Below are 144,179 nucleotides of genomic sequence, written 5' to 3'. Positions count from 1 at the left end.
TAAGGTCCTTCTTGATCTACAGGGACCTCGATAAGGGGTAAGCCAACTTCCCTCTCTAGGCTGTTTCATGAGTATCGTTGATAATCAGGATAGTCATACTGTGCGGTCTGGTACATCTGTCGTGTCGTTGTTGGTGTGGCAGCAATAGGCTGCGGTGGTGGAGCTGGCATAGACTGTTGCGGAGCTGGCATGGCCTGTGCATGCTGCGGAGCTCCTTGTTGGTTCTGATCCTGTCTAAGTGGTCGTGGTCTTTCTTTTGTATTACCTATGGCGATATTATGTTTTAAAACTGGACAATCGTGTACATAATGACCTGGCTGTTTACAATAGTTGCATGTCCCTTTTACAGAAACTGCTGAAACACTGGACTGTGTCATACCCTTTTTATGACCGTCAGCTGGAACTGTCTGGGAAACTAGCATTTTCATTTTCGTGTCTTTCATGCGTCTTTGTTCATGTTCTTGTTCCTCTCTAATTCTATTGTGATGGTACTGTAGCATTTGTAACATTTGTGACGGAGTGTTACCTTGCCAGGTACTCTCGAATTTCAATACTCTATTCTTAACTTGGGGCAGGGCATTTTGAACTAATTTTGTCACAAACAGATGTGGATAAGATTCGCTACTTGCTTTTATTCCACTATTTATACCAAAACATTTTTCGAATCGGGCATAAAAGTCACTAGTGTCTTCATCTTGCTTTTGTTTACAGGCTGAGATTGCACCCCAGTCTTCCTTTTTCATAGTTAATAAACGTGGCAGTACCTGTACTAGTAAACCTGGTAGTATTTTGGTCTTTTCCCCAAGCCCTAAACCTGGACCTCGAGCTGTTTCTTCGTTTTCTAATGCTGTCCAATCTATCTTTTGGTCTCCCACCTCCCAATCCTTTTCTTTGAGTTTTTCATAAATGCCCGCAGGCATTAATACCTTTAATATTTTCATAATGTCGGGATAGGTATACTCTCCCATGAGCAACATGTCTTTAATTTCACGGTGGAAACCCGCTGGGTCTTTGTCATGACTGGGTACCACTTTCTTCATTTCTAATAGTTCCATTTTAGATATGGGTGTGTATACAAACACACGTTTAAACTGATTGTCATCACCTTTTATCGGGTGGACTTCGCGTAAGGGATTCTGTCTATCCATATAATACGTCGTTCTTTCCTTGATGGGCAGTGAGACATGTTCGGGGCATACAAAAAGAATGTACTGCTTTCTGGATTCTAGTATTTCTCTAATTAACTCAGTACCTGAACCTCTCCATTTATTCGTGAGTAATTCAGTCAATATATCAGGTAAGGGACCAGGATCGGAGTGTTGGCTTTTATATAATATAAGGAGTTGTTGAATCATATAGATACCAGCTAAACGCTGTTCATCTGGGTTGAGGTTCAAAAACGTGTGTGCTAGTGTATCATCACTATATTTTCCGGGACTGTCAACCCAGTGAACGGCTGACCTGGCTAATTCTTGTTCGTCCATAGAATCGAGTATATGATAACCCCTTCGTTCTCGGAGTAATTTGTCAGCGGCTTGGAACGAATGTTCGGGGGACCTTATATTTATTATAGGTGTTTGGAAATTTCTGTTATTATCTGGACGTATCGGACGTATCGGATCAGTAAAGCATCTAGTATTATTGCAAGATCTTCCTCTACCTACATAGGCCATTGTTTCTAACTGTCCTGTGGGCAGTTCTAATTCTTCCTCCTCTTCGGTTTGTTCAGGCTGGTCTACTGCTAATCTTTCTTCGTGTATTCGTTCTACTTCTTTGCGGATTTTTCGGCACATAGCTATTATACTTAATCGTTTATCATGTCTCCCTTCTGATATATTCCGACTCCATGTGGTAAGAATTTGCATTTCTTCCGGATTTACCCCTGATCGGTCTTGATTTCTGACCACACAATTTATGAGGAAACGTAACAGTTCTCCCTGTATCTCCACTTTCTGGTACTCCATGGCTCTATTAATACTCTCAGAATCTCGCCCTAACTGGACAAAATGATATATATTTTCTAAATGTGTAGTCATTCCTGGTAGCCTCCCTAAATATATTGCAGCTCGTCGGATACGTAATGAGGCCAGCAGCATTTCATCCTTTTTGCCGGGCACAGGGTCATATCTACAATCTATTAGAAGTTCCTTAAGCATGTCGGGAGTTACTAGTTTGGGCGTACGTTGGTGGGCTAATTCTTGAAAGGAAAGTTTATTTACTCTGGGTGGCGTGGAACAAATGTTTGTTGTACCTCCTGTAGCACCGCCTGGGGTGCTGGGTGTGAAAGGATTCGTTGAACGTGATATAGCAACCATAGGTGTGGGTACAGCTGTAGAAACAGATGTGCTTGCCGGAACTTGTATCGGAGTTTGTTGTTGTGGAGGTACAGACGGAGGGTCTTGGCGTTGAACCCCCTCGGCAGGCGGTCTATGTGGTGCAGTATTAGCATACTCGGGAGCTGCGTCGTCTAAATAAGAGGAAAGGAAAACATCTTCTGCGGTTCTGGGATGCCCTTTGGGATGTGCTTTTATCGGAAACAACGGAGGTGGCAAGTCTCTTGGTATCTCCAGAGTAGCCTTAGGTAACCCTTCGGCCAGAAGAGGATACATACCATTCATAAGGGCATTTCTTTGTCTGTCTACTTGTTCTGCTTTTGCTCGGGTACCTTCTTCAATTAATAGATTTTCTCGGACTTTATTTGAATTCTCCTTACTCTTCTCTTCCTGTCTACGTGCTTTTTCTGTACGTCTATACGATTCTTTACGCCATAATTCAATGGCATCTTTCTGTGATTGTCTAGCTTTCTTTTTCCATAATTCTTCCTCTACTTTCATGATGCAATCTGCATCCCAGGTCCCAGCTGCGGGCCACCTCTGACTTTCTGGTAATTCCTTGGTGTAGTCTACCCATAAATCAAGAAATAATATGGCGTCTAGGCCATGTTTATGATACATGAAGTACCCTGGAGTGTCCCTAGGAGGAATGGGAACAGCTTCTTCGAGTACCCCTTTTCTAGTTTTGATCTGTCTTAATTTCGAAAAGAGCGGCATATTGAGAACTGATCTGATACCTAATTTTGAACACGTTTAATACAACAAAACACGATAATGAACAGTCATTCACACCACAATATGCAGAACGTATTTAAAACATTTAACATTTAACATTTAATGAACAACAATGATGGCCATTTAGGGAACTAGTCACTAAGCATAATACTCGGCACTAACTAGGTAATTCTGAATTATATACTAGACATACTAGATATACTGCTAAACAGTACAGATACACTGCTGAAACAGTGCAGACCGGATTTGTGTACCCAAACCCGTCTTGACCGGCACAACCTATGTGCACGTCAGAACGCCTCCCCGGCAATGGTACTCACCGGGTAGCTCGGAACGGAAGGCCTCGGAACTGAACTGAACTGGACTCGGACCGGACTGGACTCGACTCGAAACTTCGGAACTTCGGAACCTGGTGGGCCTCTGTATACCTCGGATCTTGCTCTCTCAGCTAGGCTCTGGTCGGGATACTTCGCACTTCTCACCGCCTCGTCTGGGTGTTGATCGCAGCCTCAGTTACCCCCGCTCGGCAGGAGGGAGATACAGGAAATCCTGTGGGTACGCGTTGTTGTCCGTCCAGCTGTGGCAGGAGACCGGGCCTGCAACGCACCTCCGGCGCGTGAGATGAGAAAGTGTCCCTGTTCGGGCGCCATATATGTGGTAAATAATTTAATTACCGGTACTTAATTTGATGCGGAAAATTAATAAGAATAGCTCAATAAAATAAGAGGCAGAATCCGTGGTATTAGAGATTCAGAACGGGCTTTATTCCTATACAAAGGAACATAATTCGAATTATGGGCCTTCTATTCCATCACCACGAAAGTTCAGGAAGGAAGGGACAATACATTATTGACAGATAGGCAGTTTTATAGAAAATACATTACAGTGAAACAGATGCAGGAGGCGTAACAGTTGAAAACAGAGATAAAGGCATACATGCGTAACTAAAATGGGTGTAACTAGGCGTAACTAAAGAACGTCATTAGGTATGATGTCACAAATGGGTGGTTCCATGAAAGAATTTCGCAATGTCAGCAAAAATACTTGGCAGAGATGCGCGCGCAGCATGACGTGTGATTGACGTGTAACTAGAGGGTGAAGGGGACTTGACATTTAGCTCTACATGTGGAGACAGAAGTCTGGGGTTATGTCAACCTAATCCCAAATCATATCTAATATCCTATGTTTAAAGAACTGTGTTATCCAAAAAGAGAGGTCTCTTAGGATAGAATCTTATTCTATACTGACTATACTGACTGTTAGTGCGTGTACAAGCGTCTAAGTGTCTACACTAGATGCGAGGGGGTAGGAATATTCCATGGTAACAGGGCTATGAATTACTTGCATGAGGGCAGCGAGGCCTGGCCCCTTTGCACGGAAGCTGGAAGAATGTTTACCTAAACTGTTAGACAGGAATGCATCGGATGAGGAGCGGAGCAGAGCAGATAATCTTGAAGGTGAAATACAGTTTTTGGCAGGCAGACAGGCCGAGTCAGGCACCGTTAGCCGCGCAGGGAGTAGGACAAAGTTCATGGTCACAGATGCAGGCTCAGACTGGAGCTTTCAGAGGCAGAAGGCAGAAAAGGCTTGGTGGCAGAATCAGGGCCTACTCGCCTGGACTGTAAAATGGGATAAATGAACCATATAAAACCGGTGGCCTTTTATACTTAGGAATAGAATATCCGGCCCATTCATGGCGGATCTGAAAGAGGACATGTTGACGGTGGACGCACATGTATTTGCGTCTTCATAACTGGAACTGGAGGGAACATGCATGTACTTGTGATTTATACATGAAACCGTTGGGGTCCAAGATAGGGGACATAACTGATCATAAAAATCCATATTTCCACAGTTTTTTGGGGGTGGTTGATCCTAATTGTACCGCCGGTTTTGCCGCGGTACCGGCGGGCGGTTGTTTTCCGCTACCATGGCGGTCAGGGTGGTTTTCCGACCGTCATCCTAATGGGCCCCTTAGTCTTTGGAAAAAATCCTACTGTGGGGAGTCAAGTAAAAGGGCCAGAGGTGGGAAAATCTCATAGCCACTTAAGGGAGGACAGAGGGATCAGATTTGGAAGCACCTTTGCATTTGGGAATGAGCTGAAAGTATTCTCATCGCATCAAGTCAAGATTCAGCCAAGGACTAGAATCTAAATGGCTACGATAGTATTGAGTGAACTCCTCCAGTAAACTGCGGTGTGAAAGTGTAGGTGGCCCTTATCACAACCAATTATGTTATGTTATGTTATATGTTATGTTATATAATTTTGTAACGCATGCAGCTACTCCGTAGAGTGTCCTTGCACGAACCAAGAGGAGTCAGCAAACTAACACTAGGCAAAGAGATAGGTTTTTAGATGTTTCTTAAAGACCAAAGGGTCTTGGGTATTGCGAAGCACAAAAGGGAACAGCCGCCCAGCCTGTGACGAATGAAGTTGGACGCGCGTTGTAAAGTGAGACCGACGGACCTTTTGCCTAAATACGAATTTTAACCTGTTTAAGTTGTTTTAAATCTTGGCACTATTACTTAATCTCTGCTCCTTACCTGTACGCCTCTGACCGCTGCTATTCAGCATCACTCCCTGTTCCACCATGGGATTTCCCGCTTGTTGTGGAGACGAGTTTAGCGGTAACATTCTTTTCCGGGTAGGAGCTGGGGAAAGACGGTGACGTACTTTCAGCTGATCAGCTGCTTAAAGTATTTAAAGCAATGCTAGATGCTCCGCGGAGCGGACGCGCGTTGTAAAGTGAGACCAACGGACCTTTTGCCTAAATAAAAATTTTAACCTGTTTAAGGTGTTTTAAATCTTGGCACTACTACTTAATTACTGCTCCTTACCTGCACGCCTCTGACCACTGCTATTCCGCATCACTCCCTGTTCCACCACAGGATTTCCCGCTTGTTGTGGAGGGAGTTTAGCGGTAACATTCATTTCCGGGCAGGAGGCAGGGGAAGAACGGTGACGTACTTTCATCCGATCAGCTGCTGAAAGTATTTAAAGCAATGCTAGACGCTCCACACAGCGGACGCGCGCAGCGGGCGCACCAAATTCAAACCTGTCTGCGCCCGTCCGCGTCCAGCCGTGGCCAGGGGCCACGACCCCTACACCTTTTACGAGGGAGCAAATGATTTATTCATCAAAAATATTACATGAGCTCCGGCCTAAGCCACAACAGGAATGTATCACCTTCCAACCAGATACTTCTGATTCTACATGCGCATGCTGTGGGTTTGCCGTTACGAGACTACCCAGTGGGGAGCTTACTTTTAATACTACTGCTTCCACGAACCATAATACACAGCCACCTTTACTTGCTAAAAGTAAGGTTACTTCTTCAAAGGAATTCACCTTTTATAACATAAACTGTAGGTCGCTCCCCAAACATAAGGATGACATCTTTGACCTTCTGCTCAATATACAACCAATACACAACCTGATGCTATTTTCCTTACGGAAACTTGGCTTCATGAGAGCTCTGGCCCTGATATTGCGTCTGCACTGCCCCCTAACTATACAATAATTAGAAAGGATCGCGGTATCAAAACTGGAGGTGGTATTGCACTAATTTTTAATAATGCATACACCTGTAAATGGAAGGATCTACCCTTTAAGGGCTGCGAAGCTAGCTCCTTTAAACTCTCCCTTACAACCCAATTCACCTTTTCTGTGATTTTGATTTATCGCCTGCCAGGACCAGCAGGGTCATGGGCGGAGTCGCTTCCCGAACTCATAGCCCCTTTTTTGCTCGATGTGGCAAATTTCACCATTTTGAGAGATTTAATGACCTGACATGCACTATAAGTACTTCTCTGATGGCGGATTTGGCAGCTAGGAATATCTTACTCCACAATTCAGGTCCCACCCATAGGGCGGGCCACTTGTTAGACCCCATTTTTTCCAACTTAGGTAGTATCTCATGCCAGGCAGCCCTCCCTATTCTTTGGTCCGATCATTTTTTGGTCGGATTCAAGGTGAGGTTAGATCTGCAGTGGGATAATCCATCTAGCTTACCTACCAAGTTGGGGTCGAGAAATTGGAAGAAATTAGATATAGACTGTTTTAACCAACATCTCGCGAACAACATCCCTGCCATCACGTCTATCAATTTAGCAGATTCGGACACCATCCATACTTGTATTTTGACAACTATAGATGTGTGTCTTCCAATCTCCATCAATAAAGTAAACAATCATCGACCCCTGGTTCTTGGATAGGCTAAAAACAGAGAAAACCAAATGCAAAGTTCTGGAAAGACGTTGGAGGAAGGACTATGTGCCTGAATCCAGACGTATATATAAACTGGCAAAAAGCGAATACCATTCTCTCTGTAAAACTGCCCAAGCTGAATACGTAAACAACACAATTACATCAGCTTATAACAGCCCCAAAGTCTTGTTTAAATTAGTTAAAGACCTTTCAGGAGCAGCATGTCAACCTTCCCCCGTGCTTAATGAAGCTCAATGCGAGGACGTAGCCAAGTTTTTTATTTAACAGAGTGGAGAAAATGTACGCAGAAATGAATGTGGCAACAACTAATGGGGGATAGCAAATGAGGAGTTCTCTCCCCACATCAGGCTGCGTTGCTCCACAGGCAAACCAGATCACCACGCCTACAGATATGCTAGAAAACTGGCAGCCTTTGGACACCACCTCTTTCAGTCACATTTTAAATAGCCTTAAATCCGGTTCGCCCAGAGATCTTCTCCCCATCCCCATTCTTCAAAAACTGGAACCTTCTTCTCTCAAACTTATTATGGAATTGCTTAATGCGTCTTTGCAAGAAGCAGTTGTTCCAGCAGCATGGAAGCATGCCATGGTTCGTCCACTCCTGAAAAAACTGGCGCTGATCCATCGGAATTATCGAACTTCTGCCCGATCTCTCTACTCCCAGCTTTTTCAAAGATTTTAGAAAAACATATAAATCAACAATTGACGCAGTTTGTTGATTCCCCAAAAATGTTGCATGCGTCACAATCGGGTTTTAGAGCCGGATTCTCCACAGAGACCACGCTCTTGGGAGTTACAGAAACTTTGCGTCAATGTCTTGATTTGGGTGAAACTGTGGCACTCATATTATTGGATTTGAGCGCCGCTTTCGACACTGTGTCACATACCGTCCTACTTAAAGCTCTTCAATCTGTGGGCATTGTCGGGAAAGCACTCAAATGGGTTGCAGATTTCCTGACTGATCGGACTTTTCAGGTCTTTTCATCGTCAGCAAGCTCTAAGCCACATATTTCTCCTTATGGAGTGCCACAGGGTTCCATCCTCAGTCCAATATTATTCAATATCTACGTTAGACCCCTGGCCACTATAGCAGAAGAGGCTGGGCTATCCATCTACTCATATGCGGATGATACCCAGCTAATCTTCTCGCTGTACGCCAATGAGGCATCTAAGGTATCTTCTCTTCAGGCAGGGCTGCAAAATATAGCTGGTTGGATGCATGCATCATGCTAAAACTTAATGCTGGATAAACAGAGGTCTTAATTCTCGGTAAAAACAAAGACCTTTGGGCCCCCCGACACTGGCCTCCTCAAATGGGTGACCTTCCCCAGCCGAAGGAACGAGTCCGCAATCTAGGCATAATCATTGATGACCAGCTATCAATGAGGCAGCAAGCAGTCAGGGTCGCCTCAATCTGCTTCACCATCCTAAAATGGCTCAAGAAAATACTTTGGATGTTGCCTGGCCCACCACAAAGAACTGTGGTTCAGGCCCTGATTACCTCTAGGCTGGACTATGGCAACGTCCTGTATTTAGGAGCCAATAAGGAGGTGGTTCGAAAACTGCAGGTAGTACAGAACTCGGTGGCAAGACTGCTTTGCCAGGTGCCTAGAAAGGCATCTATTTCAGGCTCCCTCCTCAACCTCCACTGGCTTAGGATGGAGAACCGCCTCAAATTCAAGGCCATGTGTTATATGCCTAAAATGAAAATGGACACAGCTCCACAGTATTTGAGTGTTTTAGTCCATCCCTACATCCCAACACATCTTCTCAGATCTTCTACCCAAATTCTCAGTGCCTAGGATCAGACAGTCACGGATAGGTGGCCAGTCTTTTTCTTATATGGGCCCCTCACTATGGAACTCACTCCCCACGCCACTTCGGCATGAAACCATCTACACAAACTTTCGCAAAGGTCTCAAAACATGGTTATTTAACCAATAACGCCCTCCCTCTCATGCTGCGTTAGTCCGATGGCACCGGGAAACCTCTTGGTAGCTGTGCGCCTTATAAGATTAAATTAATAATAATTTTTTTTTAAACGGGGCACTTGTGCTAAAAGAAGTGCTGATGAGCGCAGTTGTCTCAGCGGGACATGGATGGAAAACCGCTTCTGCAGATAGGCGGGACCATGACCATGGAGGGCGCGATGGGCAATAACAAGGGATTTAAACTTGACCCGTTCGGCCACGGGAAGCCAGTGAAGTGAGCGTAGCTGGTATTGTACACTACTCCTAATGGGGATTTCAAGGAGAAGCCTAGCGGCCGCATTTTGGACAGCCTGGAGTTTATTCAGTGCATATCCCGGGATGCTCACATACAGAGCATTGGCGTAATCCAATCAAGAGAGAATCAGAGCACGGATGACCGTCTCTTTAGCAGGCCTAGGGAGAAGAGGAAGAAATCTCCTTAAAGTTTTAAGGAGACCAAAGCAATGCCTGTCTCGTAGGAAGGACTCAATGGCATTATAATTGTTTTTCATTTTGCTCCTTTGCTCCAGTGAATATTTAAATCCACTTGGCTTCTCTTTAAGCACAGTTTCTTCAGTTCTTGTTACAACAGTTTGCTAAAAACTTCAACAAGAGAAAGCCTCTACGAGTAAGCTATGAAGTCATTGCAGGATATTGCGATAAAGTGTTTCTTAAAGCATACCCACGTTTAGTTTGTTTATCTCCCAAAATCCACCCTGCCCCAACACTAACAAGTAATGCCTAGCAAAAGGTTGTCATTCAAAGGCTGCGATCTGCGATGCCATTTTTTGGCAGAGCTGAGGCCCATGATGCAGTTGAAAAGCTGTAAGAATCTTTACTTGACACATAAACTGATTTGAAGACATTTTGAGTAACACTTGAATAAACGTGCACCAACTACATGTTAACCTCTTCGACGCGCATGACGGAACGGTTCCGTCATGCACGTCGGTTGGGCTGTGCTTATGACGGAACCGTTCCGTCATGGCCCCGCCCGCGCTCAGAACCTTCAGCGTGGCGCGGAAATCCGCGCCGCGCTGAAGGGGTTAAAGAGTCATGAGAAATAAACGTAATAGAACTTAGTTACTGCATTGTAAAAACATGCAGATAATTGTAGGATAGATAAAATCATATTCATTTGAATAAAATAGATTGTTAGTTTATTAACCATCAGTAGCATATTATTTCAATGTGTAATAGAATGTTAAAGTGATGTGCTCATGCAGTGATTCCCAAACTGTGCGCCGCGGCGCCCCGGTGCGCCGTTATCAGTAGCCAGGGGCGCCGCACACGATGTGGGAAAGATAGCGTCTGGCCGTTTGTAGACAGTAAAATATGATGTGTCTTTTAGAGGCCCTACCATGGCCTGAATGCAGGATGAACGTATTCCAGCTTAGCGCAAGATACGCAAAGTATGGGGGAGTTACAAATGCCACCTGCATAATGTGGGTACAATGGTTTGGCCCAAGAGCGTTCGTACGTGCGTACGTACGTGTTTCCGCAGACGTAGCCTCCGCGCCATTACTGGCATACGCAGCTCGCCCTCCCTGTTCTGCCGTGCCTCGTGGGACCCTCTTCAGAAGTTACAAATAGGTATGCGGTCAAGTCAGAGAAAAAAAAAGTTTATAAATAAGTGTGTTAATACCTTTACGCTAGCCTTCCTCTGTCTGACCAAAGAGACCTGGTTTTTACATCCGGGCACCTCCGCCATCGTACACTGCTAACATGCTGCCCGTGCGCCCCCCCACCCCCATCACGACCTACAATCCATGGATGTTCTCCGAGAGCCCTTGCCAAGTGCTTTTGACATTTTAGACTGTCCTCCTCCCCCTCTTGCTTTCATTTCTCTTTTTCATTTTTGCATCTATTTCTTTGTTTTCCGCCTCACTGCATTCTTCACATATCCGATGTTTCCCGCTTTTTATACACTCTTCTCTTTGACTCAGTTTCACTCTTCCCCTTTTTTACTCCCTCACTTCTTACCTTTGGCTCTCCTCCTTCAAAGATTTCAAATGGGTCCTGGTCAGGTCTAAGTAGCTCACCTATTCCTTGCTTTTCTTTTAGGGGAGTGCACTTTTCTACATAGAACTGAAAATGCAAAGGAATGCTGCATGAATTAAATAACTATTCACACCAATGACATGGGGCAATTTCACCAAGTGATAATAAGCCAAAATCACATTGAGGATCAAAAGGAGAGCTGAAACCCACCGCATTGAGTAGGCTTGCAGCTCGTTTTTGGAGCCTCTGCACAGCCGATGTTCATTAGGGGGGAGGGTGCAAACACCGACATAAGCGGCAGACTTACAATCGTTTGTGAGGCGCTGGAGAAATACGCATTGTTTGGCACAAAGTCTCCTACCTAAGACCGCCCCTTCCCTCACATGGCGAAAAATGATTCAAAATTGGCAAATCAACAAAATAAAGTGGCAGATAGGCAGGGGCACTGCGCAACACTGGGCCTGCATATGAACGGCACATCAGTGGTGGCACTTGAATGACACTCCATAGAGAGCAGGTGCTCTGTAGGCACTTAAAGCATTCTAATGCTTGACACGGGTAGTCGTATTCTGCCATTTGGTTATTGTCAGCGATTAATGATCTCTCCCTGCACACCTGCAATATTTCTTATTTTTGCGATTTGTGCTGCAGTTCTCGCTCCTCTTCTTGCAACATCTATTGCTAACACCCCATGTGTAGTTCTTGGCACAACACACCCAGCTGCAGCTTCTGCTTCAGGTCCTGTTACACTCATTGCTGAAACCCTACTATAGTTTGTTTTTGTCGAGTTCCTCCAGCTACATGGTCTATTCCTGCATTCCTGCTGCATCTCTTGCTTCAGCTCGTCTGCTAGCAGTCCTGTAATTCTTGACTTAGCAGCTTCTCCAGCTTCAGTCAATAACTTGCCTTCTATTGGATTTAAAGCTGTACCGTTGGTTTGTTTGCTCCAGCCCTCTTCCTGCAATTCCTGGCCCTACTGTCTGTTCATCTTGCTTGTGACCTCTCCTGCTGCACAACTTTTGTATTTCTTTTGTTCCGCCCTTCATACCCCCTCATCTGTAGCATCCACCGATGCTCCTCGGCTATTGCATTTATTTGTTACAAATAGCAGCCAGACTCGGCTTTCATGTGTGAAAGTTTGAAAATGATTAGACCAGTGGGCTCTGCCAATATTTATCAGAGTCTTTGGCATGGTCCAGCAGGTAAAATGCAAATCTTGAATAAAACATAAACAAAGAAACTTACTGCATTGAGGATAGAAAAACAAAAAGGATTGCTTTGACCACAAAATGCATGTATTATGTTATGAAGTACAGATTATTAATCTGTGTGCTATGGAGATTTAAAATGATCCCTCCTACATTCCAGTGCACAAACTCCATATATAAGGTGAAATGCCAATGGCATGAGGTGGGAGAATGTGCTCTGGGTGGGCCACCATGTCAAGTCAACCCAACAAATACGTGAACCACCGCAATGACTAAAGGTCTGCTGGTAGTTTGTGAATAGATAGCTGCTATCCTTTTTATCCCCTTTCCATTGCAATGCTATTTTCTTCTTGGTTAAAAGCAGTGTAGAATGTAAAAATCCTAACATGAGCTAATAACTGTCATTCAAGAGCTGCATGCAAACAGTCAATGTATGGATTATTAGAGCACTATGATGTCTTCCTCCATCTTTCATTGTAATCTGTTTCAAAAAGGGTTCATTTCAGTAACAAAAATTCCTAATTATTAAATGGAACCCCCAACCCAGTTTAAATTCTGAGTCTGTGCCTCTCCAGACTAAGCACACTTACTGTCTACCTACCAGTATGGATGACATGTGACTTACCTTGTAGTCCTCTGGTTTATGAAACATTTCCTATACACTAATTTACACACATATGATTGATTGTCTCTGCTCTGTGTAATGTGTGTGTGATAAGTGCCCTGACACCTTACACTGGTATAGGTGGCACTATATAACTGATTCAATATATCTGAGAGAGAGTGGTCATGGAGACTTGAGGGGGGCACTGCTAAAGGGTTTTCTATTGTTGGTTCCAACCGCTGGGCTAAATTGCAGCAAACTTACAATTTGCCATTTTATTTGACCTTAGACTTCATTAGAAAACTGAATGCTCTTTCTGTCTGTGCGGGGTACCAATAAGAATAATAAGTCCAAATGGTCACCATCATCATGGGCTACTATTGCAAACTAACAGAAATAATAGATCCATCATTAGGCAGAGAATAACTTTAGTTCTACTTATACTTGTCTTACCTGGATGTTTTGTACTTCAGGCTTATTATTCCGTGGAGACTGTGGATGACACCTGGAAGAAACCTGGAAATACTTCAGCGAAGGAAAAGAAACGACGACCAGGGACTTTACAGATAGAAAGACGAGAGGAACTGATTCCCATCTTTGTGATTGACAATGAAGAGATTTCTAATGCCAAGTTCAAGTTCGTCTGAGCAAAGTGAAGTTGCAGGTTCTTCTGACAAAAAAGACGACGGGAAACGAAAGGCCAAGTACAGAAAGTACGATGACAGGTATTTGGATTATGGTTTCACGTGTGTTCGGGTTAATAACGAGGACCGTCCTCAATGTGCAATCTGTTTAAAAGTTTTGGCTCTGGATTCCATGCTTCCAAGTAAACTTAAGCGACATCTTGAAAGTCTTCACCCAAATGTGGTCGGAAAGCCAAGGGATTTTTTTGAAAGAAAAGTTGCAGAAGCCAAACTACAAAAGTCCACTTTCTCAAAACAAACCAAAACTAATAGTAACGCCCTCCTGTCTACATATAAAGTGGCCTATCTAGTTGCACAGAGTAAAAAAAACCACACAATTGCAGAAGAGCTGATTTTGCCTGCTGCTGTTGAGATGGTAACAATCATGATCGGCCAAGATGCGGGTAAACAGCTGCTGAAAGTGCCTCTTTCTAATAATACTATCAGCCGGAGGATAAATGATATGGCTGAAGATATTAACGATCAGCTCATCTGTAATCTAAGAGGCAAAGACTTTGCACTCCAGTTGGATGAGGCAACAGACAACCACAAAGACACCCATCTTATTTGCTATGTCAGGTTTCTATACGAAAAACAAATTGTTGAGGATTTGTTGTTCTGTAAAGAAATCAAAGGTGGAACCACAGGTCAAGACTTGTATGCGGTTGTGGATGATTTCATGCAACTGAATCAAATTGACTGGGAGAGATGTGTTGGATTTTGTACAGATGGGGGCCGTTCAATGGCAGGATGCTACCAAGGACTTCAAGCTCGCATACGATCTAAAGCTCCTAATGCTGTTTGGACACACTGCATAATTCACAGAGAAGCACTGGCAGCAGGAAACCTCAGTGAAGAACTGCATGGTATTCTGAAAATTGTCATCAAAGTGGTAAATTATATTAAAACAAGACCATTGAAAGCAAGATTTTTTGCTAAACTGTGTGAGGACATGGGTGCGGAACACTCATGTCTCTTGTTCTACAGCAGTTCTCGGTGGCTGTCTCTAGGTAACTCCCTGCTTAGGGTGTATGAACAGAGGAATGAAATCTACTCATATCTACATGGTGATGAACATTGTTTTGCTGACAAGTTTATTGATGCAGACTTTCTAATACAAATGGCTTTTCTTTCTGATCTATTTGTAAAACTGAATGCACTGAACAAGTCCTTGCAAGGCAATAATCTTGCAACTGTCAGACAAAGTTTCAGGCTTTAAGAAGAAAGTGATCCTTTGGAAAAGCAGTCTAAGCAAAGGTGACTATAAATGTTTTCCTTCATTGGACCAGTTCCTGCAGGAGAATGAGATGGCGTTAAAGGAGGAACTGAGGACAGTTTTTGTTCTGTATTTGTCTCAACTGCGTTTTTACCTTGATAAATATTTTCCAGAGGATGAAGTGGAGCCAATAAAATGGGTGAGAGACCCCTTCAACGCTGAGATACCTCAGCATTTCAACAATGAGGAAGCAGAACAGCTTATTGATGTTTCAAGTGACTCAACATTGAAAGTAAGGTTCCAGTCTCAGTCACTGCTTGAGTTCTGGTGCCAAGCTGGAGATGAATATCCAATGATTAGCAAGAGAGCCCTGCATTTTTTGATCCCTTTTGCAACTTCGTACCTTTGTGAAGCAGGTTTTTCAGCAGTTGCAGTGATAAAGTCTAAATATAGGGCAAAAATTCACCTTGAAAAAGAAATGCGTGTTGCAATCTCAAAAATAACTCCAAGATTTCAGGAGTTATGTAAGGAAAAACAAGCACATCCATCTCACTAGGATTTGTAAGGTAAATTTCGGACTCTGTTTTACCTGTTCATTGAAAAGATATTTTATTATATAGAAATTTGCGAACTATTGTTGTGTGGTTAGTAAAAGTTGCATGGAAACATATTTGGCTATTAATCTTGTATCGTTTCACACTTAACAAAGTTTTATTAAACAGCTGTTATCTTCGTATTTTGTTACAAATATGATTATACTACCTTCATTGCATCCCAATTAATTTAAGGAAGACAACAGGAAGTACTCCCGAGGTCGGGCTTACATCCCCCCCCACCCGTAAAAAAATGTTGGGGAGCCACGGCCAACTGCCAATTAGGTCAAGGGAGCCATGGGTCAAAAAAGTTTGGGAACCACTGTGCTCATGTGTTATAAAATTCCTAACCATCCTCATGAAAATAGTAATTTGTGTGAAGAATTTATAAAATCTAGCGTAACTTAGATAACTTTACATGTGATATTGAAGCTTTCATTCCAAAGCCATCATCTACATATGTGAAATTGTGCACCAAATGGGATAAGCAAAAATAGTGCAACAGTCATGTTGACTGTAAATATCATGAAACCTTCAGATAATAATCTTCATATATGTACTAATATAGAACACCTGAAACACATAGCTGCCAAGATTTCAGATTGCTTATGTGTGACATTTTCATAAATTCAGTGTAATTATGAGTGACATTTCAGCACTATGAGTGATAAATTCTCGTGGGCAAAAATCAAGCAATGAAGACGAGGTAAGCACTTAAATATCAGAAGTTGCACCCTTTTGAGCAGTGAGAAACTCCAAGAAGATCTTAAAACTACTGGAATTGACCCATGGCTTTGCTATTACCCAATATTTGTGACTGCTGTAATTTCTACTTTAATGTTCTTTGTCATTTTTTGTAAATGGCCCAACACCATTGTGTAGTATCATTTATATGCCCTATATCATCATCTATTTCATTTGTAAAGCACTGTAACATCTTTGGGTCCGTCTCTCAAAAACAGTTCATTTGTTTTATAGTGCTGCTAATACCAGTGCAAGGTGTCAGAGCACTTTACATCACACACACATTATACAGACACAATGACTCATTTGTGGGTAATCCATTCTAGCAAATGTTGTATACAACAATGAGAATTACAAGGTGTAGGAATGACATGTCGTCCATAGTAGTAGTCAGTATATTTTAACAGTGTTTAGTCTGGAGAAGCACAGACTCGTGATTTTAAAATGTACCACAGTGGTTGGGTTGGTTTACTAATAAGAATGCATTTCTAACAAGCCCCTTTTAGCAAATTTAGGGTAATGAAAGACTGGTGGAAAAAACAAACCCCAGTTTGAAAGTTTGTTGCGGGAAGCCAAAAGAGAATGCTAAATAAATACAGTGGCTAGATCCATATTCACCAGTGATGAAAGTGCACAGACGCAACATCTTTGTGGGAAAATGTTTTTACTATAGAATTCTAATATTCTAAAGGCATGTTTTATTAATTAATTTAAATGTATATCCCTGGTACTGGTACTGTAAGAACTTGGAAGGAGATAGAGATTAAGCAGGCACTTAGTTTTTACTCCAGGATGCAAAGGACAGCAGTAAAGATCTGTTTTGTCCTTATATCACGGGTGGTTTGCCTGCTGAGTGTACAGGTGTCCCTATGTAGGAAATTGGCAGACTGCCACTACAATAAAAACTTCTTCCTTCTAGAGGGCCTCAACAAGGCCGTGGCAGGCACATTAACAGGTGGCTTCACAGAACACTGCTGCACCTTCGTTTGAATCCCCAGGTGCACAATAAACCAGCTAGTTGATAAGTATTCTTTTTTATTTCAATATTTTTTAAATTACTTTTGCCTAAATAAACTCTGCAAAAATTAATGTATGGGAGGTGCCGTAAACAGCAGCTGTTGCCAAGGTAGGCATCTCATTCAAAGCAAGACAAAACAGTAAAATAACATGTTGGTAAAATGGTGAAATATTGCTATAAAAAAGACAACGATAAAAACTATATAATGCCCATATTTTTCTAGATGATATGTGGTAGTGTCAACTGGAACATCAAGCAGACAGAAGGCTAGTTTGTTCTCTCTGCTGTAAGAGGCCTTGAACCTCCTTCCTATCCATGATAACTCCCTCCCCATTAATGGTACAACGCACGCTAGCCCCTCTTCCCTCATTACTCTTTCAACACAGCAACACTCCGTTTTTAGGTCTCGCCTGACCCAGCGCATGCGAAGGCATGGTGAGACATTTTGTGAGGGCTCCAAAAAGTGCTACCAGGCCAGCCTAGACCTACAGTGCATGTGCACGGCCGTGCGCGTCGCGCTTTACCGCGATTACTTTCACTTTCATGGCCGCACGGCCGCTTTGATGTTTGATCGCGATCACTTTCGCAGTCGCACGGCCGCTTTGATGTTCTCCGTGAGGCTTCAATAGATTGCAGCAGTTAAAACAAACATTGGCATAGCCAATAGCTCTCGCTTTTGGGACCTTATAAGTGTTTAGTTATGCAACTGTTGCATGGCTAAACACTTATAAGGTCCCAAAGGCGAGACCTATTGGCTATGCTAATGCTTGTTTTACTCCCTGCTTTGATTCTATCTCTCTGGAGCCGCCGCAGCACGAGCAACAGGTGGCTGTAAATGAAATATTCAAAATATTAGTACAGACCTGCCAGCTGCAGCCGCGACGAGTCTCCTCTCATGTTAATGATCATCTCACCACGATGATCCTGAGTAGTCTGCGATGAACTGTGCGACCTCTCACCGTCGAATGAATGCAGCCGGCCGGGCATTGATGAGGTACTGTGACCAATCACAGCAGAGGCACGACAGGAAGCGGCAAACCAAAGAACCATAAACTGCCGCTCCAATCCGCAGCAAAGTGTTACAATGATGATCATGTGAGTGAGGCCGCGGCCAACTCGCAGCACTCAAGCGAGACTTTGATAATGAGTGTGGCAGCCAGTGCAGCCGAGCCCCTAGGCTGGCGCGACACACTCCTAGCTGACCTGACACCGATTCAAAAAGTGCTTTATTTAACTTTTCACAGTGAGTGTGCTGTAGTCACACACTTTACCATGCAGAGCAGCGTGATGTACGCGTGCTGCTGCTTGCTCAGGAGTGCTTGAGCAGCTCTTCCCATCCATCTTCTGTCTATATGTCTCAGCACGCTGGTGGTGTCAAGAAGGAGCTATAAATGAATGATTTTGCATTTTAGTGCGTTAGTGTCACCCCTGATGCATGGTACTTGGCAGGGCTGGAAACAAGATTAATATTTTATGGTTTGAAATAAGTTTACACGTTGGTAGTTTGGAATTGCAATAAAACGATACACTTAAATGCATGCAATCTTTGCAGCCAGATTATTAACATATTTGAATGCGTATAAGTTGAAATGGTCTATTATATAATTGATTTACCTTTAAGAAATATATATTTCGCTACTTTACATCTTATATTTTCTTAAATTGACTTTATTCTGGGCCTGCATTTTTACTATTCTGCATTATCTAATACTCGTGAGAAGCCTTCCCAAACTTACAATAAAAAGCAAAATTGTTGCTTCCAAGAAGAGTTTTCCCTCCCTTAGAAGGACTACTTGCAACAAAGTTGACACTTTGGGAACATTTGCTATGTGAAACTGTCCTCCGGAACTCACTCATGAGCCTACAGCTAAAGGATCATTGTTTAGAGGTTTATGTGTGCCGCATGACCCTACAAATTAAGTGCTTAGTGTCACGCCTTTCTATAACATGATTCTTCATGTATGCCTCATGACAATCATATGATATGAACTGACCAATGGACTGAGTGGTCTGACACGATGAGGTGACCAAGGAGGTATCACCCCGGAATTAGAGGAATGTATTATACATTGATTTTATGGATGACCTGGTGAAGGACTGCTTTGATTTCCTGCAACTTTCTGTTGGGAACTCTTTTGCTGACTTCATTCATGCTCATTCCTTTTGTGGACTTTGCAGGCTCCTTCGCTCTGGACTGACGCATACGCTGTGTGCGCCATACTCAGACTCTTTCTCGATGGGACACTGCCCATGAGCTATAATGGCTCATGCCCTGGCTGAACTTTCCTGAGCCCTTAGTCACTTTATGGCAAGCCAAATTTAACTAGAATATCCTGCAAGAAATGTTTATTAATAATGTGATGACCTTTATTAAAATCTTTGATAAACTAATAATTAACTAGAAACCTTAGTCTATGATTTATCATTAATTGGCTCCTTGACTTGATTGTGCACACTGAATTAATTTATTAATGTCAAGGAGAGATCAGCTTAGAGAAATCTCCGAGCATCAGGTACTAATGTTATTGTTTTGTATTGCCGTAGCCGAATAGCTGTTTTGCAGTTTAGTCATGCTTAATTTCTTCAGAAGGTTCGGACTAGCAGTGATAATTATTTACTTGCATAGTCTGGAGAGTCATATACCTGAATCTAATTATTAGCTTGTAAGTCGGTTGTTCAATTCCAGGTCCTCATTGGATATACTGATATTAGATCCCCTGTATCCAACCCCTAATTGCAGGGGTGTGATAGATGGATATTAGATTCCCTCTATCCAACCCTTCATTGCAGGGGTGTGGAATTCCTATAGCTCAGGAAATATCGTTTGGGGTCAAGAACAACATGTTTTCATGTTTATTTTGTCCTTGGGACAAGTAGGTCCAACCCCCTGCAGCACAAACCCTTTGGCTGCCAGATTACAGTACCACACTATGGATCAGGGCAGGTCATTGTCTGCAGTGAAGGTATTATTTGTGTCCAAATGTTAAGGCTGTTCAAACTTGAATTTATGAGTCATTACTAGAAAGCCTTTATTATTAGGGTTAGAGCTCTAAGGAAATGTTGTAAATTCAGACTGCACTACTAACAGTCGTGCCAGTATAAAAATGTGTACGCAAGTTTGCAAAGTGCAACTATATGAGGCTACGTATAATGCTTCCAGGATTCTCTCTGAATAGATGCAAATATATGCAAAAGCTTAAAAGCAAGATAGATGATTTTTTGCTTTCAATGTAAAATGTTCATTAGAAGATGCAACTAGACACAAAGCGTTTGGCTAACTACTGGGAAATATAAGGTACAATTTCTTTGAAGCGTCATTTAGTAAAATGTGTTGATGCATGCTAGTATTTGCCGAAAAATATTTAGAATGGGAAATCAGTGTACTAGTTTCAACAAAACTATAAAAAACTTGAAAATAAACAAGCATTGGCAAAGCCAATAGATAGGATATTGATGGTCAGCCTTTTGGTTTTGTCAACGTGTGACTTGTTTTTTTTACATGGTTTTTGTACAACTTTATTGTTGTGGGAGCTGCCAGGACCTCATCATTCTAAAAAACATTGGCAAAAAAAAAAAAAACTTTGTCTCAAGAACCATATTTGCCACAGTAGTTCCTGGCACTAAAGGAAACTACTTTGCGTGCAGATATGCTCCTTGTGAAAGAACAGAATGCTGCTACTCAAAGTGAAGCCAGCAAAGAGAGAGACAACATTTAAATAAAAACAAAAGGTCTTGGTTAACGCCAGACCTTCATAGTGGCCCGATTCTTTAAGAAAGTCACGAAAAGTGTAGTCATGAAATATGTCCTTGCATTAGTGCAAATCAGCTTTCATGAATTTACAAGAGTAGGTCAGAAAATCGTACTCCTAGAAAATATTTGCAAACTGCATTTTAACATGAGCAAATATGCATGTGTAGATTTGCTCATGCGAAAATCTGTTGAGCAGTAACAAGTTCACTTTCCCACAACCACTTTTTTCCGTAAGCCTGGAAGAAGTTTTACTTCTGCCCTTGTCGGGAGTAAATTGTGAGCCTTTCTCTATATGGTAAAATATTAGATAGGAGTTGATAGAAACCCATAAAACATAATAGTAGGTTTTCAGACTCAAAAGGGCATTCCAAACAAGGGGAACTATTGCTTACCGCTACCCCAGCCCCAGTATGTAGATTTGCGGAAAGGTGGCAAATAAAGCGAATTGCTAACATTCAAACTCTACTATGATATGAGCGCTGGCATAGTCAGACAGGCTGTTATCAAAGCTCCTAAATAATGAGATTGCTGACATAATTTGCAATAGCATTACAGAGCACCAAAGGGAAAGGTGTATTTTGTTACAGAACAAGTAGATGTATAAAGAAACCTGTCCCATGGAAGAGTTGATATTTTATTAAATTCCACCCTCCTTATTTATTTTATTTTATTTGCAAAGTTTTATATAGCGCTGGCTAGACCCGGGGGGTATCAGAGCGCTTTACATGAGGATCAGTGAGTTACAGGTTCCATAATTACATAGATAAGTATAGACATAGGAGAAAAGAAAAAAACATGAGATTACACAATTATGTGAGATTATTAGCGCGTACACCGTACACACATCTCATGGGGAGTGAAGAGGTAGAGGGGGAATGGTAGACAGGGGTAGGGAATGCAGGTAGGAAAACACAACGGGGAGGCGCGGAAAATGATGTCCGATGTCCGGCTGGGTAGGTGTCCGAGGAGTGAACCAGAGCCAAACTCCTCTATAGCTGCATATGACAGTTCCACCGGGCATCATCCAAAGTTGCTCGGGCACCGCGGTAAGAACAGACAGTTTTGGTGTCCGCCCAGGGGGCATCATTAAAGTTCCATCAAGAGCACCAGTCATGGTGTTGCTCGTAAACGCCATCCGCCACATCCTCCAGCTCGCCTCCAGGTCAAGATTAGAGAGAGGAGAGGTGGAAGGGACAGTTCCAAAGTCCGCAGATCTTCCCCATTCCGAGCAGCAGTGGTGAGTGTTGGGCATTTAAGCAGGATCCTAGTGGTAGGGAGATCCTGGGCGCTTCAGAGTACTCCTCCCCTACCTAATCCAGAGCAGTCTCCCTGCATACTCCCGCAGCTGTACCTCTCTCGGAAGCTCTTTTGGGGCGCTCTTATGTCACGGCATAGATGCAGTTGTCTCCTTCTCTTCAGCTCGCCCCCCCCCCACCGTATCTCTCCTTTGTGGGGTTCGTAGCACGCCCTTGTGTGTTGTCTTGCTGCCCCCTTGAAACTTTCCCAATGTGTCATTGTTATATCCTGTCCCCTTGGTTCGCGACAGACCTGCCCTCCCCTCCCTTCCCACCTCCTTTGGTTTCACCTTAGAACCCTCTGGTGGAGGCTGCTTTAGAATGTTGGTTTAGAATCTCGGTCAGTCACAGGAGCGGTCAGGACTTCCAAGCTGACCTAACAATAAAGATTTTGAACTCACCTGCTGCGTCCCTCTTCACTTCATTTTGGCTACGAGCTTCGGGATGCTGTGACAGGGACAGAGCTGCACCTTCACCCTGTTGATCTCTGTCTTGCCAGTCACTCTGGGTCTTACTTCAACTCCTGTTCTGCCGCATCCGTCCAGTGGGAGAGGTCCCTATCCCACCTGCTTTGCGGTCATCTCACGTGGTGAGTGCTTCTCGTCCAGGCCTTCTGCGCCTGGTTTGCTTGGTGTGCGGAGGACCATCCGCTCTTCCTAGGACCTACTGCCTTCTGCCTGTGTCTCCCCAGGTGCGCGTCTTCTCCTGCTTGCTACACCCCGGCAGGGGATCTGAGCCTAGGGTGTGTCTGTTTCCACTACTGTGCGCCCTCGCAGCTTGACATTGGCCCCTCAGCTCCAGGGAGGTTTGCGAGGGAGTTCCCCTCTTACGTGTCCTGGTCTGACTTGGCTCCGCTTTGAGCAGCTTCGCAGGGAAATCTCCTCCTGTGCCCGCTTAAGGCTCTTGGTGCCGCCTGGACTGGTTATGAGCCGCTGTTCTCTCTTATGAAGCCCAGAGTCCTCCAGCACTGAAGCTAAAACCGTGGCAGTTCCAGATCCCCGTTTTCGCTCTTTCCTTTTCTTCACGGCGAGCGAGTGGTGAAGCGGCGCTCCCTCAAAGTCTGAGGCGTGCCGTGGGAAGCTGTCTGGCGTCGGTTCAGCACTCACGCTATTTCACCGCTGCTGGGAGCAGTTCGGTTCCGCAGTTGTGTGTCCCTCATTCGATTTAGCTCAGTGCACACCGGCAATTTCACAACATGGATTCTCGTCAGTAAGAAGTCTCTTCAGCTTTCCACACAGGAACTTCCTGTCATCGCCCCTCCCTCAATCTACACACAGATTCCTGGTGGCAGAGCGCAAGCACAGAAAGAGGACTCCACTCTTTCTTTCTCAAGTAACTCTAACTGAAGTTTTTTTTCTCTCCATTCCTGACCAGCTTCACAAGTGTGGAACTTCTTTATCAGAGTATTATACTTGAGGAACTCCTCCTCTGTGTCAGGGTTTTGGTGACTCTTTTCATGTGCATTTTATAATGTATTTCTGTCTTACTTCACTTTCCTTTACAGGTCCTCTGGCATTTATTCTAACATTACCTAGCCACCATATTGTTCTTCCCACCTCCAGTCCACCCCAGTACTTGGTTCACTTCCCCTCCCTCACTTTTAGGGTACCTTGCCTTGCCACTACCACGGCAGGTGAAGGCATGAGCCAAGCACCCCTCTTTCTAAATGAGGTAGGAGAACCTGAAATACCTTGAGGAAGGTGGGCGGGCATTTTTAAATCATACCTCATAGCTACTGATGGAGGTAATTTCTCTTCTATTAGAAAACAGCATATTCTCTTGCACAAGTCTATGAGGATATTACCGGAAGGCTGGTTGAAGAGGGACTTAATGAGGAAGAAGCAGGTGTCGATGTCTATGAGTTCACTTTAAGGAATAGAGTCCCACTTTCGAGAAAAGATAAAAGTTGTCCTGGAGAGGCACATATTTTTTATGTGGCTACTTTAAGAGGCATGTCATCCACATGTGACTTTGGAGCTCTTACACATTCCCTCATAAGGGACCAGTTAGTTAGAAGTACAGATGACCTGGAGGTAAAGGAAGAACTGCTCACCAGAAAGCCTGACCTATCAGAAGCCAACAGTATTGCTAAGGGTATAGAGCACACAGCATTGTGTATTAAGGAGATGAAAACATCAGCAGGGTTTAACAAAGATAAAGGGGAAGCTAAGAACGCTGTCAGGGAGGAAATGGTGTGTAAAGTAAACGAGAAGAGTAAAGAGGGTTCCCGCAGTGGGGCAGATAATTTTCACTGCTTTAGGTGTGGGAGTCCCAACCACCTTGCTAACAATTGGAAATGCCCAGCTAGAAGTGCAGTTTGCAGGAAATGTAATAAGAAGGGTCATGTTTCTAACGTCTGCAAAGCTTTTAGTGCAAAGGTACACTTGGTAAAGGGTGATGAAGTCAAGGTGGAGGAGAATAAAGGGTTCGTCTTTCAGATAGACCAAGGGGAAGTGGAGACATAAGACATAAGACTTGATGGAGAAAAGGTTCAAGTATATGCAGATTCATGTTCTCCTTATACCCTGATTGAAAAGACGCTGATGAAAAGTTTGCTAAACATAATGTCATTTTGGAAACTGCTGATATATGTCCTGCTGGGTACAAGAAAGAACTCATTCCTTTAGAGGGGATGGTGAGAATGAGAATTTCATTTAAGGACAGGCACACGGTTGGAAAAGTTTATGTCACCAAAAAGGGTTCAAACTTATTGGGGTGGAAACACCAGAAGAAATTGGGTATCACCCTTGACCCCAACAACGTGGCCCAGATGTTGTTAGTCGAACCGCCAGTTGTGGGTGGTTACCACACCAAATAGTTTCCCGAAGTATTCACGGAAAAACTAGGAATGTTGAAACGTTATATGCACAAGATTGTACTTAAAGATGGAGCTTGCCCTGTAGTACATAAGACTCGCTCCGTACCACTACTCATGAGGGAACCTTTAAGGTTGGAACTTGAGAAACTGGTAAACCAGGGTGTTATACGGGAATTGAAAGTTCTGAGTTTTTGGCACCCATTGTCCTTACCACCAAGGATAATGGTAAGAACATTTGTCTATGTGTGGACATGAGGGACCTCAACGCAAACATCATGGTGGACAGACATCCCTTACCAAGGATACACAAGATGCTAAGTACCATTCAAGAGGCAAAGTTTTTTAGCGCGCCTGATTTGTCATCGGCCTACCATCAGGTCAATCTCCACCCTGAGTTCCAGCTGTTCACGGCATTCACTACCCCATTTGGAAATTTCAAGTTTTTAAGAATGCCGTTTGGACTGGCTTCATCCGCCTCAGCCTTTCAAATAATAATGCAACATATACTCAGGGATTGTATCAAAACGTTGTGTTTTCAGGATGACATACTGATATATGGTTCCAGTGAAGATGAGCACAATTCCAATGTCGTTAAGATGTTGAACAAACTTAGAGAGGCAGGATTCACTACTAAAGAATGTCAATGTAAATTGGGAGTGACATCTGTGCACTATCTGTGTCACACGATTTCAGAGGAGGGCATCAGGCCTAAAATTGACTTGGTTGAGGCAGTGAGGAGAGCTCCCACTCCCACTAGTAAAGAGGAGATTTTGTCATTTTTGGGATTGGCGGAGTATATATCCAAATACATCAAGAATTTTTCAATATTGACTCAACCTTTGAGGGACCTGCTAAGAAGGGTACCTCATATGAATGGGGAGTGGACCACAAAAGGGCATTTGAAAGCATAAAAAAGGCCATTATCACAGGTCCCCACATTGGTAATTTCAGTGTTGAAAGAGATACTATAATATCAATTGATGCCAGCAGAAAAGGGCAACACTATCTCAGAGAGTAAACAACAAAGAGAAGGTGGGGACCTTTGCATCCTGAGCCCTTACGGGGGCAGAGACTAACTATTCCACCATAGAAAAGGAGGCATTGACTGTTTTTTGGGCAAATAAAACACTTCAAGTTTTATGTTTGGAGCTTGTCTTTTGAACTATGCATGGATCACAAGCCTTTGCTGTCTTTGTTTTCAAAAAAAGATATGGAGAACATGACACCCCGCATTGCCAAATGGGTATTAGGCCTTCAAGGTTTCAATTACAAAATGGTCTATGTTCCGGGGGCAAAGAACAGTGTAGCAGATTTCTTATCCAGGGCCCAGTAGAGGGAGAAGGGGATAGTACTTCCCAAAATGATCCGATTCTGGAGATTATCCTGCCTGCTGTGGCACGAGAACAATGGGATCTACATATGGAGCAAGATGAAGACCTTAAGAGAGGCAAAGAATACATTATCAAGGGGTTGCCCCGTAAATGCAAAAATGTTCCTGATGAAGTACAGACCTACTGGAATGTGAGGGATGAGTTGTCCTTAGAGGGTGATATCCTTCTCAAATAAGGGAAGATTGTCCCACCCGGTGGATTACGGAACCACATTATAAACCTAGCACATGAAGGACACTTGGGGAGAAGTCTCAGTAAGGCCAGATTAAGATCAGAGTACTGGTTCCCCTACATGGATCAGCTGATGGAGGAGAATGTGCAGGATTGCCATGCCTGTAGCCTCAGTGACAAATCCAAAAGTATAAGGAGCATTCCCCTTATTCCAGTTGAGGTTCCCACAGTTCAGTGGAACAAGTTGGGACTTGACATAGCTGGACCCATCCACGCCATGGGGCCTCAGGAAAAGTACCTTTTTGTACTCATTGATTACTATTCCAACTGGATCACACACAAGTTTGTGAACAAGATCAACACCAAGTCCCTCATAAAAAATTTTAAGTGAGGTGTTTTCCAAGGAAGGTATTCCATCCACAATCATAACGGACAATGGTGTACAGTTTGTTTTGGAAGAAATGAAGAATTTTCTTGCAGATATGTCCATCACACGTGTGCACGCCTTTGTACTGTCCCAAGGCTAATGGTAAGGTGGAGAGAGCAAACAGATTGTTAAAAGAGTCTATACAATTGGCTGTTGCTTCTGGCAAACCCATTGAAGCTGGTGATAGAGATATGCTATGGTCGTACCATACCACACCCAACCTCACCACGGGGCGCTCTCCCTTTGAACTGTTGAGAGGGATTGGCTGTTCCAGTACAAGGAGATCTCTATTGATCCAGAAGAGTTGGGGATGAGAGTGATGAGAAGACAAAAAGGGTACAAAGATGACTACAACAAAAAGTGGAGTACCAAACACAAGTCCTGGACTCAGGGGCAATGGGATTTAGTCAGAAAACCCTATGTGGCAGGTAGCAAAGGTGACAAATTCTATGCTCCTGAGAAGATCAAGGAAGTTAAGAACAACGTGGTGATCCTTGAAAATGGGAAAATGTGGAGTATGGATCGCATAACCACATGTCCTGACAACTTGATTCCGAGTGAAGTAATGGGGGAGGGTACCAGCAATACCCGGTTTCAGCAAGAGCTGGGAAAAAGGGGGGAAAGACTCAAGCAATCCTCTTGCTGGCACAAATACTATAAAATGTCGTAGTTACCATCAGTAACTGAATGTACAGTGTTTCTGTTATGGTCTTCTGCGCAAGACCACTTTATGCTGTTGTTCCCCCTTTTACAGTTCTGTCTCCTTTCCTTCACCTGCCTTCGCACTATCCTGTTTTCGCGTGTGTGTCTCTGTCTCCCTCTCTCCTCCTCTTCCCTCTCCCGGCCTTCTGTTCTTCATCCCTTCAGGAGGGAGATGTGTTATATCCTGTCCCCTTGGTTCGCTCCTGACCTTCCCTCCCCTCCCGCGTCCTTTGGTTCCACCTTAGAACCTCTGGTGGAGTCTGCTTTAGAATGTTGGTTTAAAATCTCGGTCAGTCACAGGAGCGGTGAGGACTGGCAAGCTGCAGGTGTAGAGTACTTTACCTGACAATAAAGATTTTGAACTCACCTTCTGCGTCCCTCTTTACTTCAGTCATGTCCTTAAGGCTTGCTGAGTTGAGGCTCAATAGTGGGAGATCTACTTCTGGCGGCCATCTTAGGGCCATTGTGTGGCTGGTGACCCCAAGCCAGGCTCAGGACCTGCTGTTCCCCAAGTGTTTGTGCCCTCAAGTACAAGCCTGCTACTTGTTCAACCAGCAGCTCTTGACCTCAGGCTAGTAGGCAATAACCAAATTGTATCCCCGCTTCCAGGGACCCAGCCACGCTGCTCTAGTGTGGGGGAGGGGAGGAAAGCACGCTGCTCAGCCAAGTAGTACTGCTAGTACTGCCCGACATATCCACATTCTTTGACATCATTGTAAACAATATCCTTCTGCAAACTGGTTAGGAAGTGCCACCTCTCAGACACTCTGCTCCATGCCAGCCTGCCTGTTCACAGCTTGCACAGATGGTGTATAATGGATGTGCAGGTAATGAAGGCAAAATGGAAGGTCACTCCCCTCCATCGAGGGATTTCAACACAGAACAGACACAAGCTATGTGGCGCTCTGTGCAAACCGGCACAGATCTCTACCTCCTGTCCTGTCTCTACAGCCCGTACCCCAGACTCCTGTCAATGGCATAAAGCAAGGTCCATCCAAGTGAGTGTTGGAGAGGTATTGGTATAAAGAAAAAAACAGAATAAAAAAGGGCATAGTTTCCGCTTGAACACCCATTCCTGGTGCCAAACTGACCCTGGTGACAACCACTCTTGAACTGCCCTTAACAATCCATTATCTGAAAGAGAATGAAAAAATAAACTTGAGGGAGTTTGGCAGCAGGTAAGTTTAATAACATAATTGCAGCTTGGTCAGCTAGGTAAAGCAGGAGCAGCAGAAGTAAACTGCATATATACCAACGGACTCACTTCAGGCGGGAGACTCACGATTTTTCAAGCCAAAAATGGCCTTATGTCAGCAGTCTCCCATTTAAAATTGCTTCTGTTTCAACGTTAATCAATGGGAAAATAAATCCCACCGTTTTTTCCAGCACGGTCTCCATCTTTCCTGTTTTGAAACGTTGGCATGAAACTTATAATTGTGGTATGGAACTAGGGTATATATCGAGTAGTATATGAGACGCAAGCTCTGCATGAAGTTAAAAGAAAGCATGTTACTGTAAGAAGCTCAGTGGCCACAAGGAAAGGACACACGGACCAGGAAGATGTAGCAAGGCGAGGAGTTTAATAACACATCTGTATACAATCCCGTTCAGGCTCAGAAACCGTTTCAACCACCCCACGCTCACGCCCAACTTCTACCATATTTTAAAGACAAACATTCCTACCCAACACGAGTCAGTCACGAGCTGGAATGCAAAGCTCCGCTCGTGACTACTCGTGACAATAAACACGTTCCCAACACACCTTCCCCCCTTAAAAAAAAAAAAAACAGCAAAAAAAAAAAATATAACAACAATAAGAATAACATCACAAATAATACTCTAAATAGCATACAAAATTAATTCATAACAAAATCTTTGTACCTAGCAGGGAGGCGATGAGTGCGCCCAACCCTTGAATTATCAGGAACAGAAATGGGAGGAGAAAAAACCTCTTGTTCATTATTATGCTCCAAATCCAGAAACACATTACTGGTGTGATCATTTTGGTGGGTAATAACACCCTTAAACACAGAAACCCTATTTAAATTCCAAACAGAACCACCCTCAACTCTGACAGCGTTCTTAAATGTTTCAATTACTCTTCTTGGGCAAGACCAAACAGACATACCTTTACTCACACCTTCTTTTTTTTTTTATGCGAACCAAATCCCCTACTTTGATAACCTGTTTGGTTACTGAACCCAATTTCTTTTCCATTTCACATTTCATTTTAGCTTTGTATGATCCTACTCTTTGTTGCACCGCTTCATAATCCACTTTAAAGAAATCATTGAACCCCTTCCTGTTCTTTTTCATCCACCAAGGAATTAAATTAGTGCTGGGCTTACGCCCTCTTAGCAATTCAAAAGGACTGACTAAGATAACAGAATTTGGAGAGGTCCTGTATGCTAACAACATGGATTGCAAAGCATTCCGCCAATTCAAACCACCCTTAACAGACAATTGAATAGCCTCCTTAACCACACGATTGAATCTCTCCACTTGACCGTGCGCTTGAGGATGGAAAACAGCGATTTTATTATGAGTAATTCCACATTTAACAAGAAAATCTTCCATTTCCTTGCTAATAAATTGTGGTCCATTGTCCGTCACAACTTCTTGAGGAATGCCTTCCCTACAAAAAACTTCATCTAGGAATTCAATGACACTCTGAGAGGTAACTTCCTTTACCATTTTAACTTCCGGCCATTTGGAATAGTAGTCAATGAGTACTATTCCAAAAGCTTCATGCTTAGGTAAAATATTGAAAGGGCCAATGATATCTAACCCAAGTTTACACCAAGGACCAACTGGGAATTCTACAGGATGGGGTTCCGGGCGTAAGGCCACGGCTGACTTGTCACTGTTGGAGCAATGAACACACGAACGTACAAAATGATCAACTGATGCATCAATGCTTGGCCACCAAAAGAATTCCTTAACACGTCTCCTGGTAAATGAAATTCCTAAATGCCCTTCATGAGCAATGCCCAGAATAGTATTCCTGAGAGAAAAGGGAGGAATGATCTTGTCACCCCTCAATACCAAACCATTCTCTACAGCTAGTTCTTCTTGAACCTTAGAGAAACTCATCATATCTCCAGATAACTTCCTCTGATCAGGCCAACCTTGAAACACATACTTCTTGACATTAATTAACTCAGAATCATTTTCCATTTCTTGCAACCAAATGTTTTCTTGCAAACCAACATGTTTACCAAAGACTAAATTCATATCACCCATAGTAAAAGCTACTTCACAGTCATCCTCTTTGATTTTGTCTGGAAATGCCGTGGGTGGTACTAATCTGGACATGCAATCAGCATGTACATTGGCTTTACCCTGGACATATTCAATTTGAAATTGAAAAGACTGTAATCTTGAAGCCAGTCTTGCAAGGCGTGCAGACATAGTACGTCCACCACCTGGTGCCATTAAATAAACAAGCGGCTTATGATCGGTTTTAATAATGAATTTAGTGCCCCACAAAAAAGTTCTGAAATGCTCGGCACCCCAAACACACGCTAAAAGTTCCCTCTCAATAACTGAGGAATGTTTTTCTGCATCTCTCAAAGCTCTTGAGGCGTAAGCTACAACCCATTCTTTACCATTGTCTCTTTGCAAAAGAACACCACCTAACCCAGTACTGCTGGCATCCACCATGATAATGCACTGTTTGCCACACATAAAAGGTTTAAGACATGGAGCTTTCACTATGAAATCCTTTAAATCTTGAAATGCTTTAGACATATCTGTGGTCCAAATAAATTTTGTATTTTTCTTCAATAAACACCTAAATGGATCTACTTTGGAGGCATAATTAGGTATCAATTTGGCATAAAATTCAATGAGACTCAAAAAGGCTACAAGTTGTTCTTTAGACATAGGTATGGGAGCATTTATAATACTTTCAATATGATTGCGTTTAGGTTTGATTCCATCTCCACTAATTGTATGTCCTAAATATTCTACTTCTTTTTGTTTGATCTTACATTTATCAAGACGAAGAGTCAGACCTTTTTGAGCTAAAGCATCAATTACACTTATTAAATTTGAATCATGTTCCTCATTATTTTTACCATAAACAAGGAGTCATCCTGAAATGCTATTGCTCCGTTTAATCCCTCCAAGGTATCTCTCATAAGTCTCTGAAACACTGAAGCTGCGCTAGCAAGACCAAAAGGCATGCGGCAATATCTGTAAAGCCCTTCGGGTGTGATGAAAGCAGTGATATTTTTTGATTCTTCAGAGAGAACAACTTGGTGATAAGCACTAGCCAAATCAATGCAGGAAAACACTTGAGCCCCCGCTAGGGTGGAGACCATCTCATGAAGATTAGGCAAAGGATGCGCATCCACCCAAATCGCATTATTTACACTGCGCAGGTCCACACATAATCTAAGCTCACCTGAAGACTTAACCGAAATCACAATGGGAGAAACCCAAGGCGATGACTCAATTGGCTCAATAATGTTCTTACTACATAACTCCTTAAGCATATCCTTCAATTTGCCCCTGTAAGTGAGGGGAACATTTCTCACTCTGTGGCGCACAGGAACTGCATTATCTTGTAACCTGATGACATGTTCAAACCCTTTGTATCTTCCTAACTCTCCACTAAAAACATCGGGAAAAGAGCGTTTCAATCTATTTACAAATTGAGGATCCTGATTGTGAGTGATACTGCAAGAATCTACTACGTAGACAGGGGGGTCAGCTCTAGGATCAATTTTTATTCCTAATTGGCGTTGGTGGGGCCATCCTAAAAGTGACAAACCTGATCTTGCTACATAGACCTTTCCAAAAATGTGACGACCAGAAAATGTTAAGTTTGTGCAAAAAAACCCAACCAGGTCAATTTTGTGTCCAGTATATCCACCCGGTGATACATCAGGTGGGGACAAAACCATCGTAGGCCAATTGGTACGAAAAATATTTAGTGAGATAATGGTGTACCAAGCACAAGAATCTACGAAGAATTCTAAATCAACATCACCTATAGTAATGAAACATGAGGGAAACTTAGAATTCTCATCCCCGTCACACATGTTGATAACCGTGTTAACTACATGCTCATTATCATCTCATGGATCATCGTTATCATCATACATGTAATTGACTTTCCTAGGAATTGTTTTACAAAATTTTCCAAAGTGACCCTTCTTACTGCATTTTGTACAAACCCAGGACAATTCTTAAAATCAGCTAAATGGCTGTCACTCCCACATCTGTAGCAAAGTAAAGGATGAGTGTTTTTCTCGTATTTTCTACTTTTGGTTTTACCATCAACTTTTATCGGCTTATCAGTCTTTTGCTGAAAATGTTTCCTTTGCTTATCAGAATCTTTAGAAACATCATTTCCTCTAATTTCCTTTACAATTTTTTCCGAATGTTCAATTGATTTCGCAATATCAATAGCATTGTTTAATGACAAGTCAGATGTAGTCCAAAGACGCTCCTGCACTTTCTTATTGTTTGTCCTCATTAAAATTTGATCCCGTAACACTTGTTCATAACAAATATGCTCAAAATCACAAGTGATAGCTAAAGATCTTAAAGCTGACACGAAATCTTCAATGGGTTCCTCATCTTTTTGCTTCCGTGAATAAAATATAAATCTTTCCATTACAGTGTTTTGTTTTTTTCCGTAACGTAAATTCAGTTGTGAAGATGCATATTCATACACGTTAATATTCCCAGGATTAATCAGTGCAGGTAAGCTTTTAAATTCTTTCAATGCGATTCCGCCTAAACAGTGTTTCAAAATCGAAAGTTTCCTCTCTGGTTCACATTCCTCACCCTCTAACACTTCTACATATGCTAAAAACACTGGTTCCCATATCTCCCAGGACATGGGAGGATCACCAGGAACAGCTAGAAATGATGGAGGAGGAACAATGCCAGACATGGTAAAAGAAAAAAAGTTAGAAGAAAGAAAAAAGAAAAAAAAAATTACTACATAAAATAATATATCTACTTATTGCATGAAGAATAATGACGGTATGAAATGACACACGGTGTGCATGTCACCGAAGTAGTAATATTACCCTACAAGCTGCTTCCCGTGTAAGTGAACCACAGTATGTGATCCTATTTACAGTTGACAATGAATTCGAAGTTAGCGCACTCAGGAAGTGAACAAACGAATCATGTTTAATTCAAATGGAAAAATTGTGGCGTGCTACTCAGAAACGAGGAAGCCCACCTCGCTGTTCAGAACTACAATATGGCTGGTGAACAGTCACCAGTGTACTGAGTGCACTGCGGTGTAAAGAAACAATTGAAGTAATCTTCAACAATTAGACAAAGTTATCGTAGACTTTCAGTATGTTTAAACTGTGATTGATTAACCAGCAATCAAATAAACAATCAACGCTTAGTTTGTTGCTAACTCATTGTATTAAAAACGAAACACACAATAACTGTTCGGTCTGCAAACAGTAAATCAATTGAAACAAAGTAATACTATCAATGATAAACTGCCCTAGAGCAGTGAATTGTATCGTCAATTCTGTAGAAAATCAAGAACGAGCCCAATGCATTTCGGGATGATTCTCATCCCTTCTTCAGGGGCAGCTAGAAAAAATGAAAGCAAGAAAAAACAACATTGAAAAACCATTGTTATGCAGATACATGAAATTTTTATAATCCAACATATACGTGATGCAGCGTTTCAAGGCACAAAGAATTCTGAACTGGCCTGAATCAAACATTAGCAATTCAATGAAAAAATAGAATGTTGCAGAAATGAAAGAAAGAGTAAATCACTCTGAATTGAGAATGAAACTGAAGAGTGTATACAAAAAATACCCAAAAAATAACCATGTTGAAAACGTATAGAATGAAAGGCACCCGTGAAATGAAGCTGAGAAAAGAACGAACGAAGCTTAGTTTCTTACTGATGTGCGAAATGACGATGATGTTCAACGCGAGACTGACCAGAAGCGCCGAGGGTTGCAGGACGCTGGGATAAACAATAAATGTCATTTGAAAGAAAAACTCATAATAAAGTGAGTGAATATGGCGTGGCCGAGACCGCAAACAACTTACTTTAATGCGGTGTTCGTGAAATGCTGTGTTGCTGTTATGTAGCTGGGTCAAAAGGCTGAACTCCTCAAGCTGACTGTGGGATGAAAGAAAAAAACGAGATGTAGCGAGGAACCGTGAACAGCAAACGCTCAAAGTTTGAGCGAAAAAGGAAAAAAGGAGAGTGAAAACGGGGGCTTACCTATGGACCTTAATGAACACTGCTTGAAAGATGTCAAATCCTCAAGTGTTGTATTCGGGCAGGAATCAAGTCTACCGACGGGCTGCTGACTGTGTAAACCTCCGGGAGAAACGGTAATCAGGAAACTGATTAACCAAGTATTTAAATGAGGCAGACTGCGTATGCGCGACCTGACGGACGTGATGGAGATCAAAAGGGGACTGGACATGGAGACTGTGACGGGAATGTGACTGTAGCTGGTATAATGTGGAATAAAGTTAACAGGGGGAAAAAAAAGGGAAGAAATGAAGGGGTATCCGTGTGTTGATGCGGATGGTGTGAATGCGTTAGTCATAAAAAAGCTGGAAAAACGCTATGGTGTGAATGAAAAAACCGAAAGCCTGACAAGTGTTGTGTTTGCCGAAATGGAGTGTTGTAATGGACAGAAAACGAAAAAGAAGCTTGTAGTAGGTGTAGAATCGCTATTGCGAAGAGGGTAGTTTGAAAACGAGGAAAAAGCTGAGTGGAGAATAAGTTCCAAGTGCAAACTGATGAAAAACTATGGAACAGATAATATGGTGGTGTTAGATAGGACAGTGCTGCTAGATGAGACCAAAAGAGGGCTGTAGAAAGGCTTGTAAATAAAGTTAAACAAAACGTAGTAAAGTGCCCGAGTGGACCAAGTGGGAGACATAAAAGAGTAAAACTCATATTGAATTGCTTAGTCTGAAACTGACGTACAATCTAAAGGCAGCGATAGAACATGACGCTCTTGGAAAGTGAGACTGAAGGAATGATGAGGCAAGGTGAACACGATGTGTCCCTTGCCGTAGAACAATGTGGCTAGAACCCAAGTGACAAAAGTGCGACTTTATAGAAAGCATTGCATCTCTAATCTGTCATTAAGACCAAAGGGTATTAGGGTCTGTAAATACTTGATCCACCACACTTCTCTCTGTGAAAGTAATTTTTCTGTGTTGATCTGAGTGTTGCGGGGCATCATCTCTAATATAGTGAATCTGAGTTGTGCGATGGTATGGTGGTGTTCTGACCAATGTGAAAACAAAGGAGATTTGAGGTTGTTAGTGCGGATGGAACTTTTGTGTTCTGAAATTCTAGTTTTGATTTTGCGGGAAGTTTTGCCAACATACATTGAACCGCAGGGACATTTAATGGTGTAGATGACGTTGGTACTGTCACAGGTGCCAGTGTATCGGAGTTTGATGGCTTTGCCTGAGCGTGGATGATGAATAACACAGCCAGTGATTACGTTGTGGCAATTGACACAGTTGTAGCATTTTTGCATGCCCTTGAACTCTTCATGATCAGTCGTGGGTGATGTTGATAAGATGTCTTTGATATTTTTGCTACGAGTGAAAGCAAAGATGGGTTCAGTGGAATAGAGATCTTTGAAATCTGGTTCCTGTTTTAACACTTCCCATCTTGTTCTGATAATCTGGCGAATGCGCCTGGAGCTCGTGGAAAATGTAGAAACAAAAACATGTCGGTCATGGGGATTTTTCTCTGTGGGTGCGAGAAGTTCCGCTCGCGTTTTAGTGGAAGTTCTAGAAATGGCTGCCTCCAGAACTGGTGCTGGATAACCCCGCTGTCGAAATTTCTCTACTTGTCTTTGGAGTGATGGTCCCAGAAGTTGGCTGTCAGAAATGATTCTTTTTGTTCTGATCAGCTGTGAATACGGAAGATTGCGAATCAATGACGGAGGGTGAAAGCTGGAGTGAAGAAGGAGATTGTTTCTGTCTGTGGGTTTGGAGTAAATTGTTGTGACCAGAGAGTTGGATTGTTTCTTGATTAGTACGTCCAGGAAGGGTAGTTGTTCTGTGCTGATATTGTGTGTGAACTGAATACGTGGATTTTTTTGATTTAGTTGACTAATTTGTTCAATCAACAGATCTTCAGAATTCTTCCAAATTAAAAAGATATCATCAATAAACCTGGCAAAGAATGCCAAGTTGTCAGTCCAAGTGCTGTCAGAAAAAATGTAGTCGTCTTCAAATTTGGCCATGAACGTGTTGGCATAGGCAGGAGCGCCAGAAAAACCCATAGATGTACCACTTATCTGCAAATAAAAGTCGTTGTTCCACTCAAGGTAACTGTGTTGGAGACAAAAGGTAAGTAGCTCCATGATGAAAACTTTGTCTATAGTGGTTTCTTCAAGCTGAAGTAGCGCCCATTCACTGGCTTCTAGACCTTCCAACAGGGGTATCGATGTGTATAAAGCTGTGACATCTATTGAACAAAGAAGCCATGATTCTGAAAAGTTGTTGACTTGATTGAGGAGAGATAGAAAGTGAGTGGTGTCCTTGATGTAGCTTTTCCATGACTGTACAAATTTCTGTAAAAAATGATCCACTAGTTGACCTGCTGGCATGAAAATCGAGTCGCATCCAGACACAATGGGTCTGAACGGTGGATTTTGTAAATTTTTGTGGATCTTGGGCAACATGTATAATTTAGGTCGTCTAGGATATGGAACTGTGAGAAAAGTGCGAATTTTGTTTGTTATCCAAGACATTTCTTCAGCATGATCCAAAATCTGTGTCAAAAGTAATTGGAATGATGATGTTGGGTCCTCTTCAAGTTTGATGTAGGTGTTGGTATCTTGTAAATGAAGGACAACGTTGTGTTCGTAAAATGCTCGGTCCATAATCACCAAGGCGCCACCTTTATCCGCTGGCTTCATTGTCAATCTGTTGTCTTTGGCTAGATTCTTGATGATGGCCATTATCTTGTAACCTGATGACATGTTCAAACCCTTTGTATCTTCCTAACTCTCCACTAAAAACATCGGGAAAAGAGCGTTTCAATCTATTTACAAATTGAGGATCCTGATTGTGAGTGATACTGCAAGAATCTACTACGTAGACAGGGGGGTCAGCTCTAGGATCAATTTTTATTCCTAATTGGCGTTGGTGGGGCCATCCTAAAAGTGACAAACCTGATCTTGCTACATAGACCTTTCCAAAAATGTGACGACCAGAAAATGTTAAGTTTGTGCAAAAAAACCCAACCAGGTCAATTTTGTGTCCAGTATATCCACCCGGCGATACATCAGGTGGGGACAAAACCATCGTAGGCCAATTGGTACGAAAAATATTTAGTGAGATAATGGTGTACCAAGCACAAGAATCTACGAAGAATTCTAAATCAACATCACCTATAGTAATGAAACATGAGGGAAACTTAGAATTCTCATCCCCGTCACACATGTTGATAACCGTGTTAACTACATGCTCATTATCATCTCATGGATCATCGTTATCATCATACATGTAATTGACTTTCCTAGGAATTGTTTTACAAAATTTTCCAAAGTGACCCTTCTTACTGCATTTTGTACAAACCCAGGACAATTCTTAAAATCAGCTAAATGGCTGTCACTCCCACATCTGTAGCAAAGTAAAGGATGAGTGTTTTTCTCGTATTTTCTACTTTTGGTTTTACCATCAACTTTTATCGGCTTATCAGTCTTTTGCTGAAAATCCTATTTACAGTTGCCAAGAAGCGAAGCAGGAGGATCTTCTGATGCGTTCTCCTCGAAGAAATGTGTTTACGAGTGGTTGCCAGGAAACAACTCCCATGCACGTATTAATGACGCGTTGCGCTCAAACAGCGTGCGTCCTTGTATGCAGTACTGTATGTGTACTCCGGTTGCCAGGAAACGGGTTGAATCTCTCCCCTACGTATGATGACGCGTCGCGCTGACATCAGCGTGCGTCCTTCATACGCTTCAAGGATGCTCCTCCGGGTTCCAATCAGCAACGATGGTGTTTAGCCGGTAAAATCCTTTGACACAGGAGTACGAGAAAACGTAAAGAAGTAAGATGATTGCTTCCACAGTTCCTGAGTCCCATAGAAATTTAAAAAAATCCTTTCCTTCGATTCGATGATATCGTAGCTTTCCCAGGAAGAATTTTTTTTTTTTAAAAACAAGAAAAATCCGGGTTGGATTTAAATGTGGTTCCAGATCCCGCTCGTCGCCAGTGTAGGAAGCTCAGTGGCCACAAGGAAAGGACACACGGACCAGGAAGATGTAGCAAGGCGAGGAGTTTAATAACACATCTGTATACAATCCCGTTCAGGCTCAGAAAACCGTTTCAACCACCCCACGCTCACGCCCAACTTCTACCATATTTTAAAGACAAACATTCCTACCCAACACGAGTCAGTCACGAGCTGAAATGCAAAGCTCCGCTCGTGACTACTCGTGACAATAAACAAGTTCCCAACAGTTACATTAAAAGATAAACAAGAAACGAGTAGTACGAAATACGACAAAATAGGAGAGCATTTGTTAAATGAAATCAGTATTATTCAGGCTGTGAAGTGAGATTTATAATAAGAAAATATAGTAAAAAATATATATAATCAAAATCCCAACAATGAAGTTCGTTATTTCGTCTGGTACTTATGATGAGTGGGCACAGAATATGGTCCCGGGGCGGGCTGGTTATCACTGCCTCCATCACCCCCTGTATAGTCGCAGGATGTAATAGAGGTTAGTTTAATTTCTTTTATTTTGATTATTACCACGCGTGATAGTCTGTACTCTGTATATTGTAATGTTGCCATGTTCTTTTGAATTACTGCTCATGCGTGGAGCGCTGTTGTCGGTATGTTCGAAGGGCGTTAGAGTTAGTTGCCGTTCGATCTCATGTCAAGAGGACGCTCCGTACGATGGGTGGATGTATTTCTTATTTGAATAAACTTCCATCAACCTTCCACGAAGCATGTTGAACTTATTTCACAGCACCTACTGATTTACCCTAAAATTCGAGGGCGGCGAAAACGCGCCACCACCCTGCTGCTTCACATTACTGCTCCTCCTCAATTGTAGTTCTTGATGATGCTTAATGCCACGAGGACTGCCCAGAAACTTCCCTCCCCATAATCCCGCTGTCATAGCCTTTCCCAGAGTTGCTGCAGACATAGAACAGGTTTCTTCCGCTTGTAACTGTTTCCGGCAGAAGAGTGCCCTTTTCCGTTTCCGGGCCGCTGCGTGGTGTTCTTGATGTGTGCACACTGCTCCTGTAAAGATGGGAGAAGTGGAAAAAGTTGTGCCGGAGGGTCCGCTGTTGTCGCTGGAACCGGGGCGCCAGAAGGAATTCCAGCAGCGCGTGCGGGGTGTGAAGCAGCGGAGCGAGGTGAGAAAACGGAAGCATAAGATGCAGCGTTGAAGGACGGGGACTGCAGAGATCTAGGATCATGAGCTCTCGGAGCAGGGTATACGTCCAGGGCAGTAAGGAAGGTGTGGACGTCGTGCGTTCAAGAATGAGTTGAGAGTAGTCCTGGAAGCAAGGCCAAAAGCATTTTGAAGAACTGTGACCATAGAGACCGCTTCTGAAGTACAGTATATGTCAAGGTACAAGCACAGAGCGAAATGGTGTTGGTAGTGCATGTACATAGCTGCCAAGTTTTCAGATTGCTATGTGTGACATTTTCATAATTTCAGTGTAATTATGAGTGACATTTAATCAACTATGAGTGACACTTTCTCGAGAGCAAAATCAAGCAATGAATACGAGGGAGACGTATAAATATCAGAAATTGCACCCATTTGAGTAACGAGAAACTCTAAGATCTTAAAACTGCTGCAAAGCATCAGAAATGGAAGAGCACTACACTAACCAGTGCCGGCTTTAGCACTAGTGGTGCCCGGTGCGACAGTATTTGTAATTTGTAATTGCATTTATTTATCTCTTACTACAGCACGCTGCTCCAGACCCAAGGTTAATGGTTAGTTAATTGCTATTGTGTTTAGTCTTATGTGCTCTAGGCAGACCATTCCATGCAGTCATTTCAGCTTTTTTTTTATGTTGGATTAAAGTAATAGTGGTGGGATGCAATCATTAGTGGAAGGGAGATTAATACAGGAGTTAGAACAGATTGGGTATTGTTATGTTACATAGGTATGACTTTCAGTGGAAGGAATAGAGATTGTGATATCGTAAGTGAGTTTGGGAAATTTGCTGAAATAGATTATAGTCAACCGTGCATATGTCAGAGTAGGTTGGGTTTGGCGCGAGAAGGCATACTTAGGATGGAAGGGAAGAAAAGGGACATTTGAAGAAAAAAAAAGGCAACCCATTTGACGTTTTAATTGAAGGACAGTTTTTTTATGCCAGATTTAAGGAATGTAGTGAATATTTTTGAGACAGCATGCAGATGAGGATGCAAGAATGTAGACAGAAAAGTTATTCACTTGTGAAAATTGTGATTTGTTTTAATAGATACTAGAATCGGGTAAACCATCTCGCTGCTGCTAGGCTACTGCCAGACCATCCATCCAGCTAACTCAGCTGATCAGTTCAAGGGTTGAAAGTGAAAAATAACAGCTGGGCGCCACGCATGTTGAGAAAATACATGGGAAATAATGTACATGTTCAAAAAGAGATTCTGGTGTTTACCCTAAGATTTGACTCCGAGTATGAATTATACAGCAGAATGGGATACATTTCAGTGCCTCTATTTTGCATTGGCACCAGATGAAAGATGAGGACAGCTCCCCAGACAGTGGAAGTGTATTACCTGCATTCCAGTAGCTGGAGGGTAGTGGACCCAAACACTGGTGTGAGTGAGGGATGGTGAAAGGGCTCCATTTCCAACTTCAATTAACAATTTTCTTAGCAAGGGGCTGCTGATTCGACTTCCTGAAGCTCTGCTCTTTTTAGGTCTCAAAAGACACACAATTGATGGACGGAATGCAGAACAAATCAAAACATTCACCCCTAGTCAAGAGATCTGGGTTAAATCCATCATTCTTTTGCTCACCATGCCACCCCAGTTTAGACCTGGCCATATGCAAATCAGTCTTGACCCTGTGCCTCATGGGAACAGTCCAGCCTGAACTGCCAAGCCAGGTCCTCCCTGGACCGGGAACAAGCATCCTAGGACCGATTTCGGGGTTTCACCCCTCTTCAGCCAGGATAGCTTGATTCCAGTGGCACAGTGAGCCCAGGACCCACGTCTGGGCATACCTGACGCACTTAGGGCGAGTTCGGGCTGGACTGTTTCCATGAGGCACAGGGTCAAGACTGATTTGCATATGACTGGGTCCAAACTGGAATGGCATGTTGAGCAAAAAAACAATGGATTTAGGCCCAGATCTCTGTACTGGGGTGAATGTATGACATTGTTCTGCATTCTGTCCATCAACTGTTGTTTTTACTTTTTAGGTCTCGGCCTGACGTAGGCAGAGCGCATGCGCTGCCTCGTCATACAAGGCTTTTTGGAATCGATATGATTCCAAAAGCCTCGTCCCAGCTCTGCCTTACGTTTTCATTTGTGCGTGTCTTTGTGCGTCACAAATTATGCCAAAGCCAGTGCAATGATTGCACTGTAGGCATACCACTCGCTGCTTGTTGCCACCCTGTCGCCACCCTGTCTATTTTGATCCACGCCCAGCAGGATTGGCTCTCTTACCGCGGCGTGACACCGAAGGTTTAGTATTAGCTTGCCGCACTTTTTTTGTACTTTTTTTGTATGCTTGTTGAACATCTTTAGATTTTCCTTCCCTCTGTGGGTAGTTGTGGCTACATCCATGCATTTTACCATGTATTTAATTTATAATAGAAAAAAGCAAAAGTAAAAAAACAAAACCTTCTGTAAGAGGTACAGACCTTTCATAGGGATTTGTCAACGCCATAGTAAACAATTGTAGGTGTTGGAGGTCAGCAGTGTCTGGGTGCACTCGAAGGCACTTCACAAAGTAAACACGGCTAGACAAAAGCCACAGCTGGTCTGCACCTGCTGGGGGAGGTGGCACGAGAGAGGAGGCTGCTTGTTATCCTAACTTCCCAGCAGCGGGACCACCCTTTCCCTTATCTGTCAGCACATTTATCGCCCTTCAGAGCAGCCCCGCCATCTGTCTCTTGCCACCCTCTGTCCCACCCGCACGTATGCGTCACTTCTCTCGGCTTGCTTCCTTGTGTGAGTGCGAGATCTCCGCGTCGTTACTCGAGTGGTACAATATTCTGCCATGGGGAGCTTTTTTATGTGCAAGGGTTTCACGCGCCCTGTAGATGAAACATTTGAGAGTCCGAACAACACAAACCCCGCTTGTTTCTGTTTTATAACACCCACCCCTCATGTATCAACGTGTTTGAACTAATCCCTGTGTGGCATGGATGTCGAATTGTCAATACACCAAAATGGCAGCGACAGTGACCCATTTCACACCCAATGACTTGAGAGGGCAGAGCCCTTGTCACGCCCCGTCCCCCGAAAACACTCATATTTTCGCACAAGGGTTTGAGGGGAGAGGAAGGAATACCATCTTCAGTCCTGTTTACTTCTTTCCAGTTCTCCTTATTCAGACCTGAAAATCCGTGATACCAGAGGACAAGGCAGAGGTTGCATTTTGATACCCCCGCCTATTATCGACGCCCTTACAATGTGCCATTGATAATCCGAAAGCCAGTTTATTGTCTTTAATTAGCACTTATGCAGCACACAGTCTCAATAAGTATGGCATCGCAGCGCCTTTAGTTTGTCACAGGTGTTACTTTACAAACTTTATCCCTGCAACCCGGAGTCTGATTCAGTTTTTGTGTGATCAGCTTGATGAGAATGTCATTTGCATTATAGGTATAAAAATGCATTTACATATGTACCGAATACAGTTCCTCTCTTCATTTATGCAGAGAAGTGTGGCTCAGCACGCCACACCTGATGCGAAGAACACATGTATCTGGGACACCTTGTGTAGAGAACATCACACTGGCCTGCTGCCCACGGAATTCCTGCAGACATCACAAGTGTCACTCATCGAGAGTGATGGTCACTCGTATAAAGTTTTTGATTTAAAGCAAACCTGTTTTGAGCAGTGATGTGTTATAGCCTTTACGCTGCCTCACCCTCAATTCTTGACTTTAAAAACCATTATCAATGTAAGTGCAAACAAGTCATACCAAACCATTTTGCATAGAGAGACCACTTCCCAACTCTTTAAGTGGAGCACCTAAGTGCAGTGTCTCATCTAGATGGGTGGGAGAGACATGAAAGGGAAAGCACAGTAAGGAAAAGTAATGTGTAGCATGTACTTTATGCATACTTGTATCATGCAAAAAGCTACGGAGTGCATAAATGACAAACATAGAGGTAAATGAAAGGGGAGATCTAAAGGATGAGTGAGCAGAAAATATAACGGAACTCAAGCATTGGCAAAGCCAATTGGTCTCGCATGGATTGGCTGCCAGCTTTTTGGCTTTGTTAATGCTCGTTTTGTATCGTCATTACTTTTGTACAATTTTATTATTGACATGCCCCCTCCAATATATAAATTTTGATTAAAAGCAAAAATATTTTTGTAGTGTCCAGAAGAACACATTAGTATTGTAGTCTCTGCCAGACAGGCATCTGCTTTGTGTGAGAATGTGCTTCTTGTGAAAGGCCAGAATGCCGCCATTCCCCGTGAAGCTAACCAGTGGCTGAAGTGGGCTAACCAGCTGCCATATGCTCTAGGGCCGTGGTACTCATAGTACGGCCCACGGGCCACCAGCGGCCCGGCAAGCCTTCATTTGTGGCCCGTGGACCTTGCAGGAACTGTGCCCATTTTTTTTCAAAAGTGTCAGTAAACACTGAAGAGGATCACTGGAGCCTGCGCTGATTCAATACGTATTCACTATGTATGCTCCAGTGACCCTGTTCTCTGCTTGCCACTGTGACGTCACACATGGCGGGAAGCAAAGGCCCTTTAAAAGTCAGCCTTTGTGCTTTCACAGCTGACTTTTACAGGGCATTTGCTTCTTTGTTTGCGCACAACATCATCTCCGTACCAAGGCTTGATCTCCACTCCAGTTGATCTCCATCTGGTCAAAGCTTGCGTGTTACAGAACATAAAATATGTTTGTAACAAAAAAGTTATGACAAAGAAAACAAGCATTAAAAATGCAATAGGTCTCACCTTTTATTAAGTTAAAGCCATTTGCTTTACTATACAATACCATTAGCAAAGCAAATGGCTTTAACCTAATCAAAGGCGAGACCAATTGCATTTTACTCACTCTCTACTACTCACTCTCTACTACTCTCTCTATTCTCTACTACTCTCTCTATTCTCTACTACTCTCTCTATTCTCTACTACTCACTCTATACCTACCCCTCTACCTCTACCTCTACCTCTCTCTGCCTCTCTGCGCGCACACATATGTAGATATAAATATGTGTGTATATATAAGCATATGCATATATATATATATATATATATTCACTGAAAAAACCATAGGTTTCACACACGTTATAGTTAGGAATTAGCATTTAAAAAACCTTAGAAATTCAGTGAAAAAACCATAGGTTTCACACATGTTATAGTTAGCTGGACATTTTACTCGTAAAAAAACAATGAAATTGCCCCGTTATAGTTAGTTCAGCTAACTATAACTCGCGCGCCCGCAATGCACTGCTGATGACGTCACATATTACATCACTCATGACATGGTCAGTGACATCACTCATGACATCACTGATGACATCTCAAATGACATCACTGATGACATCACTGATGACATCATCCTTGTGATAGAGTGGCAGACCTCCTCTCACCTTAATATAAGCTTTGATACACACATTCAAAAATAGAGACTAAAAATTTCAAAACAATGGACATACCAATACCAGTTACAACAACCTCTTCAGTAATTCTAAGATCCACATACACATCCACTCATTCACCAACAGTCCTATACAGTCACTCATACATGTACTCACTCATCATATGTACTCATACATCTATACATCCTGTTACACAATGCCACTCATCCATAGAGTTACTCACACACATAGTCACTCATGCTAATAAAGAATCAAACATACATTTACTTGCATATACAGTTATACACACACCACCACACTTACTTCTACGGAAACTTACACATACTTAGTCTTTTAAACAATCACTTATAGAAACACATACTTATTCATACAGGAACTCTTTCAATCTCTCACTTTCACATATACTCACATATATACACCAATAGTCACATATACTAGTTTAAAACGTATGTAGTTACTCCTGAAGACACTATTGAGACAGTCATTCACTCACTAACACACCCATACACACACTCATCCACCCATACAGTCCTGCACACATGCTGTGTTCAACACATACAAACAGTGAGTCACTCATTCATGCACCGATGCACTACGTAATACCCCCCACCGAACCATGCAGACACTCAGACTGATACTCAAAAAAACAACTAATAACCTAAATAGGCACCCATGTAGCTACTCACCAACCCATGCAGCCACTTATACACAAAGTGAGAGACTGATACAGATATTTACATATTTAAACATTATTCACTAAGCCATGTATTCACTATGATACACTTAATCAGTCAGTTACACAATCAATTTTTCAAAAACAAATCATCCATTTAGACACTTATATACCCATTTATTCTTCCATCGACCATGAGATATACATATATAAAACATATTTAATTTTCAGAATAACACACATTCACTAGATGATGTCATCAGTGATGTCATCAGTGATGTCATTTGAGATGTCATCAGTGATGTCATGAGTGATGTCACTGACCATGTCATGAGTGATGTAATATGTGACGTCATCAGCAGTGCATTGCGGGCGCGCGAGTTATAGTTAGCTGAACTAACTATAACGGGGCAATTTCATTGGTTTTTTTACGAGTAAAATGTCCAGCTAACTATAACATGTGTGAAACCTATGGTTTTTTCACTGAATTTCTAAGGTTTTTTAAATGCTAATTCCTAACTATAACGTGTGTGAAACCTATGGTTTTTTCAGTGAATTTCTAAGGTTTTTTAAATGCTAATTCCTAACTATAACGTGTGTGAAACCCATGGTTTTTTCATTGAATTTGCAAGGTTTTTTAAATGCTAATTCCTAACTATAACGTGTGTGAAACCCATGGTTTTTTCAGTGAATTTGCAAGGTTTTTTAAATGCTATTTTTTTTTTATATTCTTCATTTTTTTCAAACATATTTTTATTTTAATTTTCTTATCTTTTATAAAGACTATGCTTTAATTTTTAAAATCCTTAAATATTTTTTTTATATATATTTTTTAAAATAAACATGTAAAATTTATTTCCAGATTTTTTTTTTTTTTTTTTATAGTACGCGTACCGTAAGCTCACGGTAAGCGTACGGTTTACGCAACGTCCGTAATCTATCTACGCTGCTTGCGTATAGTTACGCACTTTGCGTAGCCGCGCGTACTGCGCGTGGGACGCGTGCGCGCTTACGCAACACGCGCACGTTACGCGGAAGTGCCGGGAAATGACTGTTATGCGCATGTGCGCAAGCGCGTGTCTTTTTTACGCGCACGCGTACTTTTTGCCGTAAGCGCACCGTAAGCGTACCGTAAGCGTACGGTAGGTCATGTGATCTTGAAACACAACTTTTGATTGGTTGAAACTACTTTCAGTTCTAGAACTCTCCTACACCACACCCATTCCCCTCATTTCTGCTTGTGATCCCTTGGGAGAAGGAGCTGGTTTGTCTTTGGGATACGATGGCAGAACAGCAGAGCTCTTCTGAGAGTGAGGCTAGCACCAGCAGCACTGTCTTGAGGCAGAGAGAGAGGAAAGTAAAACCTTCTTATGTTTGGGATTATTTTACTTTTCCAGAAGGCCAGCAAAAGGTGAATGCACCCTTAGTTACTTGCAAGCTGTGTCAGCGTGTACTTTCTAGAGGTAATCCTGACAGGAAGTATTCCTTTGGGAATCACACCATGATGAGGCACCTCAAGGATGTACACAAAAGGACACATGCTCAACTTTTTGGAGGTAACTCTTCAGAAAGACGAGCCAGTACATCCACAGCAGCTCAGCCTGGACCATCACCTGCAGAGCTTACTCCTTCTTCTGCAGCTCAGGTGAGCCCTTCATCTGTGGGGGGAGAATCTCCTTTTGCTGGCCCTCTGGAAATGAACCCTCGATTTCGGAAGGTTGATATTCATTGCACATTTTGTAAAGCTCTAATTTGTTATAGGGAGACCAGTGTTTCCCTAGTGAATAACAAAATAGATCAGCACATTTGTAGCTTTGAATGATTTTCCCATGGTTCCTTTCCTCTGTCCCTGCATGAACACAACGGTTCTTTTAAGAGCCAACCTTATCTTTCATCTTTTTTTTACATTTTTTTTAAAAAACTTTTTTTTTTTACCGTACGCGTACGGTAAGCGTACCTTTTTTTTTATTTTTTTAAAAAAACACTAAAAATCATTTTTCACATTACAAGGTCCTTGAAAGACTACAATTATTACTATTGACTTACCATACTCACTGAAAAAAATATTTATTCATTTGTTTTTTTAAAAAATAGTTTTTAAAATGGTTGTAGTTTACGAAAATTTTCTATATCGATCTGAAAAAAAAGAAAAAAGTATTAATATTTTTAAAACATTTTATAATACAGTACACATATTTACATTTTTTCCCAAAAAATATTTTTGCCTTATTTTTGCTGTTTTCAGAATATATTGCATTTCACTATAAATTGTGAAAGCAATTGCATTCATCATTTTACAGCGGGCAAAAAAAAATAACAATCTCAAAGATTGTATTAAAAAAGCCCAGAATCTCTTCTCACTTAAACTTATCATTACAGAAATGCATATTATTCTTAAAAAATGTCATCTAAAAACAATACTTTTTTCTTTAAAATACCGTCTGATATTTTTGTTTCAGAAGTACATTCACAATAATATATCTCAAATAACTCCAAAATACATCTGATTTTATTTCCTTTAGGCCAAATAGTATTTTTTATTCTTTCCCTGGAATAAATTTCCAAGGGAAAACCATTAAAATTCTAAAGTTTAATCTGTCCAGATCTCACCGATTCTCTGTAACATTTTGGTTCACGAAAATTTTTCGAATAATTTATTTAGTCCACAATAGAATTGCTTACTTTTCCACATGGCCAAATAGTAATTTTTGAAATTATTTTTGAAAAAATTTCCAGTGGCAGTCCAATAACATTCCAAAATTTAAAATGTGCAGAAGTTACCGATAATCTCTAAATTATTGGTTTTTCAAAATTGCATTAAAAATTTAAAAAGTCCACATTACAATTGGTTATCTTTCCTTTAGGCCAAATGATAATTTTAAAAATCTTTTTTCTACAAAATTGCAATGGTAATCCTGTAAAATGGTAAAATTATTTTGTCCAGATCTTGCCAAGTCTCTCTAAAATTTAGGTTTCAGGAAGATTAGATAGGAATTTGCTAAATCAAAAGGCAAACGTTGTTTGAAAATCAATTGGGAATCATTACACAGTGTCCATCCTTTTTCACATTTTAGATAAACTGTGTAATGTCCAGAAGTAACAGTAGGTCCATCATGGAAAATTATTGCAACAGTTACAAAAGTTTTTCCTGAAATTGATAATTGCTGTCCTGTAAACTTCTTTATTAAAGTATCCAATTTTGAACCATCAGCTCTACATCGTTGCATCATTAAAATTACATACTGTCCGTATTCCCTTAAAATTAATGTTGATAACATGTCAGAATTACACTCACCACATTTCATGCTATGATTAGCATCTTTAACTAAGTTTGCAAAAGTGACTGTTTTACTCTCTGGCAATGTCAAATAAATAAACCTTTCATTATCAACAATAGAACCACTTATATTATAACAATTATCACAACTATGTTCCCATTTATAAGAGAGACCAAAAAAAATGTCAATGGGAACTCCTTCTTCTTCCACTACCTGAAGAAAATACATCAAAAATTCGTGAGCATCTTGCTGTTCATTTTGAGAAAACTGTGTTCGTCCTGAACATACATCTAAAAGTTTTCTAATATCAGTAGCACTTTCTATTTGAGTTTTATCTTTACTCAGCTTTTGAAAAAGGAGACTGAGCTCTGAACAGAATCTTTTTCCCTGATTTATTATTATCTGCTCTTGCAAACTTTCCAGATAAAAAGCAACATTCAGCACTACATTTGCGTAGCAGTTGACACCAGAGCTATTTTCAAAATGACATCCTACAACCTGTTCTTCATTTTCCTTATTCTTTTTGCTTGCAATTACATCACTCCTCTTTTTTTTCCTCTTCTCTACATCTTCATTACAGATATTCTCATTTCTCCTTTTACGAGAAACTACACGTTTCTCCAACACAGGATACTGACCTAAATGAGGAGCATAGCTTCTTCTTAATCTATTATACTCCTTTACACAGTTTGTATCAGCACTAACTTTTGAGTCATCGAAGTCTATCATGAATAAACCTGATAATGTTTTGACTCGTGACAAAGCAACATATGCCATACCTTCTTTGAACACACTAGATCCAATGTTCACAAATGCACAATCTACAGTCAATCCTTGAGACTTGTGAATAGTTACAGCATATGCTAGAGAAAACGGAAACTGCTTCCTACGTACATATAAGTCTTTCACAAGCATGAAACGAACTGAACAACGACAAATGTCTTTAACTTCCTCTATCTGATCAAATTTTATTTTTAACCATTCAATTCCATCTTTTTTCTGATAATTAATAAAACCCACAACTCTTCCCATCGCTCCATTTACTAAGCCTTTTTCAACATCCAAATTTCTCCTTAAAAACACTCTACAGTTCATGCAAACATATAGATTTTTTTCTAATCCTGCTGTTTTGGAGATGTTCTTCTCTAGTGAGTCCAATTTATTTTTCAGTTTGCCTGTTACTGTGACAGTAATTCTTCCATCCTCAATTTTGTCCACTGCTTCCAATTTCATGATCTCTTCCTTTTCCAATTTCAAAAGCTCCTCATTGAATATTGAGCATTCACGTAGAGTTGGCATTAAGCAGATGACACTTTTGTTTTCTGCAATGTTCTTGTATATCTTCTCTGCAACTATTTCTTCCTTTGGAAATAAATTATGTAGCAGCCGAGTCTGTAATGCTTTTTTGCCAGCTTCTGTGAGTAGTCCAATCCTGATATCTTTCAGAATACTTCCATATTCTTCATCGTTTGCTTGCCTCATATTAGTTGTAAGTTCCTTGTACTCAAAGAAGGACCAAATATTTGTATTACCGATGCTTCCCAATGACTTCTTCGTGTCTTCATGTGTCACAGTATTAAACACTGGTTGTCCTTTAACCGGAGTAAGTTGCAAAAGATCCCCAAAAACGATGACGTGTTTTCCACCAAATAACACGTCATAGTCTGTCTTCAAAATTTGCTGCATTCTTAAATGCACAAAGGCAAGCATTAAGTTTGATACCATGCTCACCTCATCAATAATGAGAACTTGCATCTTCTTCAATACTCTTGAAACTTCCAAGCATGCTTCTCCAGTTAGCTTGTTGAATTGTATTTTGTTCTCATGCTCCACTGGTAACATTAGCAAACGATGTAAGGTGATTCCTTTTATGTTATATGCTGCTAACCCAGTTGGAGCAGTAACCACACAAGACAAAGTAGAATCTGTTTTTTGCTTTAGGTAGCTTCTGATGACTTTAATTAGGAAACTTTTTCCAGTGCCAGCTTGTCCGCTTACATACATCCTGATTGGATGAAATGATGTGCATGAGCACTCTTTTTTTTCATGTAGAAATCCGTGTTCAATTTTGTTTTTGATCTCTTCATAAATTTGTTGCTGCTCTTGATTCAGTTGTCTTTCCAAATTTTCTAAGTCTATAAATTCTTCTTGAGCTTGATTCATAGCCGTTTCCACTTCATTCATGGCTATTGATGCTTCATTTTCAACGATTGGTTGTCCTAGGGGATCTTGACTGTATGTTCCTGAACTTTGGCTGTCCTGAGAACTGTCTCTAGCAATTTCTGCTGCAATTGTAGTTTCCTGTTCAATTTCTTCATTTAACATTTGCAGATAAGTTGAGAATGTACTGCATTGTATGCTGTCTTTGCAAGCATTAAAAGAATCTTCATAGCTCTGGAATTCTCCCAGTAGTTCATCCTCTGAACGCCATGGTTTAAACAACTGTAAAAGAGCCAAGTAGTAAAATTCTTTCTTGTCGGTAGTGTCGCAACTCAGCTTCCGGTGATTTATCAAACTTCCTTTGGTTTGCTTCACCAAACATCCTTCTTCACCAACGACTTTATATTTTCCATTATTGATGTCTTCTGCAGCTTTCCGTGAATAAATGTAGTTCTGCAGCACTTCATAGAGACACATGTTCTCCAGATGATGACTTCTCTTGGGATAATATGTGTCCAACATGTTTGTTTTCAATATATCTGTACTTTCAGGTTCGAACTGTGCCAAATATTCAATTTCTCCAACAGATTTCAGTACCCGATTTCTCATTGCTGCAAGGCCTAAACTTGCCCAAATTATTCTTCTTGACTTCGAGTAGAGACTTGCAGAAGATAATCTATCTGAACATTCGTAGGATCCAATTTCTCGATGCGATAACATCTTCAAACTGAAACTGTACAGCTTCTTACTGACAGTCTTCTCGTGAGAAATCTCTTCCCACATTTCCTTCAATTCTGTTTTTTCTGATTTCGTAATGTAAGACGTTACATATCGAGCAACAGCAATGGAATTGTCAGCAACATACTGTATATCCATGTTAGCGTTCCACATGGATAAAATGACTGGGTTGTAGTCATTTATATTTTTTGATTCTTCTTTTCTTTTAAGGTTGTAGGTATTCTTAGGTGATTTTCTTGTGATAGTATGTCTCACAGCTGACATAAAACTGTTGACTCTTCCATTTGTAAGAACAGGTCTAGGAAATCCAAATCGACATTTAGTGTAGTATTTTTCTTTGCTCTTGTATTTCCGTCGACAGTATTTTCCACACCGATGACTTTGGAAACGTAGAACTTGCTCCTTTAACTTGTACTCTTCTGTGCTTTTAGGTATAGCACATGTTGCATATTCTTCAATGTAAGATAACACTGCTTCATCAGTATCTGTTCCAAACTTTGGGGCATCCTTGATCCACAGCAGCATATGAATATGAGGAGCACCTCTTGCCTGGTACTCTTTTCTCCAAAAGAAATCCACTACTTCTCCAAGGGGTGGATTTTTTTTATTGCAGATGAAGGACATCATAGCCTCAAATCTATGATTGAAATATCTGCAAACATTAACCGGATCCAATGAGCACAGTTCTCCTGCTGTCTTGTATTCGATGTTTTCAATGTTTGAATTGGCCTCTCGTAGAAAATCCAGTAAATCATCCCAAGCGTACTCGGCGCAGCTTAGGGTAAGGAACCATGTTGGTGTTCCTAAATTGCGTAACATGCATTTTAGTTCACCATGGCGTCGGTACCAATATTCATTTGTCCCACGCTGACAAGCCATCAGATTGATCAGTTGTGTTTCCAAATGATCATCTCGGTGCTGCACTTTCTCCATAAAATCCTTAGCAGACACATTTTGTAAATGTACTCCACTTTTTAAAATGTGATTTACTGCATAAGACAGTGCAGACAAGTCGCTTTCAAATAAAAGATGGAACAAATAAGGGATACTTTGTCGAAATCTGGGATCTTCAGCATATAGTCTTGTAGTCCGATACTCAGAAGCTGGAATCTGTTCCGGACGTTCATCGTATCGTCCTCCTTTTCCTTTAGGAAACAGCTGGGGAAAACATCGAGCTTCCAAGCTCTCCTCCCATACACTCACGGGATTTCCTTTTGCTTTCTTCATCTGAAAGAGATCAATATTGTCTCCCATAACTTCTTTCGAATGGAGAGGATGTATGCTAAAATGTTCATAAATTTCTTCTTCCTTTGACTTGTCCACTTTTTCAATTTGTCCACTTGGTGTTTCTGTATCTCCTTGTAAATCTTCTTCTTCTTCTTCTTCTACTATATAAATTGATTCATACCATTTGTTATTTTTTTTCAAATACAAATTTGCTCTTTGTACTTTCCGCACATCTACCAGCTCCTGCCAAATCTTCTTATTCTTTGTAGGTACACCATTAACCAGAATAATTAATGGTTCAGTTTCCAAAGTATCCGCATCAATAGTTTCCATATTTTTTTTCAAATCCAAGGGCAAATACACCACTCTACCTTTTAAACCTCTCACTAAATCTGAAGGAGGTAATTTACCAGTTTTGGGCTCCATACGTACTATGGTCTGGAACGGATGAACACATTGAATGAGTATAGACTCATATGTATTTAATTCAGAAAGTTCAGCAGGAATAGCATCCAATTCTAAATTATTATGTACAGCTCTGGTCGGCATTCTATTTTCCTCTAACTTGTTGTAGCAGTATTTACAAATACGCTGATCTTCACCCAATTCAAAACAATTTTCAAGAAATATATATGTTGCAAAATCCATCCACTTATAATTATCTTCATTTTCACTCTTTCTGTAGAGATCAACATTCCTAGTTTGTTTTCTATAATGAGTTCTGCGGCAACAAATACAAGTAACATTTGGTCTTTCATTAGAGACTATTGCAAATTTTGTTATGTGATCATTAAATGTCTTACTTACACAAGGTTCTACATTCTCTTCCACTTCTGCCTCATTTACTGTGTCCTTCTCTGCACTGTTTTGTTCAGGACCAAAGTAACAAAACTGAATTTCATCAACAACCTTCTCTACATCTGATACCGTTCCTCGGAACAGAGCCCTATTCAATTCATTTAACTTTATTGCTGGACTTTTGGCAAAATACAACCGTCTCACAAACTTTCTCATTTCAGTATGATGAACAGCCAGCATCCTAAAATGATGGAAAACACTATTGCACACTTTTCTAGATAGACAAGCAAGAGAATGACCCTGCAAACCAGTATTCTCTCTCACTCTGCATGGATCCAGACTTTGAAGCACCTTAATCTTTTGTTTTACACTTTTTTTACTATATTCTCTTAGAAACTCTCGAAATCTGTCAATAGATTCCTGACGCACAGTGCAAATACTACTACAATTCCAAGTGTACACTGGGGCTTTAGGACGTCTCCCCATTGCCTCATCTGCCATCACTTGTACCTCATCTCTTGGAACCATTATCTCCTTCTCCATTATGCAACCATTTTTTACTTCGTATGAACGACCTCTGGTGTCAACTGCATGCAGCAAACTATTACTTTGAAAATAGCTCTCTTCATTAAAAAAAGGTTCACTACTTGAGCTATGCATCCACTTTCCTAAAAACACTTTACAAAAATTTGTTCTGTTCACTACTCTTTTGCTTTTGCTTTGTGATTTCAGTACATTAACCATTTTATCTAATGTACGCATCCTATTCAAAATTAATATGAATAGTTTCCTTTTTAATTCTAATGCCTTTGCTGCAATGGCTTCAATTTCTTTTTTTCTCTTATAATATTTAGCCTTTTGCTTATATTTCTTTATATCCTTTATCAAATTGGACATAACTCTTCTCTGAAACATTTTTCTACGTATCTCTTTAAATGCTGTTTTTCTGTTTATGTTAAACTTTTCAATTGCAGAAGGTATATTTGCATTAACTAAATCCTCAATTTTTTGCTGTTCTGTAGGTTTTGTTACATTTTTCCGAGAACAGACATTTTGTACATTTTTGTTTGTTTTCAATATTTTGTTTAGGAATTGTCTTTTTTGCTTACCAGAAGATTTTTTCTTTTTCCCAACATCAGCATCTTCTACTAACTTTGGTCCTCCAGTTGTCCTCAAATATAGTTTTTTTTTTAGCGTTTTTTGAACTCGAGATTTTGTAGGCATCTTAAATTTTGTTCACTGTTCTTCAGCAATACCTGCAAAAAAACTAAAAAAAAAATTCTTTATTGAATTTAAATATATTACTACATTTCTTTTCACAATAGTCACAAAACGAAATTTCTTTGCCAATTTGAATGCACACAAACTCCTCTTTTTTTTTTGGGCAAGTGAAAATCTGTATAACAAACTGTCACATTATGAAACCAAGCTGTTTTTTTTTCAGACCACCACCGTGTGTATTCTCTGTGACTGCCTACACTCCAGCAGGGGCAACCAGCCTTAGTGATGCTGAATGTATTTGCATTACAGACTTAAACCTGAAAACCCCACTCGCTTCTAATTACTGTGCATGACTATACATGGCAAGCACATGGGTGTGTGCTAAACCTCTGCTTCTTCCCCCAAAAATTCGCTCCTCTTTTCCATCTACTGCAACTGTGAAATCACCAGAGCAAGACGCAATACATTTCTGCCTATAATTCTTCTATGCACACAGAGTCATGTTTTCACATTAGTGCCAAAACGAAATTTCTTTGCCAATTTGAAAGCACACTTACTGCTCTTTTTTTTTCGGGCCAAGTGAAAATCTCTTTTTACACTTTGAAATCACTTTTACAGACTGACACATTCTGAAACCTTTTTTTTAAATTTATTTAAATGCACATGTCCAAGCTGTTTTTTTTTCAGACCACCACCGTGTGTATTCTCTGTGACTGCCTACACTCCAGCAGGGGCAACCAGCCTTAGTGATGCTGAATGTATTTGCATTACAGACTTAAACCTGAAAACCCCACTCGCTTCTAATTACTGTGCATGACTATACATGGCAAGCACATGGGTGTGTGCTAAACCTCTGCTTCTTCCCCCAAAAATTCGCTCCTCTTTTCCATCTACTGCAACTGTGAAATCACCAGAGCAAGACGCAATACATTTCTGCCTATAATTCTTCTATGCACACAGAGTCATGTTTTCACATTAGTGCCAAAACGAAATTTCTTTGCCAATTTGAAAGCACACTTACTGCTCTTTTTTTTTCGGGGGCAAGTGTATATCTCTTTTTTCAATTTGAAATCACTTTTACAGACTGACACATTCTGAAACCTTTTTTTTTAATTTATTTAAATGCACATGTCCAAGCAGTTTTTTTTTCAGACCACCACCGTGTGCATTCTCTGTGACTGCCTACACTCCAGCAGGGGCAACCAGCCTTAGTGATGCTGAATGTATTTGCATTACAGACTTAAACCTGAAAACCCCACTCGCTTCTAATTACTGTGCATGACTATACATGGCAAGCACATGGGTGTGTGCTAAACCTCTGCTTCTTCCCCCAAAAATTCGCTCCTCTTTTCCATCTACTGCAACTGTGAAATCACCAGAGCAAGACGCAATACATTTCTGCCTATAATTCTTCTATGCACACAGAGTCATGTTTTCACATTAGTGCCAAAACGAAATTTCTTTGCCAATTTGAAAGCACACTTACTGCTCTTTTTTTTTCGGGGCCAAGTGAAAATCTCTTTTTACACTTTGAAATCACTTTTACAGACTGACACATTCTGAAACCTTTTTTTTTAATTTATTTAAATGCACATGTCCAAGCAGTTTTTTTTTCAGACCACCACCGTGTGCATTCTCTGTGACTGCCTACACTCCAGCAGGGGCAAACAGCCTTAGTGATGCTGAATGTATTTGCATTACAGACTTAAACCTGAAAACCCCACTCGCTTCTAATTACTGTGCATGACTATACATGGCAAGCACATGGGTGTGTGCTAAACCTCTGCTTCTTCCCCCAAAAATTCGCTCCTCTTTTCCATCTACTGCAACTGTGAAATCACCAGAGCAAGACGCAATACATTTCTGCCTATAATTCTTCTATGCACACAGAGTCATGTTTTCACATTAGTGCCAAAACGAAATTTCTTTGCCAATTTGAAAGCACACTTACTGCTCTTTTTTTTTCGGGGCCAAGTGAAAATCTCTTTTTACACTTTGAAATCACTTTTACAGACTGACACATTCTGAAACCTTTTTTTTTAATTTATTTAAATGCACATGTCCAAGCAGTTTTTTTTTCAGACCACCACCGTGTGCATTCTCTGTGACTGCCTACACTCCAGCAGGGGCAAACAGCCTTAGTGATGCTGAATGTATTTGCATTACAGACTTAAACCTGAAAACCCCACTCGCTTCTAATTACTGTGCATGACTATACATGGCAAGCACATGGGTGTGTGCTAAACCTCTGCTTCTTCCCCCAAAAATTCGCTCCTCTTTTCCATCTACTGCAACTGTGAAATCACCAGAGCAAGACGCAATACATTTCTGCCTATAATTCTTCTATGCACACAGAGTCATGTTTTCACATTAGTCCCAAAACGAAATTTCTTTGCCAATTTGAAAGCACACTTACTGCTCTTTTTTTTTCGGGGGCAAGTGTATATCTCTTTTTTCAATTTGAAATCACTTTTACAGACTGACACATTCTGAAACCTTTTTTTTTAAATTTATTTAAATGCACATGTCCAAGCTGTTTTTTTTTCAGACCACCACCGTGTGTATTCTCTGTGACTGCCTACACTCCAGCAGGGGCAACCAGCCTTAGTGATGCTGAATGTATTTGCATTACAGACTTAAACCTGAAAACCCCACTCGCTTCTAATTACTGTGCATGACTATACATGGCAAGCACATGGGTGTGTGCTAAACCTCTGCTTCTTCCCCCAAAAATTCGCTCCTCTTTTCCATCTACTGCAACTGTGAAATCACCAGAGCAAGACGCAATACATTTCTGCCTATAATTCTTCTATGCACACAGAGTCATGTTTTCACATTAGTGCCAAAACGAAATTTCTTTGCCAATTTGAAAGCACACTTACTGCTCTTTTTTTTTCGGGCCAAGTGAAAATCTCTTTTTACACTTTGAAATCACTTTTACAGACTGACACATTCTGAAACCTTTTTTTTAAATTTATTTAAATGCACATGTCCAAGCTGTTTTTTTTTCAGACCACCACCGTGTGTATTCTCTGTGACTGCCTACACTCCAGCAGGGGCAACCAGCCTTAGTGATGCTGAATGTATTTGCATTACAGACTTAAACCTGAAAACCCCACTCGCTTCTAATTACTGTGCATGACTATACATGGCAAGCACATGGGTGTGTGCTAAACCTCTGCTTCTTCCCCCAAAAATTCGCTCCTCTTTTCCATCTACTGCAACTGTGAAATCACCAGAGCAAGACGCAATACATTTCTGCCTATAATTCTTCTATGCACACAGAGTCATGTTTTCACATTAGTGCCAAAACGAAATTTCTTTGCCAATTTGAAAGCACACTTACTGCTCTTTTTTTTTCGGGCCAAGTGAAAATCTCTTTTTACACTTTGAAATCACTTTTACAGACTGACACATTCTGAAACCTTTTTTTTAAATTTATTTAAATGCACATGTCCAAGCTGTTTTTTTTTCAGACCACCACCGTGTGTATTCTCTGTGACTGCCTACACTCCAGCAGGGGCAACCAGCCTTAGTGATGCTGAATGTATTTGCATTACAGACTTAAACCTGAAAACCCCACTCGCTTCTAATTACTGTGCATGACTATACATGGCAAGCACATGGGTGTGTGCTAAACCTCTGCTTCTTCCCCCAAAAATTCGCTCCACTTTTCCATCTACTGCAACTGTGAAATCACCAGAGCAAGACGCAATACATTTCTGCCTATAATTCTTCTATGCACACAGAGTCATGTTTTCACATTAGTGCCAAAACGAAATTTCTTTGCCAATTTGAAAGCACACTTACTGCTCTTTTTTTTTCGGGCCAAGTGAAAATCTCTTTTTACACTTTGAAATCACTTTTACAGACTGACACATTCTGAAACCTTTTTTTTTAAATTTATTTAAATGCACATGTCCAAGCTGTTTTTTTTTCAGACCACCACCGTGTGTATTCTCTGTGACTGCCTACACTCCAGCAGGGGCAACCAGCCTTAGTGATGCTGAATGTATTTGCATTACAGACTTAAACCTGAAAACCCCACTCGCTTCTAATTACTGTGCATGACTATACATGGCAAGCACATGGGTGTGTGCTAAACCTCTGCTTCTTCCCCCAAAAATTCGCTCCTCTTTTCCATCTACTGCAACTGTGAAATCACCAGAGCAAGACGCAATACATTTCTGCCTATAATTCTTCTATGCACACAGAGTCATGTTTTCACATTAGTGCCAAAACGAAATTTCTTTGCCAATTTGAAAGCACACTTACTGCTCTTTTTTTTTCGGGCCAAGTGAAAATCTCTTTTTACACTTTGAAATCACTTTTACAGACTGACACATTCTGAAACCTTTTTTTTAAAATTTATTTAAATGCACATGTCCAAGCTGTTTTTTTTTCAGACCACCACCGTGTGCATTCTCTGTGACTGCCTACACTCCAGCAGGGGCAACCAGCCTTAGTGATGCTGAATGTATTTGCATTACAGACTTAAACCTGAAAACCCCACTCGCTTCTAATTACTGTGCATGACTATACATGGCAAGCACATGGGTGTGTGCTAAACCTCTGCTTCTTCCCCCAAAAATTCGCTCCTCTTTTCCATCTACTGCAACTGTGAAATCACCAGAGCAAGACGCAATACATTTCTGCCTATAATTCTTCTATGCACACACAGTCATGTTTTCACATTAGTGCCAAAACGAAATTTCTTTGCCAATTTGAAAGCACACTTACTGCTCTTTTTTTTTCGGGCCAAGTGAAAATCTCTTTTACAGACTGACACATTATGAATCCACCATGTGTAACTACAACAAAAACAATTCCCATTTCTATTATTCATTTCTTAAGTTACCACATACATCCCCTCTCAAACTGTAAACTCACCTTTAAAATTAGTTAGTTGTGAAAGAAATGTGTCACTCAAACAGCAGATTATCAGAGCCAGGATCTCTGTTCTGTACACCTCTCTCCTCTCAGCAGAACCAGATAATGGCAAACTTTCCCTCTATTTTTCCACACATATACATGTAAGTTTCAAATCTCAGTGCTTCCCCCTTTTTTTCAAATGTAATGACACATTTCTATTGGTTGAAAACCAACCCTTTTCCAAAAGTACCCTGCCCCCAACTTGACTTCTGCCTAGTACCCTTCCCCCAACTTGACTTCTGCCTGCTACCATAGCAACAGCTCATGGAACACTGCTGTGTGCAGTTAGGTCAGAAGTTCGACACACAATGTTTCAATTCCACAGAGCAAGAGTGCTTGACTTTTCAAACCTAACTGCAAATCCATAGTACTGTTCTTTGGTTACACATTTTTTTGTACCAATACAAAACATGCTTCTATTAATTTTCACATACAGCCTAGTTTTTTTTCTAGAATGGTATGAAACAGCCAATCAGTTCTTTTTGTTTTGTAAAAAATATGTATGCCTCCATTTCCAAACTGTCTTTCTTTTCATATTGCCATTCTACTGAAAGACACCTCCTGAGTGCATCCAGTTCTCCTTTGAAGATGTTCACAGTGTGGATTGTAGGGCACAGCTATGTCTTCTGGAGTGAAAAGTTTGCAGAGAAAACAGATATGGTGAGAGACCTTGCTTTGCCAAATGTAGACATTAAATGGATTGGTCAGAGAGGGTTAAAGTGGCACCAATTGATGCCATTGGTGAAATCCTTCATGCAAATCCAACACCCTGACCTCATAATAGTGCACTGTGGTGGCAATGACCTAGGCACTTTGACTGGGGTAGGTCTGGAAATGCTTATGAAGGACACCTTTGCACAACTGTTTACACTTTTCCCTAAAACTGCCTTTGTGTTTTCCAACATATGCCAAAGGCAAAAATGGAACTGGTCCAATCATTTCTGTCCACAGATTGACAAAGCAAGAAAGCACGTCAACAAATCTGTTTCTGCTTTCCTCCGTGACTATGGTATGGGTGCCATTTACCACAACAACTTGCGTTACGACATGCAAGACATTTATAGAGGAGATGGTGTGCACTTCAATGATGAAGGGAACAGAGTCTTCCTCTTGAACCTTAGACTCTGCATCGGTACTTACTTGTAGGTACCACTAAAAAAATGACTCCATAAACACAACAGCTCTTTTTAGAGCTCCCTAATTTCTAAACTCTTAAATCTGATTTTCATTTATTTATTTTTATTTTTTTTACCGTACGCTTACCGTGAGCTTACCGTACGCGTACCCCGTGATTTTTTTTAAAATCAATAAATGTTTTTTTTGTACTTTTCTGTCCTTCTTTGACCCCCTTACAATTGTTAGGGGGTCTGTAACTCTCCTCATTGCCCCCTTTCCTTGTTTTCACTCTTTTTTTTCAGAGTGAAATACACAAAATGGCGGCCGCCGCTTCCTGGTTTCGGCCGATTCGAATGTTTACTAAGATCTAAGAGCCAATCAGAATCGCGCTCGCGCACGCCACCGTACGCTTACCGTAAGCGTACGGTAAGCGTACCGTAAGCTGGCTCAGATATATATATTGATTTAAAGGCTATTTTCTCAAAATCAACTGAACTGATTTACACCAAACCTACAAAAGGCACTTCCTTGACCTACGGACTACCTCTCTGCCAAATTTCTAGTAATTCTGTTCAGCCGTTCGGGCTGTAGCCCTGTCTAAAGGTCCTATGGAAAAATGCATGGGAAAAACGCGTTTTGGGACCCCCCTTTTATCTCAGCCCCCGCTTGACGGATCCCCCCGAGACTTTCAGGGTAGGAGCGGAGCGTAGCGCCCCACCTATTTTGAGAAATTCGCGAGGATTCGTCGACCGGCGCCAAAGTTATTCAAAATAGAATGTTGAGGTTTTCCTATGGAAACGTGGTCCTAACTATAACTACCTACTGGCGACCGCCAGTAGGTAATATATATATATATATATATATATATATATATATTCACTGAAAAAACCATAGGTTTCACACATGTTATAGTTAGCTGTACATTTTACTGATAAAAAACCAATGAAATTCCCCCGTTATAGTTACTGTAGGCAACTATAACTCACGCGACCGCAATCCTCTGCTGATGCTAATACTGTATTTAGACACTTATTTGCCCATGTCTTCTTCCATTAAATTTTAGCTATACATATATTACAAATATTTTTTTTTCATAAAGACACATATGTCATCAGCAGAGGATTACGGTCGCGTGAGTTATAGTTGCCTACAGTAACTATAACGGGGGAATTTCATTGGTTTTTTATCAGTAAAATGTACAGCTAACTATAACATGTGTGAAACCTATGGTTTTTTCAGTGAATTTGCAAGGTTTTTTAAATGCTAATTCCTAACTATAACGTGTGTGAAACCTATGGTTTTTTCAGTGAATTTGTACGGTTTTTTAAATGCCAACTTACTTTGCGCCATTCGTGGCGTGTGCGCCCACTTAACGCAGTTCGCGCACCGTGCGCGCACAGTGAGCACGCGGTGCGCTTCGCGCACCGCGCGCCCACTTTACGCAGTTAGTGCCATGCACGCACGGTGGTCACGCGGTGCGCTGCGCGCACCGCGTGCCCACATTATGCGAGATGGGCCATGTACGCACGATGCGCTTCGCGCACCGTGCGCACATGGGGGGCATATGCGCATCGTTGTGAAATGTTTTGTTTATTAATTTCAATTATTTCATAAGCCATGCACAAATGGTGCCCTTCGGGCACCATTTGCACATGGGGTGGGGAGAGTGTGGATACTTTTTTTTTTTGAAAATTTTTTTTTACCGTACGTGTACGGTAAGCGCACCGTAAGCGCACCGTAAGCTGGCTCAGATATATATATTGATTTAAAGGCTATTTTCTCAGAATCTACTGAACAGATTTACACCAAACCTACAAAAGGCACTTCCTTGACATGAGGACTACCTCTCTGCCAAATTTCAAGTAATTCTGTTCAGCCGTTCGGGCTGTAGCTGTGTCTAAAGGTCCTATGGAAAAATGCATGGGAAAAACGCGTTTTGGGACCCCCCTTTTATCTCAGCCCCCGCTTGAAGAAACCCCCCGAGACTTTCAGGGTAGGAGCGGAGCGTATCGCCCAACCTATTTTGAAAAATTCGCGAGGATTCGTCGACCGGCGCAAAAGTTATTCAAAATAGAATGTTGCGGATTTCCTATGGAAACAGGGTCCTAACTATAACTACCTACTGGCGACCGCCAGTAGGTAATGTGTGGATATATATATATACATAGATTCATATATATACATCTGCATATCTATTTAAATACAAATATAAATGCATGCATACATATACATATATGGATACATATGCATGTTATGTACATGAAAGTTTGAAAAACACTAATAAAAACAAAGCGAAAAAGCCACCTAATTACAAACAGAATTGCTTTAACTTAAACAAGAGCGAGACCTATTGCATTTTCAATGCTTGTTGTAGATGCTACAGGTGAATACCAGTGGTGCTGCAGGGGACCCTTCAGGTGAGGCCAAGCATTTGGCTACCTCAATCACACTTTAGTGAAGTGTCCTCACACCTCTTTGTGCCTCTGTTGTGGGTGTTCCAAGCTGGAGGCAGTCCTGCTTTGAGGGATTTTACTACACAAAGGCTGTGATTGAATCTCAGCCTGGAAGACATTTGAAATGTAAACATATTGAAATTTACCTTTCCCTGTCGGGAAAGGTAGCCGTCTCCGTTTTGGTGTTTTTGGGTATGGGCAAGTTTAAAGGCAGGATAACAGTGTAAAACTCCCCTTGCAGAGATAAACGGTTTCAAAGAAGCCAACCAGGGGAGACAGGGATAAAGTACCTCTACCTCATGGCAGCTGTGAAACCCAACACCTACGAGCTAGCAGCAAAGCACAGGCAGCATCACATGTTAGCTAGCGCGTGCTCACATTTTTAGTTTTTGTTTTTTTCCTCTGCATTCAAAAATGTCTTCTCTGCTGCACTACAAGGTTGTGACTGCCTCAGTGCGCCAAACACCACCATTCAGTTTACTGCACGGGACATGGGGTCTCTCTAGCTCTCCCTCCCAGACATGTTTGACAGCTGTGAACTCTAAAACGGGAAAGTAAACTTCATTTGCCACTGAATTGATTTATTTTGGGGCGGGATAAATAAATTGCAACATTTTAAAATAAACTGCTCAAAAATAGATGCTGCATAGAATATTAACGGGAGCAGGGCGGGTCAGAGGCTGGTACGATTTCTCTGACATGCCTTGGCAACCTGTCCATGTTTGATAACAAGACTGCCCCAAGTTTCTACACTGTGTTTGACATAGACCGTACTGTCTAAAGTCCTGCACATGCAGTGTTTGTCACACGCCCCTCTTAATGTTCAAGAACGTCTATCACAACCCCCCCCCCCCCCACACACACACACACACAGCTGCCCGTGATGAGTAATTTTGTTGCCAAACATGATGGCGACAAGCAAACAAACTGTCCTACTGAAAAAGAAACTAAAAGGCAACACATTGGGGGGAGGAGCTTAGCGCGCGATCAAGATGGCCGCGTGAGCCTAGAGCTCCCGAGACCCTCGCTCCCTCCGGCATCTATCCTGTCTATTATCCTGTACTTGATGCCCGGACTATTGGAGAGGATCTGCTGCTGAGGCGGGAACCGTTGTCCGGGTCGAAATCGCCCACCGGAGACCGAAGATATACTGCCTGGAAGTTTGGGGCCTAATCCCCGCACGGTGCCCGGGACTTGCGTTGGCACAGTGCCCGTGCCCTAATTGAACAACAGCGGCCTGGACGGGGAGGTGTCGTCGGAGGTGGAGGGGACTTCACTTTCGCTTTCGATTTCGCCTTCCAGTCTCAAGGGCGCCCGGGACGGGGCGTGCGCGGCGCCAGCCACTGGTTGCATGCCCATTTACCCTGTACGGGCCTGGAGATTGTCTACACGGTGGATTGAGATGTCGACCAGGTCGGACGCCGAAAAGCTGAAGCCCAAGAACACCAGGCGGGGCACCTCCACCCAGGCTAATACCATGGACCGCTATGCCCATCAGAGGGGGTCCCCGGGAGAATCGGGCCCGACGTCGGAAGCCTCGAAGGACGCGGCGTCCCCCTCCACAGAATTAACCCTGCAGGACATCATGGGGGCCATCGAAGGGATGAAGTCCTCGATTGGGCAGCAATTCGAGACCCTGGCACAAAAAGTAGATGCCATATCGATAGATGTCAACCTGGTTCGGGCCGACCTCGGCAAAACTAATGAGCGGGTTCAGTCCTTGGACCTCAAGACTGCCGGCCTCCTAGGCGATGTCTCCGGCCTCCAGCAGGAAGTCCGTACTCTCCGGGCAGCAAATGATCACTTCGCCCGCCGGCTGGAGGACTTCGAAGGCCGTGCTAGGCGCAACAACGTCCGCATCATTGGGGTCCCGGAAAATTCGGAGGAGCAGTCGGTGGACCTGTTCGTGGAGGACCTGGTGGTGAACCATCTGGCACCCAAAGGCCTTAGCAAGTTCTTCACCGTCGAACGGGCCCACAGAGTTCCTGGCGGGAGGCCTAAGGTGGGGGCCCCACCAAGGCCGATTGTTGCCCGGATCTTTAATTTCAGGGATCGAGATGCCATACTACAAGCATCGCGGATGGCCGGCCCGCTCCCATTCCAGAACACTACTGTAAGCTTTTATCCGGACTTCACCCAGATGGTGCAAAAGCAGCGGCAAGGCTTCATGGCGGTCAAGAGGAGACTGCGTGAGATGGGACTAAAATATGCCATGCTTTTCCCTGCAAGGTTGCGGGTGGTGTTCGAAGAGCGAACTTTCTTTTTTGAGGCACCCGACATGGTCGGAGACTGGTTGGACACTCTGCCCCAAGGGCGGCATGGCGTGGAACGCTCTGGTGGCGCTGATGGTGCCGGTGACGAACATTGACCCGGGACTTAAGTACCACGACTCCGATCCCTCCGGGAGGTTGATAGTCCGGGGGGTGGCGGGGGCGGTAGGGGAGCTTTTCCTCCTCTGGGGTTCTTTCCGTAGACTAGTTTTATAAGGGGCGACAGGCACACTGCAAGTTGGGGGGCACTTTAGAGCTTACGCAGGGGTGCAGGGTGGGGGGTGGGTGGGGTTTGTTGTTGGGGTTGTTGTTGTTTTTGGTTTTGCAAGGCGTCATGATGCAAGCTCCTGTGGTTCGGGTCGGGTTCCACGTGGGTGGTGGTGGTCTCCTTACATGCTGGGATGGGGGGTAGGGGCCTCAAAATACTCAGTTGGAATGTGAATGGCCTGGGGGATCGTATTAAGCGTGGGATTGTACTGCAATTTCTGAAGAGATGTGCCCCTGATATTGTCCTCTTGCAAGAGACGCACTTGATTGGCAACACGTGCCACGCACTCAATCGTAAAGGCTATAAGTTTGTTGCGCATTCCGGGTTCACCTCGGGTTCCAGAGGGGCGGGAATACTAGTCAGGTCCTCTCTCCCATTTGAGGTTGACTCTACTACTGTAGACGATAGGGGGCGCTTCGCGGCAGTAGCGGGACGGTGGGAGGGCAGGACGCTGGTTCTGGTGTCGGTTTATGTCCCCCCTGCATTGCAGCCCACTACCCTAGCGGACTTAGAGAGGACATTACTGGGTCTCCCAGAGGGCGTGTTGGTGGTGGGTGGTGACTTTAATGCGGTCGGTTCAGGCCTGCTTGACAGACACCCGCAGAGGATTTCGGGGGGGGCTCAGAAGTGGCTTCCTGATTTCATAGACACCCTAGGGCTGGTTGATTGTTGGAGAATGTTGCATCCCACACAACGGCAGTACACTTTCCACTCAGGTGCGCACGGCAGTCTCTCTAGAATTGATTACGTCCTTACTTTGGCCGCGCACGCTTCTAGTGTCTCTGAGGCCAGGCACATGGCACGAGGTATTTCTGACCATTCTCCGGTGTGGATCTGTATGGATGTTGCCAGAGGAGTGTGTGGTAGGGTGGCCCCAATTAACCCGTGGCATCTCAGAGACCCTGTGACTCGTAGTGCGGTACTTAAGGCGATCGACCGTTATTTTCGAGAAAACCTCGGTTCGGTCACGTCGGCGGTGTCCTTGTGGGAAGCATTCAAAACCGTGATTCGGGGTGAGGCCCTCTCCTTGATTACAGCGGCCAAGCGTCGGAGGGACGCGGAGGTCGCCCAGCTTGAGGCGGAGATCGCAGACCTAGGGCTGGCCCTGGGGGGTGAGGTCACGGAGGAGGCGCTGCACGAATTGAGCCTTAAGCAATCGGAGTACAGGGCCCTCGTGACTGACACAGCCAAGGCTCTGAGTAGGGAACAGCGGGGCCGTCTGTACGACGTCGGGGACAAGGCCGGGAAATTGATCGCGTGGCTGGACAAGAAGGAGAGGGTCAATCGAGTGGTGCCGGACCTAGTGACGGAGGCTGGCGCCCTGGTCACGGAGCCGGAGGACATAGTCCAGTGCTTTGCGGACCACTTCCGCACGGTCTATACATCCGTGTCGGACAGGCCTGTGGAGGACTCATGTGCACTCCTGCGCGATCTCGCCCTGCCTTGCCTCTCCGACGTGGACAGGGACGACCTTGATGGCGACATCACGGTCGATGAGATCGCGGGGGCGATCCGTTCTTTGCGTCCGGGCAAGGCCTCGGGTCCGAATGGCCTGCCCATTGAGCTCTACAAACTCCAGCCGGACAAGATCGCTCCGCATTTACGAGCCATGTTTGTGGAGGCGCGGGCGACGGGTTCCCTCCCGCTCGACCAGCGCCTGGCAATGATCGTGGTCATCCATAAAGATGGCAAGCCCAGAGACAGGTGCAGCTCATACCGGCCGATCTCGCTCCTTAACGCTGAGCCTAAGATCCTTGCTAAAATCCTCGCAAACCGGCTAGTCGGGGTGATCGGTGACCTGATCCACCCCGACCAATCTGGATTCATCCCACATCGGAATACTGCGTTGAATCTTAGGCGCATTCATGGTGTGATCGCAAGGGTCGGGACGATGCGGGAACCGGCCGTGGTGGCGGCGCTCGACGCAACGATGGCATTTGACACGGTTGAGTGGGCATATTTGTGGGCCGCGCTCGCGAAGTTCGGCTTCGGGCCCGGATTTGTGGGCTGGGTGAGGCTCTTATACGAAGGACCTCTCGCCAAAGTTGCGGTTAACGGGAGGGCCTCCAATCCCTTCGACTTGGGAAGGGGTACCAGGCAGGGTTGTCCCCTCTCGCCGCTGTTGTTCGCTCTCGCCCTTGAGCCGCTAGCGGCATGGATACGGTGGCACCCAGACGTGAGGGGGATTCGCTGGTCCCCCGACCACGAGGACCGCATTTCCCTCTATGCCGACGACATTCTGCTCTATCTTACCTCACCCCGGAAGTCCCTTATAGTAGTCTGCGACATCTTGACTTCCTTCGGGAGGAACTCGGGGCTCACCATCAACTGGGGTAAGTCATATCTATACGCCCTGTGTGGAGACGCTCCGGTTCCCCCGCGGAATTGCCCGATCCAGATCGCCCGGGAGGGCTTTCAGTATCTTGGGATCTATATCTCAGCCGACCCCACGGTACGATATGAGCGAAACTTGCTCCCTCCGCTGGCGCGCCTGCGGCGGGACGTGGCAGGCTGGAGGCGGCTGCCGCTTTCCCTCCTCGGTCGTGCGGCGCTCTTTAAAATGATGTCGCTTCCCCGCTTTCTCTACGCCCTGCAGAACACCCAGGAGCTGGTCCCGGCCAGTTACTTTCGGGAGGTGGAGAGTCTACAGCGTTCGCTGCTGTGGGACGGCCGCCCGCGTATAGCGATAGCCAAACTAACTCTCCCTTGGTATGACGGTGGTATCGCGCTTCCCGACATCCGGAGATACTATTGGGCCTCCCAACTGTGCGCAGTCAACCACGGAGTCTACGGTCCTGCGCTTAGCCCCGGCTTCGCTATGGACCGGTGGTTGTTGCGGGGTGGTGGCTATTATAGAGCACTCTATTCAAGGGCCCCGGCTGGATCCCTCACGGGGCCGACCGGGGTGGCGGTGCACGTGTGGAAGGCAGTCACGAACTCCCTGGGGTGGAAGGATAGACTCACACTGGCCACTCCGCTGTTTGACTCGGACATGCTGGGGAAACTCTGGAACTCTAAGGGTTTCGACAAATGGGACCTGATTGGTATCTCCAGGGTGGGGGACATGCTGTCCAAGGGACGGATTAAGTCGTTTACAGAGCTGCAGACGGAATATGCGCTAGAGGGCACGGAATACTTCCGGTACGCGCAGGTACGTCATGCGCTGCGGTCGGTCCTCGTTGAGGGGGAGAAGGTGCCTGAATCCTCCCCGTTGGAGGACCGGATCTTGGACGGCCATGTGCCGGAGAGCACAATCTCTCTCATTTACAAGAAGCTGGTGAACGTCCGTACCGATCTCCTCCTGGGGGTGCGGGACCAGTGGACTAGCGACGGTCTTGAGTTGGACGATGAGGACTGGCAGTGCGCTGTCTCCTCCCCGAAAGAGGTTGCCATCCCCGCCAGGTTGCGGCTGGTCCAGTTGAAGATACTCCACAGAGTCTATGTCACTGGTCCCCGGTTGGTCCACATGGGTTTCTCCGAGGACGGGCTGTGTAAGAGGGGCTGCGGGATGGTGGGCACCTTTCTGCACATTATATGGGAGTGTGGTGTGATTGCGGAATTGTGGAAGCAGATTCATGTTGTGATGCAGGAGGTCACGGGTATTGTGTTGCACTCAGAGGCGCGGCGCTGTCTCTTGAACGTGTGGGGCCCTACAGACTACGATGCTGCGCAGACTCAATGGGTGACCCTTGGTAATATGGTGGCCAAGCGGGATATTGCACGATTGTGGGGATCCCCTAGCCCGCCCACCCTGGATGCATGGAAGGATAATATGGACTGGTGCATGTTTCGGGAGAAAACAGTGTATTGTGCACGGGGGAGGCCCAAGAAATGGCACAAGGTGTGGGGGGGGTGGAACCAGTATAGGGGGTACATCTGCCTGCCTCCGGCCACTGACCCACCAGAGGAGCACCTTTCCCCCTAGCCCCACTTCTGACTAGAGTTTTGCGGATGAAATCTGATAGAAAGTTAGTGCCTCTGCCTCTCCCTCCCCTCCACACTTGAGGGCTGTTCTGATGGTGGATATGGGGCCGCCGCATCGGTGGGATCTGGCGCGAACACATGATGTATATTGCCTTGCTTGTTATGTTCTTCTTTAAAAATCGAAACCTTTTTTCTCTCCTGCAAGACAGCTGTAGAAGATTACACATGTTGATTGACGAGCTGCCGAACCTCCGGGTTGTCGGCTGAATAGCTGTGTATCTGAAATATCCGAATAAAGGTTTTTAAAAAAAAAAAAAAAAAAGGCAACACATTGCTTTTCACCAGAAACCCCTAGCAGAAGGCCCTCCTCAACATCATCACCACTCCCATCCCCCCTGTTCCACCGTCATTAAGTTACACACACCCTGCTTTTAACACATCCACAAGTCGGTTTACAAGGTAGCACACACTTGGAGGTGGGTCCCGTGGTAGTTGGCTCCTCCCTCTCCTGGCAGCAGGACACCCACTGTCCACCCTCCCTGTGTTGCAGCGTGGTGCACGGAGCTTTTATTCTTTCACCATCAAGTAACTACACACAAACAAAAAATTTGCCAATGTGGGGTCCCCACGCGCCCAATATTTCTGAAAAATCGCTTCTACTCGCCATTATTTTTTGCAAAATTACAGCCCAATGGAAATGCTCAATAAACCCGAAAGGGAACAGTAGGCAAAACATTTCCGCCTCATAATGCTTTGTATTAATTATTCTGAGTAATTTTACATTAAATTTCATAGCTCTAATGCCCTACCAGTTTATTGAGTAATGTGTATGAAAGAAGCTTGGATGATGTCATCAGTGATGTCCTAAATGATATCATAGATCATGTCATGAGTGATGTAATATGTGAAGTCATAAGCAACGCATGGAGGGGGTGCAAATTATTGTTAGCTCTGCTATCAATAACTGTTGAATTTCTGTGGGGGTTTTTTTCTTTTCAAATTCTTAATATGAAATTGTCCACCACTTTAAAAATGTTTATATTGAACACATTTAGTGAACAGTGCATGAAAATCAAGTCAGTTTACATTTCAATTATGATACAGTGTATTATAGTTGGCATATATCAGTGAATAAGACAGCAGTCCGTAACATTTATATCTAGTAAGGGGAGAGTATTGTAAATTGCATATTCTTTACTCTGAGTTCCTTTATTCGCATGCTCCTGTGAAAGGGAATCCAGAGCCCTAGATCTCGGGGAGGCACACGGGCTTCCTCTATATACATTCCACTTTCCCTAAATCTTCTCTCATTTTTTGAGACATCCCCTGTTTTCATATACGGATCTTTCAGCAACCATGCAACAATCCAAGTATTTCTTTCACATGCTGAGGGATGGAGCTGGCAGTCCCCCCCCCCCTCCACACACGTCTGTCCTATATTGCGTTTAGCTACTATCATGACCATTGTCACTCATGTTTTTTCAGCTTGTGACAAATCAGTGGTTTCCCAAATATTAAGGAGACACCATTTGGCTGACAGAGGCATGGATATTCCTCAGCGTTAATAATTTGTTTGACATAGCACCAACTAATAAGACCAGTGGTATTAACAAGAACATGACACAATGGGGTCTGCAACCCGTTCCCACCCACAGAGTAAACGTTCGCGATAATTCACCCCCAACAAGTCATATCTCCCGCTTTTCACAGCCCATTCCAATGTCTTGACATGGCGAATTTGCTGTTGTGAATATTAAAACCTGTAACCCAATAACTCGGACAGGATCACCCCACTCCCGCTGGGACTATTCCCTGCTCCAGTTGCGTTTCATTTTCTTGTCTGAGAGTCTCGACATACACCCTGTATGCCCCCAGATATCCTTTGGACGAGACGTACTGGGCATCGTATCAGCTTAAAACTCTCTGTTCACATTACAATATGCGATACTGCGCAACCATCCCTGAACATTTGGGGCAATGGTCCGTCCCCAGTGTAATGCCACCTCACCCATAGCTAATAGAAGACGTAAAGAGGCTAACCTGCGCGTTTTCTTAGGGAACATAACCGTGTAGCTGAGGAGTGCTACCTCCGGAATCGGGGTCAGTGGGATATGTAAGAACAGACCAAGCGTGTGGTGAACTCGCTTCCAGAATTCGTGCAAAGTCGGGCATGTCCAAGTGAGGTGTGCGAAGTCCGCCTAAGGTGTGGTCGGTTCTAGTGGGAATGTTGGGTAGGTGGAGTGTAGTGCGGAGAAGATGCGGCACAATACAAATTTATCCACAAAGTCTGCTGCGCTAAAGCGTGTTTCCTCAGACGCGGAGAAAATATGTCCGTCCGGATATAAGTCTCCCAGTTTAGTCAGGTCATACTTTGCCAAGGTACGCTGCGCCAGTCGTTCTGACGTAATGGGAAGCAGACGAGGATTAACCACAGGTAGAGCGGAGGAGTAGAGCTTCTCCGTTCCCGTGATCCGGCAAAGTTTATGCCATGCACAGCTTGTGGAGGACACAGTCTTAATGTCGACAGGGTCTCTGGGATAGCCCTCAGGCAGCACCGTCGAGAGGTGCCCAGGAAATACCAGGTCTGCCTCTGGTTTCAAATAAGGGATACGGGCGTCAGGATGATACCAGGATTATGCATAGCTACATTGTGCCACCAAATAATAGAGTTGGAAATCCGGCACATTATGACCCCCTCTCTCATAGGGCAACGTGAGGACTGCTCAGCAGACATGTGCCCGCTTACACCCCCCCCCCCCCCGCCCCCCCCCCCGAACAAGCTTACTCAGAAGCGAACGAAGTGTGTCAAAAGAATCATTGGTGAGGGGAATCGGAATGTTGTTAAAGAAATATAACAATTTGGGTAGGACAACCATTTTAATAATGGCTACGCGGCTGGCTATCTACAACGGTAACTTCAACCATTTCTCAATCTGAGTGTCGAGTGCGTTTATAGCTCTGCCATAGTTGAGACTAAATATTTGGGAGGTGTCCAGGTGGATGTGGATGCCTAAATACCTTACCGATTCCGTACACCATTCACCATTAGTACTGAGTGTAAGTGGAAAGATGACAGATTTATGCCAATTTATGCCCAGCCCTGAAAAACTTCAGAATCGGATGATTTCTCTAATCAGCTCTGCCAAATTATCCTGTGGGTGTCTAACGTACAATATATTTTCATCGGCATATAAGGATACCAATAACGTGCCAGTGTTGAATTGTAATCCCCTGTGGAGATGTTTCTCTTGAAAATGACGTATGAGGGGGTCCATGGCCAGAATGAACAATAATGGGGACAGTGGACAGCTCTACCTGGTTCCCGCGTTGGCTGAAAGGGATTGGAAAGAGTCCCATTCAACCGCAATCGGGCAGTCAGTGTATTATATAAATGGGCTGTTGTAGCAATAAAACCCATGGGCATGCCCATGCGGCGCATTATGGAGAGGAAAAAGGATCATTCCAAAGTATCAAAAGCCTTCTCTGTATCCAGTAGGATGGCGGCTGCCGGCATCTCAGGGTCAATTCTGTGTAGGACCAAAAACAACGTGCGTAGATTCAGGGAGGTGAAGCGATGAGGTACAAATCCGGATTGAGCTGGGGAGATGATGAATTGTATTAATTGAAATAGCCTATTGGAGATGACCTTTGCCAATATCTTATAATCTAAATTCAACAAGGACAGCGGGCGATAGGAACCTCACTGCGTAGGTTCTTTGCCAGGTTTGGAGAGGAGAATTATGACTGCCTCACATAGAGTGGGGGGAAATATCTGCTGTTCCAGGGCCTCCGCGTACACCTCAGTAAGTTTAGGGGCCAGTATTTCTTTGAATGTTTTGTAAAATTCTCCCATGAATCCATCTAACCATAGGGGCCGAGGAACCCCGAATTGAGTCAATGGCAAGCAGCACATCTGCTACTGAGATAGGTTCAGCTAGGAAGTCCTGCATATATTTCTCCAGGTATACTAACGCTACTTTGTCTAGGTAGGCCTCCTGTGCAGTTTTTTCTACACCGAGAATAGATTTGTATAAATTTGAAAAGAACCTCAGGAAGCTACTTTGAATGTCTTTTGTAGTGGTGTAGGTGTGTGAGTCGGGGGACCTAAGCTCAATGATGTATGTTTTGTGGTTGGGTGGATCCAGTAACTGTGCAAGAGTCCTACCGGGCCTTTCCCCCCTCTCCATATCGTTTAGAGGTCTGGTGCTTCCCCATAAATAGGATTTCCCTGTCCGCTGTTTCCCTGTAGTCCTCCAACAACACCAACCGTCTTTGCTCATATGTGGGAGATGTGTGCCGTGTCGATGTCTCGTCTAGTGTCTTGAGATCTTTCTCCAATTTGGATAATGTGTTGCGAAGATCTTTGAGGACGCCAGCGTGTTTTGCTATGCACGTGCCCCTGAGGACCGCTTTGAACCCCTCCCACAGTACTGCCCATGAATCTACCGAGCAAGTGTTTAAATCAAAATAATCTACAATAGCCTCTTGTATTTCTGCTCTGAAAACTTCGTCCTGTAACGCGCTGTTAGGGAACCGCCATTGGCATTCAAATCCCTCCGGGCGGGGGAACTGCAGCTGTAGTTTAACCGGGGAATGATCCGAATGGGTCCTAGGCAGTCTCTCCAACTGGGCGCACCAGCCATAAATGTCCGGCAAGAGTAACCAAAAGTCTATTCTAGTCCATGTGTTGTGTTGCCCTGAATAGTGTGTGTATTCTGTCGTGTTTGGATTGCGTTTCCGCCAAACTTCCAATAGCTCTTGGAGTGCTCGACGAGCTCTGGGTTTAGCGTCTTGTGCCCTGGACGTGCTGTCCTTGACCGGGTCAGGCAGTAAATTAAAGTCTCCGCCCACTATCAATGTCTGTGAGTCCAGCTTGTCTAGATGCGAGGACAGGGCATGGAAGAGGTCAGCAGAGTCTACATTGGGGGCATATATACACAGAAATGTCATTTTCCTACCAGACAGGGTTCCAGTAACTGTTAGATAGCGTCCCTCAGTGTCCTGGTGAACGGAACTCATGCAAAAAGGCACCCTATTATGAATTAAGATGGCTGTCCCTCCAGCATAGTTACTATAATTCACGAAATATCTATTCGCTCCCCAGCTAGACCCAAAATGTGCCCTGTTAAACTTTGGCAAGTGTTTCTTGTAAGAGTGCAACATCTACCCTGTGCCACGTTAAAAAAGGTATGATCTGTCGTCTTTTCCGGTTGTCATTCAAGCCTCGTACATTCCATGTGAGTAGAGAGAGGCTCAATGGACCCTCTACGTTACCGACCTGGTCATCTGGGTGTTGTGACGATCTCATTGGTGTAAATTGGTAACTATTAATAGCAGTGATCAAGTTATAACGCTGTACATTCCAGGGCGTTCGACCTCGCACAACCTACGCACCATTTTTTCAGTATTACACTATTTACATCCTGAGGTCCAAGCTGCAGTGGTGTTTCTTGATGCCACAAAAGCATTCGACACCTTGGAGTGGTCGTTTCTGTTTGCAATTCTAGGTCGTATGGGGTTCAGTCCGCTTTTCATCAATAGCATACGGCTGCTTTACAGCTCCCCTAGGGCAAGGATTAAAGTTAATGGGTTGCTGTCTGACCCCCTTTTGATATCCCGCGGTACCCGACAGGGATGCCCCCTCTCTCCACTGTTGTTCGCAATAGCGATGGAGCCACTCGCTGCGCGCATACGCCAGCACCACACGGCACGTGGGATTGGATTTAGTTCCAGATGCCTTCTTATATCGCTATATGCGGATGACGTCACTCTCTACCTTATTAACCCGAAAGACAACCTGGACCCCGTGTTGAGGGAATTTATCAGATTTGGGAGACTGGCTGGGATAACCATCAACTGGCCAAAGTCTGTAATTTTCCCCCTAACAGAAGGCACGCCGAGATCGGACTCCGAGTATCCGTTGAAGTGGGAGGCAGAAAAAGTAAAATATTTGGGAATATGGATCAGCCGGGATGTGCAGGAGATCTGGAATCTAAATTATGGGAGAGCCATGACATGGCTAGAAGAGAAGGTGAAAATATGGTCGAAGCTCCCACTGTCTCTGACCGGTCGACTGGCCTTAGATAAAATGATCGTACTACCTAAGTTTCTGTATTTATTCACGAATGTCCCTGTTCCCTTGACATCGCACTTCTTCAACACTCTGAGATCCCATCTTGTTACACTGGCGTGGGCAGGTGGACAAGCGAGAATATCGTGGGATTTGCTCACACTCCCATTACGCCAGGGAGGAATGGGAGCGCCGGATATGCGTTTATATGCGCTTAGTGCTCAGGCCCAGTACTTACACTTTTGGGTGCACCCTACGCCGTTCTAGCCGCATGTGGCGGTGGACTGTGATGTGCTTGCGCCTACTCCGTTAAAGGTGGCAATATGCCGACCTGCTTGCCGACCTAGGGTGGACATAGACACTGCAGGCACGCTCAGATGGGCTTGGGAGGAACTGCGCAGGAGGGCGGGGGTCCCGCTGCTCTATGCCCCGTCGCTGGCACTATCGCGGAATCCATTGTTGCCATGCGTGGAGGACGGCATTGATAAAAAAAACTGATACGAAGTCTGGGACTTCACACTTTTGTGGACCTGTTCCCTGACAATATTTTTAGACCCCCTCCTTCTGGGGAGGGAGACCATGAGGTGCCCTTTGCTGAGAGATTTTTGTACCACAAGCTCCGGGCGGCATGTAAAGCCCTCAGTGGGGATTTTCCGGCTGCCCCGCCGGTCCTGGCCGCCCTGGAAAACGTGGTTGGTTCTCCGTCCCCTCGTGGGCTGGTAACGCGGATCTATAGGATCACGCAAGATTCGGCCCCGGTGGTTAGTCCCAAGTCCTTGCAATACTGGAATGACGAACTCCCGCTGTCGGAGGAAAAGTGGGAGTTCTGCTGCGGGCAGTTAACTGAGCTGTCGCCAAATTACAGGTTACGTTTAATTCACTTCAAATTCCTGCACAGATTTTATAGGACCCCTATAGGGCTGCAGAGGATGGGGTTGCGCGCAGACACTGGGTGCTGGAGGTGTGGCTTCTCCCCTGCCACGTTTCTACACATGGCATGGGACTGCCCAAGGTTGACAGACTATTGGGAGAAGATATTTACCTCTATTAATCAAATACTTGGCAGATCTGATGCGCCTACGCCCGAAATGGGGCTTCTGGGATATGTCAAAGATACCCTGCCGAAAGCGCGTAAACTTCATACTCTGCTATTACTGTTTGCAAAAAGACAGGTGGCGGTGTGCTGGGACGGGAAGAGGCTGCCGTCGATGGAGGGCTGGCTCGCTGCGGTAACGTATGGACATACACAGCTATCTACATTTTGGGAGCTCATGCCGCCCGCTTCTAGACCGAGGGACATCTGGGAGCCTTTTCTGCAGTGGGCACAAAACCAATGGGACGTGGATATGTAGATGCGTAGAGCTCTTGTTTCAAGAGGGTCCCGGGGGATGTGGAGGTTGGGAATTCGGAATGAACACTGGCTTTTATGCGTACATTAACAAATGGCGCGCATGCATGTATAGGCGTCCAGGTGTAGCTGCAATACTCTTCGTAATTCTGTCAGAAGGTACGGCTGCAGTGCAGTAATGGAGGGCAGATGTGACACCGCGGGTCTCCGTAGGGTTTGATGCAAGCAAAGATGTACCAATGCATAAGGTAACGCAGATAATACCCAGTAAAATGTGTGTTTAATGATGCTTCCTTTACCCTTCATGCTTGCCTCACTTGCAGAACAGAAGTCGAAGTGGTGATAATATGTCCAACTGGCTTGTTTGTTGTAATGTGTTTTGCATTCTTGAAAATGTCAATTAAAAAAAAAAAAAGTTATAACGCTCTAAACAACCCTGCAGCAACTGTCTCATAAATGAAGTACCCCACCAGCCAGCCTGACCCCAACCGGGGAAGGGCCAACCCCAACTGCAAATGAACGTGGAGTACAAAATTACTTTACACACAAATAACATTCCCCAGAAACAGTGCCCTAATTTGAACCGAACCTTACAAAAGGATATACCACGGGGGGCAGCAATGCCCTGGCTGGCCTCCAGTCACTGTAATGTCATTACAAAATTATGCGACGTGCTCCTGCAAAGTGAAACAAAAAAGGAATGTCTAAGAAATGCACCGGTCATCCCGTGCCAGCACTCGAAAACAGGCCTGCGCTTGCATCTGAGCCGCTGTGTGGTGGCGAAGGCCTGGAAATGGCCCCATTTGCGGGATTGTTCCTCTGTTTCTACGTCTTGCAGAATTCCTGTGCTTCCGAAGGATTATCAAAGACTCGGGCCCTACCATCCACATCCACCTTCAGTCGAGCGGGATACAGCATACCGTAACGCAAATTCAGGTTTCTCAGGGCGGCCTTGACGCTATTGAATTTCCGCCTGACGTCCTGTACTATGGCGGTGAAGTCCGGATAGAAGGATAATTTGGAACCCTGCGTCTCCCTTTTCTCTTGCCATGTGAAGGATCGTGTCCCTAAAGTTTTTGACGCGTGCCACAATAGGCCTGGGAGGAAGACCAGGATTTGGACGAGGGCCCAGTGATCTATGTGCCCTTTCTATTACAAAGCCAGTGGTGAAAGATTCCCTGACGAACAGTTCCAGTAGCAAAGTTTCGATAAACAGATCCATGCGGCCAGTGGGGGTGGACTCGGGGACACCGAGAATGTGTACGTTATTTCGGCGGCTTCGTGCTTCCAAATCCTCATTTATGATGGCCACTTCTTTTAAAATGCGCTCCACCCGTTCCAGACGTTTGACTGACTGTGCCGTACCATCCTCAATGTCCGATATGCAGGCTTCTGCGACATCCAACCTTCTGTCGTGCGCTTGTACCTTGGTGCCAAGGCTTGCAATGGTGTTGTCCAGTGAGTCGAAGTGACTGTTCAGCGCCTTGAGTAGTGAGTGCGTCCTGTCCGGTGATCCATCTCCCAGAATCGGGCCATGCGCTGCTTCTGCCATGGTGGAGCTTTGCGCTGTGGAGGGGTCAGTGAGTTTCTCAAAAGGAAGCGTTCTCTGTTTCGGGTCCTTGCGGCCCATACCGTGCGAGGTGGAGCCGCTGTGCTCTGCCAGGTCCCAGATATGCTCTCAAGGTGTACTTGTCCCACGTTTTCAGCATATTCGTGATCAGGCAGTGATTCAAAGTCTACAGCGACAATACTTGAGGGGCCCAGTCCTGCCCGTGGGAGCACTGCACCTATGTAACACGAGGAGGCGCACCACCTCGCGTACTAGCCCATTGATTGCAGGAGGGAACACCGCAACCCAGCCGTCCGCGACCTCTGTGCATTAGATGTCCTTGCCGCTGCGGGGAACAGGCACCAAGTTTCAGCAGGGAACCAATGACCGCCCTGTGCGAATTGTACTGTAGGTTCTAGAAGGGACCTTGTTATACTGCGCCCGGATATGACCTCTCTGTACATACAGACCAGCAATGGAGATGCATTTGTCACTAGTCTATCTGCAGAGTTAAGCGTGGCTCTATTACAATTGTTCTGTCGAGGTCAACTCTGCTGGCAACAGCACAATGAGTGTGCCTTCCTCTGTGCCGTGGGCTCATACCGAGCGGCGTCTCTAATGTAAAATGGCGGCGGCCCTCCCCCTGCACGTCCCGTGTGGTTGGGAGTGTAGCTCCGCTATGCTGGTACCGATGCGACACTCAATCGGCAGAGGAGGGAAAGAGGAGCTGTGGGAGGTTGTCACTGCGGGGGGGGGGGGGGAGAGGCGGCACTCACCGAAGATCCATGCAATTCAGGGCTCTCCGAGCTGTTGCAGCCCGAGCATTTGGCCAGAGACGTGCGCCGATCTCACGCAGGGGAGAGCCTCGCTACAGGGCCTTAGTGGCCTTTATCAGGCATCAATCGACTCCGTTTCTAAACCGGATGGTCCCCGGTCGTTGTGCGCTTCTTTAAACCCGGTACTGGCCTCACGATATCGGCGTGGGCTGCAAGAGCACGCCAGGATACTGGAGAGCCTTACGGAGCTTCAGAGCCGTGCGGCCATCTTGGTCGCCGGCTTGGCCACGCCCCTCGCTCAGATGCATTTAATTAGTTATATAGCACCCCTCATAACATTGTAGGGTGTCAGAGCACTTTGCATCACACATGCATTACTCTGAGTCCATGACCGCAAGAGTACTACTGTGTCTTCCTCTCTTCCTTCGGTCGTACAATGTGGGGTCCCTAAATCAAACTAAACTCCTCTCCCTTAACGTGAATTGGCTTAATTCCCCCAGTAAACGTCAACAGTTGTATTGTATTTGCATTTTCATTTGTATATCGCTTACTACCCCTGATGAGACGTCGAAGCGCCTTTTTCGGCGAGTAGCACGCTACTCCGGGACCCATAGAGGATAAGTGTTGGAATTAGTATAGTGAAACATGCAAGTAAATTTTAAGTGGTGGATAGGTTAGTCAGTTATTTGGATTTGGAAGGATAACAGAAGGCTAGAAGAGGAAAAAAGGTTTGTATTTATATAGCGCTTGTTACCCCTGATGGGGTGTGGTAGCTCGCTACTCCGGAAACCCATAAAGGATTAGTGGTGAATTAGTATGGTGAAATATGAAAGTAATTTGAGTGGTGGATATTAGTTCGTTATTTGGAGTGAGAAGGATAGCGGAGGGATAGAAGGGGAAGAAAGGTTTGCATTCATATAGCACCTGTTACCCCTGATGGGTGTTGAAGCGCTTTTCTGGCAAGTAGCATGCTACTCCGGAACCCATAAAGGATTAGTGTTGAAAATTAGTCTAGTGAAATATGAAGTAATTTGAGTGGTGGATATGTTATTCAGTTATTTGGATACAGAAGGGTAGGTTGCGGGATAGAAGAGGGAAAGAAGTTTGTATTTGTATAGTGCTTGCTACCCCCTGATGGGGTTTTGAAGCGCTTTTGGCGAGTAGCACGCTACTCTGGAATCCATAAGGGCTAGTGTTGAATTAGTATGGTGAAACCCTATATCCCACACCATTACAACACATATACTCTCATAGGTCACCCCTATGGCAGGCCCTGGTAATCCTACAGGGCTGGGTGCTGAGGTATGTGTGAGGGGGGACCCCTACATGAGTAGGGCCTCTCTGCAACCTTCGTAAAATCGTTACTGGGTTGTTGGTAGTGTAGCCATACCATATACTCTTAACCGCATTATAAGTAAATTGCGTCATCGCAATAACTTGAGAATGGCTACACAGAACCATATCGTGTTTGGTGTCAAACATGTAGGAATCATACCCCCAGTCCAGCCATGGGCATGAGGGTACGATTCCCCCTTGCTAGAAGGGCGATATGGGAAAAGCGGTAGAATTTAGACACCAATTTAAAAGTGCACAAGTTACACAAAATGGCTACTGCCCGCCACCTACACGACCCTGGCTGGCTGTTGCTGGGGAAAACCCCAGCCTCGCCAGCTGGACAATAGGGCTCCTGTGGCAGGGAGTTGCTAGCATCTCCCCAGACAGGATAATGTGGATTGGAACACACGACCCTGACCAGTGGGGAAGTTGTGCCAAAGACCAGCGCCCTAGCCCCCTCCGGTGGCCCGTGGGTGCCCTTTTACGCACTCCAAATTGCCACCTCCCGCGGTCCCTTGTCTCTCAACTTGTGGGCCCTAGCGGAGGTCTATCTTTGAAAACAAGAGTTCCCCTGGTTGCTCCAGGCCTGCTCTACGCTCTCTCCAAAGGAGAGCACCCTCAGACCTCGTGGGTCTGCACCAGCAGCTGCTTTGTTCATCTTGCGTGGGTTGCGGTTGCCAAGGCTTAGTGGATCCAATCGGGACACTAACACGCAGCGACCCTTATCCGACGTGGGACAGTCGCCCTCCAGAAGCTGGCCTTCCTTGAAGCCTCCCGGAGCCCGTGACTGCAGAGCCAAGCTGCACCCATCTCTACCTGAAGCACCCGACATCCAAGAGCTCCTTCCTGTGAGCTCCCTGGTCACTGTTCCGTGACCCAGACTCTGTCCCCTCTGCTTTCAGGTTCTTCTCTACATTTTCTACATCTTAGATCTTCACGACATCATTGACGCTTTTGGCTAGCAGCAGTTTGGACTACTTTTCCATTGAAAATCAGCCCGCGACCTGACACCAGAATCGACCTATGCACCCGGCTTCCCTGGGGCAGGTAACAGTGGTACTTCGGTACTCCCGTGGTAGTGGGCTCTCCAAAGCCTTAAGTCTCAAGCCTTAACTTTGTACTCCTGCTAGAAGTGTCTTTAATCCTTAAATATTCAACCGCGACATTCTCCATAGACTAACATTGCGATCCCGATAGCAACTTCTGGTGCTGCACGCGTCTCCCGTGGGTCCCCCTCCCCTTAACAGTGGGTGGATTTTGAAGGGGCGAGCGATCCTGAATGCCCTAGGCATTGTCTGTAGAATTGTCGTGGTTCTTGTACCACTATTTTAGTATATGGTTTGGTCCCCCCCTGGGGCCCATTGATTTCTGTGCTATTTATTGTGTTTATAAATGATTGTTTGAAGTGTAACTTTGCCACTAGTCACATAAAGTGACAGTGGGATTCTGTCTAGAATAAATACATATATTTTATATATATATACCTGTGTGGGCTACTCTTTCATTTGGTTATTCAAGAGGTTATTATGGTAAAACAATAAGCTTAACACTCCTTCAAGACTTAGCCTGAAGGCTGCTCTCCACAGCTACCACTAGGATAGCTTTCTTTAAAGGTTGTCTTAAACCTATCATCAATAAGGGTCGAATTGGACTGGTGCAAGGTGTCCCTATAACTAGGAACAGCATATGCCAGGCCAACTTCTCACAATTTATATAGCGATTGTAATCCTGATGGGGTGTTGAAACGCTTTATTGGCGAGTAGCACGCTACTCTGGAACCCATAAAGGATTAGTGGTGAGTTAGTATAGTGGAATATGGAATTTGAGAAGTGAACATGTTAGTCTGTTATTTTGATTGAAAAGGATAGTGGAGGGATAGAAGAGTGAAGGATTTTTTTTTTTTTAAGATCGTTGCAGTAGGAGGCTTTTGGATGAGTAAAAAGGGTTTTTAGAGGGGAAAAGTCAGAGGGAAGAGTTTAGCGAGGTTTGTTTTGGGGGATCGGTATAGTAAGAGGTGTCAGATGATGCAAGGAGGGGTAGAGTGGGAGAGAGTCTAGAAAGGGTTATTTTGGGGATCATAGTAGTGGTATGGGATAAATGAGAGTGGATGTAAAGGATATGTTGATTGATGTATAGGGTGAGAGATAGGGTAGTGCTTTGGAAAGAGTAGTAGAAAGAAGTTTGAGATGAGTCAGAAAGTTGGGTTAGAAGATATATTGAGAGAAGTATATGGTGAGAAATAGGGTAGTGCATTGGAAATGCCAAATTAGAAGAAAGTGATAAATATATAGATCCATAAGTACATTGAAAGTCTATAGATGCATAAAGGAGGTAAGTATACGTACGTTAAAAATATTGATAGAGATACAGAATGAGAGGGAGGGTAGTGCATTGGATATGCTTTTTCTGGAAAAAAGTAAGAGACAGACCCAAGTACATTGAGGTACATCGATGCACAATGGAAGCAAGTACATGTAGACCAAAGATGATATTTTTTTTTTGTGTTTTTTTTTTTTACAACCTAATTATTCTACATGTTTATACAAAACAATACACAAAGATAGGTACATATTTATAGTGAGAATAAATTGTGGGTGGGTATTACTGAATGGGAACATGGGCAGCATTTCTGGCCCTAGTCCCGACTAGTCTCAAACAGGCAACTGCCCTTGTCCTCTCTGCCCTTGTCCTCTCTGCCCGGGCTGAGACGCCCTAACCCTGGCCTTTTATAGCCCTAGTAATCAGGTGACCCCTCCAGCCAATGGGAGCCCTAACACTATCCAATCACACTACCCCTAAAATCTGGAACCAGTGGGAGACCAGGACCTTACAGCCAATCTTAACCCTAGTCCAAGCAACCAATCCGTTTATAATACTTTGACCATCTACGTCCAATAGAGGCCCTAGCTCTACCCAAGTCTAAGCAACCAATGGCACAGGAAGCCCTAGTCCCTACTTCCAATAGAAAGCCTAACCCTACTCTTAGTCCCACACCTAGTCCAGCAACTGATCACACCAGAAGCCCTAATCGCTACTTCCAATTAAAGGCCTAGCCCTAATCCCACCCTAGTCCCAATAACACAGGAAGCCCTAGTCCCTACTTCCAATAGAAACCATAGCCCTAGTCCCTACCCTACATTGATTGAATTACAGACCCATAAACCAATCAGAACCCTCAAATAACCCACCAATGAGGGCACTAACCCTAATCAGACCCCCCAGGATATTGCGGCATAGATTTGCAAATTTAGCGGCACAAAAATGGAAATTTAGCGGCACAAAAATGGAAATTTAGCGGCATTATTGCGGCACTTTATTTTACTCAGAATCATTCCTTTTCAGCCTTAAATCAATATAAACTGATTTAGCAGAGCATTCCACTATGAAATAGGCATGTTTAAAGTGTCCAATCTGCACCTCGTGAGAGGGGTCCCTTTTTCTATGTATGCACCTCTGCCGGGGCACCGCTGCCTCCTAAACCTGTCCGGAAATTCCACCTTCTTCCAGAAGTGAGCGGGGGGGTGTTTGATGTGGTATGTTGCATCCTGGTGTGCAGCAGAAAGAAAAAGAGGCCAATCGTGGGTCTCATGATACCTTGTATGCTGCCATTCTGGGCGCCACCTGATGACATCACGCGCGACCCTCATTTGAGGAGAAACGAACGAACGAGGGACTCCTCCACCTTGGCGCTTGCACAGGAGGCAACTGACGTCCCACTGCTATTGCAGTGGTCACCTGGCCAGGAGGAAGCTAGGTAGTACTAAAATACCATTAGTTCATAGCTCTCAAATGACCACCGTTCAATGTGTAACCTCCTTTTGCCTATGAATTCAAAGTGAGCACTTGCTTTCTATTTGTTCACCCAGGCAACTGCTAACCTATTTGCACCTCGCCTAGCAATGACAACTTTAGCATGATATTAAAATTCTTTACATCAGTCTTGTACCACATATTTACCTGACATTCTTAACTTGTACTTGCAGGAAAAAAACATATTTAAAACACCGTGTTTTTCTTTTTATTTTTTAGGAGTTAACGTTCACACTTTGGTGGATTGCTACAACATTTTAGCAGTCCTTTTGGGTTTCACATTGAATATCACTAAAGTGTGATCTTCATTTTCTCTTATGTCCTAAATTCAGGAGATAATATATTTTACTCCTTTTCGTGTTTTTTCTTTAATTTTTACGCCCTTTGCTCACATAGGTGGGATTAGTTACCATATATCTTAACGGCTTTGACATATTGACATTATGGAAACAGTTGCTCTTGGAGTTAGACTCCAACATATGTCAACATGGACTATGTTCATACATAATTGGTATAATTTATGCTGTCATGTGTATAATTTTCAACAAACTGACTTTACTCATAATGTCATCATTTGTTGGTCTCTCTGTACTAATTTTAAAGCATCCCCTTGGCCCTGTGAAGTCACGTTGGTCTTTCTTGAATTGGCTTGAATTGCTTTCTATCAGGGTGAAGCAAATATTTTTTAATTAATCTGCAAGAGTTTTATTGAGTTATGTTTGTGTTCTTTACCAGCCTGGAAAAGTTGCTGGGTTACATATCCAAAAGAAGAAACGTTTTGGCTTCAAGGGTTTTTTATTTTTATGAAGATGATTAAAGTTTGACAAACTACAGAATCTATTTTGTGTTTGGAATCAACACTGAAGTACATTTATGGTGTGCAAACCTCCATGTAAAACAAAGTCGAAACGATGGACCTTGCCAGCCCTACAGAATTATTTACACCCTCCGTTCCTCTATCCCCTCCCCTGACCCCTCCTGCCACGGGCAAACAGGAACTGGAAAGGGAAGGAGGGGGCTAGAGCGAAGGGACAGCAAGAGAAGTGGGAAGGCGCCTAATAAAGGGGAGAGATGCTGTCACGGTGACGGTTAAAAGAGAGAGGCATGCGCAGCTGCGAATGCAGCCTCTTAAGGTGTACAACCGTGTCAAGACTGTACTTTTTATTTCTGTAATCCCTAATGCCGGCCGCAGTAAAATGCAGGCAGGTATTTACTGCTGTACGGCGCCACGTAGTGACGTGTGCGCGTACAGCCAATAAGAGGCAATCATTTTTTTTATGCCTGCCGGAGACCGTTTTCGCGGCCAAAAAGGTCAAAATCGCGGTAATCGCGCTCCTCTGCCGATTTCGCGATTATTTTGCGAATCGCGAAATCGCGAAAAGCTGGAGGGTCTGCCTAATCCAATAGAAACATCAGATACAACCACCAATCAGTGTACACATGTACCAAACAATAGACTATATAAGGTCCCGGCTACCTCAGACAAGGTTTGCTAGCCAGGGAGTTGGCAGCTGCTGCTCTATTCAGAAATCTCCTAGGAGGCAGACAGGCTCCATCCACACTTTGGGCTTGTGCAGCTAAGGGCCTTACAAACTTGTGCTTTAACAATACTGTTTGAATACAACTTTACTCCCTCTCCTGGCCACAAAACGAAGTGCACAGTCCCTATTAAATACTGTTTAAACAGCACACAGCAGATTACTGCGGTCTCAGAGCATCCTCTGATGTAGAATATCCCTGTTGTTGGGTGGGAGGGGAGAGGGGGCTGGTTTCACTGACTTGTTAACACTAAATGGTGGCTGGGGGTGCACTGCTTGACATACAGGTCTTAGCACAGAGCAAAGGAGAAATTTGGAGGGAAAAACTGGTAGTCCCGCGGAATAAGGGGGAGTTTGGACTGCAAATCCCACAATTCAACCGGTTAAATGGAAGCGGTCACGGGCAGGAAAAACCACAAGTTTAAACACAAAACAGGTGATAAATTATGCAATCACGGGCAGGTTAAAACTACAATTTTAAACTGTAACAACCACAGGCAAAGACAGTTAAAGAAATTTAAAAAAGAAAAGGTGATGCAATAAAAGGTCGGGAAATCGTTTTTTAGGGAAGAGACCGCTCTAGTCTGCCTCCTTACTACTTCTTGCACTCTGCTCACTGTAGTCTGGGCACATGTAGGCTGCAGCTCACAAGATGGAGGAGAATGTTATGGGGTTCACCCAAAAAGGCCTTAAGGGGGCCTGGACAGGTGTGAGAGGAGGGCTCAGATTTTGCTTGGAGCTGGGAAAATCAATCAGCAGTCCTAGGTCTGCTGGCCTGGGGGTAGGGCTGGGACTGTGGAGCTGCTCTTTTCAGAAATCTCCTAGGAGACAGACAGGCTCAATCCACACTTTGGACTTGTGCAGGTAAGGGCCTAACAAACGTATGGCACTACCTTCTACTTCACAATCCCAACATAATCTTTCTACAGGAAACCCATCTGCGTAGGGAGGATTTCCCTTGAATGACATCCTAAATATCCTTCCTAATACTGGGCATACACTGATAGTAAAATACTGGGCGTGGTTATCCTTTTTAAGCTGGGATTTAGCTCCAAATTGCTGCGAGTGGTTCGGGGTCCGGGAGGGTGCTCTCTGACAGTGACAATGGAGCGGGATCCTTTCTTTTTTAAACGTATATGCCCCTAACCAGACATAAGACTTATTTCCTGCTGGACAACAGCGAGACCACGGCCCTCATCCTCCTGGACCTATCAGCAGCTTTCGACACAGTCTGCCACCGCACCCTACGCACTCGCCTCCACGGCGCAGGAATCTGAGGCAAAGCAGTGAACTGGGCCACCTCCTTCTTCTCCGGCAGAACGCAGTTCGTCCGCCTCTTCTCCTCCCCCCCCCTCTCCCCCCCCTCCCCCCACCCCTAGCCCCCCCCCCCCTCCGAAGCCACCAAGATCATCTGCGGCGTACCCCAAGGATCCGCCCTCAGCCCGACGTTGTTCAACATCTACCGGCCCTGCTCCCCCACATCGCCAGACTGCACAACCTCAACATCATCTCTTACGCTGACGACACACAACTGATCCTCTCGCTCACCAAGGACCCTCTCACCGCCAAAACCAACCTCCACGAAGGAATGAAAGCCGTCACCGAATGGATGAAGAATAGCCCCCTAAAGCTGAACTCGGAGGTCCTCATCCTCGGCTCCACCCCCTCTGCCTGGGACAACTCCTGGGGGCCGACCGCCCTGGGAGCAGTACCAACACCCACCGACCACGCACGCAACCTGGGATTCATCCTCGATTCAACGTTCTCCATGACCAAGCAAGTCAACGCCATCGCATCCTCCTGTTTCAACACCCTCCGCATGCTCCGAAAGATCTACAGGTGGATCCCCACAGACACTAGAAGAACGGTCACCCAGGCACTCGTCAGCAGCAGACTGGACTACGGAAACACCCTCTACGCGGGAGCCCCAGCCAAACTGCTGAAACGACTGCAACGCATACAGAACGCCTCTGCACATCTGATCCTCGACATCCCTCGCCACAGCACACCCCACCTGAGGGACCTGCACTGGATTCCCGTCAACAAGAGGATCACCTTCCAGCTCCTCACCAACGCACACAAAGCACTCCACAACACCGGACCAGCATACCTCAACAAACGACTCGCATTCTACACCCCGAACCGCCAGCTACGCTCCGCCGACCTCGCCCTCGCCTCCGTCCCCCGCATCCGGAGAGCAACCACCGGCGGCAGATCATTCTCCTACCTCGCTGCCAAGTCCTGGAACACCCTCCCCATCCTCCTACGGCAGACCGAAGACCTACTTACCTTCAGGAGGCTACTCAAGACCTGGATGTTCGAGCGGTAGCAGCAACCCCCCCCCCCCCCCCCCCAAAAGCCTTGAGACCCTCACGGGTGAGTAGCGCGCTTTACAAATGTCTTGATTGACAGATTTCTCTTTGGGGTACTGGGAGGAGATTTTATCTTAGTATGGGATCTCACTCTGGACAGGAGTTCCCCGCCCCCACCCCCCATTTTGAAGACAAGGGAGCCATGTCAGCTCGGCTTAAGCGCAAGATCACCAACTCTGGCCTGGTTGATGCCTAGCGATACCCAAATCCCAATGCTTAGGATTACTCCTTTTATTCACACATGCATCAGTCGTACTCCCCACTTGACTGTTTCTCACTCATACTCTTCTGCACAGCCTGAAGACCGCGCTGATTTCAGATATCTGTTTCGGATCACGCGCATATGAAGCTGACCTGGCCTTCCTGGACTGGCACACCAGATGCTTCCCTTCGCTGGTGGCTTCCACCCCAGTTATTGCGCAATCCAGTAGATAGGGCTTCTGTTAATGAAGGAATTCCGGAATATTTTTAACTCCACTGCCTACCGGACACCGCTCCTCATATGCTATGGAATGTCTTTAAAGCCACTGTATGGGGCGTAATTTTCTCGATAGCGTGGGCACGCGAAGCACATCTTTTCTAAACCAAACCCTGGAAGGGTTAGATGAGTGCAATCCTTTCACCCATTGGAAGCCCCAACTCGCAATACTTAATAGTCAGTTGCGAGCCCACTTAGTAAACAAAGCTGAACGCATCCTCTTGGCCCTTAAGCAAAAATATTATCATGGGGGGGGGGGGGGACAAAGTGGGAACCCTCTAGCTCGCTGCCTCCGCTGTCATTATGCCCGCTCTCTCACATCACTAAGCTCTGCACCGTAGACTCTAGCTTTGCAGTGTGGGAAGCAGAGAATCGGAAAACATCTCGCGATTTATTATTGGGTTCTTTATACAAGTGATGGGGAATATCTGCCATCCGTGCTTATTTGCAGGAGTGCCCATGGACGCCTTTGGACCCACAACTTGCCTGACATATGGAAACCCCCGTAACGGTGGCGGAACTTAAAAAGGCTCTAGGGGACATGCCAGTGGGAAAGACCCCAGGTCCCGACAGACTACCGGTTGTCTTTAAGATATTCTTCCCCTCCTTGAAGGACCGTTTGCTCTTGGTCTTCAATTCCTTTACCCACATAACTGGGCCTACGCCTAGGATGTCAGTGGCACACATCTCGCTCTTTCTTAAACCAAGGAGAGACCCCGGTTTCTGTTCCTCTTAGACCTATTAAATACTGATGCTATGTTTTAACTAAAATGCTGGCTAATCGCCTCGAGCCCCTCCTTCTGGGGCTGATTGAGCCTGGCCAGGTCAGCTTTATTCAACATTGCCAAGGCCCAGATAACACTAGGCGCCTTGCTCACTTGATAGAAAAAGTACATATGCAAAATATTCCTGCCTTTCTCCTGTCGTTAGATGCTGAGAAGGCCTTTGAAAGGGTCAGCTGGGATTTCTTATGTGCTGGCCTTATTTAGGATAGGGCTGGGCCCTGGTTACTAGGATCATGGCTTCCTACAGTGAACCAGTGGCCTCTATTCGGATTAATGGCAAACCTACAGACTCCAATCCCAATTCAGCAAAGCACCCAACGGGTGTGTCCTTTGTTTCCTCTCTTTTTTGCTTTAGTTATTGAACCCCTATCGATTCGCCTCCACCTAGCACTGGATACAGGAACATAGGAACATTGAATACAGGAACATAGGATTCTGCTCTACGCTGATGATCTCTTGTTGACTTTGACTGCACCTGCTTCCACTCTCCCCGCATTCCTACAGAAGTTGCAGGAGTTTGAATTGGCATAGAGCTACAAGATTAATATGTCGAAATCGCAGGCCCTTAACCTTACCATCCAGCTACAGCATCTCCCAGCTTTACGCATACTAGTTCCTTTCCAGTTGGCCGAAAATTCTATTCGATATCTAGTGCTTACAGTTACAGGCTCCTTACAGACTTTGGCCTTAGCCAATTGACCCTCTTATCGTAGGGCCTTATTGGAAGATCTGTGTCAGTGGAACCAACTTCACATCTCCTGGCTGGGCCGGGTAAATGTGGTTAGGATGAATGTCTTACCCAGTATATTCTACCTTTTCCAGATCCTCCCCACCTCTATTCCAACGGATGATATTCGCCAAATGTAGAGCGATCTCCGTACCTTCATATAGAACTGGAAGCAATCCAATTGTAATCCATTAGTTTCAAGTGCAACATCACTGTTTCATCGTTTACAACTATAGAAATAATAGTTCACAGAAATGATGTCACCCAAAATTGCACATGTAAAAAAACTTCATCAAGGAAGAAGTAGAATTTATGGAAACGGCATGTTGGTATTCACATCTTCTCTTTTTTTAAAGTGTTTGCTTGCCTTTGTGAGGTTTTGTAGGAGGACAAATTCCAACTGTATGCGATAATACTTTCTAAATAAGGTAATGATTAAGATATTCATTTCATAAAATGTATAAAAGACAAAGTAACAGTAGCACCAACAAAGAAGCACTGTGAAGCAATAGAGACCCTGAGGGTGAGAAGGACAATTTAAGTCTGTTATGAGATTGGTCTTAACAAAAGTGGTTTGTCCTGAACCAGTTTTTTATAAATTGTTTGTTATGTCCGTGTCTCTTGCTCACTCTGCCTTCCAAAGTCTTTTAGGATGTCTAATACATCTTGTATTATTCTCCTGCATAACAGTTGGAAGGTGCTAAATAAAGCATGTTGTATGATATCATTGAGTTAGTGAACGATACACAAAGCAGTCTGATTCCGATTTTTGTAGATTTGGACCATCTGGTCTTTTCTGTTGAGCACCCACTGTGCATGGTCCTTTTTACTTTTTTTTGTAAACTTTTTTTATTTTTTGACATTTCTTCGAAACCCGGCTGGTGCAATTGCTGCTGTGCTGCTCCGCTTGCTGAAATGCAAGTTAATGTTGTTGAAGAATTACATTTTTTTATTTTTTTATTTACCACACCGATTGGCATCCACTATCTTGGATCTGTAAATAAAAATTAAAATAGCATAAACGTGCCTAGTTTCACTTGCAAGTGCCTAACGAATGCCATTAGCTCCAGTACGGTCATGGCCCGTAAATGTTATGCATGTGTTGCATCATGGCACACTTTTTTCCTTCTGCTGAGGCAGCACAGCATTGGCAACACACATCTAGCGTTTTACTGATGCTGTGTCACCCAACACATTGGCAAAACCCATTAGTCACAATGGCAGAACCTGTTAGATTTGGAAATGCTTGCTTTGCAATAGAAATTAATGTATGTGCAAATGTTCCTGACTAATAACAGCGCCTTTAGTAATCAAACCTTATGTTGTATATACTAGGATGGGTTCCCGTCACAGTCGGCTGAGGCCAGCAGCTGTTGTTGCTGGCATGTAAGAACTGATCACTAGTCGAGCGCTAGGTGGCGCTAGCCAAGATGGCCGCGCTTAGGTGAGGCTCCTGGATGCTTGACCCCTCGCATCCGCCCCATATCCGTTGTGGCTGTCCCAGGTGTCCCCTGCTGACCGCCGAGTGCTGGGGAGCTGCTGCCCCGTCCCCGGTGCGATTTTTGGCCGATTCCCTGCAGCGGGAGCCGAGAGACGCAGCCCGTGAGCTGCACCGGTGGCCGAGACGCGCCCAACTGGTTCCTAGGACGGCAGTGCCCCCTAATCGAGCCCCCGGCGCACCACAAGGGGCGGAGGCCGCCGGAGGCCGGCCTGGGACCGGAGGACCTGCGGAGCGGAGCCTGGGCTGGTGCCGGGTGTTGGGTGTTCCCGGGGGTGGCGGACGGTGAGCGCCCCCCAGTGGTGAGGCGGCCCTGTTCGGCGGGCGGCTCGGCCCGAACTGACGGACTGACTGAGTGGGACTGCTTGAGGGGCTGAGTCCGACCCCGCCGTTGCCGATGCCTGCTATCTCCTGGTGCTGGGTCGCCGCTGCCTGACCCCGTCCCCCCCCCCCCCCCCCTGCCCTGCGCTGCCACCTGGCCGGGGGGGTCCCCCTCCTCCCGCACCTTGACTGTGCCCGATCCGTTGGAACCGGACCCCGAGTGGACACGGCGTCCCCTGGTGCCCCGGGCCTACGCGCTAGGACACAGACGGAGGACCATCGCTGGCGCAGACCGAGGCCCGTGGCGCGGTGAGTGCGGCGCGGCCCGGATCACCCGGAGGGGGTGCATGTCGAGCGGGCTCTGGGCCTTCCGCTGTTGGGGATCAGACGCGCCTTCGCCCTCCCCCCTTCTTCTTGAATCCCCCCGTTTCTGGCCTGGTGCGGGGGGCGGCTCGGCTTGGCGGGTGGGAGCCGCCTGCTGGTCCACTGCGCCCACCCTCGGGGCCGGCACGTGCTCCCTGGATCCAACATGGGCAAGGAAAAGGGGTCCAAACCACCGGCGGCGTCCCACCAGACCCGGATTGATCAATTCCCCAACTCGGATCCGCCGGGTGCGGGTGGAGGGGGAGCGCCGACCCCGAACAAAGACTTGGCGGTCATCCTCCAGGCCATCGAGGCCTCCCGCATATCCTTGGAGGGGATGGTGGGGGAGGTGAAGGTCGATGTTGCGCTCCTGCGGCAGGACCTCCGCAACGCCACGGCTCGCATTACCGAAACAGAATCCCGGATCTCTACGGCGGAAGATGACATTCGCTTGCTACAGGACCAGGTCCGGGAGCTCACGACCCACTCCAAGGAACTGCACAGGCGGGCAGAAGACGCAGAAAATCGCGCCCGTCGCAATAACCTTCGCCTGGTGGGCTTTCCGGAGGGGATCGAATCCGGCCGAGCAGATGACTTCCTTGAAACGTGGTTCAAGTCCTGGATGCCGGCGGCAGGTCTGTCGACCTGGTTTGTGGTGGAACGGGCGCACCGGTCGCTGGCGGCCAAGCCTCCGGTGGGAGCCCCCCCGCGCCCCTTCATTCTTAGGATCCTCAACTTTCGGGATAGAGACGCTGTCCTGCGGGAGGCGCGGGTGAGCGGCCCTTTGACTTTCAACAACCACACCATTATGGTCTTCCCAGACTACACCCGGGAGGTCCAGGAGCAACGCCGCTCCTACACGGAGGTCAAGAAAAAGCTGCGTTCCCTGGGCCTTCAATATCCGCTCCTTTTGATACTGTATCCCATCAACTGCTCCTACAAAGACTGGAAGCATACGGTATCATGGGTAAAGCTTTGTGCTGGTTAAAGTCTTTCCTCTCTGATCGTAGTTTTAGAGTGGCTCACGAATCTTATGTATCAAAGAGCATGCCTCTCTAGCAGGGAGTACCGCAAGGCTCCATATTAAGCCTGACCCTCTTCAACCTATATGTAAGTCCGTTGGCCGAACAGGTCGAACAACATAATGTGTCTATCGTCTCATATGCGGACGACACACAACTAATTGTCCTACTGTCTCAAACAGATGAACTAGCAGCCACCCGTTTCTCTAACTGCCTATCAGAGGTTGCGAAATGGATGTCAAACCACTGTCTTAAATTAAATGGGAATAAAACGGAGGTAATGATTGTGGGGAAATCACCTACCATTTGGTCATCTGCCTGGTGGCCAGCCTCCTTAGGCCCACTACCCGACCCTAAAATGGAAGTCAAAAATCTAGGTATCTTTTTTGACGCAGAGTTGAATTTCATCAACCAAATACATAGGGTTGTGGGTAAATGTTATGGATCGATCAAGGTTCTGAGGAAAATTCTGAACCTTATGCCCTCCAATGCTAGGAAAACCATTGTCCATGCAACAATAACTTCACAGTTGGACTATGGCAATGTTCTCTATCTTGGAACTACCAAGGGAGGACTTGCCAAACTACAGAGGGCACAGAACGCTGCTGCTCGATTGGTACTTGGCTTACCCAGAAGAGCTAACGCAGAGAATGCACTGAAGAAACTCCACTGGTTGCCAGTAGGAAAGAGGGTCATATTCAAGGCGTTATGCTATGGGCACCGCATCCTCATGAAATCCGGCCCTAAATATCTGCACTCACTCCTTGAGGAATACAAACCTGACAGAACTTTACGATCATCGGACAAGGCATTGGCTAAAATACCCAGGATACACAGAGCCAGGCAGGGAGCACGGTCCTTCAGGTATCTAGCAGCAAAGACCTGGAACACCCTTCCAATAACCTTAAGAACAGAGACGTCTGAAATACGTTTCCGCAAACAACTCAAAACATGGCTCTATGGAAAAAAGAACTAGTTCTGATTAGCATCTCCTCACTGCTATTTTCTTTCTCCTGTGTCATAGCGCGGGGACACACCGTTGTGGTGTAACCAGGCGCTCTATAAATGTGTTATACATACATACAATTCCCAGCCCGCCTTCGTATCGTTTTCCAGAACACAACGCTGTTCTTTGACACTCCCAGGGCGGCTTGGACATGGCTCACTGAGGAACGACCCCTGCGCCAATCCGGCGAGACGTCCTCCAATCCTGTGCCCTGGGGCCACGGTGCAGCTGGGTCGCAGCGACCACGGCGCAGGAAACGCACGCACTCGCGACAACGCCGAGGCGCAGTGACGGCTCGGACCCGGTCTGAGAGTACATCTGGGAGAAGGGTGAGGGACTCTTCGGCCTCCTCCGGCACATCATCCCATGTGGTTGGGGGGTCCCGGCGCCGTCTGTCGCCTTGCCCGGCCGGGTCTCAAACCCCCCTCAACGGGCAGGTTGACTTGTCGGACCTCTCCCGCAGCCCTGCTATATGACTTACAGTCTATCCATGCACCTACAGGGGGAGGGACGTCCTTGCCGGGTGGCGGGGATGGGGGGGCTCTGCAGCCTCACGCTTTCCTGCAGCAACCTGGGACGAGACACTGGAAATCCGTGCTTCAGGAGGGGTCCACCACGCACTTTACACCCGAGCGCTTAGGCTTGGGGTCTTGTAATTGTTGGTTTAGTTAGGGCGACAGATGCTTCCGTTCTTGAAGTGTAGGGTGGGGGGTTGGGGTTTGTTGTTTGTGGGTTGTTCCTCCTTGGGGGACTGTTTTGTTTGGTTTGGGTCTGTTTTTCTATGAGCCTCCTCTGCAGCATCTCACTTAACGTGACTCCGCGCTTCTCCACGCCGCCTCCAACACAGGCGCCGCCATCAGTTGCCCTCCTGCGCTGCCCGCTGGCTTCCCCTAGAGAGAGATCCATGGCCCCGGCTTCCCCTGGTCACTCCACTCCCAACGCGCTTAGTTCCCACCACCACCATGGAAGAACTAGCCTCTAAGGCTCAGGTGCGCATCCTGTCCTGGAACGTGAACGGCTTGCTAGATGGAGTCAAGCGCACCGCTGTCCTTAAGTACGCCCAGCGCGCGGAGGCCGATGTGCTCTTGCTTCAGGAAACCCATCTGCTTGGTGAGAAATGTCCCTTTCTGGCGCGCTACGGGTACGACCGGGTATGGCACTCGGGGTTCTCGCGCGGCTCACGGGGGGTCGCCGTCCTATTGCGCCGCTCCTTCCCTTTTGTGTTCACCCAGGCGATTCACGACCCCCAAGGGATGGGGATTGCCGTTTTAAGGCACGCTTGAGGGTCGGCCGCTCAGTCTCCTGTCACTCTATGCGCCGCCTACCGGGCTATCCCAGGCTTTATCTCATGCCGCATCGTTATTGACGATTCTCCCGCCGGGCGCTCTTGTTCTGGGGGGGGGACTTCAATGCTGTCTCGGCTCCGCAGCTTGACTCCTCGGGTCCGATTTCGGTGCCCCAAAGCAGATGGCGAGCTGGGCGGAGGCCCAGGGCTTATGCGATGTGTGGCGGATCTGGCACCCACGCGCACGGCAGTACACTCACACCTCGGCCGCCCACCACACCCACGCGCGTATTGATGCGATCTTTGTCCCCCCTGCCGACTGTGCAGGCATCCAGGATGTCCGCATCCTTCCCAGGGGGATTTCCGATCATTCTCCGGTCCTCCTGGGTTTGGGCCCCCCACCTCGTGGGGCCCGCCAGATGTGGCGCCTCAACGCCTGGTTCCTCCAGGATAGGAAGCTCCGTAGGGAGGTGGGGTCCGCACTGGCGCAGTATTTTACCGATAACGACGGGTCGGTCTCCTCGGCAGGTACCCTGTGGGAGGCCTGTAAGGCCACCGTCAGGGGGGCGGCCAAGGCACAGGTGGTGCGGCACCGCCGGGCGCAAATCCAGCAGCTCACTGCCTGTGAGGCCCAGGCACTACGACTGGAGCAATCCCTCTCTGAGACCGGGGATCCGGCCGGGACTCGGCAACTACGACTTTTGAGGGAGGAGATCCGTCAGCGGTCGCTTGATGCGGCTAAGCTCCTCTGGCAATCCTCGGTGGCGAGGGTATATGGGTGGGGTGATAAAAATGGTGCGCTGCTGCATCGGCTAGCCACTTACCCCAGGGCCTCGCGCATCATTCCGGCGGTGGTTGACTCCGCTGGCCTGCTTCACTCTTCCTCCGCGGCAATCGCGGACTCCTTAGCTCAGTATTACTCGCAGCTATATCGGGCCCGGGTGTCGGACCTCTCCCTGGCTTCACTGCTTGCCACTAGTAACCTACGGCTTCCCCGTCTTCGGCCCAGCGATTGGGAGAGCATGGAGGTGCCCATTTCCCCTGAGGAAATTGGGGATGCGATAGGGCGCACGTCCGCGGGGAAAACTCCGGGTCCGGACGGCTTTCCCCAGGAGTTCTATGCCACCTACAAGGACCACCTGGTCCCACGGTTGGGTGCCCTCTATGCTGAGGCGGTCGAGAATGGCTCCTTCCCTCCGGAAGCCGACATAGCCACGATCGTGGTCCTGCCCAAGTCTACGCCGCCTTCTTGCGATCGGTCAGCGTACCGGCCGATCTCCCTAATCAATACTGACATCAAACTTTATGCGGCGGTCCTGGCCCAGAGGCTCCGGCCCTTCCTGACATGCTTGGTGCATCCGGACCAATGCGGTTTCATGCCGGACCGCGGCACTCGCCATTGTCTTCGTCGTCTTCACGTGGCCCTGGCTCACCACCAGCGCATCTCTCCGTATCTCACCCTCCTCCTTGCCGGTTTCGAGAAGGCCTTCGATTCGGTTGGGTGGCCCTATCTCTTTGAGGTCCTGGCCCACATGGGCTTCGGCCCCAAGTTCATTGGAATGGTGCGGGTCCTTTACGCGCGCCCACGCGCCAGAGTGCTGGTTAACGGGGCATTGTCGAGGCCCTTTCGGGTGGCCGTGGAACGCGGCAGGGGTGCCCTTTGTCGCCCCTCCTTTTTGCTCTTGCAATGGAGCCCCTTGCTGCCCTGATCCGCGCGGATCCGCTTCTTTGGGGCTGGGAGTGGCCGGGCCGGGTGTCGGACAGGATAGCTCTTTACGCGGACGACGTTCTGCTGTATCTTAGTGACCCGGCGCGCTCGGGCCCCCGGGCACTTCATATCTTGAGCCGCTTCGGCCGCGCCTCCGGCCTTTACTTGAACCCGAAAAAATCGGTTCTTGTGCCTCTGCACCCCTCCCGGGAGTGCTTCGAATGGCAGGACAGTATTCCCCTCCGTCGGTTGTCCTTCAAGTACCTGGGCATTTGGGTCTCCCTTCTCCCGGAGCTGAGCTGGGCACTCAATGTGGCCCCCCTTGTCAAGAAAGCCAAGACGGATCTGGCGCGATGGCAGTCTCTCCCGCTCAATCCACTGGGGAGGGTGGCGCTTTACAAAATGATGATTCTTCCCCGGTTCCTTTATGTATTGCAGAACACTCCCGTGTCCTTCCCGAGGCCTTGGTTCCGCGAGCTGGACGGGTTGGCGACTAGGTTTCTCTGGGGTGGGGGGAGACCGAGGTTGGCCCTGTCGACGTGTCGTCTCCCCACCTTTGATGGCGGGCTCGGCATGACCAACCTTTACCTCTACTATTTGGCCACCCGCCTCCTGGTCATTCATGATTGGTTTGGAGGGGGATGGTCCGATCCGGCCTACAGGGTGGAATTGGAAGACCTGGGTTTCCCCTGTATTTTAGACCGCCTGTATGGCGCCCCCATCCCCGCCTCCTGCCCAGACATCACCAAAGCGGTTTTCCTGGCCTGGCGAGCGGCGCTTCGCCATACCCAATGGACTGGGAGGCTGACTCGCGCTACTCCCCTCTGGCAGGGGACATGGCTGAGAGACGTTGCGGCTCTGGAGGGTTTCAAATCATGGGATCTGCTCTGCATCTCCCAGCTGGGGGACGTCTGGCGGGGGGGGACGCATGTGCTCGTACTCGGAACTGCAGGCGCGCTTCTCCCTCCACTCCTCTCAATTCTATAAGTACCTCCAACTGCGACACGCCATACGCACCTACACTCCTCTGGATGTTCGGCTGCCGGACCACAATCCCCCAGAGGCGCAGGTTATGCTGGGCAACCTGGGGAGGGGGGGCATATCCCGAATACACCGTTCTCTTATTAATAATACCCCCACGGCCCGGGAAGGCCTGAAGGAACGGTGGGAGGTGTGGGTGGGTCCCCTGGACGAGGTTGACTGGCGGGATGCCTTTATGGCCCCCAGGCTGGTGACGGCCTCTGCCAAATTGAGGCTCATTCAAATTTATTACCTTCATACTGCCTACCTCACACCGGCCCGTCTACACCGTGCGGGCCTCTCCGCTGACGCGGCCTGCCCCCGCTGCGGTTTTGGCCCGGCCGACTTTATTCATATGGTGTGGTCGTGTCCGGATTTGGGGGGCTACTGGAAGGGCATAGAAGCCGATCTAACGGAGGTCTTGGGCTGGGTGGTGCCACATAACCCTAGACACACTCTTCTGGGCATCACTGACGGTCTCGATGGCACACGTGCTGAGAAGCTGTTCCTTATGACGGCATTAATGGTGGCAAAAAGGGACATTGCGGCGGCCTGGAAGCACCCTCAACCGCCTAGCCTGGCGAAGTGGAGTGCTTCTAGTGGACTGGTGTGCGGCACAGGAACGGACACTCTATCAGGCGCGGGGCTGCCTTAAGAAATACCGTAGGATCTGGGGGAAATGGTTGGGCAATGTCTTATGATGATGTGGTTCTGGGGGGAGGAGGCAGGGGGGGGAGGGCTTTGGGTGGGGGCGGGGGGTTGGTGTGGCATTGTGCTGTGTGTTTGTACAGGGGCGGCTTGACAGGCTCAACGTTTCTTGTTGTGTTGCTAAAAATAATAAAAACTTGCTTATCAAAAAAGAACTGATCACTAAACCCAGTGAACCCTTCCACTGTTAGGCTGTCGAACAGTCTAGTTATTTTTTGTGTTTTGTTTTTTTTAAATACTTTTTCATATGGGTTTGTATAGTGCATATTATTGTGTTGGGTTTTCTTTGAGCTTTTGCAAAAGTGAAACCACTGTCCTTTTACTCGTTTACCACTACTTCGTTGTTAGTAGTCGTTGTTAGTACTCCAGGTATTTGGCATAGCCAACATGTGTCTTGGCTTGCCTCTTTTCTGGGATTTACTTCCCTACATTAATTTTCATGGTTATTTATGTTCGCTGCCCTCCAGAAAGAGACCTTGGCTCCAGAATTTTTGTATAATTGTATTTATTAAGAAATTTCATATCGAGGTGTATCTACAAATTAAATCTGATCATGCGACTCGAAAGTGGCTTATGAATTCCCTAAGAAATCTTGGACTTACCTAGCTTTAGATATTTGGCACTATGGTTCATGAATTATGAGGGAGCCCATTGTGCTGTTAACAGTGGGAGTGCAGTAGAAGGACTTAAATGCGCTTTTGAGGTTTTAAATACGAAGCCATTGTCAATCATGTGGGGGATATCCATGACAAAAAAGGTTTTCTTGCAGAGTTGCCTCTATGTTCCACAAAATTCTACGTTGCCCAAGACCTCTGGGATGTTTCAGGAGTTGGATACATTAAAGGGCTCCTTAGTTTTGTCTGGAAAACTAGCAGAATGAAACTGGCGACATTGAAATTTCCATATCAAAGAGATAATTTGGGGCTTCCTGACCTTTTTCTTTACTCTGCGGCATCACTACTTCAACACATGCTTCTCTGGTTTGCCGATGAGGACAAATGGGAAAATGCCTTACTAGGAGGGAATATACCGCCCGGGTGCCCCACCTGACATGTTCTTGCTGGGAAGCAGTGTGCTAAAAGACTGACCATACTTGATCAAATAGGCTGGTAAGAGGATATGGGGAAAAGTGATAACTAGTACTCTCAAGAGGTCCCCTTATTCCCTCTGCATCCCTCTTTGGTCCTTTTACGCCCTTTAGGGATATTAATAAAGATATGTCTATGATTAAATAGAGAGACTGCTACTGTAAACCAGTCGGTGATATGTATCTTCAAGGTAAATATTTGCCTCCATTACTTACATAGTAATTGTATTACTCCGTCCTACTCTCTCGCTTCAATTTAACACAAATTGAAGCATTCCTGCCTTGGTAGACAACCCAACCTGTTTGATAAGGTCATAAAGCCTCTTCCTCCCATTGGTCCTCCTGTTTAGTGCAAAAGCTAAGCCCATTATAGACACTGTTGTCCTGACTGCAATGGAGGAAAGTATGGATTGAAGCGAGGGAGTAGGACTCGTAGTAATGCAATCACCATGTAAGTAATTGAGGCGTTACCCTGTCACCCCCTCGCTTAAATTCACCACAAATTGAGAAGTAGCCAGCAGTAACACAGACAGACAACTAAGGATGCTAGGCAATCCCCACATTCTGTATTTAATGATGATGATTCACAATGGTAGTCATACAAGGGCCATATACTTTTGCTTCATAGAACAAAGCACCATGCTACCCAACACCTGATCCAATTCCACCCCTGAGAAATCCTGTAATGATTCATGAAAGTGGAAGGACTAGACCACTTTACAGTGCGGCAAATCTCTGCAATGGAAGCTCCTTGAAGTTGAGCCATTGATGACATAATGCGGGTGGATTTACCTAGAATCCGAGAACGTGGAGTCTGACTCCTTACCCCATAAACGTCCTCATCCAACGACTGAGAGAAAGAGTAGAAGGTTATTCCCCTTACTTTGCAATCCCAAAATTAACAAACGAAATTCCTAAAGACTGAAGAGGACCAATCTTTGCAAGTATATAAGAGCTCTTCTTACGTCTAACAAATGTAGATTCCGCTCCTCCTCTGAAACAGGAAAGAATTCAGGTAAGATCAACTCCTGATCCCTGTAAAATGAAGAATCAATTTTTGGAGTAAAGGAAAGGAGTAGCTTTAAAACTGTTCTGTATGGAAAATGTTTACAGTATGGGAATTTACAAGAGAGACCCCAGTTTTTTCAATCTTCTTGCCGTCGTAAGCGCAACTAAAAAGAATACTTTTTAAAGTTAACAGTTTAACCATCCCCTCTACCAGAAGCTCTAAAGGGGAGTCAACAAATACCCCTAGAACTAGTTCCAGTCCCATGCTGGCAACTGTATGGTGATCCTGATTGCCTGCAAGAGGCGAAGAACCAAATTCTCATCAGTCTTCAAATTACCTCAAGAATTTCAAAATGCCTTGAGAGCAGCTAGTTGAACTCTCAAGGAAGCCAAAATGACTCGATAGGCTGTCCCACCTGACCTGTATTACTTCCTATGGAGCAGAGGTAGACTCCCAAGGCTTGCCATAAATCTATACAATTAATTCATTGTTTGCTTTCATCAAGGTTTTTATTTCTTTTATAATTTGTATCAATATCTACTATTTGAATTGTGTGTTTCTTTATGTATTAGCTTAATAGAAAACAATAAAAGTCCATAAATGGTGCCCATTCATTTTGTTTCATAAACAGGAAATTATTTTTACAATTTTTACGACACAAATAACTGTCTCCTTATGTAGACCGTTTTTTAGAAAAACACTTGTATATAACAATGGTATATCACCACGCCAACTAAAAACCTCTCATTCCCTATACTGGCACACATCCATTTCCTTACTCCAGCCATTTATGATTGTTCCAACCACTGGGTTCAATCCCTGTTTACAGAAACGGGGAAGTAACAATTTTCGCTGCCTTTGCTGTGTTGTGGGTCGGAATCTTATATAGTCTGGTCTACGATCGTTTCAGTGGACAGTGTGTAGGAGATCCACCTTGTTCAGGACCACCTGGTATGATACCTCATAAAATAACGGATAAACATAGGGGTTTCTTGAAAAAACTTGTTTCTGTAAATAATATGAGGACTCCTCAATAGCCAGATTAATAACATCTGGTTTGAAGTTCAAACCATACCCAGTGTTATTTCTGCACAAAGGGAAGCTTGCACCCAAATGGTGTTCAAAAGAAAAGATATTGTGAAGGATTAATATGTGCATCTGATATAAGTGGACAAGATGAAGTCTACCTTTATAACCCACAGCAAATCAGAGGTCCTATTCCGATCATCTCAGTGATCTTCATGCTGTAGCAGTGATATGCATGTAGAGTGAAACGTTAATTGTGCTCTCACATGTATGAGCACAATTTTGGAAAAAATATCCCGCCATCTGTATGGGGAAGGTGGGCTAGAAACAAGTTTTACTATTTTAGGCCTCGTATTGTCTACTAGGTGCCCAAGCTTTAGGTGTATATTAAACTAGAAATCTGTTCCCGTTCAGAGAACTACTGCTAATGGGGTAGAATACAGTAGAATAGAATTAATACTTGCAACATGTGCAATTTTATTATACTGATTATATTTCCTTATATTTGACATTACCTCTACTTTTACTTCCTCTGTAGTTCTTGCACATTTTGCGTGTTATGCGTTTGCTATATTTTTGTCATGAAGGGAACAGCTTTTCATGGTTTGCCATCCTACTCCTCATCACGATGTAAATGGCCGACATCCAATCTTGAAAAAATGCGAGGTTCAAGTCAGACGAGCACTAATGGCATTTTACTTACCTTTTTGTCTTATGTTGTTTTAACCTCCATTATATGAGATGCCCGTTTTAGGTTACAGCAATCTCTTGTATAGTTTATCAGTGATTGCTTATGTACAGATTTAAAATGGTATTTCCCTGGGGCACGGGGATCTGCTCTGTAAGACTCCAGTGCCTAAAGAGGCTACAGTGGTCTCTTGTACAGTAGTTAAATAAGAGAGGCTTTATAAGTGCTTCCCACTACGTATGTCGATAGCCGAGCCGCTGACGAAATCCTATGCTAAGTGGAGATGAGCACGGTCTTACCTTCCAGTATGTGAGTCTAACTCGTTGTTTTCCGTCTGTCGGACTTACTCTCATCCTTAGAAGATTTTTCGACGCCAGCGCTGGTTTGATTTAAAATGGTGACGCATAATGTGCTGTCATTGAGATGTTGACGTAAGAGAGAGGCTCGCAGCTAAACATGAACAAAGGATTCTAGAATACTGACGAACGTGGGTGCAACCTTATAAAGGATGACCCTCTGGTGTAAATCTCTGTAAATCAGCTTCGAATTCCGAACAGTGGTCTGTCAGAAAGTAGCAGAAAAGAACAGTTTAGTTTAACGCAGCGGTAGCCCTCCTCACTATTTGTGATCTTAATATTGTGATAGAATCTCAATAATGGATAGCATGGTTTAGGCATACTACCAAAATGCTGGAGGGAGCAGGAAATGTTCTCTGGTGTAATACCTATGTAGAAAGACCTCGGGGGGGGGGTGAACAAGATCAGGTAACTCGCCGTATGATTCTTATTGAGCCCCTTCTTTACCTTGTTTAGAGAGAAAATCCCATATGTTACTCTATCTTTACGCGTCTGTCATAGCTTGTCCTTGTTAGGCTCAAACTTTCTCAAAGATGATCCACTTAAGTTAATTCTCTGCATGACCTTGATCACTGCAATGTTGGACTAAGGGTGCTTGCAATTTTATAGTTCTAATCGCAGATTTATTAATGCAGATTTATGTTCTGTATAGTGGGTCCTGAATTTTCTCCCTCTTTTACCTACGTGTCCAAGTCCACATGGACAGATAAGATATATAACGTTGGAACTTCTGCAGTTGGACATGTCTTTTTAAAAAAAAAAAAAAACTTTTGCGTTCTCCATATTCCCATCTGTCTGTGGTTAGGGCATTATCACAAGCATGGCATGTGCCACATCTGTGATTCCCCTTTATCAATTTAGTACCCACAGTGGAACCTTGTTTTTGTTCTTTTTATTTTAGCCTTGTACTAATTATTTTTGTCTCTTATCAGCATTTCTTCTATTTTAAAAAAATAGGTCTATCTAATATGTTGTCATCTTCATTGGTATTAAGGATTTTCCTGTTTTTGTCAAAAATCCTTTTGACTTTGATTTAACTTGGAGTGATTTATGACACAGGCAGGTCTTTCTTACGATTGAGTCCATGGAGGAGAGCACCGCAGTTGTAGTACTTGGTCTCTTAAATGCTTGTCGAACCAAGCATTTGGGATACCCCCGTTTTTAAAAGTCTCTGCTTCAGTGCTTTTCCATGTGTCTTGTATTACCTAATGGTGGAGCAGTTCCTTCTAATTCTAAGGAATTTCCCAAAGGAGATTGAATCTTTTTGGACATTGTGGTGAAAACTCGAGTGTTGGAGCACTGTAATTTTAGCTGCGGGTTTTCTATAAATGTCAACTTGTAACATACCTTGAGTGCCTGTTATCCAGATATCTAGGTATTCTACTTTCTCCGAGTTATTTTCAACTGTAAATTTAAGTTCTTGTCACTGAGGGTTAGCCATTGTATGAAATCTACAGGACTTTTCTTTTCTCACTATACAAAAAGCATCTATGAAGCGATGCCATTGCTTTTTTTTTTTTTTTTATCTAATGGGGCAGCTTCATTAAAAATGTGTTTGCCTTCATATTCTCCCATATAAATATTCGCTAGGCTAGGAGCACAAGAAGCTCCCTTGCTTGTCCCTTTGGTTTGATGGTACATGTTGCCATTGAATTCAAAATAATTTTGGAAGAGCACTATTTTTAGGCATTCAAATATGAATGTATTAGGTTGGTCACCTGAGGATCTCTCTAAAAGTCCTTTGACATCTTGTTGAGGAATGTTTGTATAGAGTGCCTCAGTATCTAATGTGACCAGAATTTCTTGTTCTTGATCATATCACCAGTATCTCTTATATAGGATTGATGGCTTTTAGTCATAGGGCACAAATATGTATCCACATATTTCGATAATGGCTCTGTAATCGAATTAATAGGTGAAATAATGAGACGCAGAGTGGGATCTTTTGTGTCTTTGTGTTTTTGGTACACCATAAATGGCTGGAATGGCTGGATTCTGTGTATTCAGAAATTCATATTCTTTTTTTACATATGTCACTATTAGATAATGTTGTGTGAGTAAGCCTTTCAATCTGTATTTTCAAATTATTTCAGGCTCCCGAACTAGCTTTTTGGTAGTGCCCAGGTATCTATAGCATGGTCTGAATTTTAGCAATATAGTCGTTGCTATCCATTATTAGAATACTGCCACCTTTATCGCAAGGCATTATAGTGATGTTGTTCTGAAGTTTCTTCAAAGCTTCAAGGAAGCCACCTTCAACCCTATAGAAGTTCATCCTTGAGGAACTGCAGACTTGATCTAAATCAGCCTTTGTAGGATCGAACTCCCTATGCGTGCACCTTACCGAGAAGGATCTCCAATGTTTAGCGTAAGATCTAAGTGTCAAAGCCCTCCTTGAGGGCTTCAAAGTGAATGCTAGCTCATCTGATAAATCCTCATGAATTCCGACCACTCCTCAGCTTCCAAGCCGTCAAATCTTGTCTGAGCAAGACCTGGAGATTCAGGGAAGGAAACAATAGGGGAAATGGAACTACAGGGATCTGCCACTGCTCCGACTCTTTCAGACTCATCAGCAGAGGATACCAATTTGCTCAAGGCCAAGAGTGAGCTATTAATATCACCTGAGCCAACACCCTCCTGAGCCTAACTAGAAAGGACCAAATTGGGGCAAATTCATAGAGAAAGGCGCACAGCCATCTGCAAGGCAGTGTCCACCGCTCAAGCCACTGCTTTCCAAGTCCCGGAACAAAATCTCTGGACTTCGCATTTCTCGTTGTCGCAAAAGGATCCAACACAGGCATCTCCCATTTCCGAACCAGTTGAAATCTTTTTCCTCCTTGCCTTTTGACAAAGGCCTTGGCTATAACATTGTTCGAAGCTGAATATTTCTTCCATGAATAAAACAGGCAAATTGTTTCAGAGCTCTTCTGATGCCGTCCAGTTCTCGCTAATTTGAGGAAGTCTGTCTATAAGCTATTTTCAAGATCCCTAAATCTCTTACTCCTAGCCAGGCTCCCCACCCAAAAGACTTGCATCTGTTATTACCACCACCAGTGAAGGGGATATAGGAACTCCATTATCCAATAGGTTAAATGCACCTAAATCCCCTTGGATTTATAAAAAGGAATCGGTGTGCCACTTCCTGCTCATGCCCTTACCTGGCACCAAGACAAATGAAACCCCCAACAGCCACCAATCAAATACTGTTTTAATAAGAGATTACACAACCATGAACATGAATCCTGTGTGACAGGAAAAAAGATTTATGGACTATTTTATATTATTCATTCAATTTAGCACTGGCCTAAAGAAACATTTAGTATAAGAGCATATACAAAAGAAACAAAGCAAAAACCCAGTCATATGCACCATGGATATAACACATAAACAGTGCTCAAATTGTGTCTATCGGGGCAGAACTGCCTCCATTTGTAATGAATTTAAGCGAGGGGCCGATGAGCAGGTAATGGCATTTAAAGATGCTAGGGAAAGTTATCAAGTGGGTCCTGGCCTGTTACAACGTGCAAGTGGGCCACCTTCCCTGAAGCAACTCGCCCACCAGAATCGCAGGTTTTGACAGACATACCAGCCTTGGCAAATATAACTTCTGATGTGGCGGTAGTGGATACGCATCCTACAAATGGAGTTGAGATGCCACAAAATAGATGACTTCTGGGATAAAGTGGTAAGTTGCTTATATGGAGCTACCGAAGACATACCTGTTAAATGAATTAAACGTTGTGTATTGGGTATATTTCCTGCGATTACAGAATGATAAAATAAGAAAAAGATTGGCATCACTGAGCAATGTTTTTGCAAAAAGGATGCATAGCCATGCAATGGGTGAACCTTAGAGCCCTGAATAATTAGCTCTGTAAATGTGAGTTGGTCGAATGGTCACTGGTAGATTAACAATATATGAAAGCCACGAGAAACTGACAGTAAAGGCAGTAAGTAGACTGGTCGGCAATGCTGAGCAGACTGTTGGGCCCTCCCAGTAACCGACCTCCTCAGAAGATTAAATTTATATGCCCTTACTAATTGCCTTGATTATCAATGACAGTACTATGTATCTTGATTTCGGCTTGATTAAATGTGTATCTTGTGACTTGTTAGATTTCTGGTGTCAGTTTGGTTAAAAAAATATGCTTCTTATTGTAATGCACCTGAGAGCTCATTGTTTATTATAAAAATTTGAATAAAACAATGTTTAGTGCTTTTTTTAATTTTTAGAGAGATCTTATTATGTTTGTATATATTGTTTTATTGCATAAAGTACATGTCCATGGCTCAGCACGTGCCCACCTTTTTATATTCAAGCTAGACCGTTGTCTAAGCACTGGCCTGGCTCTTTCTCTTATCTTATCACATTTTCAAACTAAATTCTCATTTGTGAATTGTCATTCCTGACAAACAAACCACTTCAAATCTGCTTTGTTTTGTTAGTGATATATTTATTTGTTATCCCTTGCAGAAAAACGAGAAGCTTACTCCTGGTGTAATTTACTTGGGGCATATTCCCAGGGGACTTTTTGAGCCACAACTCAAAGGTTACTTCAGTCAATTTGGAAATGTCACAAGAATTCGACTTTCGAGAAGCAAAAAGGTAAATAATATAACCCTGTGTTATTTCCTCTCTTCATTAAAACCCTCAAGCTGAACAAACTACTGTATCTGAAGTTGCTCAATTCCCCTAAAACTCAGCGTTTTCATATTTGCAAGCAATAGCTAGATGTACAGTTAGTTTTTAAGTGTTAACTTAATTAGTTTTGATTTTAATTTGGTGGGATCATTTTTAACAGGCTAGGATCGAGTGTGATCTGCTAGGCAGAATGGAAGAGAGAAGGTGTAAATCTTACCCCCAGTTCCAGGGACCATGCCAGGGCTTTCATGTCTAATAGTGTTGAAAGCCATTGAAATATCCATGTTCACCAATAAACAGACCTCCCTTATCACCAGGACACTGATGGCATCCACCACATGAAGAGTGATCTTCTAAGTGCCAAAGCAAAATTGTTAATTGCTATGGACAAAATATTACGTTTTAATTCTAAGTTGTCTGGTAACATAGAGTGGTAATTCCGGGTTTAAGTTACATTTTGCCTATTTTCCCCATCCCATTTACTGGCCATTACAAATGTATGGGCTGGTATGGGGGAACAATGTGTTGCCCCACAATGCCAGGAATTGTTAGGCTCTTCTCTGCTGGAGTGGAGGAACATCGGCTGGTAGTTGATGGGGTTTCCTTGATCAGGGCATTAACTGCCGTGCCACTCTGAGATTAGGCTTCCACATAGAGAAGCCTGTTTTGAATATGTGGTCTGAAAAGAGTTGCCAGTCAGAATTAAGTTTTCTGGAGATCTACATCAAAATACCTTGTAGGGATTGAAATACTCATCTGATAATTTTAAGGAGAACCGTGATTCTTAATTGACAGACCTGTGAATTAAATGTATAAAAAGGAAGAGGGTTGGTGGTATGGAGGAGAGTGGGGGGTGTTGTCATCTTCGACCCACCATTACGCTTGTGCAAAAAAATCTTTATCAAATGCCATTTATTGTCATGGATCACTGTGTTGGTGTTTCCACTTCATCTGATGAGATCTTGGTATTTTTAGGGTGACTATAGGTGGGGGCTCCTTCTCTCCAATAGCTTCATAAAGTCACCCCTAGTGTCCATTGAAATCTTCTGGGTTTCCATATCCCAGTTTCCGAACCAACTTCCCAATGATGGACCAGATATCTTCTCTGCAATGTCCCAGGAAATCAAAAGTAATCACTGTGTGCTCACCTCTAAAGAGCAGAATGGTCTTCCATCAGTCAAAATCATTAGTTGTTTGAAATGTGTGACTTCCCAGGCCATCATCTGGGTGTCATCCACATAACCAGGGAAGCCAGTCCTTTGCCGGAGTGTCCTGTCATGACGACATTGAACAGCATCAATGTCTGTGTTGACTCTGAGACACCATGTGTTAAATGTAGATGGTCTCAGATCCTACCCAGTGTTTCCATTTAATTTGGGGGTCCTTCTGTTATATTTCTTTTAATAGATGGAATGCGGGCACCTGCCTATGGAGTTAACTCTATGCATGTTTTCTGTGAATTGTCAAAATATGGTGCACGACTGGTTGTTGGTACCATGTGTACGATTGCACTTGACTATAATACATTCAGCGATGTCGAAGGTTCCAATAAAATCCAGATTTACCCCTCCGCTCCTTTCCCTGGAGCATACTCTTAAATGTGATGAGAAATTATTTCCGGTTCGGGGAGCCAGGCAGTGGAATACTATCCCCTTGGAGATCCACATTCTTCCTGTCCTAGTCCGATTAAAAAAAAAAAAAAAAAAAAAAAAAAATCTTTTTGTGAACGAAACAGTCTTTCAGTAGTGGATTGCGACTCAGTAAGTGATAATTGCACTTTGCAAAACTCCCTAAATATACATTTACCCAGGGCAGAGGAGTATTTGGTTGATGTTGGGTCTCTGCTCCTAAACCAAACAAAATGCCCCATATTATCTAGGAGTACTTCTGTTTTGTGACTGCATTGTATTTGGGTTTCCCAAAATGTCTTCCTTTTGATGGACAGGCCCTTCCTTGTGTTGGGGCTCTTCCATCACTTGCAGCTGTGCAGCACATTGCCCTAGTCCCTTACAACAGATCACAATACTTTGGTGGGTCTGAGATAAAAGGGCTTGGAATTCGTGCCTGGACCAAAATTGTTTACTTTTTCATTAACCCTTTAAAAGTGTCTTGTGACTTCATATTCTTGTTTGTAACAGTAAAAAAATTATGACCTCTCAAGTTAATTTCCCCTCTTCATTTTTTTCCTTTAATAAAGTTGACAATTTATAGATATTAGCTTAAATATTGAAGGCATAATTCATTTATAAACACCACAGTGTGGCAGATTTGTTTTTCCTTTGCCTATTTTCTGGAAGGAACATCTGCCCTACCACATTTTCTTGATTGTACAAAATAATTTGTTGCTTTACTGAATAGGTGAATTATTCAATAGTAGTTTGTGATTCATGGTTTAAATATGGGATTGGAACTCTGCATCAGTTCTTCATGCCAACTTAGGCTGGTTGTGTGTGCTTTCAATCGTCAGTCTGTGATTTTAGTTGTGCTAATTTTGGCTGATTGTTGATATATCCAATATGTGGTACTACTGTGGTAATGTATATTAAGTATACTCTTTTTCATGGCAGACTGGAGGCAGTAAAGGATATGCTTTTGTGGAATTTGAGTGTGACGAAGTTGCCAAGATAGTTGCCGAAACCATGAACAACTACCTTTTCTGTGAAAGACTCTTGAAATGTAAGTGCATTTCTTTTTCTACAGGACTATTCACCTTTTTTTTTTTTTTTAAACTTTTCGAGTTGGATACACTTCATTGTATGTTAAACACGCATGTCTGCACTTTTGCCCATTAATGTATTAATAGTGGATATTTTCATGAGTGAGTTCTATTCTTGTGAACCGGTCACTCTGGATTTCATGCTGCTACATGAAAGAAGAATCAGGCCAAGTTTGTTTTTCTGAGTTACAACCCTACTTTTTGTGAGAACATGTTTATCAAAGGACTTTTCTCTTACGTTCTAGTAAGGTAGCATGCTGTGTAGAATGCAAGCAAAACCAGTGTTCTTAGTTATTTGACCTGCAGTTGTAATATTTGTGTACATTTAATGTTTCCACCCTACCTGTTCCAAGTAAATTATTCTATCAAAACCTACCCGGAAGGGGCAGAACAGAACACTAAAGTAAACAAAATTGTAGTATTAGAGACCTTTTGAAATTGCCTAAACATACGCTTAACTCCCTGTAATATCTATACATCTTTTTGACATTTTTGCTGACCTTTTACCCCATGTTTTCCGCAGAGGGTAAGCCCCATCAACACAGGCACGGCAAGGCCTGACTGAAGCCCCATAAAAGTATTATGTTTATTGCCTCTTTAGAACGTTTGGGTTTGTGCCAAGCAATGCAACTAGTAAATTGATACATTCGGCCCTTTTACACTTCCCGCCCCCCAATTTTCACTGGAGGGTGTTGTGAATCTTTCTCAAGCACTTCTCAACAAAGTTCAGCTTGTACTTTTGGTCTGGGATCTATGGTGGGAGCAAGGCAGTCTGGTTCTTGTAAAAAATACCCCATAGCAAATAAAGACGCAGCACTGGTTTGCAAAGCTGCTGCAGTCATCAGAAGGAGGGGGCGATGGTTTTTATTTTGTTTCAGGGTACCATAATACCCTCAAACCAGAAGAACCAATACCATACTGCAACATGAAGGCAGAGATTAGGGCCTGAATGCCTCCTGCAGCAAATTGCCCTGACCCCAGGATTTGGCAATACCCAGGTACCATCTTTACTGTCTATCTCATTCTGTGACTACAATGATACTGCTCCATGTTTGATGTTCTCTGATGTCAAACGATGCCTCTCAAAGCATTCTCTTCATTATCCATACCCAGCAGTAGATCTATTTACAGACAATTACGTTGTTATTTTCAAGAAAAAGCACTGAAGGGTTCTAGAAGTGCTCTTCTTCTACTTATCAGTAAAGACTCTAACGCCTTGTTTATCACAAATAAAATGTTTTCATTGTTGGTTAAGACATGTATTGCAAGCAATTACAATAATTCCAGTTCTAATAAAATCCATCATTGTATTTCAGGCGAATTTATCCCTCCTGAGAAAGTCCATGAAAACCTTTTTAAAGGCTGTTGCAGAACCTTTAAGAAACCATCGTACCCTGCAGTGGCCAGGTACAACAAGAAGCGGACCGTCGAGCAGAAAGAAAAAATGACCAAACGGCTGCTAGCAAAAGAAAGGATGCTACGGAAAAGACTTGCTGCAAAAGGAATAGACTATGATTTTCCAGGATTTGTAATTATATTTTATTTACTTTTTGTCTATGCTTTACTGTACTTTCACTTAATACGAATGCTGTATCCAACAACAATGCAATAAGGTCACTGGGACATGCTCAACGATGGCTACTTCTGCTATTGATTCGGTGAACATTACGGTGGAAAAAGAGTAGACCTACATAAGAACTTGGAGGCATTTTTTTGTCTGCATCCTTTAAAATTACTTTGGGAGCAGTAACATTTGGAAGGGGTGCCCTAAAGCTTTCTTGCAGTGTTTAAGCCCAACTTTCATAAAATTGTACTTCACATGTGTTCTGCCTACCAGGTTACTAGTGTGCTGACTGGCCTGTTTCAGTCTCTGTAATGATAATATACTGCTCCTCAACATAATCTGCTCTCACGCCTTCCCTCTTCATTGGCATACCAGTCGTCCGTTGGGTACCCCTACATTTGTGGAACATGCTGTGAAACCTGTGCGGTAGACGGTTCAGTTCACCTAGTTGCTTAGGCACTGCCTGCGACATTGCAGATAAAGGGCGGAACTGAAAGGGGAGTTAAGCAGCAGTATTTTGCCTCGATCTTTAAAATGTAGGCCTCTCTTCTGCAGGCCTCCATAAACATGTAGCGGAGCGCGAAGGCTTTGAAGAACGATCGCCATCTATTTTCTGTGCAAGTGACCTTCTGACATTTCAGTGTAAACAAAAAAATCACAGATTGATAAAGCGGTTACAAGATTCGTGAGCAAAAACTGCTACAAAAGGCCAGTTTAAGGAATAATTTGTTAAAATTTCAGTGCATTCAAAGGCAAGTAGCTCTTCAGAATCTGAAGTGAGAGACCTGAATATCGTGAACTGAGAGATCTGAATATCGCTTGTGGGAATATGTTCACTCCTTTCTAAGCTGTGGCATCAGTTAGATTTATTTTCTGTTTCTCTGTGGCAGTTTACACACTGGTATTTCGCAATGCATATCCTACTTACATCAATATCACTTTTCCATGTTGTTCCATGCATCTTTTTAACTGATCTTTCTTTTATTTCTTTAGGCCTCCCAAATTCCAATACAAAAAAAGATAGCTATGGACGTAACCGCTGATCTTAACTTGACAGTGAACAGCCAGGTGAGCCTAATACAGCGTCTTTTTCATTTGGCAATTGTTAGACCTCCTCATTTTATTCTTTACCCCTTTTCCTTCTCATTTTTTTTCTGTCCACTAACTACTTTTTGGGTGCTGGTGTAGAGGCTCTGGGCGCCCTCTTCTTACTATCTGAGGGGGAGGCGCAAGGTGCTTTGATGAGGAAACTAGAAGAGGGAGGTTAGTGTCACAAAATGGTGGTTCCCAACTGTCACCTCAGCACCTGGGCCATAGACTGCCATGAGAGGTTCCGGAACCTTCTGGGCCACTCTGGCCAGTCAGGCCCCAGGTGATAAATAGAGGTGGGAGCGGGGCGGCCATTTTAGGACTAGTTGGGCTGTGAGGTAGTCAGGAGTAAGGCACCTGAGTGGAGAGGTGGCTGCGCTAGATAGGGATTGGACAGGTCCTAGGGTCTGCGCGACTTCCCTCATCAGTTGACACCACCCTCAACCTTCTGACCGGTCCCTGTACACAGCCACTGATTCTGGGCGTCATCGGGGGAGCCCTTAGCATAGTCAGAAACCCTGAAGTAGAACCAGGGGGAAGAATCGCCGCCTGGGACTGCTTTGCACTCATCCTGGGTGTTGCCTGGGAATTTGACCCCCCCCAGCGGCCCTAGCGACTGTCCACCTTCCCTGAATATAAGGGAAGGGGTCGTGCCCAATACTCCACAGACAGGCAGGCCTACTCATCTGTTCGACTGAGAGCCTTGCACGCTTAATTTCCGCCCCCCTGCCACTGAACTCTACCCAGTATCCTCACCGCCGCAGCTCCGAGTTGTGGGGTTTCCTGAGAATCCCCGGTGGTGGTTTAAGAGCGCCGTGAGGTCTGGCAAGGTGTCGGGACCCCTCGGCGTAGCCCGCCAGCATCGCGCCTGTCAGCTGAGGGGAGAGCTGCAGCCAGGAAGCCCGGGTCGGGACTGGCCTTGAAGCCGACGTACAGGTCATGTGAGCCGAGCCATTGCTGTAGCGACGCCCCCTTCTAGCAGCCGAGGATAGAGGCCGCGCCCCCGTAAGCCGCGCTGCCACTGGCGGCTGCGGGTGCGCCTGACTAAAGAAGCGCCCCCTTTTACCAGCTGAGGGTCTAGGCCGCGCCCCCGCAAGCCGCGCTGCTACCGGCGGCGGGAGCGCCTGTCTGAGAAAGCAGAGCGGAGAAGAATCGGCAGGAGTGTGCCAACCGGGGAAATCACCTCACGGGGAAGCCCTTGGGGGAGGTGGTCGGAGGGTGTACATTATCCTCAGCCCGTTAAGGAAGGCTCCCTCTTGGACGACCGGCGAGCACCGCTGCATGAGGAGGATTCCGGGTGCACGCAGTAAGCTGGGTGTGAGAACAGGGGGAAGGTGCTGGAGAGTATACGTTCTAGGTTAAAGGAGGGTCTATTAAAGCAAAGTACTGATGTATTGAAGAAATATCGGTTCCAGCTAATTATACAGGCGCTGTGGTAAAGCTTCCCCCCTGTGTGACTGAAGTAAATACATTTACAGTTTCAAGTATAGCGCCGGAGATAGCAGCTCGAAGCCTAGCAACTGAATAATTTGTATGTGCTGCTTAACTGTAATGGAGCTACATTGGTGAGAAGGGAACCTGCATGTAAATTGTCTTGAGGTGGCTAATCAACTGCCAACCACATTGTTGATCTCAATATGTATCTCAATATGTAAAGGGCTGATTCAAAATGACGGTATAAGGGTTAGAAAGTATAGCAGCTAGGGAGACCTTTTATCAGACAAGCGCCGGATAGACTGTGGTGAACATCTGAAGTCGTGTATTATATAAATATTCGTTGGAGCGCAATCTGAAGGGATTTGAATGGGCACTCCAGTATTAAGGCAGGGTGGAAGCCTCAGGGAGTGATTAAGAATCTGCTGTACTAAAGTGAAACATCAGGGGAATGTTACTGTCAAATCTAATGTAATGAAATGTTTTGCCCTAAAATGTGCTGGATGAAAAGTAACTGGTTATATTGAAGAGGGAGAGATCAAGATTTCTTCTAAACTTCATCAAAAAGCGGTGTAGCGTCCTTTTTAAGTGGTGTTGAGTGAGATTGCGAGTTGGATGTGGTGCAAGCACGTTATGCCTTTCTGGAGTAAAAGCCCTTTGGCCTGAGTCAAGCTACCCCAAGGACGTTAGGTCCAACAGCAATTGAATTAATACTGCAAGTTCTTGGAGGCCATTCCCACTCAATTGCGATCATAATATTCATATAGAGCCCACATAATATGAAATCTACCCTCAGAATAGAACCGAAACCACAAAGTGACAACCGTACCAACTTCCAATATGGCAGTTGGGGTACATGCATTGTAAACTTCAAATGTGCTACGTCCTTTAGTGGAATTGTGTAAGCCAGCAGTGTTGCAGTGACTGTAGCATTTATATCTAAAGGCATACCATTTTCATTCCTTCTAGTCTTTTAACTAAATAATTCTCATGACTATTTATGAATATCCGTAAGTTCCAGGGGTTAGATCATAATAGGATCATGTCGAACTTGTAATAACTGGTAGAGGCTATTTTGGTTTAATTTGGACATTTGCATATATCTGCATATTGCCGGAATGTGAAGGTGGTTCACCCTCCAAGGCGCCTTAATTTTCCTGTACGACTTGCCATTATGTTTTTCTCTTAACCCACTTTGCTTTTTGACATCTGGCTACAGCTGTACCAGTCTGTGTGTAGGCTGAAGAGTCACAGCATATCACAGAAGTTTACATTGATTTATTAAAAACATCCTGTGGTGGGTGAAGTGGCTGCAGAAGCTTACTGCTTCAAATGCACAGAATATTTGTTCCACCGTTTCCCTACTGTCTTTATACTTGATGTTTGACTTTGCCAATGGGTGTTGATTTTGTGCTACCTGTGATTAATATCTATAACAAAACAAGCATTGGAATAGCCAATAGGTCTCGCTTTTGTGACCTTATAAGTGTTTAGCCGTGCAACAGTTGGTGTTGTTGCACCAAGGATATTGTGCTGCATAACTAAATACTTATAAGGTTCCAAAGGCGAGACCTATTGGCTATGCCAATGCTTGTTCTGGGTGGAGGTAGTTGGAGGGGTGGAGAGTCAGATGTGGGCGGATCCACCCCTTTGTGGGGGGGGGGGGAGTAGAAAGCACAGGCGAAGGAGGCTTCATTGGAGGATGATTGAGAAAAAGAAGTGAGAAAGAGTCTGGGAATCGAAGGAGGTTATTGGGAGAAAGGTGAAAAGAATGAGTGAAGCAAGATGGCATGAGAATGCTGGGGTGGAGAAAGGGATCCTGTTTAAGAAGTTTTGATGATATGATAAACATTGAAGCGGTTTAAATGCTTGCATTCCTGTCCTAATGTTCTTTTACACATCACTGGAGCGTGGCACGTGATTGCCTCATGATGAGGGGCGATCGGCCGAGGCTGAGGGAGATGGGACTGGGGAGTGTGGTGAGGGGGCAGGGTTCCATGCACTGGTAGTGCGCTTAGGCGAAATGAGGGCGAGCTGCAGGAGAAGAGGCAGGGGGAGCAGGTCAAGGCTCCAAACATCCGGGTGGAGGAGGCCCTGGCACAGTGAGGGGAGAGGCGTCTGCTTTGAGGGAGAGGCGCGCATCTGCTGAGTGGGTGGGTTTGGCACGCCAGCTAGGTGTCTGCGGTGCAGCCGCCATAAAGATCTGGAGGATGAGGGAGGAGATACGGTGGCCGGGACTGGTCAGCTTGAGGTTTGGGGGCAGGAGAATCAGGCAGGTACGGGAGGAGGGAATTGGATGTAGGAGAATGTGAGGGAAAAGAGTGGAATGGGGCAACAGGCAAAACAAGACTGAGGCAAGCAAGAGTGAAAGAGGAAACCAGAGGAAACAGGATGCATAACTAAAAGAGGTAAAAGTGAGAAAGAAATGAGAGAATATGCGGAAGCAGAAACGGCAAAAAAAAAAAAAGCAGGGGAGCAAAAAAGGGTTACAGCGAATTGGGGCAAGAACGAGAGGCAAAGAGAGAGAAGGAAGGAGCAAAACAACAGAAAACAAACAGAGGAAATAAAGAGACGGAGAAAAGGGTGCAAGAGTGCAAAAAAGTAACGCCACGCGGCCGTAAAAGCGAAAGTCATCGCAATCACTCTGAAAGTGATCGCGATGACGCGCTAAAGCACGCTAGGGATGTGCGCGCAGCAGCGGGGGGAGGAGCGGAGATGGTGCTGAAGGCTGGCGCAGGAAAGGCAGATGGCTGGGCGAGAAGGGAGGGGGGAATGCGGGGAGCAGCTGTGCGTGTGCACGCCATCATGCACTCAAGCTTGTAGCCAGCACAAAAATGTGGGTAGCACTTTGAAAACCCCCTACTAAATGTCTCGGAGAGCAGCGCATGCGCTGGCGAGACCTAAACAGTGGTCCCTTTCAAAAGAGGTAACATTAAGCTATAAACACAGAAATACAATGATGTCTATGGACTCCAAATGGAGATTAAGTAATTTATTTTAACAAACCATATATCTGAAAGAAACACGTTAGTTACATTCCTCACCTTAGAATATCCCCAGGCGTCAGGCTGGATCCGGAAAGATTTTTCGTCCGCAATACCCCTTGCGCGTCGCTAGGCGTCGTCTGCGGCTCCGCGTCTGTCGTCGTGCGCCGGAATGACGTCGTCGGAGTACTTAAACGCCGCCCTCGCGCGCTGACGTCAGTTCTTCTTTTTTCCACGCCAGACAGCGCAGATCCGGGAAGAGCTTACCCCTTAGTCAATTTTTGACCAAACTTTTTGACTCTTTTTTTGGTCTTTTGTCGACTCGACTCTGGTGCCGGTAGGATGCCTGGATTTAAGACCTGTGACGCCCGTCATCGCTGTATGAGAGTAGGGTCTGCTTTCTATGTTCACCCCCACTTTTTGCTTTTGCTTTACAGGTTTTCGACTTAGATGTGGCTGTGGGCCTGCTAATCAGATCCACAGCCCTGTTGTTCTCTCTCTAAATTAATACTATGTACTTTAGGTGCATAACCCATTTGGATAGGATCACCTTATTGGCCCCTGTACAGTGTACCTTAGGTACCCAGGGCATAGGTGTACCCTAGGCCTACCAGGGGCTGCAGCATGTATTATGCCACCCCTGGCCTGCCCTTCCATTATGACACAACTGGCTGATCACTCAGCTGGGGCAAGGTCGTGTAATCACCCCTTGCTTAGGTGTAGTATTGCTATATCTATCTTATATATAGACACATGTGTACCTATCAGCCACTCCTATGGCAGGCCTTAACAATCCTGGAGGCAGAGTGCTTGGTAACATGTGAGATGGTGCTCTAGCATGAGCTGAGCCTGTCTGCAGCTTTCGGAACCATGTCCTTACAGCTGTTCCATGATATAGCCTACCATATACTCTTAAAGTGCCTTATAATCTTAAACGGTTATGGTAACTATGGTTTGGCTTCATCAAAACATGTCGTGTAAGGTGTCTAACACTTTGGAATAATACCCCCATCCCATTTCTGGGGATGAGGATATTATCCCTCCCTTCTAGAGGGAGAAGACATGTTGAAACCTACTTACCCGGTTAAGTTAACCAGAGCCCCAGCATCACAAAATGGATGCTGCTGCCACGACACAAGTCTGACCTCCTGCTGCTGGGAGTGATCCCGGCACGGGAGGCTTGGACAATAGGTTTCCTGCCTTGGGAGGTGCGAGCACCACCCCAGACAGGCCTTAGTGTATTGGGGCAGGGAGGGATGAAAGAAACGAGACACTGCCTGGGGCACACAAGGTGTCCCATGCATAGTCCAGTTCAAACCGGTGCTGGGGCACTCCAGCCCCAGCGCGAAACTGGACAAAGGGAAGGGGGTGTAACCACCCCCCTCCCAGGTCCCACCCATAAGGCGTGACCTAGCAGGCAACCCAGCCCCCCAGATTAGTATAAGAGTGGTAGCTGGGCCCCAGGAGATTAGATTATCCTGAACCTGCAACTTGAACAGAAACTCTGGACCTTCGACACTCAACGAAAGAAGAAGACTGAAGAATCTCCCTTGTGGCCAAGGAGTGGCTACCCTGTGCAAACGTGCACCATCAAGAGACTTACCCTTTGCTTTGCTGAAGTTCTACGAGGGACCGACTGCAGAGCCCGACCAGAGCCTTGACTTCCAGACTTCTCCGACCCTGATTCGCATCCACAGCCGAGCTGAGATCCGTGGAGGCGACGAGAGACGTGGGACCGGCTACCTGGGAAAAGTGGCGAGTATCTTCCAGCGCAGCTTCTGTGGTACCCTCGAAGTTGTGCACCAGGGATTGAGAAGCCCCAACCCCAAGCACCATCTGCACTGAAGATCAGCCCCTTACACTCCACCAGTACTGCGTGGGGCCCTTCTGCATTTTCCTGCTTGCCGCGTCTGTCCGGTTGCTTGCCCGTTGGCTAGCGGCCTTTGCGACGACACACCTTTTAATCTTCACTGCTGGTTTGGCTCCTCCAGACTGGCTCCCGCTCCTCTGCAAAAGAGAAGCACCCCAGACCTTCCTGGTCTGCACCAGAAGCAAGTCCTCCATTCTTCGTGGGTTCCGCTTGCCAAGGCTTGGTGAGTCCTAGTTCGACTTCGCCGCCGCCGACAGCAAGAGCCTTCGTGGGACAGCTCGCCTCCTGGTCCTGGTCGCCCTCGACGTCTCCTGGTACCCGTGGCTGCTGCGACAAGCTTCACCTCTTCACCTGCAATCTTCACGACATCGCCTGGTTCCTTCCTGGTTCCACGTGGTCACTGGCTAGTGACCCAGACTCTGTCCCTTCTGCTTGCAGGTATCCTCTCTTCTTGATCCCAGCCTTGGGATCCACCGGACACTCTTCACTGACTGCCTGTCAGCAACTTTCCTTCAGGCATCCATAGAAGTCCACGACGAAACCCGACGCAAGTTCACACCTATGCACCCGCAGCCCGTGGGCTAGGTAACTTGGGTACTTCGGTGCTCACAAGGGTATTGACTATCCTAGGGTCTAGTTTCCGAGTCGCGACTTTCTAGCTATACCAGAAGTGTCGTAAAACTGCTTATTTCTAACTGCTAGTGATTCTATCGACTTTTACGCATCACGCGTGAGTGTTTCCACTCTGCACCTGAATCCCGTGTGCCTCCCACTTCCTAACTGTTGGTAGTGTAGTGTAGCCCCAGCGATTCCCTATGCCTATTTTATTTCCGAGACAGTGGTCCCTATACCACTTCTTTAGTATATGGTTTGCGTGGCCCCTAGGGCCTAACTGTATTACTTACCTGTGTGACTTAATGTATGCTTAAATAAGACTGTTGTACTTACCTCGAATCTCATAAAGAGTGCTGAGGGGTTGACTAGAATAAATACACTTTATTTTATATATACATCTGTTGTGGTGTCCTTTCATTTGGTATTCAAGGGATTATATATGGTATCACAGCTGGCTTCACATGCCATTCAGAGTTTAGCCTAAGACTTTTCTTGTCCATGCTACCACTAGGATAGCTGGTCTATAAGGTTGACTTTACAACCAATCACCATAAGGGTTGTTTGGACTGATATAAGGTGTACACTAGAACTAGTGACATCATACATCAGGCCAACTTCTCACAATCGCCTGATGTCGGTGACGGATCACCATCGCCGGTGCCTTTACTGCCTGGGGGCCGACCACAACGCGGAGTCGTGCCCCGACTGTCAGGCCTTGACCTCGAAGGCTAGGCGGGAGCGGTCCCGTAAGCTTCTCGAGCTTCGGCACTCGGCTCCGCGCCGCTCACGGTCCAGGAGGAGGTCTAAGGACCGGTCGCGGAGCCGCAGTCATCATCATCGCTCGTCGGACTCGAAGTCTTCGGGTAAGTCGAAGCGATCCAAGAAGTCCAACAGCCGACACCGCTCTTAGGACTACCCTCGCCGGTCGCGCGACTCGGCCGAAGGTCAGGGTGGTCCCACCCCCGCGGCTCCGCAGGAGCCGCGTCCGTCTCCATACCCGCCGGTCCCTGGGACTGACGCGACTCCGGCGGAGGTCAGTGCCTTCCTCTCGGCCAAGAGGGGCCTGGCTCCGCCGTCGACGCCTGCCGGCGCGCCTTCTGGCCCCGCGGGCTCGACTGGGCGACCTCGCGTGCCGGCGACTTCGGTCGACCTCACGACGCCTTTTCCGCTGGCGCCGACACCGGTTCCACCTCCGGCGCCGTCTCCGGACGACGCCGTTCCCCGGTTTAGCCCCTGTCCGGACCCGACGCCGGAACGGCGCCGCTTGGCGCCGATGGATGAACTTTTCATCTACCGTCCGCCTCCGATCGTTCCTCCTGCTTATCAGGAATCGGATGACGGGGGCGACTGGGAGGGGTCTGAGGACCCTATGGCCCTCCAGAGTCAACTTTCACAGGACTGGGCAGACGAACTGGCCAGTGGTCTGGACACTTCGCCGGACGCTGGCTTCATCTCTCCTCCGACTGTGGCTTCGGAGGAAGGTGCAGCTTTTTCCGTGGGTCTTGAGTTGCCTGCGGTGGCCGTGAGGACTAATATCCTCACAGAGGTGTTTCAACCGTCAGCAAGCTCCACAGAGCCTCTGCTGCAGTTCAATGAGGCCCTCGTCGACGTTCTGCAGGGCACTTGGTCCAAGCCCTCCACAGTTCCTCCTGTGGATCGGAACGTGGCCCGGCGCCACCGCCCTGCTCCGGGCGACCCCAGTTTCCTGTCCCAACACCCCACCCCCGAGAGCCTGGTTATCCAGGCCTCCACTTCCCAATCCTCCTTCCCGTCCGCTCCTCCGGATCGGGAATCCAAGAGGCTGGAACAGTTCGGAAAGAAACTGTTCTCTTCCCTGAGTTTGGGCCTGCGGTCTTTGAACACCGCTTGCCTCTTGGACCGTTTCTCCCACTCTCTGTGGGATACGGTGGAGGACGTGCTGCCACTGTGTCCGGAGGAGGCCCGGACACGTCTCTCCTAGGCACTTGCTGACTGGCGAGATGCAGCGCGACATGCCATACGGTGTGGACTTGACACCACGGACTCGCTGGGTAGGGCGATTTCCACCATGGTGGCGCTCCGGCGCCACGCCTGGCTGAGGTCCACGTCTTTTTTGGGGGATGTCCAGAGTACCCTCATGGATATGCCCTTTGATGGCGCTCGCCTTTTTGGTGAGAAAGCGGATAGTGCGCTGGCTCGTTTTAAGGACTCCCGGGCTACGGCCACGTCCTTGGGTCTCTCGGCCCCACGGCCGCACACTTCCGCCTTTCGCCCCTTTCGTGGACGAGGAAGGGGCGCCTCCTCACGTCCGCAGAACCATCCTGGTCGCGGACGTGGGTTCCGCCGTGGCGTTTCTAGAGGACAACATGCCCGTCAGTCCTCATCCACCCCGGCAGCATCCGCCTCAAAGCCTTCCTAGTCCGAGCTTTCAGGCCCATTCCACGCCAGTGGGCGGCAGAGTTCGCCATCACCTGCTCCACTGGCGATCATCACTTTGGACAGGTGGGTGCTGCAAATCGTCCGAAGGGGCTTCTCCCTCCCCTTCGAGACGACCCCTCCAGCTATGCCACCTTATATCGGAGGATCACTTGAATCTTCTGCGGGAGGAAGTTACGGCCCTCTTGGCCAAAGAGGCCGTCGAGCGCGTTCCTGGTCCAGAAGTAGGCCGTGGTTGCTATTCCCACTACTTTATGATGGATACATCTGCCAGTGGATTCCTCACCTTGTGAATATCCCCTGCGCCAGCATTCCACGGAACTTTTTTCCCCCAGCTCTCTACGCCGACGTGGACGACGTCATAATGCACTGGCTCCGCTCGCTACTCCGTATGACGTCACCGGAGCCATAAGAGAGCCACGTCGGCGTGATGACGTTGGTTCCCTTTTTTCTGCGCCGTCGACGCGCAACGGTTTTTCCAGTACTCTCCTACTACTTTGTAGTTGTTAGGTGTTACTGTTGGAGAAAGTCTGTAATGTCTTCGATGAGGAAGTTGGGGTTTAAGCCCTGTAGGGAATGTGGGGGCCACATGTCTATGACGGACCCCCATGATGATTGTTTGTGGTACCTTTCATCCGACCACGACGTCGAAGATTGTTTAAGCTGCAGGAGGATGAATCCGAAGGCGTTGAAGGAGAGGAAGGCGAAGCTTTTTATGGCCAAGGTCGGAAAGGAGAAGAGAGGTAGAAAGAAGGAGAGGTCGAGGCCGGACTCGTCGACTTCGCGTTCGTCAAAGTCGAAAAAACATCATAAAAAAAGGAAGCATTCCTCTCGGCGCCGGTCTTCGAAGAACAAGGCGTCGAGATCGACTTCGCCTCGACGCCTTAGTAAAGATTTGTCTCCTTCTCCTTCTAAGTCTCCTGAGGGATCTCCTTCGCCGAAGCGGACTCCGGCGCAGTCACCGGAAGTCGTCTGTTTCTGATGATGAGCAGGAACAAAGGAAGGAGCCTTCTCCAGGGCCTGATGATCCTACGGCTCCAGCAGAGGACACTGCGGCGCCTTTGCCAGGTACTCCGCAGAGGGATACAGTATCGGTTCCTTATCCGCAGTTCCCGGCTCCAGGTACTGATTCTTCGCATTTTTTAAATGCCATGTATGGAATCTTCAATCGGGCTGCCTTCCCATCCGGTGCACCGACTGGTCCCGTGGGTCCTATGGCGTATGCTCTAGGGGTACAGCAGCAGTATGCTCAGGCCCCGTTTATGCCCTTTCTGCCGATGGCGCCTTCGTGGCAGTTTCCGGCGCCGTCTGATCCATCGCGACTCCGGCTTGATCGTCATGCTTCAGAGCCTTCCTCGGCGCCGCGTCCGGTGCCACCGACTCCAACACCTCTGGCTCCACCGGCGCCGTCGACGCCGGCTCCATGGATTCGGTCGAGAAGGGAGGCCCAAAGAGTCCTGGATGAGGAAAGGTATAGAGTGGAGGTAGAGGAAGGTGAAGTGGACACGTCATCTGATGAGTTTGGAGGGATACAAGAGGCTAGTGGTCTGGATACGACTCCTGAGTGGGAGCATACTTCATCTAGGTCATCTCCACCTCAGGAATTGATTCCTTATCATATGGTTATCAAGAAGGCGGCAGAGTTGTTGGATTTGCAGTTGCCCTCTGCGGAGTATAAATCTAACCTGCTGACAGTGGTGTTGCATTCACCTACTTCGTCATCTGAGCCTTTACTGCCTTTTAATGAGGCTATTTTGGAGCCTGTTTTGGAGGTATGGCGAAAACCACTTTCTTCTCCGGCGGTTTCCAGGCAGGTGTCGAGAAGATACATGGTGGCACCTGGGGATCCAGATTTTCTATCTACGCACCCTTCTCCAGAGAGCCTGGTTGTGCAGGCGTCCTGCTCGAAGCATGCTTCAGGAGCGTTCCCTCAGTCTCCTGCGGACAGGGAGTCCAAAAACGTGGACCAGGCGGCTAAGAAAACTTTTTCATCAGGAAGTATGGCACTTAAGTCTACTAATGCCAAGTGCTTGCTGGGTCGTTATGTGCATGCCTTAATGGACTCTATGAAGTCTTTAGCCCCTAAGCTGCCTGAGGGTGATAAGGCGTCCTTCATGGAGGTGGTCGCAGATACTCAAGCTGCTGCAAGACAAGTGATTCAATCAGGGCTTGATACAGCAGATTCAGTGGCAAGAATAATGGGCTCGTCTATAGCCACAAGAAGGCAGGCATGGCTCCGTTCATCTGGCTTCTCCACCGACGTTCAGGCCACTTTGGTGGATTTGCCGTTTGATGGGCAAAAATTGTTTGGAGAAAAAGCTGACTCCGCCCTACAGAGATTTAAGGACAGCAGGGTAACAGCTAAATCTTTGGGTCTTTAAGCTCCTGCTAAAGGATTTGGTTTTAAAAAGAGTAGGGGTTTCGATAGGTCTTCTTTTCGCTCCTACCGACAACCTCAGCAGCAGCAGCAACAACAGCAGAATCCCCTCTATAGGTCCTATAGAGGGAGACAAAGAGGTCGGAGAGGTTCTGGACGCAACCCCTCTTCTTCTTCCTCCTCCTCTGCTCCCAATGAGGCTTCAGGGAAGCAGCCCTAGATCCTCCATCCTGGATCATGTAAGACCTGTGGAGGGTCGGGTGTCCCACTTTCTGCGGGGTTGGAAATCTGTTACAACAGACCTTTGGGTTTTGAACCTCGTGGAGACTGGATACGCCCTTCCCTTTCGGGAGTTTCCTCCCCCTTACCCTCCTTGCCAAGGTTACTGCTCGGAAGACCATAAGCTTCTTCTGCAGAAGGAGGTTCTAGCTTTGCTTCAGAAAGGTGCAATAGAGGTGGTTCCAGAGCAGGAAAGGGGTCAGGGATGCTACTCCTGGTATTTCCTGATTCCCAAAAAGGACGGCAGATTGCGTCCAATCCTGGACCTCAGAATCTTGAACTTTTACCTGAAACAGGAGAAATTCAAGATGCTGACCCTTGCGCAGGTTCTTCAAGCGTTGCAGCAAGGAGACTGGATGGTGTCGCTCGACTTGCAGGACGCATACTTCCATGTCCCAATCCTGAAGTCGCACAGGAAGTATCTCCGTTTTACGGTTGGGTCGCAACATTACCAGTTTGCGGTCCTCCCGTTTGGTCTTACTACCGCACCTCGAGTCGTCACAAAGGTGATTGCAGTGGTGGCTGCACATCTCAGGAGGTCGGGGATTCCAGTTTTCCCCTACATTGACGACTGGCTTCTGAAGGCAGAGTCCCCAGAGATGGTGTAGAATCATCTGCAGGTAACATCTCCGCTGTTATTCGACTTGGGTTTTTCGATCAATGTGCCCAAATCTCACCTAGTGCCATCTCAACGCAACCTGTTTATATGGGCGGTACTGGACACTACTGTGTGTCGAGCATTTCCTCCTCCTCAAAGAATTCTCGACATTCAGGAAATGGTCCCTTTATTCCATGATGGAGCGGTTGTTCCAGTTCTGAAGGTCATTCGCCTGCCCGGTCTGTTCGCCTCCTGCATTCTGTTGGTCAACCATGCACGCTGGCACATGAGGGCGCTCCAGTGTTGCCTCCGCAAGCAGTGGTATCAGCACAATGGAGATCTCAGGGAGTCGATCAAGATCTCCAGAGAAGCTGCAGCGGATCGATCTTGGTGGAGCGGGGAGGGCAATCTGTCTCAAGGAAAGCCCTTCCATCTACCTCCATCGGTGGCTACAGTAATAACGGATGCATCCACCTTGGTGTGGGGTGCTCATCTGGGTGATCTGGAGATCAAGGGTCTTTGGTCTCCGGAGGAAAGGTTGCTTCACATCAACCTTCTGGAATTGCGGGCGATTCGTTTGGCGCTCAAGGCCTTCCTCCCATCCCTTCGCGGTCAGTCGATTCAAGTTCTGACCGACAACACTACCGCGATGTGGTATGTCAACAAACAGGGAGGAGTGGGGTCTATTTGTCTATCAGAGAGGCCCTACGTCTATGGTCCTGGGCTCAGGACCATCGGTTTTGTCTGATGGCAAATCATCTGGCCGGAGTGCTGAACGTACGTGCGGACAGTCTGTCGGCAGTTCTCCGCCGACCACGAGTGGAGGCTCCATCCGGAGGTGGTTCGTTACGTCTTTCGGACGTGGGGAACCCCTCGGGTGGACCTGTTCGCCACCCGCGAGAACGCGCATTGCCCGTCATTCTGCAGTCTCCAGTTTCCGATGCAGGGGGAATTGGGGGACGCGTTTCAGTTGAGTTGGGGTTCACAACTTCTTTACGCGTTTCCTCCCATACCCTTGATTCCTCGGGTTCTGAGGAAGGTTCGCCAAGACCGGGCCCAAGTCATATTGATCGCCCCGGATTGGCCAAGAAGGGTGTGGTACACAGATCTTCTCCACCTCTCCTCGTGCCCTCCGCTCTGTCTCCCTCTGAGGGCAGACCTCCTCTCGCAGTCGGAGGGGCAGGTTCTACACCCCCACCTCCAGAGCTTACACCTTCATGCCTGGAGATTGAATTGGGCAACCTGAGTGCCTTCTCTCTCCCGCCTGATGTGGTGGATGTTATTTTATCGGCCAGGCGACACTCCACCAAGTCCATTTACTCCTACAGGTGGTCCAAGTTTGTGAAATGGTGTGGAGAGATGTCCATTGACCCTTTAAAAGCACATCTTTCTAATGTGCTCCAGTTTGCTCTTTCCTTGGCTCAGCAGGGCTGTGCTGTGGCCTCGATCAAGGGCTATCTATCTGCCTTATCGGCTTTTCTATGTCTTCCTGATCAACCGTCACTATTTAAATCTCCGATTGTATTGAGGTTTATCAAGGGCCTTACAAACATGTATCCTCCTACTCCTTTTGTAATGCCACAGTGGGACCTTAATCTTGTCTTAACTTTTCTGATGGGGTCCCCGTTTGAGCCTCATCATAGTTGTCCTCTGAGGCTCTTGTTCTTTAAGACGGTCGTTCTTGTAGCCATAACCTCGGCAAGGAGGGTGAGTGAGCTTCAAGCTCTTAGTTCTAAACCCCCTTTTCTAACATTGCATGCTGAAAGGATGGTGCTCAGGACCAGGGCTGCTTTCCTTCCTAAAGTAGTTACTCCTTTTCATTTGGGGCAGTTTGTTACTCTCCCTGTTTTTTATCCACCTCCTCATCCCTCCAAAGAGGAGGAAAGACTCCATCGCCTGGATCCAAAGAGGGCTGTGAGTTTTTATTTGGACAGAACAAAAGACTTTCGGCTGGACGATCAGCTCTTTGTGGGCTATGTTGGTCATTCGAAAGGAAGAGCGGTGCACAAGCGCACTTTATCGAGATGGATCATCCTTGCCATCAAGATCTGCTACGCCCTGGCTGGTAAGACCCCTCCTGAGGGCATTAGAGCTCATTCGACTAGAGCTAAGTCATCTACATCTGCTTTGGCCCGGGGTGTTCCTGTGGCAGATATTTGTAAGGCCGCGACTTGGGCCTCCATCCATACTTTCGCAAAGCATTATTGCTTGGACTCTGAGATGAGGAGGGAGGGCCACTTCGCGTGCTCTGTCTTGCAAGACTTTCTGGTATAGGAAGGTGGACACCCTCCTCCGGGAGTGGGGACTGCTGTGGGAATCTATTCACAAGGTGAGGAATCCACTGGCAGATGTATCCATCAGAAGAACAAGTTACTTACCTTCGGTAACGCTTTTTCTGGTGGATACAGTATCTGCCTGTGGATTCCTCACTGACCCACCCGCCTCCACGTTGTCCACCTTTGTATACCATGAAAAAGGTTTTGTTGATATGTTTTTATACTTTCTTGTACATTTGTAGGAAATGCTTGTTTATTTAGCATTCCTTTCCTTTGTATACTGTGTATATGTGTTGGTATATTGCATACTGTGTATACTTTGAGTCTGTCGTTGGTCCACCTGTTCGCCTCGAAGGCACGGAAAAAATGGGTGGAACTGACGTCATCACGCCGACGTGGGCTTCTTATGGCTCCGGTGACGTCGTACGGAGTCGCGAGCGGAGCCGATGCATTGTGACGTCGCCCACGTCGACGTGGAGTGCTGGGAAAGAAAAGTTCCGTGGAATGCTGGCGCAGGGGATATTCACAAGGTGAGGAATCCACAGGCAGATAATGTATCCACCAGAAAAAAATGCTTTACCGAAGGTAAGTAACTTGTTCTTCTCAACGTTGGATCTCCCGAAGCACGGGAAAAATCCTTACCTTCTATGCATCTTGTTCTGCCAACGATATCAAGCATCTTGTTTTATATTTGTCCCGTTGTAGGTGTGTGAAAAATACACGTAATTTGCTCTTGCATAATTAAAATGAAATTTATGCAAAATGCAAATTCGTCAACTTACACTATATTTTAGGGTGATATACGTACTCGCATCAGTTTTTTTTACGCAAGGAAGCCTTGATAAAAGCTTGTCTGGTTCCTGTGCATTTGTGCTAATGTTTTACCACAAATGGCACGTTTCTTGGTAATTCTTATTGCAAATGCTGCTTAATTATGCAAAATGGTGGAATTTAGGCATATTCACATAACGAGTGTTACACAAAATTGCTGAAATTATGCCAGCCTAATTTAAATGTCACCCAGGCTTACTGTTAAACTGCTTGGGGGGGAAAAATTGTCTGTGATTGAATTAATTTCCAAATTAAATACCATAGATGGTATCTATATGTGAGAATGAATTTTCACTTTGGGTAGAATTTGTTTTTTTTAATGCAAAAATTGCCACCTGAAGTGTTGAAACAAGGTTAGTTGTTGATGTGTTATGTATTTGAACATATGAATTACGTTATTTTCTGAATTATTTTCAGGACCTCACACCTGTCTGCACGCCTTCAGTCCTGGAGCGTCGGAAGTCTATGAGGATGCCAAATGATAATGATGATGGCGATGATGAAATTATCCTTAAGGTACCACACAGTGCAAAGAAAAATAAAAAGCAGACACCCCGGGCACAAAAAAGGGCAGGCCCTGAAGCTGATGGCAAGGCAGAAACTGCTACCAATCTTTCAACCCCAAAAAGGGTGGCTTTGGACGCTGAAGGAGGTGGGGAGAATGTCCAAAAGAGTGTTAAGAAGCAAACTCCGAAAAAATTGATTTCAACGGAGAACAATGATAAACAAAATATCCGGGATCAGTCTACTAGTAAGAAGAGTGCTAAAAAACAAACCCCTAAAAGAAAGCAATTGGAGTCCAATGAAGAGATCAATATTCCCACCAGTGCAAAGAGTGCTAAAAAACAAACACCGAAAGGAATAAATACAAAGGATAATGCAGAGACTGTCCAGAACGAGCCAGTCAGTACACAGAGTGCTAAAAAACAAACTCCGAAAAGAATAGCGTCCGAAAATCTGGAGGATGGTCTTGTTGGTGTATCACTCAATTTAAAGACACCCAAATCACATCAGAAAAAGACACCTAAGAACACTGGTCAAGATGAACGGAATATCGTCAGCCTACCAGCTAGTGCAAAATCTGCCTTCGAGACATCCAATACACCTAATCAACTTCCGCTTCATGTCACAAAAAATAAGTCTCCCCTTGTAAAGAGCCATAAAAAGAACCTCACTCCTAAAACTCCAAAAATGACTTCTAACAGTAGTGAGATCAGTGAACAACGTCTGCTTTCTAGTGCTAAAAAACAGGCACTAAAAAGAATGACGCCAAAGAAAATCAAGATGCATGCTGAGTAACAGCTCAATCCCAGCCGTCTTTTAATATTACAGGAAACTCGGCCAGATCTGAACTGCTGGATTAGTCCAGAATAGTTTCTTTAACAAATTTCACTGATATGCAGTATCTAGGCAATGCTGCTCTTTAAAAACTCCACCAGAAAATATTTGTTTTCAATCCGAATTGTGGGGAGTGTGCTGAAGACCATGTATTTTTCATCAAAGCAACTAGGAGTCAAGTTAATTCTGATGTGGCTCTCGTTTTGGGCAAGTTATGATGACTATTCTAACTTTTTTCAGAGCTTAGTGTATAAGTGTCATCATTCTCTATTCAAGAGTCCCTTCCACCAACACATTCTTCGAAATCTAGTTCTTTCCACCCCAAAAACTGCCTTATTTACTTCAGTAAAGGAGGACTACTTGAAGTCTACTTTGTGTGACCTTCTCTTCTTGATTTTTCAGAATATTGAGAAATAGCTAGAGAACCTACAGTTGAGAACCAGTGGTCCCTGGAGTACTTGGGCCATATGAGCTATGCTATCCTGGAGTTCGTCCCTTTTTGAATTTTCACCATGCTTAGTTTATGGCAACATTAAAACAGTCTTTCAGAAGTGCTTCTAGTCCCTTCTGTTCTGAAAGTACCACTATTGGGTAAATCTGGTAGAAATTATTTCATAATGTTTCGCATGGGTGCTTTTTATACATTGTATACAGAGAAAGGAAATGCATCACCAGTAATCTGTGCTAGATATTATGCATTCCACCCCACAAATTAAGCTTGCGTTTTCTGGAATTGATTTTTCAGTGGCTAGAATTCAAACGTGTCACCATAAAAGTGTAATATTCTGTAATATTCTATCTAAATAAATTCTGACTTTCACTGAAATGTCTGTGCTCTTTATTGTTTCATCATATGACTAAGCAAATCTGTAGCAGTCAATTTATAAGTTGATATCAAATTGAGTAATATTATTTCCCACAAGATGTTTGTTACTCCCGTTTGCATAGCACTTTTATGGAAGGTGTTAGACCTGTCAGCCCTTTGGGTGGTCCCTCCTCATCATTATTTATTTTGTCCCACTTCTGCCTCAAACCCTGTTTGACTTTTTCCTTTTTATTGGGAACCACCAGACTTTTTCGTGTTGCTACAGATTCAGGGAGCCATTTTAGCTACCCCTGAAACTTCTGTCTGAGGGCCTGGAGCACAAAATGGTGGCCTCCCATGACATCACCAGCATCCACTGGAACCTACCAGCACCTTCCAGGAGATTCCAGAACTGTGTGACAGTTGGAAACCGTTTAGAATGTTGGGAGGATAAGAGAGGCAGTTGGCAGTTGGAGCTGGCAGTTGGCACCTGACTGGTGAAGGGAGAGGAGCACAACAGTGAAGGAGGAAGGAGTGAAGCAGCAGGGGTGGAAACTTGTGCCTGGAGTGGGGTCCATAAACCCACCCTTGATACTTGTCCCTACTGATGGATCCCAGCCTATAGCCCTGTGTGGGAAGAAGACAGAAGAAAACCTTCCTAAGGACCTGGACAGCAGGAACAGGCCTTAGAACCAAGAAAGCAGCAAGATTCTGACCTGAGAACTGGTTTCCCTGGAGCCTGGCGTCGAGTAGCCGAAGACCTGGAGCCCGAGGTGGAGAAGCGGCGCTGACTGAGGTAGCAGACGTCGTACCCGGAGCCGCCTGAGGTCGTAAGAGGGCGCCGGCGGAGGTCGAGTGGAGTACCAAGGGTCGAGAAGGAGGTGAACCGAGGTCGAGTGAGCGGCGTCATCGGAAGGGTGAAGTCCGCCCTCCGGAGTCGTCGGAGACCGAGGTCGAGGAGCACCGGAGGTCGGGAGTGAGGATCGCACTCCGGAGTCGCCCGGAACCTGTAAGGAGGAACACCGGAGGTCGGGGGTGAGGATCGCACCCCGGAGTCGCCGGAAGTCGACAGCGAGGCCAGGCCGGCCGACGTCATCGGAGCCGAGTGCGCCATCGGACCGGAGCCGCCCGAAGTCGACATCGTGAAGAGACTGCCCGACGCCGTCGAATCGGAGGTCGAGTTCGAACCGAGGCCACCGACATCGGACCGGAACCGCCTACCGGCGTCGACAAAGAACTGACAGTGTGCCGAGGCCGCCGAGACCGAACCGGAACCGCCTCACGGCGTCGACACGACTCCAGCGGCGTCGGAACATCAGAAAAGGGCAGTAAGTGGAGTAGAGGGCGCCTAAGGCCCTGTGGAGACCTGAGAGACTACTCTAAGGGGCTAGGGAGGTGCTGAAACCCACCTGACTGTGCCTGGGGTGAACTGGGACTAACCTAGAGAGGTTGTGTGGAGAAGGGAAGCCAGGGCATTGGAATTTCCCCCCTTTTGATCTACCTCAGTTTAGGCCTCAGCCTTTGCCTCAGCCAGGGAGTAGCCCCCCTCAAGCCTTCCACACCCTACAAGCTGTGCCTGGGCCAAATCAGCCCTTAAGAATTGAAGTGCCATCTGATTCACAAAGTGTACTGTATACTTCTAATTATTTATTGGGGATACTGTATTTATTACGTTCTTATCTATTTATTGCTGCACTGAATTTATAGGTCCACAGGACTTGTTGGTGTACAGTATTTATTGGGACAGTATTTATTAGTACAGTATTTATTACCTCAAAGTACTTAATTGACTGTATATATTGCACTTGTATTTATGCCCTGTTATGTATAATCACCCCTATTTATTTCAGCAAACAGCCAGTATTTATTTGACCTGCTCTATTTAAAATGTATATACTGTGATTGTTATTTATTTTCCCAATCAGCAACTAAGAGAAGAAAGATAAAGAAAGCATATTTTCATAATTTTTACGGTGTAGAGTCGTTTTTGGAACGGATGCACGCATGGTTATTGTATGGGTATATTGTATGCTTAGCACTGCGCCTGTTTCCTGACCACTCGAGCCAAGCTACCACAGGGTGTTCGAGGAGTCCACCACCACCCTGCGGAGTGGGAGTGGGCTGTTTCCAACATAAATTGGTGTTCAGTGGTGGGATAGAGCTGTGCCTACATATACTCAACAATAACTGTGGGTAGTCCATAGGCCTACACCGGGAGTTTTCTCACAGCGGCCTTCCTAATTGTGGGTTTTTGTTTTTTCCAAATTTACTCTGGTGGTGGGAGGAGGTATTACTAAAGGTACCCCCCTGCATTGTTACTGCACAAAACCTATCCTCTAACCTGAGTGGGCAAGATGGAGTTTGTACTGGAAGACTTAGACACGTACACTGTGGCCCAACTCAGGGAGTTTTGCCAGCGGGAGGGGGTGTACTGTCCCCCAGGAGCAAAGAAGGGTGCACTCCAAACCAGCTTAAGGGCTTGGGGGGAGGCACGCCGAGAAAGCAAGGCTGAGGAGGAAGACAGGGATGGAGAGCCTGACCCCGAGGGGGCTGAGATGTACCAACCTGAGGTGGGGAACCTGTCAGCAGGGCCCAGGACACTTTCTAGGAAGGGCAGCACTGTCTCTAGTGGGGGCTTATCCAGCGTGGAGTTAGCAGATCGGAGAGAGAAAAGACAGCTCACATGGGATTTAGCAAAGCTGGAGAAGGAGAAGGAGGAACAGAGGATGGCTCATGAGACGGAGAAACAGAAGATGGCTCATGAGATAAGACTGAAAGAGATAGAGCTTCAGATCCTAAGAATTGGGGCACCAACTGTTCCTAATGGTGGCAGCAAAGACCAAGAAATCACCAGGGAATCCAAACCTTACCTGCCAAAGGACATAGTAGCTAGCTATGGGGCGGGTGACGACATCGCCAAGTGGCTAGCGGCCTATGAGGTCTCGTTGAGGGCCCATGGGGTTCCAGTGAAGTATTGGGGAGGAGGATTGTATAGGTACATGCCTCCAGCTGGTAGGGATGCTTTATTGGCCCTCGAAGAGGATGAGCAAACCCACTACCCCACCATGAAACTGGCGCTCATCAGGAAGTTTGGACTTACTCCGGAAAAGTACAGACAGAAGTTCAGGGGTAGTCACAAACTGGGCACACAGAATTGGGTGGACTTCCTGGACTATGCAAAGAAGGCACTGGAAGGTTGGATTCAGGGCAGTGAAGTAAGGAACTACGAGGGGCTGTTTGACCTAGTATTGAAGGAACACCTACTCGAGAAATGTTTCCCTGAACTGCGGCAACACCTGGTGGATAGCAAGCTGACCAGTCCCCGGAAGCTTGCTGAGGAGGCGGACATTTGGGCTAGTACCCGGGTGTCCACAAGGGGGACTGGAGGGGATACTCAAAAGGCCGGACAGGGCGCCCCCCAGAAGAAAGAAGGAGGGGAAAAGAAAAAGGAGTTCTCCAAAGGCCCCCAAAATAACTTCCAAGGGAAGGGAACAGGATTCACCTCTAAGGCTAACCCACCCAGAAACCCTAATCCTGGCCAGAGTCAGCAGCCAAGGGTTGTCCATTGCTATGAGTGCGGTGGCGTTGGACACTATAAAGGAGATCCGAAGTGTCAGAAACGATCACCCCCTCCCACTGGAGGAAAGCCCCCCGGAGTAGCTAGTGTAGTGCTCGGGGAGGAGATGCCCTTAACTAAGGGAAGGGAGTGGGCGGGTGTCACTTTAGTGTCCCTGGGAGAACGGGAGATGGTTCCTAAGATCCAGGTGCCCGCAAATACCGCAAAGTATGGGCAGTGGATCACCATCAACGGCCAAAGAGGGGAGGCTCTGAGAGACACAGGAGCCAGTATGACTATGGTGCGTAGCCAACTGGTGTCTCCAGAGCAGGTAATTCCCGATGTACTCCACCCAGCCGCGATGGCTGACGGCAGAACAGGTCACTATCCAGTGGCCGAGGTTCCCTTTGAATGGGGGGGGGTTGCAGGTTCACTTCGAGTTGCCGTAAGCCCTGCCGTGCCAGTCGATTGTCTGCTGGGCAATGACATGGAGCACAACGCTTGGAAGGAGGTGGAATACCGGACTCATACCGAGATGCTGGGTACACCTGACTGGGCCTGTGTTAGCACAAGGTCCGAGACTACCCGAAGAGGGAGCTCATTCCGGCTGGAGCCTGGAACAAAGGCCCAGCCAGCTGCCAGTCAAGGGAAGAACCGAGGACAGGAGGAGCCTGCCTCGGCGTCTCCACCCCGTAGGACGGATAGGCCACCGGAGGTGGTGGACCAGGAGTCTGCGGAGGGGGACGTTACCAACCTGGAGGACCTACCCATCCCGGCCGAGTGGCACGTGGAGGGAGGCCCGTCCAGGGAGGAATTCTGCCAGGGCCAGAGGGAGTGCCCTACCCTTGAGGGGCTGAGGCGACAGGCCAAAGCCCAGGCAGCAGGGAACGTTGAAGGGAACTACAGTGTTTACTGGGAGGATGGCCTCCTCTACAGTGAACCCAAGGCACCCCTACATGGATCGTCACGAGCCTTGGTAGTTCCTCAACGTTATCGAGCCTTCCTTTTAGAGTTGGCTCACGAGATCCCCTTGGCAGGACACCTGGGGCAAGACAAGACCTTCGCCCGTCTTGTCCCACACTTTTATTGGCCTCAGATGAAAGTGTCGTCCGATACCTACTGCCGGACATGTGTGTCTTGCCAAGCCAGTGGGAAAACAGGGGTGAAGCTGAAAGCTCCCCTGGAACCACTTCCTGTCGTTAGCACCCCCTTTGAAAGGGTGGGCATCGACATTGTGGGTCCGTTAGATCCGCCAACATCAGCTGGTCACAGGTTTATCCTGGTTCTGGTGGATCATGCCACACGGTACCCAGAGGCAATACCTCTGAGGACCATAACAGCACCTGTTGTGGCTAGGGCCCTGATGGGAATCTTTACCCGAGTGGGTTTTCCCAAGGAAGTTGTGTCCGACAGGGGGACCAACTTCATGTCAGCATATATGCGGGCGATGTGGAAGGAGTGTGGAGTGACCTACCGGTTCACAACTCCTTACCACCCCCAGACCAATGGTCTGGTGGAGAGGTTTAATAAAACCTTGAAAGGCATGATCAGAAGTCTGCCTGAAAGCCTGCGGAGGAAATGGGACGTCCTCCTACCCTGTTTACTTTTCTCCTACAGGGAAGTGCCACAGAAGGGAGTGGGCTTCAGCCCCTTCGAGCTTCTGTATGGGCACCCTGTACGTGGACCTCTTAACCTGGTGAGAGACGGATGGGAAAGAACTCCCAGAAAGCTTCCCCAGGATGTGGTGAGCTACATGCTGGCCTTCCGGAGCCAAATGGCTAAGTTGTGGAAGCAAGCTTCTGACAACTTGGAAGCCAGCCAAGCAGTAATGAAGGCGTGGTATGACCACAATGCTCACCCGGTGGAGTTGGAGCCTGGCCAGAAGGTGTGGGTGATCGAACCCGGAGAGCTTAGTGCCCTCCAGGATCGCTGGTCAGGACCCTTTGAGGTGTTGGAGAAGAAGGGTAAGGCTACCTACTTGGTGGACCTGAAGACCCCTCGTCAGCCCCTGCGGGTGCTGCATGCCAACCGCCTCAAACCCCACCACGAGAGGCCCGAAGTCATCTTGATGATGGTGACTGACGGAGGAGAGGACGTGGAAAGCGAGCCTCTCCCTGATCTGTTTGCGTCTCAAGAGAAGGATGGGTCGGTGGAGGGAGTGATTCTCTCCCCATCTCTAACTCCTGAACAGCAGGAGGACTGTCGCCAGGTCCTGGGGCAGTACTCCTCGTTGTTCTCCCTTGTCCCGGGTAGGACTCACCTGTGCGTCCATGACGTGGACACAGGAGACAGCCCACCTGTGAAGTCCAAGATCTACCGGATGTCAGACAAGGTGAAGGCCAGCATTCATAGTGAAGTCACTAAGATGCTGGAGCTAGGAGTGATTGAACCTTCTAGCAGCCCCTGGTCTAGTCCGGTGGTGTTAGTACCAAAAGCTGCACCACCGGGTGCCCAACCAGAACTGAGGTTCTGTGTGGACTACCGGGGACTGAATTCAGTGACAAAGACTGATGCACATCCGATCCCTAGGGCGGATGAATTGATTGACCGGCTGGGAGCTGCCCAATATCTAAGTACCTTTGACCTTACCTCTGGGTACTGGCAGATCTCTTTGACTGATGGAGCAAGGGAAAGGTCAGCCTTCTCCACGCCCAATGGCCACTACCAGTTCTGTGTGATGCCCTTTGGGCTCAAGAACGCACCTGCCACGTTTCAGCGCCTGGTAAACCAGATCCTCACCGGGATGGAGAGTTTCTCTGCTGCTTATCTGGATGACATAGCCGTCTTCAGTAACAGCTGGGAGGATCACTTGCGTCACCTGCAAGCTGTTCTCCAGGCCCTGAGACAAGCTGGATTGACGATCAAGGCCAGCAAGTGCCAGATCGGGCAGGGGTCGGTAGTGTACCTTGGACACTTGGTGGGTAGGGGAACGGTGCAACCCCTCCAGGCGAAGATCGAGGCCATCATGGCCTGGGAACCCCCCAAGACACAGACTGAGGTCCGAGCATTTTTGGGCCTCACGGGATACTATCGCCGCTTCGTGAAGGGGTACGGTACCATCGTAGCCCCTCTCACGGAGCTCACGTCCAAGAAACAACCTCGACGGGTAGTCTGGACGGAGGCTTGTCAGCAAGCCTTTGAGAAATTGAAGAAAGCCATGTGCGAGGCCCCGGTCTTAAGGGCCCCAGACTTTTCCAAGAAGTTCATTGTCCAGACAGATGCATCAGAACATGGCATTGGGGCAGTGTTATCGCAACTCAACGAAGAGGGTCTGGATCAACCCGTGGTCTTCCTATCCAGGAGACTACTTCCCAGGGAACAGAAGTGGAGTGCAATAGAGCGTGAAGCCTTTGCAGTGGTATGGGCTCTGAAGAAGTTGCGGCCATACCTGTTTGGATCGCACTTCCTGGTTCAGACCGACCACCGACCCCTTCGTTGGCTGATGCAAATGAAGGGGGAGAATCCCAAGTTGTTGAGGTGGTCTATTTCCCTCCAGGGGATGGACTTTCAGGTGGAACATCGGCCTGGAGTGGACCACGCCAATGCAGACGGTCTCTCAAGGTATTTCCGCCTTAGTGATGAGAACTCCCAAGGGGTTGGGTAGCTCTCCCCACTTTCAGCTGGGGGGGACGCGTGTTAGACCTGTCAGCCCTTTGGGTGGTCCCTCCTCATCATTATTTATTTTGTCCCACTTCTGCCTCAAACCCTGTTTGACTTTTTCCTTTTTATTGGGAACCACCAGACTTTTTCGTGTTGCTACAGATTCAGGGAGCCATTTTAGCTACCCCTGAAACTTCTGTCTGAGGGCCTGGAGCACAAAATGGTGGCCTCCCATGACATCACCAGCATCCACTGGAACCTACCAGCACCTTCCAGAACCTTCCAGGAGATTCCAGAACTGTGTGACAGTTGGAAACCGTTTAGAATGTTGGGAGGATAAGAGAGGCAGTTGGCAGTTGGAGCTGGCAGTTGGCACCTGACTGGTGAAGGGAGAGGAGCACAACAGTGAAGGAGGAAGGAGTGAAGCAGCAGGGGTGGAAACTTGTGCCTGGAGTGGGGTCCATAAACCCACCCTTGATACTTGTCCCTACTGATGGATCCCAGCCTATAGCCCTGTGTGGGAAGAAGACAGAAGAAAACCTTCCTAAGGACCTGGACAGCAGGAACAGGCCTTAGAACCAAGAAAGCAGCAAGATTCTGACCTGAGAACTGGTTTCCCTGGAGCCTGGCGTCGAGTAGCCGAAGACCTGGAGCCCGAGGTGGAGAAGCGGCGCTGACTGAGGTAGCAGACGTCGTACCCGGAGCCGCCTGAGGTCGTAAGAGGGCGCCGGCGGAGGTCGAGTGGAGTACCAAGGGTCGAGAAGGAGGTGAACCGAGGTCGAGTGAGCGGCGTCATCGGAAGGGTGAAGTCCGCCCTCCGGAGTCGTCGGAGACCGAGGTCGAGGAGCACCGGAGGTCGGGAGTGAGGATCGCACTCCGGAGTCGCCCGGAACCTGTAAGGAGGAACACCGGAGGTCGGGGGTGAGGATCGCACCCCGGAGTCGCCGGAAGTCGACAGCGAGGCCAGGCCGGCCGACGTCATCGGAGCCGAGTGCGCCATCGGACCGGAGCCGCCCGAAGTCGACATCGTGAAGAGACTGCCCGACGCCGTCGAATCGGAGGTCGAGTTCGAACCGAGGCCACCGACATCGGACCGGAACCGCCTACCGGCGTCGACAAAGAACTGACAGTGTGCCGAGGCCGCCGAGACCGAACCGGAACCGCCTCACGGCGTCGACACGACTCCAGCGGCGTCGGAACATCAGAAAAGGGCAGTAAGTGGAGTAGAGGGCGCCTAAGGCCCTGTGGAGACCTGAGAGACTACTCTAAGGGGCTAGGGAGGTGCTGAAACCCACCTGACTGTGCCTGGGGTGAACTGGGACTAACCTAGAGAGGTTGTGTGGAGAAGGGAAGCCAGGGCATTGGAATTTCCCCCCTTTTGATCTACCTCAGTTTAGGCCTCAGCCTTTGCCTCAGCCAGGGAGTAGCCCCCCTCAAGCCTTCCACACCCTACAAGCTGTGCCTGGGCCAAATCAGCCCTTAAGAATTGAAGTGCCATCTGATTCACAAAGTGTACTGTATACTTCTAATTATTTATTGGGGATACTGTATTTATTACGTTCTTATCTATTTATTGCTGCACTGAATTTATAGGTCCACAGGACTTGTTGGTGTACAGTATTTATTGGGACAGTATTTATTAGTACAGTATTTATTACCTCAAAGTACTTAATTGACTGTATATATTGCACTTGTATTTATGCCCTGTTATGTATAATCACCCCTATTTATTTCAGCAAACAGCCAGTATTTATTTGACCTGCTCTATTTAAAATGTATATACTGTGATTGTTATTTATTTTCCCAATCAGCAACTAAGAGAAGAAAGATAAAGAAAGCATATTTTCATAATTTTTACGGTGTAGAGTCGTTTTTGGAACGGATGCACGCATGGTTATTGTATGGGTATATTGTATGCTTAGCACTGCGCCTGTTTCCTGACCACTCGAGCCAAGCTACCACAGGGTGTTCGAGGAGTCCACCACCACCCTGCGGAGTGGGAGTGGGCTGTTTCCAACAGAAGGTTTTTAAAAAGTACTTGACTGAAGACTGAAAAATGTATGGTGTGTGTGGTGAAGAGTGAGAACCCGGCTATCGAAGGTGAGAATACGGCTATCGAAGGTGCAACATGCAGCAGACACTTTTCTTTCCAAACTGTATTGAAGCCTTTCCTCTACTGCAGGCCTATGTCAAACCGTATATCATTTAACAGCTTGGCTACTGGAGATTAACTTGAGGCAATCGCATATCATTCCACATATTAGACTATGTTGCAACATCTGTGCCTAAAAGTCACGTACAAGCTGGAGGTATAATGCAAATATTTGCGTCAATGGCATCTCAAGCAGCTTCCGCAAAGCTCTGGTATAAGCAAGATAATAGCTTTTTTTTTATTTATTTTTTTACATGTTTCAATCAGTTGTACATTTTCAAGCATATGTTTAGGAAGAGGAGTTGGCCTAACGGCTAGGGCGGTAGACCTCGAATCTGGGGAACTGAGTTCGAGTTTCAGCAATGAAGCTGAACATCCTGCGATTCTGGGCAAATCACTTAATCTCCCTGTGCCTAACAAAAATGAATGTGTCCTCATGTAACACAACTGGTGCTATGTGAAGCGCTCTGATACCCGATCCCTTCGGGTCAAGTTTGCGCTATATAAAACTCTGTTTAAAAAACAAACAAAAAAAAGTGATGGTAGCGGTTTATGTTTCTAATGGTACTCCTAAAACAAAAGCACTTTGTAATTCAAAATGTGTACCTGAATGTATATTGTCTGTTTGTGCTTGTGTATGTTTTTGATGCTGCCTTGCACCTGCACAGTGTTTTCATTCACATGTTTAAATCCTAGTTGATCAGATCAGTTCCTTTCAAACATGATTTATAAAGTGCTGCTAATCACCCATGAGAGTATCTAGGCGCTGAGCGAGTTGCAGTTCCAGATGCGATTCAGTTGTACATCCAGGACTTGAGTGCCTTCTGGAATTCTAGGAAAGGAAAAGGTCCAGAGATTAGAAGAAGGTTGTTCCATTATGGAGCGTCCTCAAATGTTGCTTAGGCTGTGTGAGAAGGAGGATGAACACGGGTGTTGGGATGGTTGGTGGAAACTCAGACGGTCGATGTATGCAGGTCCTTGGTCGTGAAGAGCTTTGTAGGTGTAGATCAGCATCTTGAATTGACATCTCCTCTCTAAAGGGAGCCAGTGGAGTTTTTTTTAAGTGAGGGGTGATGTGGGTCTGTCTGGGGAGGTCGAAGATGAGTCTGGATGCTGAATTCTGTATTGGTTGCAGTCTCTTTAGGAGGTGAGTGGTGATAACTGCATTGTGCGTTGCTGTATTCCAGGTGGCTGGTGACTAGGGCTTGATTGACTATCTGGTATTGACAGGAAGCTGTTTGAAGATTTTCTGACACATGTGCAGAGTGAGGAAGCAGGCACATGAGACTGCGTTGATCTGGCTTTTCATGGGGAGTTTGCTGTTTAGGACGATGCAGAGGTTGTGAGCATGGTCTTTCGGGGTTGGTGATGGGCCTAGTTCAGAGATCGGCCAGGAACGGTTCCACTGGGAGGTGTTGCTGAAGAGCAGCACTTTAGTTTTGCTGTGTTGAGTTTCAGGCAGTTGTTTTTCATCCAGTCTGTGACACTGGTCCTGCAGATGCAGAAGCTGGCCTTTGTGGTGGTAGGATCTTCTGAGCGTGAGAGGATAAGCTGGGTGCCTTCTGCATAGGATGTGATATTCAGTCAGTCAGTCAAAAAACTTTATTTCGGCTACAAGCCATAAAAGTTCATAAAATAGTATTACAACAACAGAAAAATTAATCAAAGATAAAAACATGATTCTGAATGTAGATACAATCATCAATCGGTAATACATAAGATAGAAACAAAATAAGAGCAATAAATAATACCGATAAAATTGCCTTAATGAGGTAATAATTGTCTTCTTATTAACCACATGGAAAAAAGAAATTTGGAAATCACAATTACATATACGGGGGACGAATCGTATTTCAACAACCTGAAGAGATCTCTATGGTTCGAGACACCTAGATTCTTAGCAAGCTGAATTATCCATTTTCTACGTGGGATTTTATATGCCGGACAGAAGATTATGGTATGAACCTCAGTTTCATCAGTGGCACCACACCCAGGACAAGATTGCGTAATTGAGCCAGCCCATTTATTTGTTCTTGAACGGAGGGGAAGGGACCCGTATCTAAATTGTAGGTATAGTTTTTTGGCAATTACCGGGTGAATCAGATCTATTGCATGTTCAAATCTATACCCAATTTTGGCCTCGAGAAAAGCCGAGGTTAGATTTGCAGTATTAGCAGATCGAATGATCTGAGTCAGCTTTTATTCCTCCAAGATTTTTGCCAATACTCTTTTTGGGAGAGAGGAGCAAGTGGCCTCAGGTAGAAGCCAAATGTCTTCTCTCCCTATCTCCCTAAACGATTTTTTAACATAAGCTAACCAGGGAATAGCACCTGCCCTGGGTAGCAATAAGATGGACTTCAGTTCCTCCTGAAAGTTAACAAGTTCGGGAGTACTCCATAGTCGTCGCCAGTACATTACAGGTCTGGAGG

General features: G+C 45.7%; 2 protein-coding genes across 2 annotated transcripts; one reads left to right on the top strand and one right to left on the bottom strand.

The window, feature by feature from the left end:
• The first annotated feature begins 40,063 nt into the window (after positions 1-40,063).
• LOC146856844 (MKI67 FHA domain-interacting nucleolar phosphoprotein-like) lies at positions 40,064-132,463 on the top strand. The gene is made up of 6 exons (XM_085647276.1): positions 40,064-40,258; positions 109,084-109,215; positions 111,819-111,927; positions 113,284-113,495; positions 114,525-114,599; positions 130,717-132,463. Exons 1-6 carry the CDS (start codon positions 40,151-40,153, stop codon positions 131,596-131,598), a joined length of 1,518 nt encoding a protein of 505 aa, XP_085503402.1. The 5' UTR covers positions 40,064-40,150; the 3' UTR covers positions 131,599-132,463.
• On the bottom strand, positions 44,172-60,761 carry LOC146856845 (uncharacterized). Its single transcript, XM_085646739.1, has 3 exons — positions 60,652-60,761; positions 50,116-55,807; positions 44,172-44,183 (listed from the first exon to the last, which is right to left on the bottom strand). The coding sequence occupies exons 2-3, from the start codon at positions 55,762-55,764 to the stop codon at positions 44,172-44,174; spliced, it is 5,661 nt and encodes a 1,886-aa protein (XP_085502865.1). The 5' UTR covers positions 55,765-55,807; positions 60,652-60,761.
• Positions 132,464-144,179: the final 11,716 nt, after the last annotated feature.

The sequence above is a fragment of the Triturus cristatus genome, chromosome 3_2 (genome assembly GCF_964204655.1).
Source record: "Triturus cristatus chromosome 3_2, aTriCri1.1, whole genome shotgun sequence".
Lineage (NCBI taxonomy): Eukaryota > Metazoa > Chordata > Amphibia > Caudata > Salamandridae > Triturus > Triturus cristatus.
Note: the sequence above shows the minus strand (reverse complement) of the source record. Positions and strands in the feature narration are given on the sequence as shown.

Excerpts from the sequence above, each read along its gene's own strand:
- LOC146856844 (XM_085647276.1), top strand. The coding sequence starts at position 40,151 with ATGGGAGAAGTGGAAAAAGTTGTGCCGGAGGGTCCGCTGTTGTCGCTG. Across the intron at positions 109,216-111,818 it reads GACTTTCGAGAAGCAAAAAG|ACTGGAGGCAGTAAAGGATA; the intron begins GTAAATAATATA and ends TTTTCATGGCAG. Across the intron at positions 111,928-113,283 it reads CTGTGAAAGACTCTTGAAAT|GCGAATTTATCCCTCCTGAG; the intron begins GTAAGTGCATTT and ends ATTGTATTTCAG.
- LOC146856845 (XM_085646739.1), bottom strand. The coding sequence starts at position 55,764 with ATGCCTACAAAATCTCGAGTTCAAAAAACGCTAAAAAAAAAACTATAT.